Here is a 129,781-nt window from a genome sequence, read left to right as displayed (position 1 = left end):
AATGGGAGGATCCCACAACATGAAGAACTGTATTAAAGGGTCGCAGCATTAGGAAGGTTGAGAACCACTGGTCTCAGCACTTAGAAGGAGATGGAAGTGGGAGGCCATCCTTGGTTAACCAGTAAGTTTAAGGCCATCCTGGTCTACATGAAACTGAAAAAAAAAAAAAAAGAAAAAGAAAAAGAAAAAGAAAAAGTCGGGAAGGATAAAAAATAACAAAGAACTAATGCATAAACACTAAACAAATAGCAATTATTTTATCCTAATAATTGACAGTCTCATTAAATGTAATCTTCTAAACACCCTTGACAAGACAGACACTACACAAACAGTAAAACAAGTCACAGCTCTGAGCTATTAAATTTATTTTAAATTAAATAAGGACCCATGTAAACCCACAGCCAACATATTGAAAAAGATATACCATGCTAATCTAATTTCAAAAATCACCTGGGATGGATATATTAATATTAAACCAGGTAGACTTCAGAGTGATGAGTAATATCTGGCACAAAGAGGATCATATCATAAAGGTACATAACAAACCGGAAGTGTAAGCGCCAAAGAGTAAACTCAGGACCATTCTGGTCATACAAAGATTTTCTCTGAGGACGACAGAGTAAGTTGGAAAAGATGCTGCAGGCCAGGCGGTGGTGGCACACGCCTTTCATCCCAGCACTCGGGAGGCAGAGCCAGGCAAATCTCTGTGAGTTCAAGGCCAGCCTGAGCTACAGAGTGAGATCCAGGACAGGCACCAAAGCTACACAGAGAAACCCTGTCTCGAAAAAAAAAAAAAAAAAAAAGAAAGAAAGAAAGGAAGGAAGGAAGGAAGGAAGGAAGGAAGGAAGGAAGGAAGGAAGGAAGGAAGAAAAGGTGCTGCTCTCTGGGAACTCTACGAATGTTTTAAAATAAAACAACACAACTCTAAGCAACTGGGAGCCAGAGAATACATTTTAAAAAAAATAGAATATTTTCAATGTAAAGAAAACGAAAACAGCAAAAAATTTTTGGGATGCAGCTAACATCACACTTAGAAGGAACATCACACTTAGAAGGAAATTTGTTTAACTAAGTGCCTGTATTAGACAGGAAAAATAGTCTCAAATCAGTGATCTCTGCTTCAAAGTTAATGGAATAGAAACAAGGAAAACAGAAAACACATTATAGCAAAAACTGATTCTTTGAAAAGGTCGATAAAACCGATGAGCTTTTAATGAGACTGGAGAGGAGGAGGGTTGGGGAGGACGAGGAGGAGGAGGAGGAGGAGGAGGCCAAATTACCAAAGTCAGGAATGAGAGAAGTGGCATGACTGCCGATTCTGCGTGTATTTAAAAGATAATAAGGAAATCATGAGCCTGCCTTGATGTTAATGTTCTTTATAATGACATGAAATGGAGCGATTTCTTGGAAAATATAAATTACCACAGTTTGCCCCCTAACAAATGGATAACCAGAATAGCTATAATCTATCTTTTAAAACTAATTCCCTTCTATTTTAAAAGGAAGAAGACCCATAAAGAAGACCCCAAGGTCAAATTATTTCACTAGTAAATTCTATGGACTTTTTTCTTTTTTGGACAAGGTCTCACTACGTAGCCATGATGGCCTAGAACCAGATATAGAGACCAGGCTGGCCTTCTGTGGGCCTCTGCCTCCTGTGTGCTAGAGTTAAAGGTATGGGCCACTACGTCCAGACTATGAAACATTTAAGGAGCAAGTACCATCAACTCTACACAAACTTTTCCAGAAAACAGAAGAAAAAAGGAATATTCATTCTTTAATGACAGACTGGGTTGGTGCTGTCCCTGGACAAGATGTTACCAGAAAAGCAGAGCTAAAAACCAACTCATAAAACCTCATGAGCAGGCAAATGGAGTTCAACAATGCAGTAAAGGACCTCCTAAGTTGTATGTATATACACACACATGGAACAGTAATAATACAGAAGGAGGGGTCATGAATTTGAGAGGGAGGTGGGGGCAGAAGAGATATTGAAGAGGGGTTGAGAAGGAAGGATGGAAATGATGCAAATATTCCTATATGAAAATTCTCAATTTTTTTTTCAAGTTTAAGAAAAAAAAAAAAGGATGAATGTGTCATGACTAAGTGGGATTTACAGCAGAAACCGAAAACGACTTCCACATTCAAAACTCAATCAGTGCGATTCACTCTGTGAGCAGACTCAGAAAGAAAGGAAATTGAGGAAATCATGGACCATTTGAGAAGGTTGGAGGAATAGATGGGGGAGGGGGAGACAGGAACAGCAGTTCAGAGCACAGAACTACAGCTACCATCGTACCTCAAGACCAACCTGTTGTGTTGAGGGCAGGACTGCCATTGCCAACCCTGGTCTCTGGTCACTGGAGACAGATGTCACTGCTAATGAGAGGGGACATTGCCAGCCCTGTCTCCATCAGAATGGATTCATCCATATCCTGGGTTTGTAGACAGCTGGTTCCAGCTTCAGAGACCCAAGAGGGAAGTTCCAGCTGGCCAAACTGCCAGAAAGACTGAACAGTGTGGTAGCAGCAGGAATCCTGTAAGTCTAGGAGCCTAGTTCAGCTGCCCTATGCCCAAAAGTGACAAATGTCACGGAGAGGGGACACCTGTGAGTTCCATTCTATGGGCTGCAATTTGAGCTTCCTGGACATTTGATAACATGCAAGATCACTGCTTGAAGAAGTAACACCAGGCAAGTCATTAGACACATCACCTTTAATGCTCTCAACTCCGTGTCGTGGGTATCATCACCTCCATTTTATGTAAGAGAAAAATGAAAGTGCTAGAAAATCAAAGCTGAATATCCTGTGCCACCCTCTCTGGTCAGACCACACTCTGACACCACATCCCAGTGTCTCCAGGCCTCTATGTGTGTGAGTGCTCTAGTCCATGTGTAGATCTGGGCATACCACCCGCATCAAGTTCACTGCTCACTGATCAGTGGGTGCCTCTGTCACTGAACCTCGCTGGTCTTTCTTGCAGGAGACCTGCTCAGGTGTTCCCAAAGTCCTTCTTAGATGCTGAGACCTCTGGACCTCACAAACTCTCTTTGGAGACTCAAGGCAATCTCTTAACTGTGAGATTTTGTAATGCGATGGACCAGAATCAGCATTCCCATGGAGAAATGGGGGCACAGCAAGGGAAGGTCCAACAAAAGGATTGAAAGCAAGCAGGGAAAACTCCAACTCTCTTAGCTCTATGTCCAGTATCGAGCGCTCCTGGAGCAACCATATGGGCTCAGATAGGCTTGGCTGTCTCCACCCCCCAGCTCGGGCCACCTGCAGTACACATAGCCTCTCTCTCGGGTGAGTTCCTCGGGCATGATCTTGGCATCATCTTAGGGTGTCTACTGTGATTTAGATTTTACCTTCCCAGGTTCACACTTAGCTCCTTAGGGCCTCATCACAAGGTCTCCAACCCTGCCACACATTGCCTGGCCTGACCAGCTTCTGGGCACTTAGATGCAAGCCTCCATGACCCACTCACTCTTACATCTTTTATTCCTGTAAAGCCAATACTGCCAAGTGCTTCAGGTAGCTTGAGACGTGGACCACAGGTGTGGCAGCCTGTGTGCTAAACCTGGAGTGCTGGAGGTGGGGGTGGGGCACGGGGAGGGAGACACACTTCCCCAGGGGATTCCTTTCTAGGCATGAATTCTCAGTTTCCGCTTTCTCTTCTCAAATAACTGCATTTTCACAAGTCTGAGCCTTTGGTGGGTGGGGTCTTACCCTCAGCGCACCTTTCTTGCTGTTCCTAAAACAGGAATTCACAGTTTTCAACTTTCTGCTCTTTCTCACTACGAACCTAAATAATAGCACTGAGCCCTGCCAGTCTGACAGACAGCCTGCCAGTCAGCCTGGCAATTTCCTCTGCCAAACACAGCACTCCTTCTTTTTCAGACCCACTCTCAGTCACATCTCAGGACAGTGGCAGGAATGAAACCAGAGTCCTTCAGGAAAATAACTTAAATGGCTTCTCTACCAGTTCCTGGTGGAGACCTTGCTCCCCTCAGGAATCTCACCAGCTGGACCTTCACTCTTCAAGTTTTTGTCATTATTCTGGTCTTCCAGACTCCCACAGGAATGACTGGAAAAGCTTTGTTTACAGCATTGTTGTGAAACATTCCATCCTGCAGGAAGCTCCTTAAACCAAAAGGTAGACAACTTAAAATAGCTTCAGGAAGTCCCTGAAACTCAACAGATTCACTAAGCCCCTCCCTGCCGGAGTAAGCAATAAAATCTGAGCGTCCCCCTCAGATGATTGAAACCAAGCTGCAAGGAAGAATCTCAGAAGAGCAAAAGAGACAAAGGAGACTCTGAGACCAGACTAGTTGCCTGGAGCAGCAGAAACCAGCCAAGCTGGCTGAAGAGGTTAGACCTTATTCAATTATCACGATGCAGGCCATACATATTTACAAATATTGTTTCAGCTAATCTGGTTTTTGTTTATTATTTCATTTTTTTAAAGAAAAGAGTCACTGCCAAGCGCCAGAATATGATCTGACAAATCCCAGAAGATGTCAGAACCAAGTGCTGTGGAATTTTCAAAGAAGAGGCCCCTCAACCAGCCAGAGCTACTGAGGAAAAATATAGAGCATTGTACCTTGAGAAATTAACAAGAAAAAAAATGTAGGCTTGTTATGAAAGGTATAAGGATGAAAAAGACATCTTGAAGGGCTCCTATCTTAGAGTGAGGACAAGAAGAGAGGCAAGAGCAGCTGTGAGGGCGGGAAAGGCAGAAGACACACACTGGAGGACATCTGTCACCTGAGGCACAGAAAGCTTCCTGGAGGGGATGCGGGCATGCAGGCCAGAAGGCAAGTTAGAGCGACCTGGGCTAAGTCCGCAGAAGGCGAAAGGGTCAGCATGTGCCAAGGCTGGTGTCGGGGAGAAGGAGCCGGATACACTTCAGGAGTTCCGTGGTTCGTTATGCTCTGTCCAGCGCCAGACGGAAAGAGGTAAAACTAGATGGCTGGGCCGACGTAGACCCCACTAAGAAGTATAAAGACCATCCAGTGGGTCATGCCAGTGGCCTTGAAGGGTGTGTCAGAATATTTCTTTTATGAAGACTGCCCAGGCATCTACTAGAGATAATGGCACCAGAGCTGAAGAGAACAGGATCTAAATGTTGAACACCCCCCTCCCCCGCAAATCGGGGTCATACTATGCTGTAGAACAAGTTGAGCAGTCTACTCCTGATGAAGACAGGCAGACTCACACTCCTTTTCTCCTGCCCTGCCCACAAACATCATTCCAGCAAGCTCTGCACTCAAAATGTCACAGAATTCACAACTTTTCCCCAGCTGCTGTGAAACCATAGTGAGGGCTTCTGCAAGACCAAGAGTCTCGGGTTTGATAGCTGGGGAGCAGATAACAAACCATACCTGGAGAAGAAGCCAAGGCGAGAGAAGGCCAGTTCATGGTTTTCATGTGTCCACTTACGACATTGTCCTGCATAAATCTGTACGGCTGAAAAGCTAAAAAGAATGTTTTGGACATCATCTCATGGACCTTCTGCCCCACGCATGACTCTTCCTCATTCAAAAATTCTAAGAATGTTGTAGATTTTGGTCCCCTAATAGGAAGCATAGGAAAAATGTACTGGACACCTACTTTGTAATGTGCTACAATATAAAACCACACGGAGAGGAAATTCTTCTGTCCCTGTTATTCAAATGAGAAGGCTAAAAGCAAACATTTCTAGACTGAGATTTAAGCCTATGGCTGCTTGGCTGTATGGTGATATTTTATTTGTACTGAAATGTGATTTTATTTGTATGTTAATAAATAAAGTTGCCTGGGGGTCAGAGCTAATAGCAAGCCATAGCAGAAGCCGGGTGGTGGTGGTGCACACCTTTAATCCAGATCACATGACAGACAGATCTCTGTGTGTTCAAGGATACAGCCATCATGGAGACACACGCCTTTAATCTCAATACTAACCATAGAAGACCTGGAGGTCTGTATAGACAAGCAGTGACGAGGAGGTCATGTGGCTGGGTTTACAACCAATGAGAAGGCAGAACAGAAAGTCAATAAAAAGACAGATACACAGGAAGTAGCTCTCTTTGCTGAGGGGAAGGACAGCAGCTACAGTGAAGGGTAAGAAAGGGTTTTTAGCTCTTAGCTATTGCTCTGACCTCTTGGGCTTTTAACTCTGCAATTGGCTCTGTGTTTCTTATTTAATAAGACTGTTCATCGGGGCTGGAGAGATGGCTCAGAGGTTAAGAGCACCGACTGCTCTTCCAGAGGTCCTGAGTTCAATTCCCAGCACCCACATGATGGCTCACAACCATTTGTAATGAGATCTGGCACCCTCTTCTGTGTACATAATAAATAAATAAATCTTAAAAAAAAAAAAAAGAAAGAAAGATCTGAGATCAAGCAAACAAATTAAAAAAAAAAAAAGACTGTTCATCTACATGGCTGTATGTCCATATTGTGTATTCCTTGGAACGAGACTATGCCAAGTTCATCAAGGGTTTATTTTAGATCCACTCCCTGGCAATTGGGGATATCTTTTATTAGTTATACTATGCTGATTAACAAACAATCCCAAAATTCAGAAGCTTAAAACCACCAACATTTTCTTAGTGTTTCCACCCATCAAGAATCAGTGCAGCCTCATTTGTACCTCAGGTTTGGGTATCTTTGAGTTGTAGTCAAGACATCAAAAAGCCTGATGGGAAGGCTCCCATGGTGGTAGGTTGAGCTCAGTCCCTCACCAGGTTTCCTCACAGCACAACACCTGGCTTCCTCCAGGGCAATGCCAAAAGAGCAAGAGAGACAATGAGTGTCTGGCACAGATGGTCTTTTTATTACCCAATCGGGGAGGGGACATCCTGTCTGCCCTACTGCGTTCTATTTGTGAAAAGCAAGACAGCAAGTCCAGCTTACGCTTCGGAGGAAAAGGGGCAGGATGAGGCTATCCAAAGTCAGGGATCGCCAGAGGGCAGTTTATAGGCTGCAGACTTTCAGTTTAAAGAACATTGATCAGGTTATCCAAGCTAATTTCCCCAAATGGCGAACTGTTTCCTCTTCCTGTGTGGCTGTTTCCTCTGAGTGGAAACATTATCTCCAGGAGGGAGGAGAGAGGTGCAATAAGACTCCAGAAGCTAATAAAACTTAGAAGGCTCAGAAAGCTCATGAAAGTTACAAGATTCACAAGGCCCCTTCTCAAGCTTGTAAAAGCTGGGGCATAGGAACTCTTCCGCCTGCCAGCTGTGCAGGGACCCCCGCGACACAGCTTTCCTGAGCTGTCATCCATATGGGAGTGGGTTCTTGAGTGGCAGCTTTGTGGCTCCCATGCTCCTATTAGTAACTTCAACCGTTTTACTGGTCCCCCAGACTAGGCAGGGGGGTGGAATCATTTCTCTGGTCTGTCATGGATACCCTATCTGGAACGAACAGACATTTGTTCCCATTTCAAACCTGGGGACAAACCATGTCCATGCTCTTCAGGGGTTGGAGGATTTGGGGAACTTCAGTGACCCCTGGGGGTGCTGCTGTACCCGTTTCTTGACTCCTGAGGCACAGTCACATTTGTAAAGGCTTCTGTAGTGAACCTATCTGGCACACAAGTGTGTGTTTGCGAAGGGGGAGTAGTTTTTCAGTTTGTAGCTACTGACTCCTCCCTCCCCATCTTGCTCTTAAGCATTGTGAAGTCCTCCAGCAAGGAGGATTAGAAACGAGTGCTGGCCATGTCTAGATAGAGGAACCATCAGCTGGGAAGTCTTGGGTATTTTGTTGTTGTTTTCAGGTTTATTTTATTTTAAGTGCATGAGTGTTTTGCCTGCATGAATGTATGTGTACCATGTGCGTGCCTGGAGCTCACAGAAGTCATAAGAAGGCACCTGATCCCCTGGAACTGGAGTTCTGAATGAGTGTGAACCACCACGTGGGCGCTAGGAACTGAACCCTGGTCCTCTTCAAGAGCAACAAGTACTCTTGACCATCTGAGTCATCTCTCCGGTTCCTGGAAAGACCTGCTAAAGTTCCCTTTGCTTCTGAGTTTTCCTATTTTCATCTCATGCTATCCAGTTCTGTCAGTTCCACAGCAGCTGGCAGAGCAGATGCTCCAGAAACATCCTGAAGAGGGAGGGGATAACAAGCAAGTGTGTCCATGGGTCACATTCCTTCAGCCGCTCTTCTGTGCTGTCACGAGGGCATCCAGAGACATACAGGTACAGACAGACAGACCTGCAAACACAGATGAAGCAGCGTAAGCAAAATCATAACCACCATAAATACTTGCTCAGTATACCTTTGCCTCACCACTGAGCTGTCCTGATTGGTAAAGCATCTTTCATTGCTCAGACCTGAAGTGGTATTGTGTTCCCCAAAATATTGTGTACCCTAATAAACTTATCTGGGGTCAGAGACAGAACAGCCACAATATTAAACATAGAAGTTAGGCAGTGGTAGCGTTAATCCTAGCATTCCAGAGGCAGAAATCCATGTGTTCAAGGATACAGCCAAGCATGGTGACTCACGCCTTTAATCCCAGGGAGTGATGGTAGAAAGCAGAAAGGTATATATATAAAGCATGAGGACCAGAAACTAGAAGCATTCGGCTGATTAGCATTCAGGCTTTTGAGCAGCACAGTTCAGCTGAGAGCCATTCGGATATGAGGACTCAGAGGCCTCCAGTCTGAGGAAACGAGACCAGCTGAGGATCTGGCAAGGTGAGGTAGCTGTGGCTTGTTCTGGTTCTCTGATCTTCCAATTCACCCCAATACCTGGCTCAGGTTTGATTTTATTAATAACAACTTTTAAGATTCCTGCTACACAGTATACCTTTGCCTCACCACTGAGCTGTCCTGATTGGTAAAGCATCTTCCGGTGTTCATACCTTCCAATCTGGCCTGTGCTATTCATTCATCTATTCACTCTGCCACTGGACTATCTTTCTGGACAGCAAATCTGTCAAGGTCAAAAGGCTTGCCTAACTGATCTTGGCGAAAAGCCAAGCCTTTTGGATGGTCTCCAAGACCCTAAGTACCCTCCCGTTTCGTCTTACCTCCTGTTTGGGCTCCAGTCACACCACCCAGGCTGTTACAGGTACCTACGTGAGACTATGATGCCTTCTGCGTCCAGCAGCCAGCTAATTCATGCAGCCACTTCCACAAGGAAGCATTCTCAAATTGCCCTCTCCAGTCTGGGAAAGGAACTCTGGAGTCCGGGTCAACACATTCCTCTCACAGGATTGGATTGCAGGTGCTTGTCTTCGGTGCCTAAAAAAAAATGGACACTTTCTGATCTAGAATCTTTGCTCGAAGCCCATCAGAGAGAAGTGAGGTCAGCTAGGACTGCGGAATGGACCTGATGTCAACTCTGGGATTGCAAGCAGGTTGCCCTGGCCAGGAACCTTCGCTTTCCTCAAAGAAACGAATGCGAGAAGTACCGAGTCCCTCGCTTTGGCCACGCCCTCTTCCTTATCTCTGAGCTCAAGCTAGTTGGGGAGCAGCCCACCATCAGCGCCTGGAGCCCTGGGAGCAATGATCCTTCCCTCTGGCTTCAGGTGGGCGGGGAAAGGCACCGTGGAGCAGGTGCGGCTTGAAATTGGCTTTGAAAGACGAGTTGGAGTCTGGCTTCAAAAATAAAGTGTGGACATGTATGTGCCTAAGGCAAGGGGTTATATTAAAGCATTCTCTTTCCCCGTTGCTGTTTCCCACACGCCTTGAGTACAGACACTAAAGCTATCTGGTGACGGTGGTGTCTCCTCTCTTCATCCCCCGCCCCCAGAGGCACCCACCCTGGCTCTCCAGGCACGCTTGAATGAATGGGGGAGGACCCATGCGCATGAATGAGCGAGTGTGTGAGCGAGTGTCCAGGCCCGCCAGCCGGCAGATGAGTGAATGGCGTCCGCGCCACTTCGGCCCAAGGGCGCGGGCGCGGGTTCCACTTCCCACTCCCGCCAGCTGGTGGCCTCCAGAAGGTGGCAGAGCCGGCAGCGGCCCGAGCTGGGACGGCCCGGGCGCGGGATGGTGGGGGAAGGGGCGTTCCCGGCGGCCGCGCCTTCCGCGGCTATTGGATTAGTGGCCTTCAGGGATGAGCTCAGCCGGATCGGCTTTCAGCTGCAGCCTCCGGGCCGGCCGGGAAGGCGGGGAGCGGGCGGCCGTGGAGGAGGAGGGGGAGGCAGCGGCTGCAGCATCCAGAGCTGGCCCTGGCAGTCGGCGCGCCCCGCGCACAAAGGCGCCCAGTCCCTGGGGAAGGCGATGAGCGCACCGCAGCCCGGGCCCCGGCCACCGCTGCAGCCATCGCGGCGTGCGTCCGGGGCGCTGGGGAAGAAACCTGGTGCTCCGGGGACCGGCGGCCGAGGTGCGGCCCGTGCGCCCTAAGCGCGGGACTCGCCGCCCTCCAGGTCAGGCGCCAAGCTCCGGGGCGGCCAGGGCGCGTGCTTCCGCGCCCCCCCTGAGATCGGCGCAGTCGGGCGCTTCACCACTTCCGAGCCCTCTTGCCGCGCCTGAGCGCCAACTTCGCCAAGAACGTCCGTAACTCCAGGGCACCCTGCGGGGAGAGAGGGCGCTGCTGCCGGGCACAAGCCGAGAGGACGCGCCGCTGGCCGAGAAGCCAGCATCCGCGGGGTCGCTCGGGCGCCCCTGAGTGGGCAGCAGCGGCAGCAGACCTCTCTCCCGGGAGTTCTGGACCTGCCAGCGCTGGGGATTCCTCCCGGGCAGGCGCTTGCCTTCTCGTTTATGGTAAGTGTTCTCCAGCTCCTACTAAAGGGTGATCACCGGCCGGCACCGGTCACACCCGGTGCTCTTGGGGTCCCTCTGGTCGCGGTCCGGGGGAAATGTCTCTGCGAATTGTGGCAATCCAAGCTGGTTGGTTTGCGCCGGGGCATTGAGGCCAGCCTCTGATACTGTAGGTTTGAAACCCGCTGCTTCTCCGTGTAGTGGAGACAACACAAAAAATTACTCCCAGAGTCACCCGGCTACGTTTCAGTCCTACATCCGTCACTCTCTGGGGTGACCTTGGGCCAAGCACCATAACCTCGCTCTCCTCATCCGGAAGATGGGGGTGATAATTGTGCCCCTTTTACTAGTGTGTTGGGAGGAACTGCAGGGCGGTGCGGAGACCTGCGCCTGGCACTCAGGAAGCACACTCAGTCAGGCATTAGCTAGCGTTAATATTAGCCTTGTGAGCGCCAGCACATCATCCAACTTCCCAGAGCTGCAGCAGCTGTCTCATCTGTGTGACGAGGACAGTAATTTCTGGGGGTCTGCTTGTCACTGCGGAAGCAAAGCGCCTCGCACTCACTAGGCGCTGGTGGTGATGAGTATGGTTTATCTCCGACTCTGGGGCAGCGAAGGCTGACTGCTCCGCCAGACCAGAGCCGGCTCGCGGCCGGTCCCCAGCCTGACTGGGAGACAAACTTGGAGAGAATAGGGGGCTCAGAGGGCCCTGGGCGAGGGGGGCCCTGGGCGAGGGGCTGTGGGAAGAAGGGAGGAAGCCAAAGTCCCGAGTAGGCAAATATGCCCATCCTGGTTGAACCAGGAAAAACAAGGGACCCCAAACCTCTGGTTGGTGAGGCCCAGGAAGTGTGGCTCCCACCGCCCGGTTGGCCAAGCACGGGGCTGCTGAGCCAAGAAGAGAGAAGAGGGCACGTGTGTAGGGCTGGGTGCTGCAGTTCCGGGCTTGGATTCGAATTCTGCTTCCAGCCCCAGCCCGCGGGTGTGACCTTGAGCGGGTTCTCTAAGATCCGCAGCTCTTCTCTGTGCCTTCTCTCCCTACTCTCGTCTCCCCCCTCCTTGCCCCCCTCCAGGATTTGGGTGTGAACTCCTGCTCTTGTCTGCCCACTCATCTGCCCCCAGCAGTTGCTGAGCCTATGTAGATCTGGAAGAGACGAAGTGGGTAAGGGAGAAGTTCACTCTTCCCACCTGCCCTGTGGGAAGCGATCGTGCCCTCACCTCCGAGGCTTCTGGTCTGTTTCCTCGCTTTGGCACTTCTGTCTTTCAACTAAGGCCTGCAGTTTCTGTTCCCCGGGCTGATGGAGGATCCTTCAAACTCTTCCCTCCAGCCCCTTTCCCAAACCATTCAATATTGGTTTAGGGCTGCAAATAAACCCACTTTGTAGAGGAAAATAAAAAATCAAAAGTATAATATAAGTATACTTTACAGGAGGCCACAGTTTGTTATTGTATTTTTTTTTTGTTTGTTTGTTTGGTTTTTCGAGACAGGGTTTCTCTGTGTAGCTTTGCACCTTTCCTGGAACTCACTCTGTAGCCCAGGCTGGCCTCGAACTCACAGAGAACCGCCTGTCTCTTCCTCCCTCGTGCTGGGATGAAAGGTGTGAGCCACCACCGCCCAACTGAGGCCACAAGTTCTTGAGACACACACCCCAATTCTGTGTCTAAACTTCCGTAGCAAGGGCAGTTAAAAAAAAAAAAAAAGTAAGCCTTTGCAACCTGTAAACAAAATTAGCATCACCAGTCACGCCACTCAGATGTCTCTTCAGTTTGCATTTCTCTTTGATTTTAAAGACTGATGCATCCAGTGATGTAGAAATAAAATCTGCAAGGAACAGCGCTTGCCAGAAGCAGTCCAAAGACGTGACAGACTGGGGAAAGAGTCGTTGCTTATTGAAGTGGCTTCATATCTTCCAATTTGGAACAGATTTGGGGTGTGTGCTGGGAATGCAACCCAGGGCTTTGTGTATGCGAAACAAGTGCTCCACCCCTGAGCTACAGCCTCGGCCCCAAATGTGTAAAGAATCTTCAAGACAAGGAAGCGTCCCAAGGACAAAGACTACAGACAATTCACACACTGAGAGTGAAAACCTATATGCCTTACCTCACTCAATAAGAAAAATGTGTGTGAAAGCCATACCATTCAATTGTTCAGACATCAGATCAGCAGATAGTAATAACCATTCCCCAGGAAGAAGCTTTTATCCTTAAAAATGTAAACAGACCAAATTCCTCCCTAGTTAGAACTTCCTCAAGGCTGCCAGGAGTGAAGGCTGAGAATGCCCTCCAGGCCTGGCTACCACCGACCCCACCTTCTCTTTCATCATTTGTCTTCCCCACCCCGAGACCCTGGCCTAGGATCTTGGTTTTGCTCCAACACTCCCGGGTCTTATTCCTTTCCTGACTCCCATTCCACCCCACCCCACCCCAGTTGGTCACAGGACCGGAACCTTGCCATCCTTCATGGAAGCCTGTCCTGGAGACTTCATTCATGTCCCAGGATGTGGCTATGGCTCAGGCCCGAGGTCTTGGCCCCTGGAGGAGAAGGCTCAGTGCAACTCACCATGCTCGTTTGTTAATTTCTTTCTAAGCTGTCTGGCTCATTGCCACACATCGGTGCTCCTGAAAGAGCCCTCTTCTGTTGGCACGGTAACAAAAGATCTCCAGGAGCTCCCTAGATAGAACAAGAAACTGGACGTGGAAAATCAGGAGGGTAGAAGGACCTAGGTCTAAGCACCAGAAGTCTTTCCTGGTAATCATTTAAAAAAAAAAAAAAAGATACTTAATGTATGCACTTAACTTGTGTGAGCATGATCATTCATACTTGGCAAAAAGATCAATAATAAAAAATTAAAAATCTAGCAGCACATTTAAATAAAACATGGTCCTTACATGAGCTGACTGGCTTTCCTGCTGCTGCTCAGTTACAGGCGTCTGTTCGGAGGCTGCAGGAAGCAGCTGTCTGGCCCATCCTTTGGGAAAGACCCCAAATGAGCTGTTGTAAACTTTGTGGAGCGTTGATCGCACGAGATTCTTGTTTTACAGGTTGAATGTGGAACTTCATCCACATTATAAATGTATATATCAGCGGTGGGAAAAAAATTCTTGTTGGTAAAAACACAAATTCTTCAGTCCAACAAGCATTTCTTCTAATTTTTTTTCTCTCTCTCGCCTTACAGCCCATACTGGACTAGAACTCATAGCATCTGTAGCCTAGCCTGGCCCCAAACTCTCAATCTTCCAGACCCCTCCAGGTGTGTGCCATCACACCTGGCTCTGACAGGCACTTCTTAATGCAGACAGGTAGTGTGCACAGGACTGGTCTAGAAGACAGGGGGTGGGGAGTGGGGAGCAATGAGCTGGGCACTGGTTAGCCTTCTAGAAAGTAGCATATGATGCAGGAGACATCCGTGGGACTAGATTGTTAGGATGACATCGTGGGACAGAGAGATGGAAGGAGGGTGCCATGGTGGGTGCACAGAGGTGTGAGAGAATGTCAGTAGGCAGTGTCGGTGAGCAGGTCCCGGAAGCTTGGGGTAAGAAGGGGTAAACTGACTTAAGAACTGGTGTCACTGTCTGGAGAAAGACTGTCAGGAGGGGCTGGCTGACTGTGAAGCCCTTGGCTGTCAGCTCAAGGGGTGCATGTTTGAATGAGCAAGTGATGGGCCGCTTGATTGGATTTAGCCTCTTGGCAGCAAGGTGGGTGGGTTAGAGTTCCAAGATGAGGATCACAGGCCCTCCCTTGGAGACTGCTCCAGGAATCCCACTAAGGTGGAAACCAAGGGGAAGTAGAAGACATTGAGTGGGAGTGACAGACAGAGAGGAACCTGGGTTACGGAGATGGAAGAGGCTGAGCTCAGCCCAGGACATGTGATTCGCAGATGTGCCACAGTGTTGGGAAGGTGGACATGTGCTCATTGGAAAGCTTAGAATGGAAAGAAGCACTACGGAGTCACCCAAAGGAGCATCTAGAATGACCAGAGGCTAGGTGAGGGAGGGCGGCAGGGCTAGAGACATCTGCAGAGGGATGGAAGGACAGATTTTAAGAAAGGATGCACAGGGAGGAGGGGAAAGAGTCTAAGATGCTGCCTTGAGGTGTTGCACGGATCAGGCAGGCAGGACAGTTGGTGTGGACACTCTGCTTCTCTGCGTGCCATGCATTACATGCAGGAGTAGCGCAGAGCAGTGCCAGCATCGTCTTCATGGGTTATGACCCTGTGAATTGTGTTTATGATGGACCGCACCTCTGCCTTTTCCAGAAATGCGTGAGCGCGGCCCGGTTAGCTGGCCCATAAAGACGTCCCACCTGCTAGCCACGGTCTGTGCACTCCGTGAGGGAATGATAAGAGCCCTAGGGATGGAGCGCTTCTCACAGGCAGGGCCCTCCTGTCTGCCTTCTCCTGAGACCCTTCTTTCCAAGCCTGGTGTGTGCAGCACACCCAAAAAGCCCAGGCTTACCAGAGGACTTCCCAAGTCCCCACTGCCATCCTCTAGATTAACCCTGATGCTTGAATGGTCCTGCTTTTCTTTCAGGAAACCTGTTTTCAGACAAGCGCTTATGCCCAGTGAGTTATGCTCATCTTAGGGGATAAATGAGAGGTTAGACATGCAGACTACTGCATTCTTTTAATAGATGTTTTCCTAGAGGGCCCCCCTGGCACCCCCTCCTCAGCCGCTTTTGTCATGCTCTGCCCCAGCTTGAACCAATGCTGGGCCTCACAGAGGACAGCTGTATTACAAAACCAAACCGCAGGTACCCAGGGCAGCTACACCACTAACCAGGACTGCACATGGTCCCACTGGATCTGACCTATGTCTCTTTCAAATGACCTTGGAGAGCATGCTGGCCTGGTCACCACCACCCAGCAAGCCTCCTGCCTCCCAGCGCCTGCTCTTCTTGCTGGCTGACAGCGGAGCTTTTACCCCAGGAGCCTCGGACTGTGTGGGAGGAGGATTCCCATGGAAACCCCAGGAGGAGGGGAGGCTGGGGAAGCCTCATTGATTGAGCTCTAGGAAGATGGGAGCGGCGGCAGCGGGAGTCAGGAGTCACCTGGACTGGACAGATGGCTGCTTTTGTGAGTGCTGGGGGAGAGAGGCTGGCCTAGCCCGTTGTAGAGTGAGCTCCCTGTGTGCATTATGGGAAAATCTAATGGACATCTGTGATTAAAGCCCTGGGGGTTCCATAGTTCATTCGCTGCTGGTAGGGTTCATCCTGAGTGATCATCTTTTAATAAAATACCTATCCAATTTAGTGTCTGTAGCAAGCGAAGCTTACAAGTAGTCCATAGGCTCCTGGACCAGGCAGGTCTCATTAACCCTGAGGTAGCCAGCCGTCTGGATGAGTCTGAGGTGGCATGATGCCTTACTCATTTATTTACACTGCAATTGCCAAGTCATTCACCCACCATTTCCTCTGTACCAGACCCTTGAAGTCCTGGGGACTCAACCTGGGCACCTCAGCTCCTGTTCCGGCGGTGCCCCAGTCCGGCTCCTCACGTTAGGTGCTGTGGTGGGGACACGCACAGGGCCTCTGAGAGCCTGGAGCCAGTCGGGGGAGGTGTTTGTCCGAGAGTTGTGGATAGCCAAGCCGAATGGAATTTCTCAGATAGCACATGGGGGAGGGGTGCCGAGACAGGGAGGGACCATGGCACCCAGGCAGGGAGATGGAGAAAGGGGTTCAGCGAAGGCTGTGGGCTGGGAAGTTACTCTTGAACATCCTAGGAGGGTGCAAGTTTGAACCGTCTCGTAGAATCCTCAGGAGGGTGTAAGCAGAAAGCGTGGTCCAGTCCTGTTATTATAAATGAAACTAACCATCTACTAAAGGAAGTTTAGTCATGTCAAACGGCCTCGCTCTTCCAGTCCCTGTCATTATTCACAGCTGTCACTGGTTCTGACCCCTCTGGGGTGCATTTCCCTGGAGGGGAGTAATTGGATTGCATACGTTCCCCCAGCTGTGGATCCCTAGGGGGACATCATTACCGCCAGTTAAAGGAAGGTATGAAACTTGCCCTGGTCCCTGACCTCAGCAAAGCTAAACCCCAAGGCCACACTGAAGGGAGGGCATGTCACTGAGCCTGTCACCGAATGCCTCCGGTCATCAGGGTCCTTGTAGACAGACCTCTCCCCTCTTAAGCCCAGCCAGCCAGACCTTTTGAGACCGACTTGACTGTGGAAAGTGTGATATAACTTGCAAAGCACTGAGGCTTGTGGAGCAGTGTGGGAAGGCTGCTTCCCGGTGCCTCATTGCCCTGCTGAGTAGTAACACCCACCAGGGTCCCGGGAAGAAGGGCCATCGGCCATCTGAGTTTTTGTTTTCCTGCTCGGTCATGATTGAAGCCTCCGAATGAAGCAGGCGGATGCTCTAGATAATGTCTTTAGGCATCGCCGTCGGAGCATGGCATGAACATTCAGTTTGGTTTGGTAAGTGGATTCGGTTCAGTCCGGTGTGCTTCAGTGTGCCTGCTGCTTATTGGGCTTATTCCCACCAGGAAGTTAGGTTCTATTGTTACGTCCTGTGTGCCTGGCCATGGGCCACACGCTGCAATAGGAAAGAGAGAACAAATGTGGTTGGCTAGAGGGAGGGGGGAGGGACTAAGCATGGCCGAGTCATTGATGTGTCCCCAGCTCTCCGCTACAGAGTGCCTGGCACACACCGGGCATTTCCCAAGTGTTTGTTGAATGAATAAATGAAGCAGAGGAGGTGTAGAGCGGTATCTGTGGAGGAGACCAGCAGATTATAGTCAAGAACCAGCTCTTCGGAGGAGATGGCATGTTCTGTGCTCTGTGTCCTCGCTGGTGCCCTCCCTGGCTCTTTCCTTGCTCCTTTCTCCGAGAGAGCCTCTCTGAGCTGGGTGCCTCCTCACAACAGCCGACCTGTGTTCCTGCCCTGTGTGTGGTCCCTGCGTTTCTCAAGACAGGAGGGGCTTCTCAGAGGACACAGAAGTGTAGAGCTAGCTTTTGTTTCTGGGTTGGTGGCCTTAGCAAAAAGCAGATGACCAGGTCCCTCCGGACTAGTCTGGAGTGTACAGAACCTGGAGCAGGCCTCTTGAGACTCGGAGGACCAGGGCAGGTTTCCCGAAAGAGATGGAAGAAGTCACCATGCTGGGACCCCACCTCCAAACACCTCCACACTGCGAATTCTGGGCATTCAGAACAGACATGCACTCCATAGCAGAATGCTACAGCAATGGCGGGGGCACAGACAACTTCGGGACCCTTGTCCTTCCCAGGCTTCCTGATGAGGAGGCTACTGATAACAGTGGAAGCAGGAAAGGCAAAGAGGGAGTCAGCAGCGCTTTAGTGATGAGTCTCAGAAGTTAAGTCCTTGCCCAGGGCCCAGCAGATAGGCAGAATCCAACCAACCTAGATCCCCTGGCTTGCGTTACGTCGTACTGCTGCTGGTTTTCTTTAGTGCCTTGACATTAATGCACATGAAGACCCTGCACCGGGGAGCAGCGAAGGGACAGTCTGTTTACATGCCCACCTTGTTATGCCCCGAATGTCAGGAGCCCTGTCTGCCACTCATAGGGATAAGAGCTTGGAGAGGGGAGACTGCCAGAGTGACCCAGCATGGAACAGTCCAGAGCTGGTAAGGAGCTGTCCCAGGGAATACTCTGGGACATCTGCAAAGTTGTCATGCTGTGTAAATGGATATAAAGGGGGGAGGGCAGTGTCAGTCATGCAGAATGGTGACAATGACCTGAAGGGAACTGTTCTAGACAGTATGGAGGACGATGTGATAGCCCAGGCTTGCCCATCCAGCTACCCTAGGCTTGCTGTTCAACTAGTTATGTGACCTTGGTTCACATTATGCCATGTCTCTGAAGCTGGGTCCTCCTTTGAATGAAGGAGCATGCTGTCTGCCTCAAAGTGCCTGTGGGAAAGCTGGCAGACTGACTGGCATCTGTAACATCCTGGGTTTTCCACTGCATCCACAGGCTTTATCTTCATACTTCATTCAGTGTGGCCTCTCAGGGCCTCTTTGTGGGAACTCTGATCCTGCTACACATTGCCTGGTTTCAGTGGCTCTCTGGAGTATGGAGCAAATGTATATGACCCACTTAATCTTGTATCTTTCATGCCTGCAAATCTAGTACCTAATAGGTGGTGCTGACAGCTGGTGGTCTTGGCCACAGCTGTGGTGGCCTCTGTATGCCATGGTGGCTGGATTGAGAATCACTTTCCTAGTGCTGATATTTGAGGGTAGTGATGGAGAAGCAAGAGAGATGGGAAGCCGATGAGGCTCGGATGGGACCAGCTCTGCCATCTTTTAGCTGTGTCTTTTTGACTGGGCAGCATCCCTCACCACTTCAGTTTCCTAGACTACTATTATAGGAACATAAGGTGTCTTCTAATGAACGGTAAAAGTGCCAGGTTGCAGCTCTCTTGCCTCCCAGCTTCCACCCTTGGGCAGTCTGTATAGACTCACAGGTGTGTCCTTGGACCATGTTGGGTCCAGCATCCCCCTATTCAGGCCCCACGCTTCCCACACAAAAATCTGGGTTACCTTTTACAGTGTGGTTGGGGCTCAAGGGCTGGGTAAAATCAGTCGGAAGAGTGAGAGGACAAAAGCAAGCTGTCTTCTAAAATTGCCCTGGGATATCCACTTTGCTGCATTCGGACCCATCTCTAATCCCATTCTCCCTCCTCGAACTCTTCCCTCCACAATAATATTCCTTGTCTGTTAGATTCCGTCTGTCTCTCGAATCTTCCATTCCAGTGCATTCTTTTCCTCATGGTGTTCTGTAAGATGTGTACAGTTTTTTTTTTCCCTCAGTGCTGTGACAGAATACTTGACAAGGAACTTGAGGGGGAGTTTATTTGAGGTTCTAGTTCAAGGGGCCACAGTGCAGCATGGTGGCAAAGAGTAGGCTGCAGGGGTGGAGAGGGGCTGGTGACTTTGCATCAGCTGCCAGGAAGTAGAGACATGGAGAGAAATGGGAAACTATCAAGGAAAGAGCGGGAAGATGCCAAATCCTATAGCTCCAGGCCCAGCCCCTGGAACTCATGATGAAATCATCTGGGCTCCAAAGAGCTTAGGTAGCCCAGCCCTCCAGGTCTGCCACCTTCAACACACACAGCCTCTCTAGACCAGATCTACTCTATACCTGCAGCTTTCCTCAGCAGATGTCCCATAATTTTGACATCTCTAACATCCTGGGTTCTCCAGGGCAGCATAGATTTTTTACCTTCGAAGCTTCCTAGTAGTGGACTCCCGGGGCCTCCTTTCGGAACTCTGACCCTCCCATGTGTTGCCTGGTTTCAGTGGCTCTCTGGAACCATAGAGCAAGCCTCTATGATCTTCAATGCCTGGTTCAGTACCTCGTGAATCAAATAATACTGCCAACTTGAGATGTAGCCTGGTCACCTTGGTCACAGCTGAAGCCGCCTCTGTAATGCCTTGTGAGATCTGGAACTGCTTTCCTAGGAAGTTGTTTTGATCAGGGAACCCCTTCAGATGCCTTCTTGGTTCAGGTTCTCTCTTTTCAATTCAAGTTGGGGTGTATGATGGGGGGGTGGGTCTTGTCTGCATAGCTCCTATTGTCCTAATATAGAGCAGGGGATTTCTCTCTAATGGGGTGAACCTCATTCATGATGACAGTCTCTCCTTCTGCATCTGCCTGGTAAGCAACTTCCAACCTCCTCATTGTCTTAGTTCCTTCTCCATTGCAGTGACCAAACACCGTGACTAAAGGGAAGCATTTAGCTGGTGGTGGTAGCGCACGCCTTAATCTCAGCACTTGGGAGGCAGAGGCAGGTGGATCTCAGTGAATTTGAGGCCAGCCTAGTCTACAAAGCAAGTTCCAGGACAGCCAGGACAGAGAAACCCTGTCTCAAAAAAACGAAGAAGAAGAAGAAGAAGAGGAGGAGGAGGAGGAGGAGGAGGAGGAGGAGAAAGAAAAAGAAAGAAAGAAAGAAAGAAAGAAAGAAAGAAAGAAAGAAAGAAAGAAAGAAAGAAAGAAAGAAAGAAAGAAAGAGAGAAAGCATTTAATTTGGGCGTTCATGGTTCCTGAAAGTTAGAGTTTATGTTCATTATGGCAGGAAGCATGGCAACAGGCAGGCAGGCATGGCAATGGAGCAGACCTCTGATCTATAAGCAGCAGGCCCAAAGAGGGAGAGGAAGAGACTGGGAATGACATGGGTTTTTGAAACCTCAAAGCCAGCCCCCAGTGACATACTTCCTCCAACAAGGCCACACCTCTAATCCTTCCCAAACAGTTCCAACAATTGGGGGTTGGCGGGGTGGACAAAGCATTCCAATATATGGGCCTATGGGAGCTGTTCTCATTCAAACTACCATACTCACTCATTTACAAGCCAGATGGCACATTTGAAAACTACTCTGCTTCACAGATGCTAACTTTCACTGCAGACCTGGATAAGACTGGTTAGTTAGTAGTGATGGTTCCACAGCCTGAGTGTTACCTGCCCTCAGAGTTTCCTCTGCCCAAGGCATTAGTTTGTTACTTTAAAATCAGCCTCGCTCAAGTTCTCCGGACAGGGGCAGGGCGAAGCCATGTTCTTTGCTACAATAGAGCACATGTAGCTTCTAGCCCAGATCCCACTAGGGTCCTTGTTCTGTCCTGACACCTTAGGAGCTGAGCCTCCACGGCCCACATTTCTCTCAGGATTCTGGCCTTTCAAACTCCCACCAGAATACTTTGCTAAGTTCTGCTTACAGTTGTTCTGAAGTGGTTTTTTTTTTTTTTTTTTTTTTAACCCAGTGTTCCAAACTTTTCTGTTTTTCTCCTTCAGTCAAATCCCCAAATTTGTCTGATTTATCACATGGCCAGATTTGTCACGGCAGTGGCCTCACTTCTCACTGCCAATGTCCTGGATTAGTTCTGCTTTGTCGTTGTGTGGCAAAAACACTTAACAAGAATCGACTTAAGGGAGGAAAAGTTCAATTTGGCTTACAGTTCACGAGGATACAGTCTGTCACACAGGAGAAGGCAGGAACAGGAAGCCAGTGGGTCACATGGCATCTGTAGTCGGGAAGCAGAGTGGATAGGAAGCAGAATTGGGCTGTAAAACCTCAAAACTCACCTCCCGAGACTCATTTTCTCCAAAGGGTTCTGTCTCTTAAAGATTCCACGGACTTCCCAAATAGGGGTGCCTGGGACTCAAGTGTTCATGCACACACACAGGAATGTCCCCCTGTGGGGGGCATTTCACACTTAAGCCACAGCAGCAGGTAGGTTGATCATTAGTTTAATCTGTCTTCTATTTGCTTTTCCTCAATATTTTACTATTGAAACAAATGCGTAAAATGTTGCGCACAATTGAGCTAAATAAAAGGGGAAAGTGAAATTGCTAGATTGGGTACATTTGCCGTTTTTGAAAGATGGAGTTAATTTACCATGCTGAGTTGACCACAATACATTCAGTTCCGTGATGTACAGGCTGTCAGCTTTTCCACACCTCCTGCAAGGAGCCATTCATCTTCTGGATCTTAATAATCTGATACATAAAAGAAATGGCTTTCCACTGCAGTTAAAAGTTGTTTCTTGCCGGGCGGTGGTGGTACAGGCCTTTAATCCCAGTACTTGGGAGGCAGAGGCAGGCGGGTCTCAGTGAGTTTGGGGCCAGGACTGTCACACAGAGAAATCCTGTCTAAACAACAACAACAGTGAAATGTGTCCAAATGTGTTAGGTTAGGTGTTTGTAAGGTAAGTGGTGAGGTTTGGTTAGTGTAAAGTGTTGGTATTCCTCAAATTGAAAGACCGATTTAAGATTTAATTACAAGTTTTACTTTCTGAATAATTTTAGACTCATAGAAAAACTAAACCAACACTTACCTAGCTGCATGAGGCCCTGGTTCAGTCTTCAATGTGGGAGGAAAGGAGAGAGAAAGCAGTGTGGGGGAGGGGAGGTTTAAACCAACAAGCAGAGAGGTTTCATTCACCAACCCCCCCATACATAGTCCTTCTTTGCAGTTAGCTCTTACACTGGTATTACAGATTCGTCCCAACCAGCGAACCGATATTGCTACATTATTGTTACCCAAATGATTTTTGGTTTTTGCCTACAGTCCTTTTTTTTGGTTCCAGTATCCCACCAGGGAACCCATCCTATGTTTGGTCCTTATGTCCCCTTGGGCTCCTCTTTGCTTGTCACCGACTCTTGACCTTTTCTTGTCTTCAGTGACCTTGACAGTTTGGAGGCGTGCTGGCTGGTTGGGCATCCTGGGTCCCCTGGCCCACCAGCTGGAATTTGTTCTGTTATCTTTACGATGAGAACGTGCTTCCGTGCTGGGGGAGAAGGAACCACAGAGAAAGTGCCGCTTCATTATGCACGTGGAGGGCAGTGGGACAGGCTTGGGTAAGAGGTAATAATTGCTACTAGATATCACAGTGTGGTTAAACTGGATTAGTTACTGGTTTACCTTTAGTTTGTGGATAGAGTGATATCTATCCCTCTCTCCACAAAAAAAGAACTAGCTCTTGGATTTTCTCTTAATCCTGTTATATTTTTCTACCTAATTCTGGTGTGGGGTCCGGTGAGATGACTCACCCAGAAGGTGGAGGTCCATGCCACCAAACCTGATGACTTGAGTTCAATCCCAGGACCTATGTCGTGGAAGGAGAGAACTGATTCCCTTAAGTTGTCCTCTGATCCCCACATTCTCACCTTGCGAGCATGCCCCTCACCCCAAAATAAATGGAAAACTGTAAAAAAAAATTTGTTACTGTAAACACATTATCTATGGCTTCTTCTTCCTTGTGTCAGGGACATCCCACAGATTTAATAGATGGCTTTTTTGTTACTTCCTAGATACCATGCATTTGTATGTGAAATGTTAAAGTCGGAATTGTTTAAAGAAAATCTACAAAATGCTCAGTGATCGGATTTTGTGATATCTCCCACCCCACTTTCTGAAGCTTTGTTTGTGGTCTAATATGCAGGAAAAGGGTTTTTTTTAAAAAATAATTTATTTATTTCATGTGCATTCATGTTTTGCCTGTATGTATGTCTTTGTGAAAGTGTCAGACCCCTGAAACTGGAATTATAGGCAGTTATGAGCTGCCAATCAGGAAAAGTTTTTAGTGGTTCCCTGAACACCTGAAAGAACGCGCACTCTTTGCTTTTGAGACACAGAACACAAATCCACACATCAACTAGATCTGGCGTATGACTCTTTGCCTTTTCGTTGTCTATATTACATTTGGTCAACTGACCGCTCGTGAGCTGGAAGATGGGAATTAAAATCACCTGCCCCGGAGTCCCTCTAGCTTTGCTCTGAATTGTGGGCTCCATCTGACATGTTTGATTTTTAGCTGTGGATCATATTCCTTTATTACTGCAAGACATTCTCCTTGGCTTCATTTAAAACTTCTGCTTTGAAATCCACTTTACTTGCCTGGTGCTGAGGCTGTTCTAGGTACGGACTTCCCCATAGCTGGCTGTGTGTCTGTCCTTCCGCTGTTTCTGGCTCTGACTCACTTTGTTTGGAGATGGCTCTCCTGTGTTGTCTGTGGCAGGGGATTTTTGTCTGGTTCCTAGTTTTCGTCTTTGCCTTTGAGTAGATTGTTATGGCTGTTCTTTGACATGGCTACTACTTTGGTCTTAGTTTTACTATCACATCTTATATCTTTATGTCTTCTTGCTTCAATAGCTTTTTAAAACAAAGCCCTCCAGGGTACGGTCTGTTTTACTTTGTGCCGCCTCCCTTCTGACAGTTTAGAAGGTTTGTGCTTTATTGTTGGTTGGGGAAGTTATCTTTAGAATAACTATGTAGAATGAATTTAATCTTTTGTTTAGACTGCCTGCCTTCTAAAATGAGTAACTGCAAAGATTGTTTACCGATTCGATCACAGTTTCTAGCTGCTTTACGGCAGCTGCTTTAGATGACGGCTTCTCTTGAGTTGCCTTTTTTTCCTTTTTTTCCTTCTTTGTTTCTCTGATAGGATCTAAGCATTTTTAAATGACATGGCTTTTCTTGAGTTGCCTTTTTTCCCTTTCTCCTTTGTTTCTCTGATAGGATCTTAACATTTTTAAATGACATTTACTCATTTTGTGTTTGTGGGGTGAGGGGAGGGTGAGCGCGGGGTTGGGGGAAGGGTGTGAGTGCCACACCGTTCACGCAGAGGGCAGAGAACAACTTGGGAATTGGTTCTCTTCCATCTACCATGGGTCTTGGGATCAAACTCAGGTCTTCACACTTGGCGACAAGCACCCTACTGGCTGAGCCGCCCTCCGATAGGATAGTTTCCTTCACTACATCCAGATATGGTTCTCGCTGATGGAGGCGCACTGTCCTGGATTAGGATTTTGCAGACGGCGTGCGCAGAAGAAGTTCTGGAAATTACAATAAGGGCGCAGGATTGCTCGTTCACGGGGTGATGATTTCTTTTGGAAGTTGCTTCTTTTCAGTCAGCAGAGAGCTGTAGCTATGAGCTTCTCTCCTCCCTGCCCTGCCTCCCCTCTGCTGCCGGTGAAGGAGGCAGGTTGTGGTTTCCTCTGTTACCCTGCCTTCTCATTCCCTGAGAGGCCAAAGGCAGCTCCTGACACCAGACTGCACATCCTGTGCCCGACGCTCTTGATTTAGACCAATGGATTCTTCCTTCAGGAATCCCAGCTGCTGGTCTGCTCTGCAGGCCTTCCCACAGCCCTGACCCGCAAGGTGCCTTCTCGAGGTGCTTTGGACCAGCTTTGATCTTGGCTGCTCCGGGCCGCCTCTGACTGTGTTTGGCAGCCTTTCCCTCCTAAGCTAGGGTTTGGGTTACAAATGTGTCCAGCTTTGCTGAAGAGGACCTTTGCATTTTCTAGTTCTCTTTCTCCTTGATTTTGGGGGATTTCAGATAAGAACATGAGTAGTTTTATTCTGCCGCCTTTAAACTAGGAAGTGTTGGGAATTTTTGTGATCGAGTATTCTCTCAGCTCAAACATTACCCAGAACTTTTCCAAATAGAGTTGATACCAGTTGCAGCGGAGGCCTGACAACAGAAAGAGAGGAACGTGGGGGCCGAGACTAAAACCAGAGGGTTAAAAAAGAAATCCAAAACATGTGTGTCTATGCTGAGTGGCAGCAGGGGTCCTTCCTTCCCTTCTGCCCTTTCGTTGGGGTGTGCTTCTGTCCGGGTGGGGTATTAGACTTTCCTGTCTGTGTCAAAACACCTGAGAAAACAGCCTAAAGGGAGAAGGATTTGTTTTGGCTCACAGTGCCAGAGTTCCAGTTCCTTGTGGCAGGTCTGATGGCCGAGGCCAGGAGCACACAGGGAATGCCTGTAGCAGTACTGGAGGTGCACCTGTCGACCCTCCCAGGCCCTTTTCAGTCCAGTCAAGTTGACACTCAAGATTATCGTGGGTGGAGATGGCTCAGGTTTAGGTAAAGTGTCCGCCGTACAAACACAAGGACCCGAGCGTGATCCCCAGAAGCTCTATGTACAAACGCCAGGCGTGGTGGTTTGTACATGTAATTCCAGCCCTGGGGGAGTGGAAAAGGTGATGGATCCCTGGGATTTGTTGGTCAGCCAGCTTAGCCTATTCGGTGAGTTCCAGGCCAACGAGAGACCCTTATTTAAAAAATAAGGCAGATGGCACCTGAAGAATACATTCAGGGTTGACTTTTGGGTTACTTACACACATATGTGCATATGCACCCACATACACACATGCACCTGTACCTACAAACACACACACACACACACACACACACACACACACACACACACAGTTGTGTGCACATACACTCAAGAAAAAGAATTAACTATCACAAGTTCACCTCTTATCAATTAACATGCAAGCTACAACATTTCACCTCTGGCTCTCAAAAGGCCCAATTCTGTCTCATAATGTCCTAAAGTGCATTTAGTCGCTCTTGTGTATCCCCAAAGTCTCAACAGTTGCAAGTCCAGATTATCCTCTGAACCTCCATGCACACATTCAGCGGTGGGCCCCTGCAAAGTCAAAAACAAGTCACGTGCTTCCAAGACACAATAACACAGACTAAACATCCCCATTTCAATAGGCAGCGCTGGGGAATGGGAAGGACAGAACCGAAACAAGACTGAAACCTCTTAGGGAAAACGTGGGGCACGGGGCGTCATGATGTCAGCTCTGGAAGGCCCCAGCACCCTTGGTCCTATGACCAGGTCATTTGTAGATCACCTGGCCTCTCCGTTGGCTGTCTCTGCTCAGTGCCCTCTGCCTTCTTCAGCAGACATCCCACCTTCCTGCCATCTCTGGCTTCTTCACCTTCACAGTTTCATGCATCCCCCTCTTGGAAGAGTCACTTGACTTTTCCTGGGACTCCCTTGCCTGCAGGGATTCCACAACTGTCACAGGCTGTCTAGACACCTAGGCTTCCTTTGTAATTTAGGTTTAAGCCTCCATGATCCAATAGTTCTTGCATTCTGCATGCTTGCAAAACCAGCATGGCGGATAATGCTAGATTTACCACCTCCTCAAGCAATAGCCAGAGCATCTTGGGTCATGACTGAAGTGGCCTGAGTGCCTTAATGATTGAAAACAGAGACTATTTCCTAGGTGCCTGGTACAGGTATCCTGGAGTTCTCTTCTTGGGGCAGAGTCTTTCAAATAAGTGAAAACCTTCACACTCTTGAGCCAATTCCGCAGATGCTCTCAAGGCATCTTTCTAGTTGTCCTGATGCCCTTCTATAAATGGCACTAACCCAGTGTTTCTCAATCTGTGGTTTGCGATGCCTTTCCTACAGGGGTCGTATATCAGATATCCTGCATATCAGCTATTTACTTTTGTTGCTACTTTGTAACAGTAGCAAGATTACAGTTATGAAGTAGCAATGGAAATAGTTTTCTGTTGGGGGGGGGAGGTCACCACAACATGACAAACTGTTTTAAAGGGTTGCAGCATTAGGAAGGTTGAGAACTGCTCCTCTGATCTCTTTAGAGGCCACACTGCTGTGGCTTCTGTATTTGTTACTTTTCTCGTTGCTATGAAAACCCTGACGGAAGCACCTTAAGGGAAGGGTTTGTTACAGCTTGATACAGTTGGTCATGGCGGAGAAAGCTGGACGGCAGGACTGTGGGGCAGATCACACCCATGCTGAGAGATGAACGAGAGAAGAATGCTGACTCAGCTCACCTTTTTATTCAGGCCAGGGCCCCAGCTTATGGGATGGTGCTGCCCACATTGGAGAGTGAGTCTTCCTACTCCAAGCCAGCCCAGAAACTCCCCCACAGCACAAGCAGAGGTTGGTCTCTTAGGTGACCCTGGGTCTCGCCAAGTTGACAGTCAGTGGTACCCATCCCAGTATCTTTTTAAGGGTTAGGATCTTCTCGCTGTGTATTTTGCTCCCAGACCTCACTGTGAATCTGGCCGAAGAGCCAAACTTAGTCATAGCCTGAACACAGGGCTGCTCTGAGACTCCCTCCCCCAAATTCATTCATTCTTCACCTTTAAATTCAGCCTCTGTGAAGTCTCAGGACATGGGCAAAATATGCACAGCTTCTCTGCCAGAGAGTAACACATGGTCTTGGTTCAGTTCCCACGAGACATTGTTTCTGCCTGGAACTGGATGAGATGCCTTTACTGTTCATTGGCATTCCTCTCAGCACCCTGGTGTCCTAAGGTCTCAGAATCACCCATTAGGCTGTGCTTATAGCATTCTAGGATATCTCTGGCTGGCTTCTGCAAACTTTCCTGAATTCTCCCACTAGTTCCACGCGTTTCTGTACCATGGTCAGGTACAGTCGCAGCACCAGCTGCATCTGAGCATCAGTTTTCTGCATTTGTCATCCTTCATGCTCTGACAAAAGACCCGAGGGAATGACTTAAAGGATTTTAGGGGCTGGAGAGGTGGCTCAGTGGTTAAGAGTACTGACTGCTCTTTCGGAGGATCTGGGTTCAATTCCCAGCACCCACGTGGCAACTCACAAGTATGTGTAACTCCAGTTCTAGGGGACCTGAGACCCTCACGCAGATATACAAGCAGGCAAAATACCAATGCAGATAAAATAAAAATGGAAAAAAAAAAAAGAGGAAAGGATGTATTTTCCTTGCAATTGCAGAGGTTTCTGATTAACATGGAGAAAAGGGTGTGGCCCAGCACAGCAGCTCACTTCGTGGTGATGGTGGCCAGGCAGGTTGAGAGAATATGCCTACAGTAGGCAGCTTTCTCTTTTCCCCCTTTTATTCCATCTGAATCGCCAGCCTATGGAATGGTGCTGCCCACATTTAGGGTGGGCATTCCACCCTCAGTTAACTCTTTCTGGAAATGTCCTGGTTCAGATATACCCAGAGGTGAGCTTTACTAATCTCATAGGTGCTTCTTGAGTTGACAGTGAAGACTGGCCATTAGGAAGTCATAGATAGGCAGGACAGAGCATGGCAGCATCCTATCTTCTTGTTTGTCTTGGGGAAGTCGCCCTGAGCCAAGCTGCTCTCAGGCTAGGGAAGAAGAAGGCACACTGTCCTCTGCCAGCTGTGGGAGTCTGGTGGGGTAAAACTCAACCTTCCTCTTCTCATATTTAGGGCCATCTAAGCACCCCAAGATCCCAGGAGCCTGAGTGACCTAACTGTGGCCAGTTCCTCCTCCTCCTCCTCCTGGAAAATCACCGTCTTGCATTAAGGGATACTGATTGGGATTAATGTTTCAATGATGTTTCTATACCCAGGGAAAACACTGGTGTGTATCCAAGAGAAATAATTCCCTGTGGGATGCCTGGAGGCAAGAGGACACCTGCCTCCAGAGTCCCCAGATCTGAGCTTTTAATGTATCATCTTTCAGATTCTCATACCACCTGGAGGGAGGTGTTTCATCCCATCTTACAGAGGAGGAAAGTGGAGTCCAGGAGAGGCTTCAGATAGAGAGGGATTTGTATCAGTGTTGTCCGGCTCCACAGTTTGGACGGACGAGCTCTCTTTTCCTCTCTCTGCCATTTCTTTTCCCGTGGTGACAACACACCATCCTCAAATAGTTGCTGGAATCCTTGCCCCTGGGTGACCCTGCTGGACACTTGCTCTATGTCTTGCTTCCCAAACCTGGTTACATTTTAAGATGTTTTTTTAAAGCTCCAGACAACTGGAGCTCCAAACCCATGAGCCACATGCTAAGTGTGTATGGCCCCATGTCTCAGCACTCCAATGTCTTGGGGTTCAGTTCTTATAGGGACAGTGATTTCCAGCGGTTGCTCTGGTGCCCAGAACAGACTCTGAGAGCAAAGGACCTTGGTTTGACGGTTGGCTCAGTCACTTATTACCTGTGAGACTGGCTAATCACTGACCTCTTTAAGATTTAGATGACCGGAGAAACCTTAATCATTGAGGGCAGTGTCTGCCATATCTCATATACTTGGAAAGTACTAGATATGAAGCATCATTAATTATTATGCACATTAATTATGCGGTAGGACCTTGCAAAGGGCCCTACCAAGGCCTGGATATAAATGAAGGGATGAGTAGTTGAGTGTTGATGCTTCTGTCTTAACCTGTGCCCTTTGCTTCCTTCCAGGAGCTTGGGCCCCTGCCACAGCCCAGCAGAGGCTGTGGAGATCAACCATCAGGAAGCCTGGTTCTCAGCCTCGGGGTCCATCCCTGGCTGCGGGGAGTGGAGGCTCCGGCGAGGTAGCAGTGGCCCGCAGCGGTCCCCTCCCCATAGTGAGCCATGGGTCAGAAGCTCTCTGGGAGCCTCAAGTCCGTGGAGGTGCGAGAACCAACGCTTCGGCCAGCCAAGCGGGAGCTTCGAGGCTCAGAGCCCGGGCGGCCAGGGCGGCTAGACCAGCTGCTGGACATGCCTGCGGCAGGCCTGGCTGTGCAGCTGAGACACGCGTGGAACCCCGAGGACCGCTCACTCAACGTCTTCGTCAAGGACGACGACCGCCTCACCTTCCACCGCCACCCGGTGGCCCAGAGCACGGATGGCATCCGTGGCAAGGTGGGCCATGCCCGGGGCCTGCATGCATGGCAGATCCACTGGCCGGCTAGGCAGCGGGGCACCCATGCTGTGGTGGGCGTGGCCACAGCCCGTGCCCCTTTGCACTCAGTGGGTTACACCGCACTGGTGGGCAGCGACTCCGAGTCGTGGGGCTGGGACTTGGGCCGCAGCCGCCTCTACCACGACGGCAAGAACCGGCCGGGGGTGGCATACCCTGCTTTCCTGGGGCCGGATGAGGCCTTCGCTCTGCCAGATTCCTTATTGGTCGTGCTGGACATGGACGAGGGCACACTTAGCTTCATCGTGGATGGCCAGTACCTGGGGGTGGCCTTCCGTGGCCTCAAGGGCAAGAAACTGTACCCGGTGGTGAGTGCCGTGTGGGGCCACTGCGAAGTCACCATGCGCTACATCAATGGCCTTGACCGTAAGTGTGCTGGCCCAGGTGGCAAGGGGTGTAGAGGCTTCCTGCCCCAGGACAGTTGGGGAGAGGGGAAGCAGAGCGGGAAGAGCAGCAGTTGGGGAATCCTGCAGTTTTCAGCAGTGGTCAGGGCGTGGTTTTGAATTCCGCCTTCGCTGAAGGCTTGGCAGCTTAGAGGCTGTGCCTCAATTTTCCCATCTGCAAAGGGGGCACGATGGACATCATCTAACTCAGGGCACCTCGGAGGGCCCTGTAGGATCGATCGTGTGTGTGCTCAGAACAGTCAATGCATTTGATAGAGCCTGTGAGTGCTGAAGAGATTTATGAAATAACCCAACCTGGTCACAGCTGGAGAGCATCTCACCACAGCCCAGTCCCTGGGTGGGAATCCAGCTATTAAACAAGAGGTAGTGTTAGCCACTGTCATTTATTGACGCCTACTGTATGCAGGTCTGAACACCCAAATCCCAGCTCCTTCTGGCAGCTGCCAACGGAGGTAAACTCCTCTCACCTCCAGCTGGCTATAGCCATGTGGAAGGAAACGCAGCCCTGGACTAGGGAATTTTGCCATTTTTTCCAGACAGCCGGAAATCTAGATACTGTGAACTGTCCCAGCAACTGCTAAAGACTGTGTGGTTGAAGTGAGACTCCTCTGTGGGCTGCTGGGTTTTACCCCAGCAACATGAAGTCCTCCTTTATTCAAAACGCATAACCCATGAGGTGGCTTAAAAGCCACAGTAATGCCGGGTGGCGGCGGCGGCGGCAGCAGCAGACGCCTTTAATCCCAGTACTCGGGAGGCAGAGGCAGGGGAGGAAGGGCAGCCTCCAGGAAGGGCACACATGGCTACATGCCACATCTTGAATCCCAGCACTTGGTTGGGCTTGCTCACACATACCAGCTATTGTGATTTAAACATGAAATGTCCCCCGTAGGCTCAGGTTTGAATTCTCACCCCCCTTCAGGAATTGGAGCCTTGGGGGAGGAAGTTGATCATGGTGGGGGGAGGAGGATGGATCTTGAGTTTTTAGAGCCTGGCTCCACTTTATGTCAGCTTCTCTGCTTCCTGACTGCAGATGTCCCGTGACCAGCTGCCTCCTACTCCGGCTGTGTGTTATACTTTCCTTGTCATGGGGACCTTATACCTTCTTAAGCCTAAGCCAGGACGAGCTCACCCTTAAGTCCCTCCTCGTCAGGTGTTAGGTCACAGCAGTGAGAAAAGTGTCTTACGGACCAGTCCACCAGCACCCATCTGTAGACTTCCTCCCACACCCCTACCAAAACTTACAGAAGTGAGTGCTTGCAGCCCCAATTCCAGGGTTCATTTTAAATGAGAGATATAACTGTCAGCCAGTGTGGCTGATTCCAGACCCCGTTTTCCTTTCTGAAAGACAGAGAAAACGAAAACAAACAAACAAAAACCTTGAAGCACAGAACTCCAGAACCATAAACAGCGCCGCCCCGCCTCCCCCCCCCCCCCCGCCCCGCGCATGCGTGTCCCCGCCCACCCAGGTATGTTGGCCTCTGAGACCAATGATTTTCCCACGTTCACCCTCTTCAGTTGAGAGCCCAAGAGTAACACCCCAGAAGAGGAAGCACAGGCCAGGCTTGAGCGGTGTGTCTGCTTGAGCGGACCGAGAGCTGACAGACAGACAGACAGTTCAAGGGTGGCCGGCCAGCGCAAGGGTGGCCGGGCCTCCCAGCTCTGGGGTAACTGGTATTTGTTTCTGTGCTTGTTGGACGAAGATTAATGGTGGAATGAAGCTCTAGTTTTTTTTGTTTAACTGTAAAACCCTGGAGCCGATGAGTCAGTCTGCTCTGAGCAGGGTGACCGTCATGGTGCCTTGTAGAAAATGTCTGGAATCCTCTTAGATAGACATGGTGAGGCAAACCCAAGGCACGGAGAAATAATGGCATTGGTGAGCACTCTGGTCCAATGGGACGTTTGCTGCTGGAATTAATTTGGGCTTGCACCAAAGCTCTGGAGGGTGTGTCCTGTACCTCTGTACATCCCCAGTTCAGTGGTTCTGTCTCTAGTGAGTTACTCTCATCCCCTAGGATCCACTTTACTCATCTGTAAAATGGGGCATGGGATCCCTTTCTTAGTCTGGGTGTTGACATCAGTGGTAGCCAGGATCAAATGTCTAAAATCGACAGCAGGGGGAGCTGTGAAAGCCTGAAAGAGAATATTTCCTTTTGGTTATTGACCACTCCGGTCTATCTATTGCTTGGTCTTCAACAGCAAAACGAAGGCACTGACATGTTGTCCCTGCAGCTCTCTTGTGGCTGTTAGATCAGGGATCTCCTGCACTGCTGAAGGAGGCCAGGTGGGAAAGGCAGTTGTGCTTGATGCATTTTGACCTCATGGGTCCTTTGGATGGTGTCATTGTCCTCTCCAGTGGCTGGGGTTCTTCCGCTTGGCAGAATCCGGAACAGGATTCAGGAGGTGGAGGAGACTATGGAGTGGGGGTGTGACGGTGGAGTAGGGTGTCATGATGTAAGCCTGTAGCATCTCCTGTTTGATGACCAGGTTAAGTTTGCCTGGCATTGTGCTAGCCTGTTCTCCAGACAAGAGTAGCCTCCTCTACCTTGGGTAGAGGTATGATGGCAGAGAGGGATGCTCCAGCCCTGACTATGTGGTAGCCCGGGCTACCGTGGAGTCCCAGAGCTGTGATTGGGAAAGAGCTATGTTGTGTATGTGGAGGGTGACCTGGGCTGAATTCCACCACGAATTCCCAGGGAGGGAAATAGTTTGGCCCCAGAGTCCCTGGGTTGGGTAGGTGCCCCGACATGAAGATCTGTGGGTTGAATTCTGAGGCTTTCTTGATTGTAGACATGGTAACCTGTCTGGGGTTGAGGGATTGGAATGAAAGTATAGTTAGGAATAAAAGGGCTGTCCCTTGGGGTTACTTCCCTGAAAGACCTCCCTCTTCAAAGCCTCAGCGTCCCCTCTTCAGCTTGGGGCGATCAGACACACCAGCACCGAGCGGACACCTAGTAGTTGGAGCCTGTTGCTGCAATTAGCAGCCGAGCTGAAAGAGGTTCCGGGGGTCATGAATGGAATGCAAAGAATGGCCTTTGTAAAGCATTTTCCGCTAATGCAATGGAAGTTGTTAATGGATAACTCTTTTTCGATTTATGATTTTTATGACTGTGAAAGCAAGCCCTAAAAGGTCTTACCACACTGAACTCTGAAGCACGTGTTTGACGGGACGAGAGCGCCTGGCAACGCAATTTCCTCTTGCAAATGCACGATGCCCTGGAACCTCTCGTGGATAGAATTGTTCTTTTGCTACGCCGTGGAATGATACGGTTTAGCATCTGGGAGTTTACTGCAAAGACCTGAAGGATGCTCAAAGCTCTGCAACTGAGAGAGCTGAGAAGTGTGTAGCTGAGATGTGTGCAGACCAAGCCAGGCACGTGACTAGGCTGTCTCAGTTGTTTAGAGCCAACCTAGTCAGAGCAATAGTAACACTAGCTAGAAGTATCTCATCCTGCTGGGCTCTTTTCTAAGCCCTTTATAAAACTGATCATTGAAATGCTCTGTAAGCTAATCTATGGATGGTCATCTTTCATTCACCCTGAAGGAACTGATGCGCAGTGAGCTTGAGCGAGTTGCTCAAAATCACACAACTCATAGCTGAGGAAGCTGGATTCAGGCTGAGGCAAATGGTGTGAGATGCTCGTGGGGGCCCTAGCAGGGAAGGCAGGGGAAACCACTCAGGAGAGTCTGCTCCACCTGACTGTGGCCCTTTGTGGAGAACTCAGCTGAGACCCTGCCATCCTGTCTCTTGCTTTTTCTCCCTCCACTGCTTCCTCCCCTGCCCTCAAAGAGCTCTGCAGAGTGCCCCGCAAAGCTAGGCTGGATGCAGAGGATGGCCCTGCTGCTGCCCGGAATCAGGTGTGCATCGTCACCAAGCAGATGGTGTCTCAGAAGACGCCCCATCTGCTCTGACGCTCACCTCTGGGGTGGCCTGGCCTTGTCTGGAATTGCTCCCTGGCCTGAAGGCTCCTCTTTCCACATGCTGGTGGCTGAGTGCTAACAACAGAAGGGCATTGTCTTGGAGTTCCCGAATGGTGAAGGGGGTGTGAGTGATGCAGGTGGGGAAAAAGGAGCCCCAGATGGAGGCCAACAGCCTCGGGGCTTCAACAGCTTTGATACAGGGGCACTGGTGCTTCTGTTTGTCAGAGGGACCCATGGGCTGTACCCTAGGCTAAACATTTTACTGGGGTGTTTGGTTTGTACTGTTTTGGGGGTGTTCTGCGCAGAGGGCCCCTTGGCGCTTAGGACTGACTTTCGGATGGAGAGTGGAAGCCCAGGTATGGTATCCTGAGACTAGCTGGCTGTGAAGGCCCGTCCACTTGAGCCAAGCCAAAGAAGCTATATTTCCAGATGTCATTCCTAGATGGTTTAATCGATCTGCCAACAAGTATTTATTGGTGCAACCGTGCAGCCGAGGAGGCTGGCAGCCAGCCAAAGCTTCGGCTATTGATGGGGCCCAGAGAGGGTTTCCACAGGATGGCTGCAAGGACAGCCTCCCCTTGTCCGACTGCATCCGTGCTCTGTGCCGAGCTCGACGCTCATGAGCCTGGCGTGGGTAGCGAGGTCCTCCCAGCTTCCCTGATGATGGATGGGGTGTGGCTCCTCCACCAAGGTCCACGTCTGACCTCCCCATCTCCTCTCAGTTGTCATCCCAGCTCACTGCCAACCAGAGAGACCCTGTCTGTCTCTGCACCGTCAGTGAGTGTCCCCGGACCCCACTCAGAGGGTTTGCCCTCTGTGCTCAAGTAACGGAGTTCTCAGGCAGGCATGATGGGTGGCCGGGGAGACGTTCGTGGGAAGAGTCCAGACTCAATGCATTTGTGTTTCCTTTGACTAGGTGAGGGTGTAGGGTGGGGAACAGCCGTCAACAGCACACACAGATGTGCACTGAAGCAGCATCCCCACCACGTTCTCTAGTCCCAGCCCCCTCTCATCCTTACCGCCAGCCACCACCAGCAGTCTCTTGGGTAGCCTTCCAGAAATATTTACGGCAGGGAATTTTTGGATCACACTGTAAGCAGAGCTCTGCATCACGGTGCCCTCCCCCATCTTAATGGATCTTGGCAATTATTTAAGTATCAGTTATGGTAGAATGGCCTCATTTCTTATTAACAGTTGCATGTATTTTCATAGTATGGTTGTCTCACGATTTAATTATTCAGATCCCTATTTTTTGTACGACCAGGCAATTTCCTGTAAGAATAAACTTTTAATCTTAATTTGAATTCCACGTATTCCCCCTTCCCGCTACTTAACATTCTCAAGGCTCAGTTTATCCATCTGTGCAGTGGGATGGATACGTGGAAGATTATGCCACGTGCTGTGGAAGTGATATAAAAGTGAAGTCTGGCCCAGCACTTAGGTGGCCCGCTGCAGGTGTACCCATGGAAACTGTCATCACACGTTTGCATTTCCCATCATTCCGCGGAGCTCACCTCAGGCAGCCAGTGAGCACTGTGGATGATTTGGTTTCTAGTTGTCAGTACAGTAGAGTTACATGGCTTTAGTGCCAAGAAGGCCATAGACACCTTATTGCGCTGAGATTTTTTTTTCAGCTGTCCAATCCAGCCAATCCGAATGTAGGGTGTACACCAGCACCATACAAACCTGGCGTCCTTGCCTGCACGGAGCAGACCATGGTATGTATGTTTGGTGCTGCTGCTGCTGAAGGGAGATGCCTCTGAAATCTGCTGCATCTACTTAAGTGTCCGTCCACCCCTCCACATAGCACCCATGGACAAGTGCACAGGGTGCTGCATCTCAGTCTTCACAGCTACCCCTTGTGTAGCACCCATGCCCAGATGGCATAGTAGGTGTGCTGTGTATACACGCGAATGTATTGGCCTCTCACTACCTGAATAGCCTTTCTTTTTTCCTCCACAGCAGGGACTGAGTCACAATTGGCCTGCGATCACTGCCCGCCCTCTTGCAATCTGACCCCTGTGACCTATCCCCACTCTTCATTGTGTGCTTTTCGGGGCACATCTGTCTCCACAAACAGACCAGCTGGAGCTTGTGTGATAGGCCAGGCAGTTCCATTCAGGACCTTGGCATTCAGGAGCCGGCCCCCTACCTTTTATTCGCCACAAAAGGAACAGATTTTTCAGCTGAGAAAGAGCCTTGCTCAGCTGCCACAGCCCCTGCTTTGAAGGAATTTCCACATTTAATAGTCATGAACAGTCGCACACAGCCCTGCCTTCACCAAGGGCTTGCACATGTAGATGCCAGTCTCTGGAATTGGGAGTGGGCACGACTGGCGTCACACTAAGTGTCACTCTGGGCCAGTGTGGTCTGGAGGTAGCTCTGGCCTCAGGATCTCCTGGCACCCTGGGGTCTGAGTTGCTCCACCTAGCTGGCACCTGAGTAAGTCATTTTTAACTCTTAAACTCAGTTTGTTCATCTGAAAAAGAGAAATATTTATTCTGCCGTGAAGTGTTAGAATCACGGATGATGTGTTTCTGGCACACGGTAGGCTCTCACAGAGTAGTAGACACAAAAGTGCTAATTTTGTCCTGTGGGTTGGAAAACCACTGTGGACAGCGGCTGTTAGTAAACTTTGGTCCACACTGAAATCAGAGGGATTCACACCAGGGAAGCCTTCTCCATGAGCCGTTTCAAAGGTTTCCCTCTGAGCGTCTTGTTCAAGTGTATCTCCGACAGACTCTATCTCCTAGTGATAACCTCCCTGGTGAACACATACTCAGCAGGGCCATGTGAACACGTGGTACCACTCCTGCCGTGACCATGTGTGTACCAGTCAGGAGGAGATGCTAGGTGGAGGGCCAAGCTGGGGCTGGTGGACATTTGTGAGGGAAAGGGGAGGGAGACAGAGTGTCTCCAAGTATTAGGGTGAGAAAACCTGGGGTACTGCAGCCAAGTGGTAGCCACATTGTATAGGCGGATGTGGAATGGTCCAGAGAACTGGGAGGACTTGCCAAGGTCATCTACCAATTAGCAGCAGAACCAGAGTCAAAAGCCAGGTTCCAAAGCCTTTGAAGATGTTCCTGGCAAGAAATGAGAGAGTGAATCACCAGTGTGGTTCATGGCTCTGGACTGGAAAGCTGGTATATGATGCAGGATAGGGGAGGTTGGGATGCCAAGGTCAGTGAGGACTACAAGGACCAGGAAGGCTTTTGTGCAGAGGCCTTTGGCTCAGAGCAAGGGATTAGGCCTGCATCGCTCCCTTCCTGCTCTTCTTAATACACACACACACACACACACACACACACACACACACACACACACACACAAAGATCCTGCCCAGAGCCTCTACAGACACTGGAACCAGATACTTGGGGAAAGAACCCTACTTTTTACTATGTGGGCAGCATAGGTACAACTTTCTGACCACTGTGTTTCTCAGAGCCCTCATCTGGGGTGGGACTGTAGTGATGACATTTGTCCCGGGGATCTTTGGACAGTACAGATTATGTGTGACCCACTAGGTCTGTGGAGGTCCAAGATTCTGCATTTCTAACAAAGTCTGGGCTGATGCCAGTGGTACCACGTGCTGCAGGTGTGGAACAGAGCAGGAGTCCCCACCACATTGTCCCCGGACACCCCCACCTCCTATCCTCCTCTTCCTTGCCAGGTGACCCTGCAGCCAGGCTCGTCTACAATTCCTCCGTAGTTTGGCCTGTTGGAAATGGCTTGTTTGCCCATGAAAGCAAAGCCTGGTGCTGCTCAGGTCTGCCTGTACCCATTGTCTCTCCTGCTAGCTGATGCCAGGGCAGGTCCTGGGCTTTGCACCTTGTCCCTTTAGGGCCTCGGTATCTTATCCTCTCCTCTCCTGCTCCCTCCCATCTTGTGCCCCCTCCCCCATCTGCCACATGATAACGGCAGAGCTTTGCCGTGAGGTGACTGGGAAAGCATCACAGATCAAACTGCTTAGCTCCCCAACACATCCGGGCCAGCTCAGGGCCCTCTGCTTGGTGGCTCACTGAACCGCTTTGAATGCTCCCCTCCCACCCACAAGCCCATTTTGCACACGGGATGTTGGAGGCTCAGGACGATGAAAAGCCAGCTCATGGAGCTGTCTAGTACTTACCTGTAAGCCACAAACTAGAACACTGAGGGTCATGCCCAGTTTTTGCTGGCGACAGCTAGGCCTTGGCTACAGTGTGCTTCCCGAAGATGCTGATGTTGGTGCTGGTCACCTGCACTGCTGTGTGCTCTTAAAGCCAGGGCAGTCCACTGCACTAATTCCCGGCTCATCCATGGCACTGGGGACCATTCTGAGTAGGAGGGGCTAGGAAAGCAGTGAATGAGCAAGCATGTTTTCAGGGGCTGTTTCAGTTAAGTGGGGAGAGCGGCAGGCTGCAAGGCTGGCGGCAGCATTTTTTTTTTTCTTTTGCCTGCCATCAGGGAGCCAGCTGATTCGCCCTGTCTCGTCCTTTGGTTACAGCAAGGGGGTGGTTAGCATGAGTTACAGTCTGGCCCAGACACTAATAAGGCTGCTGTCGGAGGCCTTCCATAATTCAAGGGAAGGCTGTGCTGTGTAATGGCCTTCTTCGTCAGATCTTCCAGGGCTTAGGGCCTCCTTAATGATTTATTTGCCTAGGATGAAATTAAGCCAAGACAGTGTGAGCTTGGAAAATACTGCCTCGCTGGCTTTCCCGGTTCATCCTGTGCAGAGGCCACCTTCTATAAATAGAGCTGTGAGAACCCTGCTTCGTGACCTGCCTGCTGGGAGCCCTGACAGGCAAGGGCTGCCCCACCACAGGCCCTTGAGACCGCACCTGGCCAGCACGTGGTCCCCGTCTCCTACTCACCAAGCTTGGAACCCCACTGTGGAACAGTAGAGGACAGATATACTAAGACTTAACCTTTCCTAGCTTTAGCATCCTTTCAGGACATGCTTTTTTTAAAAGATTATTTGATGTTCATGTGTGTGTGTGTTGCCCGCATGCATGTATGCATATGCGTTACCTTCATGTCTAGTGTCTGCAGAGTTCAGAAGAGGGCATGTGATCCCCTGGAACTGGAGTTACAGATGGTCGGTCATGAGCTGCCATGTGTGTGCTGGGAACCTAGGTCCTCTGCAACAGCAATAAACGCTCCTAACCACTGAGCTGTCTCTCCAGGACCCAGTGCATGCTTTCAAGGAGCTCCATTTGGACCCAGACTGAGTTCCAGAACTTGCCCTTCAAAAATCATTTGGCAGGGGTGCCCCAGGGCAGATGCAGATTTGTTTCTGGTGTTTAGTGAGGTAGAGGACAGTCCTCTGCCTGAGGCTTGGGCCTTGCTAGCAGTGAAGGGCTAGAGTCGTGAACTTAGGCCATGTGCTAAGAGTCAGATGGGATGTTTATGTCAAGACTTCTTTGGAAATCTAGAACCCAGAAGAGTTGGTCACCTTAGGGACATGAGCATAAAATCACATTAGAATTGCATGGTGGTGGTACTGGGCACATTGGAAGGGCTCTGCCATCCTATTAGAGTCTTAGCTACACATTGGCTCTAGACTATACCCCATACCCATTGGCAAGCTTGCCAGTGACTTTTCTGTGTTTCCTCATAATTTGGGGTGTCACTTGGCTGTCTGTCATCCTGACCCTTCCTTTGGATCCTGAGAACTTTAATGAGTGCTAGGTGACTTGTGATTTCTCGGGTCTTGATCTAAAGTTCTCAGTCCTGGCTCTGCAGTCCTCTGACTGGCTTCCTCTGGGAGGGTCTCTCAGCTGGTCTGTCACCTGCGGGAGTATTGTGGGCACCCTCCAGTTAGTCACTTGGCACCTCTCTTGGAGAAGTTGAAATACTGTACTAGATATCACCTTCCTGATCAGGAATCCTGCAGTGGCCCTGGAACATGTCAGTCTGTTTGTGCCAAAAGTCCAGCACTGGCTAGAAGCTAGCCATCTGGGATGCCCTGCTGAGATAAGGGACAGATGGGGAGTGTGTGGGCAGAGCAGAGTGAGGAATGGTATCCTGAGTTTCTAGAAGCAGGTTGGAGAATGTTGTACAAGGCAGAAGTGAAGGTCCAGCTTCCAAAGCTCTGAGACCAAAGACATGCTTAGCAGATGGCTTCGCGTTTCTATTGCTGTGAAGAGACACCATGACCATGGCAACTCTTACAAAGGAAAAACATTTAATTGAAATGACGGCCTACAGTTTCAGAGGTTCAGTCCATTATCATTCATGGCAGGGAGCATGGCAGCTTGACAGCGTGCAGGCAGACATGGTGCTGGAGAATTCTACATCTTGATCCAAGGCAACAGGAAGTGAACACTGGGTGAGCACATATGAGATCTCAAAGCCCACCTCCACAGTGACACACTTCCTCCAATATCGAGGACTATGGGGGTCCAGCCCCTCGATAGTCCCCTCCCAGGGTCCGGGAAGAAACTACAACCAGCTGATAATTAATCTTTAATGAGAAGAAATGAATCTATGTACATGAAACTCCTTAGTTCATACACTTTATTATTCTGTGATAGTTCTCTCTCTACACAGCTTCTATTCTGCTCTCATGTTTAGCTCCTTTCTTGCCTGATTTCTCTATATTTATCTACTGTCCCTAGGTTCTATCTTAATTCCTTCATCTAGTTCTGTCCCTTCTAGGTTCTCATCTATCTAGTTCTTCCCCCTATCAGCTCTTTTCCCGTCTCCTTCTCTCTCATCTGGCTCTTCCTCGTCTTTCATCTCGTTCCTCTAGTCCTCTCTTTTAGCCCTTCAATCTAGTTCTTCCCCATCTCGGTTCGTTCCTCTCAAATTCTTACCCATCTAGTTCTTCCATTCTCTTTTTTTTTCTCTGTCCTCTGCTTTACAGTTATATATCTCCCCAAAATCACAATCCTCCCCTCCACCCAGGACACACAGCCTGAACTTCCTCAGGCAGTGATTGTCCGCTATCAGGATCAAATGGAGGGTTGATAAGAATTACAAAGAGGGACACTAGTTGTTAATTGCCATTTGTGACCCAAAGGGGAAGTGACTAATGAATTAACTAAAGGCTAAATACGGGTAATATCTAAGAAGAGGGATCTTATGTGCACAACTATAATCTTAAATGTGTTTGGTAAAAGACATTAAAAATCTCTAAGTTGCTAGGCCAATGGGAGAAAATAAAACTGTCTTCTTTTTTTCCTGTGGCTCCTATCTGTCCAAGCTGTCTGCCGTTTTTCTGCAGGATGGGGGAAAGTGTGCTCAGTCTCTAGGCAACCTGTGCACAGCTAGATGCCTCTGGTGATAGTTAAAGGGAGATCTGGAACTGGAGGTAAGATTTGGGAAAGGAGGAAGTTAAGCTTAATTAGCACATCCACCAGGCCTTCTCAAACAGGTAGGCTGGATGCTTAAGTCTGTTCTTAGAGAGTACAGAGGTATCTCTGATAAGGTACTTCCTCCGTCTGGGGATGCACCTGGCCGGATGCTACCAATAGTGATAATTACAGGGAGGATTGAGCTGGGAGTTCTGGCTGAGCATAGCTGTTAGCGCAGAAAGTTATCTAAATATTCCTAGAAGTGGTTAGGTAAGTAGTTAGAGTTCTATAAAGTTAGTAAAGCTATAAGAAAGGAGGGTCCGAGCTAAATTGTGTAAAGCTATTACTTAATATCTAGCTGACCTAGGCGGTGTCCCCTTGTGGAATTTACCTTAAGTCAGGAGACTCGCCTGTGGGTTGTTATCACTGTTAATCCTCGGAAATTGGGTGACCACCTGGGTGATGTCTCCTTTAGTCCTTGAAAGTGGCTAGGGGAGATATCTGATTCCAGAGAAAGCCTTTCCTGAGGCTGTTCTCCAAATGCCTGGAATGTGTATGTCTAGAGAGTGATCAGTCCACATTGTTAGCCCTTCTTAGGGAAAAATCAATTGGGAAAACTATGAAGGCACACATGATTTTCATAACAGAAGACAGCTGATATATAACAAGCCAAGTAACACCAAAAACTCCTTGGGATTTGGCTTCCTCTGGAGGAGTTCCCTGATTCCTCCGGGTAGTGACTTTGCCAAAACCAGCTGAGTTCTTATGATATATTCCTGCGGCCCGCAGCATTCCAACAAGGCCACATCTCCTAATAGTGCCACTCCCTTTGGGGGCCATTTTCTTTCAAACCACAGCACAGGTCAGCTGCTTTCCTTCCCAAAGGGAGAAGGTGTGCCGCCTAAGTGAAGTGTAAGGTACCATTGTTGGGAAAGATGTCCATACTCCACCCATATCTCCTCAGGACATACTTAAGGCCTCTAGGTTGATAGGCAATGTGCCCAAAGCCAGGTTCCCAGAAACAATCCCATTCTCACATGTGTCCTTCTGTCCCCCCAAGGTCATATAGGTACATTCTTAGTCCCTCAGGTCTCTGTATCTCCTTGCCATCCTGTTGCCCTGTGACCCAGTTTCTGACACTTGGTGGCTTCTCAGTAAGTGCTAGTTGCATGAATGGATACCTAGTTGAGAACTAGGACAGTGGTAAGAAAAGCACCCCTGACCAGTCGGGGCCGGGGGGATGTTCCCTTCCACAGCACTTGCAGGAAGCAGGAGTGCACACACACTCGTCACCGATGCTTCTGGGAAGGAAGCTGGAGAGCTTGCCAGTTAGTGAAGAATTCTAAGTTTACGTTAGTTGTGCCTCACACGTGGCTGCTAACTTGATATGGGTGCAAAGACATGATCCGGGCAGTCGTTGCTGCCCAGTGGCTTGGCACCCGATCATCTGTCTGTCCTGGTGTTTATACTGACACCAGCCAGATCCAGGCTGTGCACTGAGCTGTGTAGACCCGGTTTCCACCATTGTCCAGGCTGGACTCAAGATGAAAACAGGTTTTGTTCTTGTTGTTTCCTTGAGCGACTCCATGACTCTTTTCCCCGTTGTCTGATATGTGTCCAGCGATGGGAACATCGTGATGCCAGTCTGAGGAAGAAGCTGACTGAACGGCGCCTACATAAATAAATGCATGTTCATGATCCATCTGGATATTGAGAAATGTGATCATGAGAACAGAGTGAGAAGGGACAACTGACAACCGTGACCTGGGAACTCCTTGGGGAGAAGGACTGAGAGGAACCCGGACGGTGAGGTGGGGCTTGCCAGTGAAGGTTGTATGGAGAGTAGTTCAGTGAGGATGAATGAGCCTGTTGCCAACAGCACTGGACACACTGGGCACCATGAGGCTCAGGAGTCAACACTGCCTTTCGGACTTGTTTTAGTCCACTGTTTGATTGAAAGGTGTTTTATTATCTCATTTGAGAGCAGTGTCTCCCCTCTCCCTTCCACCCGCACTTGCCTCCTGAGTCTACAGAACAGCCTGTGGTAAGGCTGCTGAGGAGGTGCCTTGGTCAAAGTGCATCTGATTCTCTGTTTTACCCACCAATTGGTTGAGGAATCAGTGGCTAAGAGCCTTGTCGGGGTCATAGCGAGCCACAGAGCAGATCTGAAACCCCGATCATTGTTCTCACTTTGTACTGCTCCCAGCAAAAGTCAGGCTTTGTCTTGTTCTGTTTTTAATGAAGGTCATTAGTTTTGCTCACAGCCGTCTGGGAGTCCGGCCCACAGAAGCCCCTGCGGAGTGAGTGAGGGTCCCCGAGGGTGAGCCTCGGCCAGCACTGCTCTCTGGTCAGGGGCTTGCATTTGAGTTTCTCCCATCTGGAACTGTGGGCAGGTGATGCAGGGCATGGAGCCCACCCCATTGCCTAGGCATAAGCCAACCCTGTCTACTACACTCCTCTAACCCTTTACATTCTTAGAGAGACCCTGGAAAGGCGGTGCCAATGCAAGGTTCTGCTGAGGGACCCTCCACCTGTACTTCGTGTCTCCCAAGATGAGACGCCCGAGGACAGGCTGGGAGTCTTTCACCTCCAGCTACCCAGGGTGGAATTAGTGGATTGAGGGCTTCTACCTCCTCTTTGGACGACACAGGCGACCTTCCTTGACTGGTAAAGATAAATGGATTGATTGTACAGATGTATGAAAATTGAAATGTGCTCTTGAGTTGAACTAACGTGACTTCCCCAGAGTCTGGGCTGGATATGGAAGGAGAAGTGGAGTAGGTCCTGGAAAGCATACTGGGTTGGGAACCGGGGAGACTGGTCAGCTGGTTCCAGCTAGGAGAAATCGTCTCTGTTGGTGCCTCAGTTTTCCCATGACAGGAAAGAAGTTTGGACAAGATGGCCTCACGGGTCTCTGCCGTACCGTCATCCCTGATGTTGGTTGTCTGCGCTATCTGACTTGTTTGATAAACACTTTTCAGGCCCATGCCATCTGATGAGGTAGCTACTGACCAAAAGTGGCTCCTACAATTAAATCAAGCAGGTCTCTAGTTCCTTGACTGTCCTGCTCACATTCAGATGGCCTCCCACATGCATAGAAGGTAGCCACCATATTAGACCGTGGAGATATGGGTCGTCCCCACCACCCAGGAGTTCAAGATTCTGGGGAGGGTTGGAGGCTCGTGGACAGAGCAAGGGGTACAGTTTTCCTAGGGTCTACTAGGCACAGTGTGGGCATTAGGTACGCCACACTCACATGGGTTCTTTCAGGGCTCACGAGCCGGTCAAGGAGGGCCAGAGTTAGAGGATTCTGGAGTCCGGACAGGACACCTTAGAGAATATACTAGGTGGGGAGGAGGGTGACAGGAGGAATGCCAGGAATTCCAGGGCAGCCTGGGGGCAGTGAGCCACTCCCCACCCCCTACCCTCACACACACACACACACACACACACACCCCGAGCCCCCACCCCCCTCTGTAATATAGCTTGAACTGCCCAGGACCCAGGTTGACTCTACCACTAGCCCACCCGGCTCTGTAATTTCCCGAAGTCCATAAGCCCACTGAGCCTCTTGTCCTGAGGAAGCAGGATGGCTTCTGGGGTGGCGGGGGGGGGGGGGGGGGGGTGGCGGGGGGGGAGTGAGAGGAGGCCCCAGGCAGCAGTCCTGTGTGCACGGTTAGGCCACCACAAAGCGCCATACTTCCTTCTAGGGTCACACACACTCCCATTTTAGGGTTCTGTGATATCTGTCTTGACTTCTCAGTAGGGCTGAAGACCGTTTGGAGAAGGGGACAAGTACATTCCTTTGTCCCCACAACTCTGAACACCCAGCAGCCTCCCACAGCCCATGCTGTCCCACCATAACAGAGGGCACTGCCGGCCGGCCGCTGCCCAGAGAGGCATGTCGCCTTTCTTCTTCCCCTTTGACCCTGTGACCTTCCAGCCTCGATTCAGGCTTGAGAGAGTTGCTGAACACTTTCCTTGTCTGTGACACATTTGAGCATCTGGCTGGGTCTGCTTGTCATTTTCTAAGCCCATGGTTCATCTCGGCTCTGATCTCCCACCCTGCCTTGTATAAACAAATCCGGGCCAGAGGTCAGAGGCCAGAGCTGGGCCTTGCCAGCAGTTCCCCTGGGATGTCTTGGTGGGAAGCGCCTGGAATCGGGTTTCATTGTTGCCCTCCCCACGCTGAGATAGGCCTTGCATCTGTGGTCCTAGTTGGGAGGTGACGTGTTTTCCTGATTTATTGAAGTGCTGGATATACGACAACCCCCTGCTGAGTTTATTGCTCAGGTCTAGAGCTGGTTTTCCTGAAGTCCTTACCACAGACAGGTAGAACAGAGGGAGTTTAACTCTTGCCTGGGAAACCGGTGGTATGGGTAAGTCAGCGACACCAGTCAGTGATCACCAATGTGCTTATAACTCCAGGTTCGGTGTGTTAACATGCCGTCTCACGGACAAAAACACAGGCCATGAGACGCTAGCTCGTCTCTGATCAGAACTGATGTTTGGATTCTGGTCTGTCTGATCCTCTGCTTTGGGCCATGAGTCTTCCTCACCCAGTGTCTTCCACAGCCTCCTTCCCTGCTTTGGCCTTTGAATGCTAATCAGGGCTTCTCTGGACTTAGCTTTAAGGCTGGATTTAGCTGACCTGTGTGACCAGATCTAGGTCTGGAACCCTGGGCCTCTCTGGACAATGGATTGCCTGGCTTATTTTGCATATCCAGGGAGTTTAAGAGGTACATGGCCTCCCAAGGCTGGCTTAGATGTCCATGAGGATCTCTGTTGTCTCCGTACTTCCTACTCTCACATCCCAGATGACCCTGGGGGTCGTTCTCATGGTTCCTGGACATGTCCAGCAGGGTACACACTAAAGACTACAGCCCTTAGCTCCTCCTGTCCCTAGAAGCCTGTGGCTAGGGGCTTAGGCCATTGCCTAAGCTCTGCCTCTTCCTCTGAGAAGACCCAGGGAGATGGATGCTGTGAGTGGTCTCCCTCAGCAGGGCCCATGTCCCTGGCTCCTTAATAACAGGAGCATGGCCTCCCAGACCTCCTCCTCCAACCTGGCCTCCACTCCCTGCCTGGATGTCACCCCATCCCCCCATCTGTTCAAAAACCATCCTCCCTCGAGGCTCTGGGATGACAGCATAATGTTTATGAAGCTCTCTCCCGTGACCCAGCCCTTACCGCCTAGCTGCCGGAACACATTTGCAGTTGCCACAGGGGGTCTGACGCCCTCTTGGTGGGACTAAGCCATCACTCATATCCCTCTCCGATGAGTGCCAGCTCTCTCGAGGCCCTTCGGGGCATAGGAAAGTTCTGCAGCTGGGCAGGAAGCCTGGGCCAGACATTCAGCTCTGCCAGTGCGAGCTGTAGAACTCAGCCCTCGGGTATCGCCTGTCCCATATGGCAGTCATGGCTGAGAGGCTGAGCCGTGGGGAGGCAAGACCGAGCGTTACCACCTAGAACCCATGTGGCTCGCTTCTTCTCCCCAGTGCCAGCGCCAGTACCGACCCAGGTAGACAGTAGGCGCACAAGAAATGCCTCTTGGTTTTTTTCAACCCCGTACTTTCTTTTGCCATGTTCTGTATTGAAAACAGCTAGAAGCTGGACTCAGAAGCAGGTGGTTGCTCAGAACTTAGTCTCCCCTCTACCCCCTCTACCCCCTCACAGTCCTTTCTTTCTCCTCCCCCCTCCCCTTTACAGGCTCTCTCCACACGCCCCTCATGCCGCCTCGGTGGCTGCCCCAGCTTATAAATCAAAACGGTCCCTGGAGACCTTTGACCTAAACCAGATGGCAATCCTTTAAGCTGAGTTCAGCAGCCCACGGTGCTTGTCACCCCCCTCCCTGCCCTGGGTTTGGGGTTCCTGTAAGCAGCTGCCCTGTCAATCAACAGCGGCTGAGGGCCGTGACCACTCTTAGATTCTCCGGGGCATTGTGGATGTGCTCCATTAAGTCACGCCAACATCTCCTGAGGGTCTGCAATGTGTGCTTTCGTAGTCAGTGGCCGGGCTCATTGCCCAAACTGGCATGGCCCGTGTTCAGCCCGCTCTCCTCCTTCTGGACGCCCTCCTGGGCCTTGCACCCTCCCTGGTCCCTCTGGGTGTGTCTTCATCAATGCTTCATTCTTTCTATAAACATTGACTTTCTACTTTCTGCCAGGGCCCCGGAGAGGGCCGGGCAGTGTCCTTGTTACTAGGACTCTCACAGAAAGCTGCCCATTGGATGAGTGTAGGAACAGTGTTGGGGCTGGGGGCACCTGGAGACCCAAAGCGCGGGGGGAGCTCTGAAGATGTCCCACCGCCTTGGAATCCAGGGCAGCTCGCCTGAGGTTCACTGGCTCTCTTTGTTGTTGTTGTTTTGTTGTTGTTGTTGTTGTTGTTGTTGTTGTTGTTGTTGTTGTTTTTGAGTCAGGCTCTAAACCTATATCCCAGGCTGTCCAGGCTACCCTAGAACTCACAGTAGTCCTCCTGCCTCATTCTCCCTAGTGCGGGGATAATGGGTGGCCATTGTGTCAGGCTGGGGCTGGTCTGGGTGCACACGCTGGTATTTGCCAAGGAGATGTAGGATTCTGACAGTAGACACAGCATGTGGAGGGCCCAGGCCCAGGCGAGGCAGCTTGGTGGAGTTCAAGATCAGTTCGCCAGGAAGCTGCTGGGAGTTTTGAAGGGTGTCAGTGGATATTGAGTCTGGTTGCTTATGACCCAAACCACTAATATGTAGGTTTAAACGAAACTAGATGTTTGTTTTTCTTTCATGTAAGAGAAGTCTGGAGGCAGGCAGTCTCCAGCCACCTGCTTAGACGCACTGAACGATGGTTCTGGCCATGTCTGTGGCAGGGGTGGGCCGTTCACTTTTGTACTTACAACTCTAAATGATAGGCTTTTCTTTAGAAGCAAAAGTTTGGTTCTGCTCAGTGAGCAGGAAAATGGGAGTGACCCGGAGCTGAGATTCAAAGCTCTTCTATCCACTGAGGAAGAGCCAGGGCCGCAGCAATGTCAGGGGGGCTGAACCTGCTTTCTGCTGTGGGGCAGGAGTGGCCCATTGGTGTCCCAGCTTGCAGGCCCTCAGGGTCCAAACCCCTCCCCAAGGCCTGTCTTGGAAGTTGGGGCGGGGGCGGGGACTCTCACACTCACACTGCCTGCTGTTAGCGCTGACTTTCAAAGAAATTGCTATCAGGCCACTGGGGGACACAAATGCACACAGAGTGACGGGTACCACAAAAGCCTGCATCAGGGAAAATCCTGCCACTAGGCCATCTAGGGACCTCCTTACCTACGGGGGTGGGGGGTGCACCCCAAGATTCCGGAGCATGCCGACATGCAAAGTCCACACCAGGCCCTGTGTGTCCTGTGTTCTTTCCCAGGCAGACAAGCTTATGACAGAATTTAATTTATAAAATAGTTGCCATGAGAATTCACAACACCACTGGGCCAGGTGTCATGGTATCCACCTGCAGTTCCAACACTCCGGAGACTGAGACAGTAGGATTCCCACAAGTTCCAGGCAAGCTTGGGTTACAGTTACAGTCTAACGATGACAAGAACAAAAGGTAGACAACATAAAATAAGGGACAATATAGAAAGACACTATAGTAAGTGTTACTGAAAATGGATGAATGGTTCCCTTCTGGAGTTTTCCATTCAACATTTTTGGACAAAGAGGACATAACCCTGAAGAAAATGAAACAGTGAGTAAGGGGGTCGACGCGACTTCAGACAGGTTAGCCACGGTTGTCTCCGGCATCAGGAGGAAAGTAGTCTTTTCTACTTTTTTGCACGTGTGCAGGCACATGTGAGTGAGTGTGTGAGTGTGTGTGTGTGTGTGTGTGTGTGTGTGTGTGTATTTATATGCACATGGGAGCTTAACAGCTGAACCATTTCCCCAGGTCCTCTAAATGCTCTTAATACTTTCCAACCCATGTGTACAAAGTAATACAAAGGCAAGACACCTAATGTCCCGAACATACTCTTTATGGCCACACCACAGCCCTCACCCCTGGGGCTACAGCCCCTCTGTGGCCTGCATCTTCTACAGCCAGTGCCTCACCAGCAAGGTGAAGCCTGGACTTAACAGAAGCTAACACTCCATAGTCCCCCAACCCGGGACACAGGGGGCGCTTGTACAGCAGCTCTGAGCGGCCTTCTGCATCAGGGCTCGAAGGGACCATAAGGGAGGGCCAGCTGCCCACTGTGGGCAGCTCATTCACTTCCCCTTGCCTGCCTCCCTTTCTTGTCTCTCCAACTCAGTTTTATCTCCTAAGGTCCTTTCCCCAAACTACGTTTCCCCAGCTCTTTGTGGAGGTAATCCAAGCTAAGATCGGCCCTCGTGAAACCATCTCCCACGGAGCTGCACAGAGCCAGTCTCCATACCCATGCTTGGTATTCAGGGCACACATAGGCTGGACTCACCCATCAGCAGCTTGCTCCCCGGGTAGCTGAATGAGACTCTGTAGGAGCTTGGGAAGCCGGTGCTCAGGCCTTTCTGACATCCTCGGCCTCGCATGCTGTGGCTGAGACCAGCCCAGCTAGAAGATGGCTGTCGAGAGAGGGGCAGTATGAGGAATCCTTGTCCCTTCTGGGAGGTCAGCCCAGCCTTGATCAAGTATCCCCCCACTTTTACGAAGGCTGAACAGAGTGCCCAGATCCACAGCCCTCGTCCAACACACATGTCCAGCGGAACAGTCTAGAGGGTTACCAGATGCTTCAGACCTCAGAAAGGGGACACCCAAAGGAGAGAAGGCAGAGGTGGTGGTGATGTCCATCCTGCTGGGGGGAGGGGTGCTGTGTTGGGAAGAGCCTGGGATGGCAGGACGGTGAGGTAGCTGCAGAAAGCACAGTCTCGGGTGGGATCTGAGTGAGTCTGAGCAGGTCTGGATACTCCTTTGCCTGTCGTTTCCTGGACCACAGTGAAATCGCCTCCCCTTTCCCAATGCTGGCGATAGAGAGATGGAACTCACATGCTAGGCCGGCGATCTGCCACTCAGCCAGGCTGTCACCCCAACCTCCCCAACACCCCCAGCCCTGGCTGCTAGCAGCCTCAGGGTCAGGAGCCAGATGAGGGATGGATGCGTTTGGACCAAGCTTCACCTTATTTTCTGGGGAATTTGTCAAAAGCTTGTTATCTTTGAAAAACCAATTTTCAGGGATTTCACAGGCATCAGTCCAGAATCTGTGGGTGTTGACAGCTTGGCTGTTAATCAGCACTGTGACCTTGGGAGAGTCCCTTAGGCCCTGCTGTGGGATCACTCTTCTTGCTGCTTGTAAAGTGACAGGCTGGCCAAGCATGCGCCCTGCAGAGGTGAGCAGGACTGGCCACTACACCTGCCCCCTGCCCTGACTCCCACATGGGGGGGGGGTTGCCCAGAATTAAACCCCCAACCCTACTCCCACCAGCCGGTTCCATTGTGTGGTTGGGTCTTAACCATTTGTTCTTTTCTTTTAAAAAAAAAATAAATAAACTTTTTTTATTTTTTAAGACAGGGTTTCTCTGTGTAGCCCTGGCTGTCCTGGAACTCACTTTGTAGACTTGGCTGGCCTTGAGCTCATAGAGATCTGCCTTCCTGTAACTCTCAAGTGCTAGGATTAAAGGTGTATACCACCACTGTCTGACTGAACTTTCTTGTGTATTAAAAAGAAAAAAAAAGAATTGCAAATAAAATAAATACCACACACCAAAATGAACCAGATCCCAATGTCTTTCCATCTCAGTGAACTTCTATACAGTTAGAATAGGAATTCTTAAGCCATGGAGCTTCACACTGGGTTTTACAATTTCACTGTCAAATATAGTCTTACATACTTAATTCATCACCCAAACCAAAAATCTATGACAGAATCAGAACTAGACAAACAATTCACTTTTTATCCTTTTTTTACACCCTCCTTCAAACTGGTGTCCAATGACCTACCCTCATCTCACCTCATCCCTTTCTTTTTAGTTTCTTGTTCTCCTTTATACATGTTATACTGTACACATACACACACACACACACATACACACACACACACGCATGTGTGTGTGTGTATGTATGTTTACATCCGTACATGTGGTATTGGCTAGAGTCTACATGAGGGAAAGCATGATAATTTTTTCTTTCAGACTTAATATTATACATTATACATTATAAATCCATCTATTTGGGGGGCAAATTTTGTAATTTTGTTTTTCCTTAGCACTGACTAGTATTCCATATATATACACATACACACACTAAATTTTCATTGTCTGTCCATCCTTCGGTGGGGCACTAAGTTGATCTCCGTTCCTTGCTTTAGTGAAGAAAGCAGCAGTAACCCCACGAGAGTGCAAATGCCTCTGGTAGGACAGAGTGTTCGGGGTATACGCCCAGGAGCGAAGTGGCTGGGACATACAATAGTTCCGTTTTTAATTTTTGGAAAAATCTCCAAACTGATCTTCACAACGGCGTATTCATTTTTACACCCTCACCATAACAACGGGCCCCTTTCTCTCCACATCCTCTCCAACTTTTTGTGTCAGATTTATTGATGACAGCCATCATTGGGGTATCTCAAAGTACTTTTAATTTGTGTGTCCTTGATGGCTAGGGATATTGAGCTCTTGTAAAAACAGTTATTGGCCATTTGTGTTTCTTTGTGTTTGAAAACTGTCTGTTCAGTTCGTTTGCCCATTTGTTGATTGGCAGTTTTATTTCCTTGATGTTTAATGTCTGCAATTCTTTGTAAATTCTGGACATTAACCCCTTGTCTGACATGCAGCTGGTAGGGATTTTCTCCCATCCCGTGGGCTGTCTGTGTGTTAGGTTGTTTCCTTTGCTGTGCAGAAACTTGTTATTTTCATCTAGCCCATCTGTTGATTGCTTGGGCTAGTTCCTGTGCTGTTGGCGTTCTTTTCAACGGTTCTGGCCTACCCCGATATCTTGAAGGGTATCCCCTATGTTTTCTAAGTTTCGGTGTTTCCAGTTTCAACTGAAGGTCTTTTCCATTTTGAATTGACTTTTGCACAAGGTGAAAGAGGTGTGTCTGATTTCTTTCCTCTACAGGCAGAAATCCAGGTTTGCCAGCACCATTGTTGAATGCGCTCTCTTTTCTCCGGTGTCTGTTTTGGCCTCCTTTGTCAAAAGTTACGCGGGCACAGCTTTGCTCGCTAATTTATTTTTGGGTCCTCTATTCTATTCCATTAGTCTACTTTGATGCCAGTACCAGGCTGTCTTTGTCACTGTAGCTCTAGAGTATAATTTGATGTTGGGCATTGTAATACCTCCAGCAGCGTTCTTACTCCTTTGGCTATTTCTGGTCTTTTGTGGCTCAGTATGAATTCTTGCATTGTTTTGTCTAACTCAGTAAAATATGACATTGCAATTTTGAGAGGTATTGCATTAATTCTGTAAATTAAGACAGAACTAATGCCTGATTGTCTGCAGATATTAGGTGAGCACTTTCTATGTGCCAAGGACTAGGACAAGCACTGAGGATACAGACCAGCAGGGGACCAGTCAGCCACAACTGCCTGTCCTCAGGAAGCTTCCCTGTTACTGGTAGAGATAGGCAGTCAGCGCAAAGACACACCAAAACTTTAGCTAACGATAACAAAAGGTAGGGAGAGGAATAGAGCTGAGGGCTGTTGGAACTGGCAATTTTAAGTAAGTAGTTAAGGAAGGAAGGCCCCACTGAGAAAGTAACATTTGAGCAAAGAACCCAAACTGAAGAGGGGAAATGAGCCATATGGTTGTCTCTGGAAAAGGCTATTACGTCAGAAGATGCTGCAAGTGCAAAGGATCTGAGGCACATGTGCTAGGTGGGGATGGGATGAGGGGAGGGGCCAGAGAGGGGCTGGGCACAGAGACCGGCAGATCAGGTGTGGTGTCTCTGAGTGGGATGTGTCACCACAGACTTTTGGCATGAGAAGTGACAATATGCATTCAGGGTTTTTTTTTTGGGGGGGGGGTCACTTTGTATTATAAATATATGGTATAGGATCAGTGGAGACGCAGGGAGGTCAGCTCAGAGGCTGCTCCCATACAGTAAGAATCATGGTGGCTGGTCAAGAGACTGAGCTAATGACTGGATGCTGGATTTGATGGGAAAGTAGGGCTGCAGGATTGGCTGTGGTGAGAGAAGAATCGAGGCTGAACAAGACTTTGGGTCCAAGCAACCCACAGGATGGAGTTGCCTTGGAGAACTGCAAGCTGGGGTGGGTGTTGGAGCTGGGCAGGCACACATGAGGGTCAAGAGGCAACCAGGCATCGCAAAGGGAGCTGGGTATGTACAGGGTCAGTGTAAGAGGCTTCATAGCTCGACTGAAGTTCCCAGGTAGGAATGAAACTGCTGAAGACATAAGGCCACAGGACTGAGTCCTGGGGCACAGTTATGCTTAACTCAAGTCTCAATTACTCCTGCAAAACAAGGACGGGCCCTATCAACACCTCCTCAGTGTCACTGTGACTCTATATACGTGAGTGTTACAGTAAGTGCTCAGAGCTGAGTTCTCCAAGCGAAGTTTACTGTGTACGAGAGGAATTACCATCTCAAAAGCATGCTGCCTCCTAGTCCAGCTTCCTGGCGTTGAAACCCACTGACCACACTGTTGATCATGGAACCTGCAACAATACATAACAGTCTCCCTCGTCCAGTCAGCGAGACGCTTTGGTTCAGAGAGACAGAGGTACTGGTTCTCCACTCCTGCCCCTCGGTCCCTGCACTACCTGTTAACATTGACCTATGGCTTCATTGAAGGGTAACAGGTGCCATTTACCAGCAAAGGGGTGGACTGAGCTTTTGCTTACAATTATGCCCAGTGGCCATACCTACCTACCATAGGTGGCACAAGAGCCAGGGTCATTCTCCGTGGCTGAGGGACACAGTTTGAGACTCAGGGAGAAGGGGACAGGGCAGAGTGACTTCTGCATCACTTTCCTCTTCCAAAGCAGACCTGCAGACCCCTCCACCCCACACTTCCGCCCTTCGCAGTCCATACTATGGAGCATCAAGCATTAAGAACCATGAACTTAGCCGGGCGGTGGTGGTGCACGCCTTTAACCCCAGCACTCGGGAGGCAGAGGCAGGCGGATCTCTGTGAGTTCGAGGCCAGCCTGGGCTACCAAGTGAGTTCCAGGAAAAGGCGCAAAGCTACACAGAGAAACCCTGTCTCCAAAAACCAAAAAAAAAAAAAAAAAAAAAAAAAAAGAACCATGAACTCGGGAATTCTTGAGGGAGCCGGAGCTAGCAGCATGGGGTTGGGTTAAGCCTGTGATTGCAGGAAGCTAGATATTAGTTTTGAAATAGATGGAACTGTGTTCAGACCTCAGTGTCCCTTCTCTCCGGGTCAGGGGCCCAGGACAAGTTAGCATTTCTGTAGCATTTCTGTACACTTCGCCATCCTCTTATGCCAGAGCGTTCCAGGGTAACACTGGGTTCTTTTGTGTGGCTTGAGAGCTGGAAGTGACACATGGAAAGTGAGCGACGGGGCCTGATAAATAGTGGAGAGCATCAGTGCCACCAGTGTTAGCATGATTAGCAAGGGACAGAGGTAATCGGTCTGAGCTCGCCATAGCCTTTTCCCTTCACTCACCCTGTGTGTTTTTCTCTACCAGTGACAGATGACCAGTCGAGGAGGCCTGGTCAGAACTTGCTACATGGAGTCCTTCATTAGGGGTAGGACTGGTCCAAATGCCCCTGTGCACCAGCCTAAACTTGGCTGGGATCAGCCAGATACTGGAGGGTGATTCTGAGCAATCAGGCCCCTCTCCAGGCTCTGCTGTACCATCTGGCCCTCCACAGGAATGCCCAGCACAGTATAGGGCTCCGACTCCTGCCGTGGGGTGTGAAGCATTTCCTGTGGCCTCCTAGAATTGGTGACTGCATCTCGGGCACCTGAGAGTAGAGAGAGAAACTGAGGCAGAATGAATGGCCTAGGCATTGTCCCAAGGTAAGGAGAGGGAAGGGAGCCCAGGAGGGCCAGCACAGCACACCCTCTGTATTTTAATCTCCTCTTTGTCCTGACCACAGCACAGGGGGGGCTATTCTCCCCGTTTTATGAGGCTCAGAGAGACATCCAAGGTCACACACGCTCTTCCCAAGCCAGTCTGATGCTCCAGCTCTGCTCTGTCCATCCACCCCCACAAGGTTCTGCTCACCACCTGTAGCGCGAATTGTTAGTCTTATTAATAAAAACAAACCCGAAGCCAGGTATTGGGGTGAATTCTGAAAGATCAGAACAAGCCACAGCCACCTCTCCTTGCCAATTCCTCAGCTGATCCTGTTTCTTCAGATTGGAAGCCTCTGAGTCCTCATCCAAATGGATCTCAGCTGAACTGCTGCTCAAAAGCCTAAAAGCTTAACCAGCCAAAAGCTTCTAGTTCCTGGTCCTCATGTCTTATATACCTTTCTGTTTCCTGCCATCACTTCCTGGGATTAAAGGCGTGAGTCACCATGCTTGGCTGTTTCCAGTGTTGACTTTGAACTCACAGAGATCCAGGAGGATCTCTGCCTTTGGAATGCTAGGATTAAAGGCGTGTGTGCCACCATTTTCTGGCCTCTATATCTAGTGGCTGTGCTGTTCTCTGACCCCCCCAGATAAGTTTATTAGGGTGCACAATATTTTGGGGAACACAATATCACCACAACCACCTGCAGCACAGACCCCAGGGATGGGCTGGGGGTGGCAGTAGAGCCAAGCTTAGACTGCCTAAAGCGAAAAGGAAACAAGAGTCCCACCCAAGGAGGGATGTAGAGGCTGTGAGCATTCAAACCAGCCCCTGGCCCGCCCGGCGTCCTAACAACGTCATCCTATGTAAAGTCCCCTTTAAAAGAAAACTCCCTTCCCCCATTAATACTAAAACTTTTCATGTGAATGCCTGCATGACATGTCTTTCCCGAGGCTCCCACCTGCCATGTCTCTGTGGCAGGTCTCTTTCTCACCCGCTGGGGAGCTCCTGGCTCCACCCCACCAAGGTCTCTGTCCCGCTGTTTTTTACAACAGAGGTTGAAGGCAGGGTGTAGCCAAGGTGAAATGGGAACACTTACACAGATCATACAGGGAGATGAACAATTAATTACCTTTCATGGAGTCTATAGGGATCAGGACTTTCCAGGACCAAGCCCAGAAATGCCAGCTAGGGTGGGATGACCATGATGATGTCTCTAGTGACGCTGGGGGTTGTAGGGAGCATTTGCTTGCTGTCAGTCTCCTAGCAAAGTTTCAGGGTAAGGGTAGGTATTCCTTTCTTTTATTCTTTGCAGATAAGGTCACCTGGGCTGGGGAAGGACACCCTGCTAGCCCAAAGTCACCCAGTGAATAAGTAACAGAGTCAGGATCCAAACCCAGGGCAGCCATATTCCAAACTCCAGCTCGCCCGAGGGATAATTTGATTCTTCAGAACAATCCATCTTTGGTGACCACGAGGCTCAAGAGGTATGGCTGGGCTCAAGAACCGTAGTAGATTAGTCACCATCCTCTTGCTGGAGGATGCCATGTGCCTGCCACCAGGCTGGCTGTGCTGCCCTCCCCATGTGTACTCAGCAGGTCTGAACATAGCTTTATGAGCAGAGGCACAGACCAGAAGTCAGGATGTCCTTGTTGATTGACGCGAAGAGTCTATGCCCACTTCCCCTGCCATCCAGAGCCCAAGCCAGGCCTTGCTGAACCTGGACCAGATGATTATCTCCTCTGACAGCTCCTCTTCTGGTCACAGCCCTGTCCTGTACCTCAGTTTCCTCTCTTGGCAGTAGAGGTGAGCAGGACCACTATCTTGTGTTTGTAAAAGATACAGGCAGAACGCAATAGGCAATTGGCAAGTGACCCATGCCATCCTGGCCTGCCCAGCTCTTGGTTGGAAGCTGGGTATGTTCTCTGTACTTCCAGAGCAGCGTCTTCCTCAGCCTCACCACCTGGGCACAGTCCCTTTGGTCATCCTTGCAGGCTGGCACTGCCCCTGTCCTTTTCCTCCTCCTCCTCCTCCTCCACTGCCCTGTTCTGTTCCTACCCTGCCTTGACTGTGAGCCTCATTGAGCTGCCCCTGTGATCTCCAGCACTGGGTAAGCAGAGCAAGCATGTGGGGAACTGGGGCTGAATGCATCGGTGAACATGAACTTGGCTGTGTCCCTCTCTGTGCTGGCTCCCGCGATCTCCCAGGAAGAGCCGTCCCTGTCCGGAGGATGGCTGGTGAGCAGGAGGCTGCTGGTTGAGAGGGCCCTAATGAGGACAGGTTTTAGCTTGTGTTTGCTACAAGGCCTTTTTGATTTTTAATTACCTTCAAAGCCTTGTAAAGAGAACATTTGATGGTACTCCAGGAGGAAGCTAGTTACCTGCCAGGCTGGGACACTGGCTAGTTGAGGCTCTTTCATCCCTGGGCCCCTGATGCCACCTCACATTCTCCTCCTCACCCAGTGGCCAGGCTCCAGCGCATACTTCTCAGCCTAAGGTTTCTGAGTTTTCCCTCATCACTGATTGTCCCTGAGGGCTTGATTGTCCCTTGGTCACTGTGGGGTTGACCATACCCCAGCTCCTACCCCTCAGGGCATCATCTGAAGTGGCCCAGGCCTTAAATTCATTGCATGAGCTAGCCTGAGAGCTGTCTGGTCCCCTGCCTGTGTTTGTCCGTCTTTCCGCCTTCTTACGAGGGGATGTTCTTCAGAAAATTTGGGGCCTTTGAAGGGTTGGCCCCGTCCTGGAAAGAAGGGAATGTATTTAATCACAGGGGAGGGGTGATATGGAGCTGAGGTCTAGCCAGCTAGCATGAGAGGCTGAACTACATGGCTCCTATTTGATTTTGAAGCTGGGGAAAAGGCTAAGGCAGGTGGGGGACAGGGTGAGGAACTGGGCAGGCTGGACCAGGGCCAGGACTGAGGTATGAGAGGGACAGGATGAGGAACAAGGCCTGTTGAAGGAGAGAGCAGTGACCCTCTCTGGACTACTGCAGGGCACATGTCTGATGTTAGTCACGAGGATGCCACCAGACCTGCGCTGCACCCTGGGAGGGAGTCTCACACTGGCATGTTCAGGAAGGGATTTCCGGGCTGCTCTGAGGGGGAAAATGTGAGACCATAAGCTCCTCAACAGCTGTGTCTTCTGTATTGTTTGGGCCACTGCCTGGAATGCCATGGCTACAGTGAATACAGATGCATAATGTATGAGGCCAGCCAGGGGCTCCAGTGAACTCACCCAGGCCGGCCTGCCCACCTGCTCCCTGCCCCCAGCTCTACCAGACTGCAGACTATCCAACAACCCTCTGCTGCTCCCGAGGCTGCTGGTTCCGTTGCCAGGAGGAACAGCCCCGGGCGGGCGGGCGGGAGGGAGGCTGCTTGTCTCTGCATGTGGTGGTGGATGAACAGGGCTGGGGCCTCCCCAGTTTCCTGAGAGGAGCTAGGACCTGCAATGCAAGGCAGAGAGTCCCTTCAGGAGATCCACAGAGCAGGGAGGCCGGGCCGGCAGGAGGTCCAGTGGAGCCACTCTTCCGAGGGAGGGATAGGGTGTGTCATGTGACCCTAGTGTTAATCTGGGGTCCACTGGGTTGACAGCCAGGGGACTGCTGCAAGCCAGTCTGGCCTCCTGTCTGTCATCAAGTCCTGGGAATCCCTAATGGATTTTATCTAGGCCCAGGGTCAGACTTCCTAGAGGTTGGAGACCGCTGGGTTCCTGATTCTATATGTGCCTTGCGTTCTCTGTCTATTCTAGTCTGTGCTGAATTCGTATGTTGAAGCCCTAATATCTGGGATCTCAAAAAGTGACCTTATTTAAAAATGAAGTCATTGTAGTTGTGTGGTGAGTTAAGATGAAGTCACTTGGGTGGGCCTTAATCTCTGTGACTGATGTCATTAGGAGATGGGAAACTTGGACAAACATGTAGACGACACGTGAACATGAAGGCAGAGGCCAGACCGAGACCGACGCTCTGTCACACCTCACACATTTGGTGACAGCATAAGAACTGTGTTAGAATGTGTCAGACTGATCAGAGTGGGCGTGAACTCAGTGGATCTGGTCATGTGGACTTGTGCTGAACTGCCCGGCCTAAGCTCTTTGGAGGCAGGTAATTATATTAAATAGATATTCATTTTAACTTTGCAACTTCCTCTCTGTAGCTTTGAACCCATCAATTCTCCCCAGGTCTCAAAGTCCTGGCAAAGTGTGTCACGTGGGGCCTGTGTGTGCACGGGGTGGTTTGTAGTTGAGGTGACTGCAGCACTTGCCCCTGACTCCTGGCCAGCTGAATGCACACCCCACTGATCTTTCCATGTCTGCTTCTCCCATGCTTGCTTAGTCCTTTGTCTTCTGTGAATGGCCTCCTTCAGGATTCATCACCCTGAAACTTCTCTTGGAGCCAGGCTACCTGCGGGGGGGTGGGGTGGGGGGTGTCTTTCCATCCCAGATCTCAGCTCCTGTGTGAGAAAAACAGGGTCTTTCTGCCCTCACAGAGACCATCGCTTCCGTCAGCCTTGGCCTCTGTTGATTCTGGGACCCACCATTCAGGGGTCTCCATTTTCACTGTTGTTCACTCTTAACCAGCCTGGGACTAGAAGGGGCTGAACTGTACCACCCTAGACCCGAGGTGATAGCCTCCAAACCACAGGAATGATGCTCCTGCTGCTGACCTGTTTCTCACCCCAGGCTCAGGCTTCCAGGGCTCTTGTCCATTCTCTCCTCTGACTTTGAGCTGCTTGTCCACAGGACACTGATTGACGTCCCTGTTACGTGAGGGATGGTGGGTTCTGCTGCTTGTCCACAAGAGACAAATTGACTTCCCCCTGTCACATGACGGATGGTAGGTTCTGGGATCTGCAGGTGCCTGCACGTGAGAGGAAGGATCAGATAAGGATGCCTCGTACCACAGAGCAGGCCAGTAAGCCTCCAATCAAGCGGCAAATTGAAGAGATTCGAAAATTAAAATAACTTTTTGGAAAAAAAAAAGTAACCAAGCCATGGTACATAAATGTCAAATGCAAAATTCAGGAAATAAATTCTAAGTCCTAAATTGCGTGCCACTCTGAGTAGTGTGATGAGATCTGTCACTGTGTGCTCTAGCTCTCCCAGGACCCCGAGTTACCCTTTGTCTGGTGTCTCCATGCTCTATGCCGCCCCCCACCCCCCCACCCCCACCCCCAGTATCCCCGAAGCTGTCAGATCATCAGAGCAGCTCTTACAGTACCTGTGTTCAAGGAATGCTTACTTCACTGAACAGCGGCTCCAAAGTGTCAGAAGAATGATGCTAGCTATTTGGATTTGCTGAAGAGAATGTGTTGAGTACTTGATTTGAGCGACCGTGCTCAAGTGAATGAGGAAAAACACAAACGCTGCACTGAGGTTGCTAAGATGTGTGGATGAACCTGTAGAACTGTGAAAGAGAAGGAAGCAGTTCCCACTATGGTTTGCTTTGCCTCAGACTACCAAAGTTGGAACCACAGTGCAGTGGACAGTTGAGATGGGAAAGATATTAAATTATTGGGTTCTGTGATGGCTGATCTTAACTGCCAACCCAACAGGACTCAGAACAAAACTTCGTCTTGGTCTGTGAGAATGTGCTCAGAGAGGTGTAACTGAGGAAGAGTTGTGGGTGACACCATCCCATGGGCTGGGGGCCTGTACCGAAAGAAAAGGAAACTGAGGAAATGTGACCAACTGCCTCCCATTCCTTCCAGCCCAGCTAGCGTCCCCATGCCTTCCCGCTGGGGTGGACTGTCCCCTCAGACTGCAAGACAGAAACAAGCCTTCCTTCCTAAGGTTGTTTTGGCCAGGGCTTTGGTCACAGCAACAAGAAAAGTGGCAAATACAGGTTGCATTCTGTTCAGGGCTTCAGGCACCCACTGGGCTCTTAATGAACACGCTGATGAGAACAGTGCCTGTCAGTGAATGCCCGCTCCCGAGCCTCTTCTGAGCGCTTCACATACATGACCCTTATGCAGTCCTCATAATACATAAGACAAAAGCGGACCCATGGCCGATAGCAGAGATGCCCCAGGTCATTGAGCTGGGTCTCAAATCCACCATGCCCTCTCTTCCTCATTAGGCTATTCTCTTGCCAGCTGTCTTAGTTACTATCGCTGTGAAGAGACGCCATGGCCAAGGCAACCTATGGAAAGAAGCATTTAATTGGGGACTTGTGTATAGTTTCAGAGTGTGAGTGCGTGATCCTCATGGTGGAGGGTATGAGATCGAGCAGGCAGACATGGCACTGGAGCAGTGGCTGACAGCTTACATCTGATCCCCAAGCAATAGGCAGAGAGAAAGACTGGATCTCAATTGGGCTTTTGAAACCTCAAAGACCACCCCCAGTGACACACCTCCTCCAACAAGGAGGTGTTGTCCAGCATCCTAACCCTTCCTGAACAGTCAACCAAATGGGAACCAAACATTCAAATACATGTTCCTATGGGGGCTATTGTCATTCAAACCCCGACAGCAGCCAAGAGGTATTTACCAATTCCTGTAGCAAGGCTGAGTTCCATTGGTGAGTCTGTCCAGTCCTGTCCAGTGCTCAGTAGCAAATGGCTTTAATTACTGTCACGCCATGATTATGTGTTTCAATAGCTGGTAGATCCCCTCCTGCCTCCTTCCTCAGAGCATTCTTCTGTTTCTTCTTTTGTGTTTACTTTTCCAGATAAACTTTAATCAGTTATGGTTAAGGTCTCCAAAGTCCTGTTGGTATTTTGAGATTATACTGTGTTTATATGTTATTCTGGGGGCGGGTAGGTGATGTATCCAGTCATTGGGCATGCCCATCCAAGCATAAAATATACCATCCTCTTTCAAGCTGTCTGTTACGGCCTTGAGTGTGTTTACATTTTTCCTCTCATGAGTCTTAGGCAATTCTTGTCATGTTTACCCCTAGGTAGTTCATCTTTGTGTTTTTATTATGAAAGGAATCCTATCTTCCATTATATTTCCTAACATGTTGTTTATCTTAGAGGGAAGCAGATCTTACCAGGCTGTAATGAATGGCCTCACTGGATCCTTATTTCCTTGGTAAAACTCTCTTAGGGGTCTCTAGGGTGGTCCAGGCATACTGTCACATTGTCTATAGCTAATGACAAATTCGTCTCTTCTTCTTCTTACCTAATTGTTTGGACACTCTACAACAATGAGATCAGTAATAGTGCTGTTTATGGAATCATGTTGGTTTTGGTGACTAAATACTAGGTCACTCTTTGGTTGTACTACAACTTAACTGTTCTATACTTTGTACACTGGGGTTGTTCCTAACTTTTCGGTTTATAAATAACATTACACGGAATGCTTTTCTTGCTCCGGTTCATTCTGTTGACTTTGTCTCAGCATGGTAAAGTTGTTAGAAGTAAAAATAACCAGCCAAAGCCCATGAGCTGTTTTAAGATTGTCAATACTGAATGCAGCCTGATTTTCCAGAAAAGATTTTTCTGTAATATAATTTAAAGTGAACACTTCAGAGCTTCAGATGGTACTTAGTCGCCTACAGAATCTCCGGACTGGGAAACATCTCCTTCCAGGAGAATTTAAACCTTGTGAGGTTTACTTGGTTTGAACGGGGTTTTATGGTGAACTTAGACTTAGTTAAGAACAAGGCATGGCATCAGAACTGGCTGATGCTAAGGTCAAGTCTGACTCCCTGGTTTTGCTTGAGCTGAGGTCTAAAACACATAGCCCTGGTCAACCTCCTTCCAAGAGTCCCCTTCTGTCAGGGACAGGTGTGAACTACACAGCAGTCAGACATGTGCCCAGCAATGTCTTCCATAGTCCAGGCTCAAGAAGCCACCATCCGTGGTGGCTGTGCTGACCACGTGCAGTGGGTGGCTTCTGCGGCCACCTCCGAGCGGCAGACCTATCTCCTCCTTCTCTTCGTGATTTGTCAGAGATATCTTATCAATCTAACCACACACTTCCATGACCACATCTGCTCTTGCTTCACCTAGACAGAGGTGCTATGAGTCTAACTGAAGTCCTTCCTGACTTCACATGTTGAAACCCTAACAACCAGTATCGCAAAAAAATGGCCTTCCTTAGAAATGGAGTCATTGTAGTTGTAGTGGGTTAAGATGAGGTCACTTGGGAGGGCTTTAATTTCTGTGACCGGTGTCCTTAGGAGACAGGGAAACTTGGGCACACGTGGGTAATGCATGTGAACTTGAAGGCAGGGGCCAGGGACCAGCAGCAGTTTGCATACACCAGCCAAGCTATACTAAACATGGTTGGTAAGGCACTGGAAGCTAGGGACCAGGCACTGTAGAGTCTCCCTCACAGCCCTCAGAAGATGCCACCCCTGGCCATGCCTTCACCTTAGGCTTTGGGCCTCCAAAGCTGGAACAGAACAAACTTCTGTTGTTTCATGTTCATGTGCACCAGCCCGTGACGCTATTTTGACCCAATAGGAAGCCCCTGTGAAGTGGTCTGGGCCCTCTTTCCACTGAGCTGAGGAGATCCTGCATAGCCAAGCAGGGAGTGAAGGGTATCTTCCTCCAAAGCCTTTAACTATAACAGCTTCCTATAGGTCAAGGGCACCGACCCAGAGAAATCTTACCCAGAAGAGCTCCTTTGTAAATGGGAAGGCGAACCTGAGAGCACAGTCCTTGTCCCTTGGGATGGCCACATCCCCTCCTGGCTGCCCCTGCTGTTCTGGAATACCCAGGGCCAAGTAGCCCAAGGGACCTCCCTTCCTTGTCTCCCCTCAGCACTCTAGACCCCTGGTCAGGGACATTGGGGAAGATTTGACCCAGGACTCTGAGGAATGCACTTGGCAGGACCAGAGACTGGCCTCCTGGTTTCTATGGCAGCACGTGCACCTTCAGACTTGAGGCTAGCTGCCCGACATCTCATTTAGCAACCGTGACAGAGGCTTTAGAGTCCAACTGCCTAGTTGAGCCATACTAGTTCTGGGACCCTAGACTAGTTCTCAGCCATCCCAGGCCCCTGTCTCACTTTTAAAGTAGCAACAACAACCTGCCCAAGTTCTCCTGAGGCACAAATAATGTAACAGGTATAAACGGCCAGCCCAGGGCCACCAAACACATGGAGGAGATCTCTGCTAAGGGCTGTTGTTGTAACTTGCCTGCTATTTCCCCAAATGATGGGCACCTAGGTTCTTTGCACTATATGAATGTTCTTTACTTTTCTAGAAAAGCTAAACATGGAATATGTCAATAGTGCGTTGTGTGTCTTAAGTCAGCCCTGACGACTTCATTTCACTCATTGGCCCTGGGAGACACTTCAGGATCTCCCCCAGTGCTTAGGAGGATGCTTGTCAACTCGCCGTACTGTGGCGGGCAACCTGCCTACCCCTGAGCCTTGGGGTCCATGGATACTCCTCTAGGCGTGTCTTGGGGGTCTTGCCAGCTGGGCAGCAGGGCGCCTGTGGCTTTCACACGGACTACCTGGCCTTCTAACTCTTCTGTGCTTTCATGTGACTTACTCATTCCTTCCTCAAAGGGCAAGAGTTGGGCAGGGAATGTGTAGTGGTTTGAATGAGGTGTCCCGCCCCCCCATAGTCTCCAGTTAGTGGCTCTGTTTGGGGGGCTTAGGAAGTGTGGCCTGGGTGGAGGAATTCTGTTACTAGCGGCAGGCTTTGTTCGGGTGTCTGCCTCCTGCTGGCAGGTTTAAGATGTGAGCTCTCAGCTTTCTGTTCCCGATTCTATGCCTGCCTGCGGCCCCACGGTGACCGTGATGGCCTCTTATCCCTCTCGGACTGTAGACCCCAAACAACCCTCTCTCTCAGTCCCCTTGGTCATGGTGTTTTGCCGCAGTAATAGGAAAGTAACTAATACAAAAGGCATGTCTAGGTAGAAAGACCACGGGATCAGAGTTAGGAGAGGGCTTACGCACAGCTAACAGTGGCCCAGACAAGTGAGAAGTACAGTCATTGGCTGGCAGAGGACATGTCACTGAGTGCATGCATGGTGACAGGCCCTGCTGTCGCTGATGAAGATGCAGGGAACAGAGAGAGGGATGCTAGCCCCAGGAGGAAACTCGGCAGAGGACCGAAATCCCTTAACTAATTGCAGAAATTATCGTGTAGTTACTTCTATGGTGGGTAGCATGTGGGAGAAATAGAGGCCTGGGAGGGGAGTGTGACAGAAGCGGATCTATCCTGAGGGTCATAGAAGGCTAGCGGAGGGACCCCGGGAGACACAGTGGAGGATTTAACTAGTAAGAGTCTGGGGGATGGGGGGAAGAGACAAGGTATTCACAGTAGAAAGATGAGCATGGGCAAAGGCCCTGGAGTGAGAAGGAGCCCATACAGTGGAAGAGCCGAAGTGACGGCGGTGGGCGGCATGCAGTGGACATGACAGGACTCGAGGCCGAGGAGGCAGTCATTGCTTCCCAGATGTCAAAGCAAGCATGCAGGCAATAAAGCCTTCAGCTTGGAAGAGTTCTCAGGCTTTGGGGGAGGAATGGGATTGTAGTCATTATTGCTGCTTAGAACCGGGCACCTCTGAGTGTCTTGTAGTCAGAGTGGCCGCCCAAGGAGAGCATCACCAGGGAGCGCTCCAATCAGCACAGCTCATCTATCTCCTGCCACAGGACTCTCAACTGAGCTTCGGGGTTCCCCAAAGCCCCTGCACCCTGTCTGCCTGGTGCTCATTGTCCCCGGCCCCATTCTGGGCCTAGCCCCTCAACTGGGACATGGAAGGAGGACTCCATCTCAACCTGTATCAGATGTGGTCACACACAAAAACCAGAAATGGCCCCAAGTGTCCATGCCTGTCCTACGTGTTACCTGAGTCTCCTTGACATCTCTGTCTTTCCGTGATCAGGGATTACAACACTCTGCTACAAGCTTTAGGGTCCCCGCAGGTGTCAAAGGGCATCCTCCGAAGACAGCAGCTGGCAGATGGAGCCAGGGCGTGCATGCTTTGATCCCATCCAGTCTCGGTCCAGCGTGCCCTTCCAAAATGCAATTAATCCTAAGCAGGATGCCACAGCGGAGGGCTCCATGGAAGCCACACCCCCTGAAGCAAGTCACTCAGGACAGATTCCTGAGCTATTCAGATCAGACATGAGTGGTCACAGCGGGACCCTAACTAAGGAAGTGTGGACACGGGACCAGATTTATTTACTGGTGCCTACTAGAGCGACTGGGAGAGTTCCTCCGGGCCTTGAAAGGAGCATGCTTCCTTCCACTCTGCAGTCTATGAAAGGTCCTCCCAGAGGCAGGCTGAAGTTCACAGACAAGCTGCCTCCCTCTCCTCCTCAGAGTAGAAGCAGCAGGTAAGAACGCGAGAGGGGAAGCCAGAGGCGGCCCGGCCACTGCTGCTGCCCCACAGTCTGACTACCTGCCTCCAGGAAGGGCAGTGACAGACAGCAAGGACCCTCTGAGAATCATCATGGAAGGCCCTTCTGCAGAAGCAGCACACTGCCCCAACCTCAGAAGCCACACAGAGCAAGACACGGTACCAAAAGTGACCCTTCCTCTTTTCCAGTTCTGAGCCATCCCAAAATGGATTCCGTTATTTGGGGTGATCGGTCTAAGAAAATTCCCACCCAGAGAGATCAAACTAAAAATACACTGTTCACTTAAAATGAGAGCTGGTCAGGAAAATTCACCCATGTTGAAAGGGCTCTTTCTCCAGCAGTTTTAAGAAAGCGAGGTGTCAATGAAATAAATAATCCTGGCATTAAATAATAAGCCTCACCCAGAAGGGGATGAATAGCTGCTGAATGAGGGGTACAGGCAGTGAGGGCCGTCAGCTTGTGGGTGAGATCAGTCCCTGTGGGTGCAGAGTTACAGGGGTGGGCCTTGTACGGAGCTGGTACGTACAGGCAAGAATGGTCCAGAGGCAAGATGTTCTAGGCATGCCAGGCGGGAGCAATGGCTGTGAGGCCAGACAGCCTTCACTTCTTGGGGGAGAGGAAGGAATATAGGAGTCTGGCAGGAGGGAAGTTGTGGGTGGATTCTTTGAGGGGAGCCTGCTCGAGCTGGCTCGAGTGACCCGGACACTGCCACTCTGTGGACAGCTCCCGGGTGGCTCCCTCTGACCAGCCACCGAAGCTCCTTTGAGGCCTCCCAAGCACAGCCCAAGGATCCCTCTGCCCGGCCCTGGTGGCTGTTGCTTTTGGCAGCTGAGGTTCCGCAGGTCCCTTAGAGGAGATGGCGTGGCAGGCTTGAGGGCTGCCAGGTCCCGTGGCCTGCATACAGGTGGCCGGTGTCGGGCGGGCCATGCTGTCTGTGGACCTCACTGCCCAGACCTGGGCAGGCCTGGGAAGCATCTTTGGAGCCAGCACAGGCTGCGTGGCTGGCCCAGCACAAGTGAGCCTTTGTAGCCCTGGTTTACGAAACCAGCCACATATTTCCGTGTCACTTTATGAGGTGCTAGCTCTACCCCTGCAAGCTGGGGAAAATAAAGCGTCACATAATTTGTACTGCTACAGTTGAGGAGGTCTGAAGTGAACCAACGCTCCCTTGCAGAGAATTCTGCGCCCCTTGACCAGGCCTTGTGGCTCTAGGGGGAAGGGCAGACTCATGATTCTACCCCTGGAGGGACACTGCGGTCCAAGCTGGCTGGTGGAGCACAGAGAATGAGGCCACGAGGCTGGAGGCGACATCCAGTGCGGAACTGCAGACTTTAGCGTCATATTGTCAAGGCCTGCTTTCCCATGGATGAGGTCCCTTAACGAGGTCCACAGAGGGCTGAGTGGGAATGCTCCTGCAAATTTTGCCACAAGGTAGAGAGCCTTCTAGAAGGGCTTTGACACAAAAAAATACCCAGCAGGGAGGGCGTGTTTTAACCTGAAATTGAAAAGGATTAGTCCCCTGCAGTGAGTCTGTGGCCAGCCACCCATGCACTGTGATTTCTGGCCTCCCAGGGAGTCCCATCATCTCCTGTAAAGTCCTCTTTCTTACTGCCTGTGGCCTATCATTCTCTTGGTAAGGTCTGTTCCCTTTTTACCTTTACCTGTCATCTGTTGGCTGCTTCCAATATCGTGCCGAGTAGTTCACTAGGCACGTCGTTGCATGAATTCTTCTGAGGTTTACTGGACACCTCCTGATGCTTCCTGAGAACCCTGTGCGGAGTGTGTGGCGTCTGTGGTGACAGATGTGTACTTTGAGCTCAGAGATAACTGACTTGCCAAGGACACATGTAGCGGTAACGCCCGCATTACCGATACCCGTTCACCATGTCCAAGCGAAGGGCTGCGGATTAAAAATAGAGACAAGAGACAGCGAGTCATTCGCCATGACTGAATGTTGAATGCCATTTATTGAAAGAGGGAAGAAACCTTAAATACAGGCTTACAACACAAATGGAGGATCCCCTGAGGGCAGAAGTTCGCTACCAATGGTCTACATTCTAGACCCAATGTTCTACATTCTTACATCTAAGTTGTTTACACCACAAGCAGGATGTAGGAACAAAGAACCTCCGGTAAGCTCTCCGGTGATCCTAAGGTGAGAAGGACACCGGCAGGGAATCTGAATAGGGAGGACAACTGGTAAAGGTCAGCAAGCAAGGCTGCAGCCACTCACAGTCGGGGGCCAGGGCCCATGGCGCCCACAGACACACAGCTAGTATCTGGCAGAGTCTGGTCACTCATTGGCAGGGTCAGAAAGAGGGACACCAGGCAGGGACTGGGAATGCAGCTTGGTGCCTAGCATGTGCAGTTGCCTAGGTTTGGTCCCCAGCACCAAAGCAGGAGAGGAGGATTAGTGATGAAGAGACCATGTTCGTAGTCCCAATTATAATTCAGTGGTTTGCTACTGAAGTGATAATCAAATTGATCGTAGCTATAAATTCTAATTACCTTTTGAGCTAATGCATTTGCATGAAAGCAAATCCACGATGTCCACTCAGAATTCCCCACTCCACAAGGTAACTCCTCATTGCCCCCTGGTGTCTCTACTTTTGCTCAACAGGGAATGAAAATAAGACCAAAGACAGCTAGACATCAGCCTTGGGCCACTGAGAGAGACCCCACGTTGAAAGTGGGAGCCCAGCGTTCCAGCCAGTGTTGTGCCCCCAGGCACGGTAGCAGAGAGGGCCTACCCTACCCCATCAGCTTCCCGGGTGGCAGATCCTTAGTTCTACAGCTCTTTGAAGACTGATCTTTCTGGAGTCTTCCTTTAAACATGTTGCAGTGAACCTAGAGAAGAATGCTCAGATGGGTTTTGAGGCACCAGGGATGAAGGCAGTGGAGGGTTTTCATGGGTCCCCAAGCCCTTCCTAAAAGTCACACTTCCTCCTCTTACAGTGCACTTGGGCTGGTCCTCTGCTGTCCTCTGACCCTAGGCCCCTCAGATCACTTCGCGTCCTGTGATCGGGATGGTCAACCTGACTAGATGGAGAGATACCTAGAATTCACAAAGCGAACCCACCACCTTTCCATGGGCAGTCTACAGAGGGAGCTAGCCCCCCGCTGGCAGAGCAGTGAGAAGCCCACACATGCATCCACTGGGTTGATTTCCTGCTGAGGGGGTATCCCTTCTTCCCTGCGCTTTGCTCCAGATGTTAATAATCAACTAGCCTGGCGTGCCAATGAGGCCAGAGGTCAGATGAGTGCAGGAACCCCGGGGTTTGGGTGGACAGTTGACAAGAAAACCAACTGAACAATGGCCTGTCTGTGCAGAGGATGGTAGAGAGCAGCTTTCTGTCCAGAGGCCACTAATACTCACACCGACGACCGCCTCAAAGTGTCTCCAGATCACTGGGGCAGCCACCAAATTAGGACTGGTCAGCTGAGCATTAATAAGGGGTAGGAAGTACAGTGGGGAGAGAATGGCCGTTTGGGCCCAGGAGGGAGAGGGGATTGTGGAGGGGCACACAGCAGGAGTATCGGAGTGAGCATTAGCGAGATTGCTAGGTGGGGAAAGCCGTGAAAGGCATCTCAGAGGAGGGGTCAGAGTGTGCAGAGGCTCAGAGGCCTACAAAGGCGTAGAGGCTTTAAAGAGACACTGCAGAGTGCAAGAGATCTGAGCAAGGGCGCCTAGTGGGAGGGAGAGCCCAGCAAGACCTCTCCGGAGTTCAGAGAAGCCAAGCTTGCTAATGTAACCGACTCTACTCACCGAAACCTGGGAATCTGGAATCGGCTGGGGTTTTGATTTTGTTTGGCTTTTTTTAATTTTTAAAATTTTCCTTATTTAAGGCCAGGCAGTGGTAGCACACACCTTTTAATCCCAGTACTCGGGAGGCACAGCCAGGCTGATCTCTGTGAGTTCGAGGCCAGCCTGGGCTACAGAGCGAGATCCAGGACAGGCACCAAAACTACACAGGGAAACCCTGTCTCGAAAAACAAAAACAAACAAACAAAAAATTCCTTATTTAACTGCACCCATAAGGTTTAATTAAAACACGACTGTGGTAAGTCTGCCCACGTCTGTGTCCAGCCACCCTCCCCAGAGACCACTGAGGCAGCTGGAGTCTTGAAAATTCCTCTCAGGTATTTCTGAAAGACACAGGCAGCGGGGTCCACAGCACACCCCGATGTGCACCTTGGAAGTGACTCAGCACCCGGAGACTGCCTGCTGTCTTTTGCCCGCAGCGGTTCCTTCCGTTTAGGAGCCTGAACTGTGCCTCAGGAACTCGCAGACCTCACTCGGCCTCTCCTTTGTACCGGAAGGTCACTCTTGTACAGCAGGAGGTGTGGAGCTGGTGGGACAGGCACCCAAGGTCACCTGGCAATTCAAGGACTTAGCCAGAACTCAAACTCCCCTCAAAGGCCTGGCAGGTCCATGTCCGGCCTCCTTGAGCACAGTGTGTCAAGCCATGAATTGGCAAAGGTGAGGCTGCTGGGTTTTGTAAGCATTACAGGCAGTAGTCTGATGTCTCAACAGTTTCCATCGTAGAGTTGTTATTTCAGGCTTCCTTGGTGATTTTTTTTTTAAAAAAAACCCTTTCCTCCCCCTCTTCTGCCGCCCCACCCCCAAGCCCCAGCAGCCCTTCATCGAGCCTGAGCTCATCTTGGTCCCGATGACTGGTCACTATGACAACAAGGGCGCCCTGTCAGAAAGTGGCCTTCCAGGTATTTTATTTTGAGCCTCAATTAAGCAGAGCAGGCTGAAGGCTGGGAGCAATGCAAGGAAGTGGGTTTTATGGCCTCCGAGACAAGCCGGGTGCTATTTATAGCTCCTTAATCGGTGTTGCTAAATGGGGTCTTAATGCAAGCTCCCGTGGCATCGAACATTTGCATCACAGAGGCTCCTCCCCCAACCTCACTCCCTCATCTCCCCGCTTGAGGGGAAGCACCTCCTTTTTGGCTACCGGCTGTCAGTAAACTCCCCAACCTTCCTGGCCCTCTGCAGTGCAGCCTTTGGGGAATATTTGTTCTGCCCTGTCACAGGTCTATCGGGAATCAGTTCTCAGGAGGCTGTCCCTCTTAGGGCCAGAATTCTATTTCCGGTCTCCACCACCTCTCCTCAGATTACCCCATCAAAGCCAGGGTGGAATGAGAGACGTATATGCTTGAATATGTTAAAGAAACATCAGCATCTTTGTGATTATTTCAAGTCCTTTCCATTAGCACTTGATGGGTTAACGCGGTCTACCCATTAAAACAAAGCAAGTTAAATAGTTTCCTATGACTGGAGGAACTGAGTCTGGGACCAGGAAAGTCAGCAGACATCTATTACCTGTGCTATTTTGGAGGTTTGTATGTGGTATTCACTTCGGTCTTGACACAACTTCTCTGTAACAAGAAGATTAAGGAAAATGCTGTGTCAGAGTTTCTGAACATAGTGTCCCTTGCACGGTGAATGCTCAAAACGTGGTTCTCCTTGACTCCCCGGCTGAGCCGATGAGCCTGGAAGGAGCAGCGGCTGTAGGAGATTGCTGTGGGAACTGCACCAAAGCAGAGGCCTGTGGATGCCTGCAAACTCGAGTCAGCAGCTCTCCCGGTTTCCTGAGTGTCCCTTCCTCGGGTAGAGAGGTTCTTTGGGGCCTCATTATTCCTTGAGTGAGTTTTTGGAATGATTCACTCCCGCAGTAAACGGAGTGTTTATAAAGGACCTTGGAAAAAGACAGTGCTTTGTAAGGATAAGTACTGCGGTGTTCTCACACTGATTAAACCTAAACCGCGAGTGTGGTCTTCCCATCGGCAAGTCTTCAGCTCTGCCTCCATTCACTTCTCACATCGTGGAGCTGGCAAGGCAGAGCCAACGTCTTGTTCCTTGGAAGACCTTGGGGTCCTTCCTTAGGGTGGGAACTTAGGACTCTACCGTCCAAAGCCACTTCCTCCTTAGTGCTTAGTCCACTGTGCTTAGTGCTTAGTGCTTAGTCCACTGCTCTGGACTCTTAAAATTGTCAAGAAGGCTTTCTTTTTCTCCCTTGGAAGAAGAGACTCACCAGGCTTTCCACTGGTGGAGAATCATAGTCCAGAACTTCCACAGGGTGTGGCCACCAGGACCTGGGCTAAGACTTCCTCCTGGATGGCTATCCCCAGGGACTCCTCTGCAGCCCAGAGGTTCCTTGGGTGTGGAGGCAAGACAGGACCTTCCCTACCTGAACTGAAGATGCTAAGGTGTGTGAGGAGTAGAAAAGTTCATTTCTAGAGGGTTAAAGTGGTCCCTGCTGCGGCAGATGTGCTGGAGGAGCTGACTCCTGCCGTATTCCTCTCTGAGTTTCTGGTACAGCCGGTATCCCTGTCTCTCACCACTGAACTGTGCGACTCAATTCCCAGATGTGTCCTCCGCCCACGCACCTGAGCATCCTGGCAGTGACCCTGCATGGGTTTAGGAGGTGCCAGGTTCTGTTCCCCTCAGTCCTCTGAGTGGTCAGGCAGGACTGTGGTACTGGGTCAGGGACAGCTGTGGGACCCAGGAAGAGGCAGAATATAAGGCAAGGCAGGCCAGGTGGTATGCTGGCGGGGTTCAAGGGCAGCTGCTGCAGGCCCTGGGCAACGATTAACCAATGTTCAATGGGATTCTGTGTAACTTTGGGAAACTGGTTTTGCCACTACCTAATTAGTACATTTTTTTAAAAAAAGTTGATTTTCTCTGTCAATTTTTTTTTCCTGCCAATACATTTTGGCTCATAAACCCTTAATGTCTGCCATACCTAGTCTGTAGTAAAATAAGAAATAAGATGTTTGGGACTATGGGAAAACAGATGTTGCAGGCATTTTACATCAAATATATCATCTTTCTCGGCATTGAGTGGTGTCTTGTAGAGTTCAGGTCCCAGAGCCTGAAAGCTCTCTGTCTGCCCCCTCTAAGACTGGGTAAGCCTGGAAATCACATGACCCCTCTCTTTGAAAGTCCTTACCTCCATGTGGAAGGAACCTGGTGGTAACAGGGGACCCACGGTCCTGCTTGGAGCCCAGCGCTGGTCCCCTGGTGTCTGCTCCTGGTCTGCTGGGCCGGCTGCTGCTCTCCACACCTGCTCTTCGGGGTGCACTTAGAGGATCCCGGGCCCCAGAGGGTGGAAGCTTTGCAGCTCCAGTCTACAGTGTTTGTGCCACTGGGGTTTGTTCCCGTCCATGCACTGGGCATTAACATTTTTAAAATTAGTAACACAGGACATCACTTGCCTTGAAGCCAGAAAAGGGAAACAGAGTCAGCGCTTCCAAATTTGGTGATTCCTGTTCCGCATCATGGTGCTTGTGAGACGCATACACTTACGCACAGACTTCACCGCTTCTGAGCAGACCCTGCTTTCTCCTCTGGAGCTATCTATCCCATAAATACCGGCTCCTCCTGAGCCTAATTGAATCCTTTGGCTGGGGAGGGAAGGAGGGTGAGAGAATGAGGCGGCCTGTATCCAGGAATTCAATTTACTCATCACTTCTGCAGAACGTAAGGGAAACAAACCTCTCCGTCTCCTCTGGGCCCGTTTCTGAGTTCACACTTGGAAAGGTCAAATAAACACAGCGAATCCATTAGGAGGCCTTCGTATTAAGCCCCCGGGGCTTAGGCTGATTAGTAAGAGGCTAACATGGCAACGTTTCCCGAGTGGAAGGAAGTTTGTCTGACCTTGGCTATTTGAAAACAGAGGGCGGCAGGGCCAGCTAGCCTAGTGGCTGGGAGCAGCAGCACCCAGGCTGCTTCCAGGAGGAAGACTAAAGGTGGCGCTTGTGGTCGCTGGGTCTCCAGGCGGAAACAGTGCCACAGATGGCGTCCAAATCCCATGTGGCAAACTGGACCCATTGGACTGTCTAACACTGGGCAAAATCCTTTACTGGGGCCCAAACTCCCAGCTGCCCTGCCAGCCTGTGGCTGGGCTTGCCTGGGTCGGGGTCCACAACACACCAGATGATGTCACCGCATGAAGCGGTGTTGAAGAGGCAAGACAGAGGAGTCTCTTGACCAGTTAGCAGACTCCTCAGAGCTGGTAGGCAGGCTGTACTTACACACAACACTACAACACTACACACACACACACACACACACACACACACACACACGCACACGCACACACACACACACACACACATCCCAGATCAGGCCCTGAGTGCCAATCCCACTGTCATCCCTCAGCTGCGGCCTTGAGCTAGTTACACGGCCCCTCTCTGCCTCAGTCTCCTCACACCTGTAGATGGGCATGCGTAAACAACTGCCTCATTGGGTTGTGAGAGTGCAAAAACATCGAGGAACAGAAAACACTAGAATGTTCCGTAACATGGGAAGTGCTGGGTGAGTCCTAGCACAGCTCTTTCCATTGTAACTGTGGCCAGAAACTGAGTTCGAGAATCCACCCAATGGCCCTGAAGATGCCAACAGTCAGGGCTTCTCCGTGCTTCTGTATCGGATGGAAAAACTGGAAGGTGGATCCTAAACCCCCACAGGCTGGTGGATAGGGCAGGAGTCTCCCGTCTCAGGGCTGCTGAGTCCTGGGTCTCCCGCACATTAGCTGCCCTGGCCCTGCTCAGACGTGTTTAGAGTCGTCTCTGGTTCTCAACACAGGCATAGCCTACCTTCTACATCAGTTGCCTCATTTTCTCTTTGTTCCCAAGGACACCGGCTGCTCTGGAATATTAATAGTAGCTGTCACTGGTTGAGTGCCACCAAGGCCAGGACCTTCCCTAAGAACTCTGTCCCATACCTAATCCTCCCACTCGTTCTCCTAAAGCAGGGAATCTCCCTGATTTACCAAACAAAAGCAGCCGGTTTTATCAAGGCAGACCTGAACTTAGGTCTTGGACTCCAGGTCAGGGCTGTCTCTCCATTGTAGTAACGCCTCTCTGAGGCAGCGCTGAGTTCTGGGCAGTGACTTCATTATTACTCATTAGCTAGAATTAGCTGTCATTCATCTCCTGGCCAAGCTCTTGTTTGAGTTAGACTGGGACTCCAATTCTCTTCGGTGATTTTGCTCTTGTCTCATCTCTATTTTTAACAACTTCTGATAGCGGTAGGGCCGTGTCCACCACTTAGCTGTGACCTTACTAACGACACAGTCATCACCAGTCCCCTGCCCAGCTCTCTTTTGTTCTAACTTGCTTATTTATTTGTTTCTTAACTTGTTTGAGATTTAATGCACACGGCCTGAATCCACCACCCATCCGGAAGACCAGAACATTGACAACCAAGTGCCTCTGTACCTATTCCTGTCTCTTTTTCCCTTACTGATTTTCAGCATTCATGTACACACCTACAAGATAGTTGGCCTATTTGTCTCTTCCCGAACCAGGACCACCCTGGATTCATTGACTAACCTGCCATTTAGTGGAAAGTCTGGCCGCTCCCTGAGGCAGGACCCACGTTTAACTGTTTCATCTGAGTCAGGATCATCCCTGTATTGGTTTGTAGAACTGGCCTAACACAGTACAGTACCATTCTGCTTGTCAGGGAAGGAAGGGCTCTCTGCCAGAGGCTCCTCAGCCAGCTTAAGGCTGGATGAAAGGGGCTACACTCTATCTATCTATCTATCTATCTATCTATCTATCTATCTATCTATCTATCTATCTATCTTGTCTCTATCTCTATCTCTCTTTGTGTGTCTCTCTTTCTGTCTCTATCTCCTTCACACCTGCCCTCTTCTCCCCCCACCTCTGTATGTGTATATGTTCCATCTTGTTTGAGACAGGATCTCTAACGAGCCTGTGAGCTTCTGGCCATCTTTCTGTGTCCACTTCCCAGTAGGAGTGCTGGGATGGCAGATGCAGCCTCCCACATCCAGCTTTACATGGGTTCTGCACATCTGGACCCAGGTCCTACCTCTTGTGTGTCACGTGCTTTCCCCACTGAGCATCTCCCAGGAAAGGACTCCCTTCTATTATTAGTACTCATTCCCTGCCTCGAAGGGATTCAGTGCCTTTTGTAGAGAGGAGGGCTCACTTCAGCTGCTTCTGTCTCCCAGAACCTGGGCCTCTCCATCCCATTGACCTTGTCATTTCCAGGAAGGACTGAGCAGCAGGGATGACACCCATTCCTTTGGGAGCCACAGTCCCCAGGGGAGGAGATTTGATAGCGACTCAAGAGCTCAGGACTTGCTGGGAGCCTGGGACAGGGACCACGGATTCCCCTTCCCTCAACCTCCTACTTAGGACAAGGTCTGAGGGTAGGGCAAAGTTCTTCAAATGAGTTTTGTCTCTGAATTCTTGGGTCACCATAATGACCCTGGCCTTGCTGAGGACTGACTTGAGGAGGTCAGTCAGGGAGGAGGTTGGAGCTGTTTGAGAGAGTAGAAGGACACCTGAGCCTGCTTCATGGTGGAGTCAGGAAGAGACGGAAGGGCTCAGAGTGAACACAGAGGCTAACAGAGAACCCAGGTGCTTAGAGAGTGGGTGGGAAGGGGCATAGGAGTGGGCGCCATTCAAAGACAAGAACATGGAGAGCATGTCTGAAGGTGTGGGTCAGGGATCCACTTGGCAAAGGTGACTTCCCTTAGATTCTGATAGCGTCCACAGACATGTGACATCATTCCTCTCAAGACAGAAACATCTCAAGCATCAGAAATGCCAGCATTGATCATTATGATCAGAATTTAGAAATAGAAAGGTAGAAGGGAAAATATGTGTGTTTAGAATTTTTCTTCATTTCAAGAACTGCTTTTTCTGTCTCTTCACGGGTTATATATGGCACTTTTTGTTATTGGAGACATTTCAAGTTGGCTGTAGAAAGAGTCTGTCTTTGTCTGTGAGCCAAGGTCAGGCTAAACTGGGGTTTGCCTCTAGTATCGGCCTCTATACCCAGCCCAGCTCCCTGAGGCTAGACAAGCAATGAGGCGTTCCTCCCTATCTCTCCCCGCCCCAACCCAAACACACAGGTCTGCTTATTGCAAAGGCCCATCAGAGAGAGCTAAGCTCACAGCCAGCAGCAGGGTATGGCTGCAGTCCCCAGAGCCCCCAGAGCGGTTCATTCTTCCTTCGAGCTGGCAAAGGCTCAGTAGCTAGCCGGCATCTGACTCCACCAGGGCTGGGTATGCGGCAAAGCCAGCATGGACAAACACCCAAGAGCCTGGCCAGGAGGCAGAGAAGGCCTGTGGACAAAGGCCTGGGGTACAGGGTCGGGTCTGCAGATGGGAGCCTGGGGTACAGGGTCAGGTCTGCTGATGGGAGGCCTGGGGTACAGGGTTGGGTCTGCTGATGGGAGCCTGGGGTACAGGGTTGGGTCTGCTGATGGGAGGCCTGGGGTACAGGGTTCAGTGTGCAGATAGGAGCTGGGGTGCACGGTCAGGTCTGCAGACAGATCCCTGCTCCTCTGTGGATGCTACTGTAGACCAGTGGCTAACATTTTCCTTGGGTGGAAAGCTGAGTGTGTCCTCTGAGCAGCCTCACCTTTGATGAATGCCGCCTCAAGCCAGCTTGTCCCTGGGGCCTGCTTCGGATATCTGCCTCTTCTCTGTTAGAGGCTTGGTGACCACAACCCTGGTCTCCAAGGCCCACCCCACATTTCTCTCCCAGGTATTCCCCGCCTTACTCCGTCCTGTGCATTTGTTCCCCTGAAACCTAAGCTGATGTGGTACTGTCAAGCCTCCCACCTCCAGGAATCAAGTGTGGGTTCCATCCTGCCAAACGGAACCCATGTCAAGGCACCTAGGCTGTCATACCAGGCCACCTGCTGCTCTGACAGTGACACCAGAGCTGGGGGGAGAAAACCGAGGCTGCTCTGCCACTCTGGGGGCGGAGCCCAGGCCCTTGGGTTCTTCCCTGCATAGAAATGGCCTTCCTTTCCTCCATCCACCGTGAAGGGTCTGCTCATGCTCCTCCATTCAGCTGACCCTGCACACTGAGCAGCGCTGTCTTCCCTTGAGACAGACAGCAGGCTCAGGCTTCTGCTGGGGCAGGGTTGGGAGCACCATTGCCCCAAGTGCTGGGCTACAGCTCCCCGTGGATTCTCAAGATGTGTGGTCTGCGGAGCTTGTGGCTTCTCTGAACCTCCCTCCACCCTTAGTGGACAGTGCCATCGGGTTTTCTTCTTGTCCTCTCCACCCTGTCACATTCTCTACTGTCTTCCTAGAGTCGGCCCAGCTGACGAGCCGGCCACTGCCTCTCTCTTAGTTTCCAGCTCTGATGTGGTGTCCTTCAGACACACACAGGGAACATGTGCGCATCTTTTCTGCCATTTCAGCTGGGAAGGGCACCAACATGGAGCCCAGGCTGCCCTCTAGAGCTTACTCTTGTCCCCCAGCATCCTCACATTTGAATAATACTAGCGGATGGGGATGGAGAGATGGCTCAGCAATTAAGAGCACGGACTGCTCTTCCAGAGGACCTGGGTTCAAATCCCAGCACCCACATGGTGGCTCACAGTTGTCTGTAACTCCAGTTCCAGGGTACCCAGTGCCTTCTGGCCTCCACGGGCACCAGTAGTACAAGTGGTACACAAGCCCACACGCAGGCATGACACCTGTGTATCTCCTCATTTCCGTTATGAAAAAATAAATAGCACCCAGGTCTTCTTACGTTCAGCTTTCAAGGATGCTGTGCAAGCAACCATGTGACTGTTTCCAAAGCTACCTCTTGAGCTGATGGCTTGAAGGTGTGTTTCAGCAAGGACCGTGCTAAGGCAAAGGGTAGGCTATGGCATGGATCATCACCATATAGTCCATGATGTGATGTGATCATCCTGTCCCGTTTTACTGATGAGAAATGTGGGGCTGGGAGAAGAGGAGCCAGCTGCCTCTGGCTGGCAGGGCTGAGTGTGAGCTGGGCTTCCAAGCTCACCCCTTTTATCTTTTCCAGCTTGGCATATGTGTAGCTGGAAGTTTTTCTTTGTCCTGCCTGGTCCCACAGCCGTTCAGACCCAAATAAACACACAGAGGCTTATGTTATTTCAAACTATGGCCATGGCAGGCTTTTGGTAGCTAGCTCTTATATCTTAAGTTAACCCATTTCTATAAATCTATACCTTGCCACATGACTTGTGACTTACCGGCACTTTTACATCTTGCTTCTCCTGGGGGTGGCTAGCAGCATCTGCCTCACTCTCCGTTCTTCTCTCACTGTCTCTCTTGGATTTTCCTGCCTGGTTCCATCCTGCCCTGCCATAGGCCAATGCAGCTTCATTTATCAACCAACCAGAGCAACACATATTCATAGCATACAGAAACACATCCCACAACACGTGTGTTTACGCTGCCTGCTACCCCAGGGGACTAAGGCCTGACTCAGTGAGTAGCTCCTTTATTTCAGATCTAACTTCTTTTTGAAGAGTCATAGGTGGAGAAAGTGTCCAGATCTCAAGCTGCTGCCTGCTGGCATCAAGGCAAGCTGGCTAGGAGAGCCGAACACAAACCTGAAAGTAACCCTCCACCGTCACCACCACCCCGGTCACTACACCCTGGACATCATCAGCTACTTTTAGACTTACAGGGTTTTCAGGAGTCACACACAACACACTTTTCTTTCACTTAAAACTCTGCTTGAGAGGCTCATCCCTGCAGTCACGTGTACTTGGGACCCCTCCGTCACAAGAGCTGATTTGTTTTCTATTCTGTGAACAGGTGAGGTTGATTTTGGCAACTGACTGGTGAGCGGCAGTAACATGGCTGCTTCCAAGTGGCACTGTTACAGTAATGTGGGAGAGGTGGGCAGCAGTAACCTGGAAAGTGGCCATGGGGGGGGCACAGTAAGAGCCTGAGACTATGGCACCGTCTGCCAGGAGTCTAGAAGACAGGTGATGTCACCTTCACTGTCCCCTTGAGTCCACCTCTTTTAGTATTGTTTGGGGAGGGCCAGTATGACACTCACGTGCAAGATTTGCCATTCTAGTTAAGTCTCTCCTCTCCCAGCCTCAGTTTCCTCTTCTCTCAGACAGGAATGAGTAGCCGCATTGACTTCAGAAGGCTGCTTTAGGACCTCAGTGAGATACACTCAGCCTAGCAATAGGTCAAGCAGATGTGTGGTAAATGTGGGTAAGATAGAAGGCAAGTTCCCACTTCTGGTTCCGTGAGTTTGATTCCTGATTTTGGCACTTACCAGCTGAGCATCTTTAGGTAGAGGGCTTGTGCACTCTGTTTCAGCTTTTGCCTCCTTAAAATAGAGATGATAATAATAATATTTATTGCCCCCCAGGGGTTCACGTGAATTGAAACACACACACACACACACACACACACACACACACACACACACACACACACACACACAAGAGCTTAGTATGTGTATGGCCACATACTAATCCTTCAGGAGAAAGCAGCTACATGCATATCTTATACCTCACAATCCCTGCTAAGCGACCAGCCAGGGTTGAAAGGTCAAGGGATTAGAGCGGGGACTTGATTGACAGGGCAGGGCACCGTGTAGACTGGTGCTGTGAAGGACAAGGGGCAGGGAGGGTTGGAGGCGGGAACCCTGTGAGGGACAGGTCAGGTCAGGATGCATGGCCAGAGTCCCCTGACTAGCCTCGTTTTGTATGAGGATCAAGAGATAAGGAGGAAGTAAAGCTACTAGTGCCCGAGTCTGGCCTCACCGAAGGGTAGCAAGAGGTGTCCTTGGACGTAGCCTCTGACGCTCATGCGAGTCCCACTGGGTTCTGATGGCGGCCCATTAGAACTGCATCTCTAGCAGAAATTCCCTGGAAACGCCAGCTGCTATTGTCCCCATCCCTCCTGATACCATTCCCATACAGCTGACATATTTGTGTTTGTTACTTAGGATTTAACCATGCCTTAGAATGCCTTCAAAAATCCTACCTGCTCCGTTACCAAAAGAACACTCATTTGCAATGAGAGCATCTCGGCCCCATGTCAGCCCCATGAGGTGACCTGGAACCACTGTCCTCCTCATTCTCCGCTGGCCTGTGTGAGCTGCCAGCCCTATTCTGCTCAGCTTCCCCATCTTCCTGGTCCTTGTTTGTTGTCCCTGCTTACTATACTGCCCAGCCTCGTGTGCCTAGAGCACTCCTGCTTACCCTTGGAATTCCATTCAGAGGTCTGTCCTCAGAGCTTTCCAGCAGCTGCCGGTCCTGTCCCTGTGCACTCAGGAGCTCTCTCATGTATAACAACACTTTCAGAATAATTCACTTACTGCGGCTGGAGAGATGGCTCAGAGGTTGAGAGCACTGGCTGCTCTTCCAGAGGTCCTGGGTTCAATTCCCAGCACCAAACATAGTAGCTCACAACCATCTGTAACTCCAGTTCCAATGTACCCAGCCCCCTCTTCTGGCCTCTGTGGGCACAAGGCTTACACGTGCTACACAGATATATATGCAGGTAAAACCGCCATGTATTCAAAATTAGAAACAACAACAACAAAAATCCCAACAACTTAAAAATCCCAGACTACAGGCTCACCCCAGGGCTGGCTCTGCCCCGGCTTGGTTGTCTCTGTACCCCGACAGTTACCCACAGAACCTGGGAGAGATAAATGTTAGTATGAGTACCCCCAGTGAGTCTGTCACTCAGTAAACTATCCTGTATCCCGAGGTGCTGTGGCTGAGGTCTGGATTTTACTCTTCGGGGTCAGGTTAAGTGCACCACGGTGTGCGTGTGAAGGTCAGAGGGCGACTTTGGAGAGTGGGTTCCCTCCCCCCACCATGTTGAGTTGGGGTCTCTCGTCTGTTTTCCATCTCGATGTGGGAGTCCTGGTCTTACAGATGACTGCCGCTGCATCCGGCTTTTTAAGTCGCTCCCGAGGATCAATATCACGTCATCAGGCATGTGTGGCAAGCACTTTTACCCCCTGAGCCGCCTTCCAGGCCCCTGGAGGATTTTAACTCATGGATTTTTCTAGAACCCGAGTGCTGTGAGAAAATGTGTCCTTCCGCTGCCCATCATAGACAATGCAGGGAAAGTGTGAGGGTTTGAAAGAACTGTAAAAGCCGGTGGAATCTAACCTGTTGGCTTGTTTGTTTTGAGATAGGGTCTGGCTGTGTTGCCCAGGCTGGCCTTGAACTTCTGGTCTCAAATGATCCTCCTGCCTCAGCCTCCTGAGTAGCTGGGACAAATTATTCTGTTTCTAAAAGGACACCCCTATCAAACACTTTCGAGTCACACACTCAACATCAGGACTTATCCTTGCTATAGATAAGTTGAATGCCACTATTAACCCTTTAATGCCCCTGTTTGCCATTGGTTATTCCAAATCTTCTATTCTGACCAGCTATCATCCTCCTTTCATAAACATTGCTGAGGACTTCTTACTGCAAGCAGGGTTGGCTCTTTAGGAACAGGGGGCCCTGAGCTAGGTCAGGGCCAAGGGTAGGGGTGGGGGGGCAACCTGGGCGGAGTAAGGAGGTGTGGGCACTCACACTTTGCTATCTTTGCAGCTGAACCCCTGCCGCTGATGGACCTGTGCCGGAGATCCATCCGCTCAGCCTTGGGCAGACAGCGCCTGCGAGACATCGGCTCTCTGCCCCTGCCTCAGTCTCTCAAAAACTATCTGCAGTACCAGTGAGCGGTGCTGAAGGCCTGCTGGCATCTGGTCACACGGCACTCAGCTCCAGAGCATCGGGATGTGTCACTGACTTGGAAAAGGAATACCTGTTGCCACTGCGGCTGCCAGGGCCAAATTGCCGCCCTCAACCGGGACCAGGAGGCCACCTAGTCAACCAGAGTGTAGAGACCATGTCTTCCTCAAGAGAATGAATAAAACATTTGACAGGAGACGGCGTCCTGTTCCCCACTGCAGACAGGCCCAGGAAAATTGGCCAGTGGAGAGAAAATAGCTTCTGAATAATGAATGACGGAGGGAGGGAGGCAAGTCCTTGATGGTCCCCTCTCTGCCGGCCCCTGGCCAGGGCAGGGAGATTATCCTTCCATTTTAAGACTTAGTACCACTTTGAGGGACAAGTCACCAGGGACCACGGCAGTGCAAAGAACCTGGGCTTGCCTCCCTGAGCCGGCTTCCTCACCCCTTCCTGCCCTCTTCCACCGTGGATCGAGTCCTTTGGCTGTCCCCACCCCTCTCTTCAGGGACATTAGTCTGATGACTTGCCCCGGGGACAGAGCTCATTCTTGGTATGATCGCTTTTTAGGTAGCGTTTGCATTTTGAAAGAGGAGTGTGGTGAAGATGGCTTTCCCCCAAAGGTGCTAAGGAGGATGGGGGCCTCGGGACACCAAGTCCGAGACACCATGAGTGTCCAGGGCTCTGGCCGCCATCATTCAGGGTGAAGCCTGGCTGTCACAGAGCTTTCTTTGAGCAAATTATTTTTTCACTTTAGGAGACTTCCACAGTTCGTTTCTCGTTTCCAATATGTGTGTGACATGCTGTTTATTTATCAGCTGGGGCCCCGCGGTGTGGCCTTGGGAAAGGAAGGGTGGGTGTGACACACAGTCTGAGGCCCGGAGACCCATCCTCCCACAGAATGTTGCCGCCACCGCCACCGCCAGCAGCACCCTTCAGCAACACCCTTTGGTGTGTTCCAGATACTCGCCACCCAGGCTCATTTTTTAACTGGAAATCGTCACAGCATGGGATACCAGAGCCAGACAGCGCGCAGCCTCCACTTTAATGTGAATGTGACCTACAAGCAAGGGACATTTCTAATAAAGTTTGTCATTCTGTCCTTGAGCTGTGTGTAAAGTGTTCTGTCAGGGGTGTGGAGACAGCACCGTCAACCTGGCCGGTCTGTCCTGAGATCCACAGTCATCACACCTGGGAGTGCCTGCCTCTCCATACACATTTTCCCTCAGCTGTCCACAGTCCCGCTTTGAGCCCCAACCCCCAGAGATGTTTCAGAGACCTGATCTGGAAGAAGACGCTCTGTCCCCAGGTTCTGGAAAGACGGCCATACCCCCTGAGGCTGGAGCTTAGATCGTCAAGGTGACCACGGCTGGCCAGGGCAAGCAGACCTGGAGCTGGGGCTGAATGCATGTGGCTACCAGGGAGCTGAATGCATGTGGCTACCAGGGAGCAGCGCAGACCGCCGCGGAGTGAGGGGCAGCTGGGCTGGGCTCCGCTGGGACTGGAAGCAGGTTAGCAGTTAGGAACAGGAAGGGGTCTGGGTCAGGACCAGTACAGGACTCATTCAGCAGCATTAGCCACCAATGTGCCACATCACACCAGACTCCAGGGCAGTGTCAGACTGGTGTCTCTGTCCCCAGTGGAGACATTGACTATAAGACCTTAGAAGCTCAGCAGGGAGTGGGGGAGGGGAAGTGAAAGAACAGGTTCTTGTGGCTGGCAGAGCAGATGTGAAACATACCGTGTCTGCCCACCTCAAGACTGGAGGTGGGGGAGGAAAAGGCATCCCCAGACTGCAGGCCCTAGGAACCTGCCTAATGGCTGGCAGTCTCAGCCTCCAAAGCTTTCAATCATTGTGGTTGCTAAAGGCAGCTAGCTTCCTGCCGAAGCACAACCTCGGCATTGGGTGAAGAAGCCCAGGCTTCCTCATTTGTAACAGTGACCTTGGGTAAGTCACTTTCTCCTCTTGGCACAGGAGCTAGACCAGGTAGCCAGTAACTGCCTAAGACCTCCCTCTCCCAGCTCCTAGGGTCTAAGTCTCTGTCCCATCCTCCAGTTTGGGTACAGCTGTCTTGTTTCAGTTCCTAAGCCTCATTGGTGTGGCTTCTCTTATTCCACCAATACCTTGCCCACCCTTACCTCACCCTCTCATGATCTAATGAGAGCAGCATTTCTCCAGACACCCTATAACTGTTCACCAGTGTCTCCTGCCCTGAGCTATTATGTCCTCAATTCCTTCCAGAGTATGTATCTCCTGGTACCAAGGACCCTATCCTGAGCACCTGGAATGGGTCCTCATGTACCCAACAGGCTGTGGGTCTCTGGAGGGCAGAGCCTGTGCCTGTATGTACCACATCATCGTAGATCAGACACAGCTTTGCAAAAGCCTGCAGAGGGACAGGGAGGGCAAGATGCCCTGTGCAAACTGGGACACCCATAGGAGCGCAAGGGAAGTGTTGAAACGGGGAAGAGATCCTCCCCAGGATGAAAACATGTGCCTAGGGACTCCTGGACCCCCTACCTTCTCATACCCATGCCTACAGCACTGTCCTGAAGTGAGATCTGGCCCAGCCCTGCCAGACCTCACAGTCTAAAGTGGAGGGGTGGGGGATAATACGGATGACCTCCAAGCAAAGAAGCACTATGGTGTTTGAAGCAGGAGATGAGGTGAGGTGGGGGCTAGGAGCTAGACCACAGAAAGCCACTGGGGAGACACTGAGCCCTGACCAGGAGGTGGATGTAAGAGGAGACAGAACATTCATTTTTTTAAAACCCTTTATAAAATGTTAGATCCAGCAGCAATGAAGACACAACCACATGCAGGTATCTTTCCATAATTCACCATCATTGCCTGTGAACTACCTGCCTCTGGATCCTGGGGTTCTGCTTCTGGGGTTCTGCTTCCACCGAGGGGCTCCCGCACATCTCCCCACCCATGATGGACTGAATGGGGGAGGCTTGTGTTACTCCACTCAACTCGGGCCCAAAGGAGAGGGTGCTGTGCTCCAGCTTCCTGTGCTGTGACTGGAGGCAGTTCCCTGGCTCTGACAAGCTCCAGGCTGGCCCTGTGGCTCTTGCCTTTCCATCATGGCGGTAAACAGACCCCAGGCTAGATCAACAATCCCACCTGTCCGTGCATTTTCTTTCAGGAAAGAAGGGTACACCACATACCCTGAGGGGACAACTCTCCACCCTAAGGCAGTCATAACCTTTTTCAGCTGCACAGTTTCATCCTTCCTGTCTTCTCTCAACTGTTGCTCAGGCTCTTATAAGAAATATCCTAAACGTAATCATCTACAAAATGCATGCTCCAGAATCACACAATTGGTTTTTTTTTATTGAAAAAATATAATGTTTAAGTAAGTTTACACTTTTGTGTTGGGCCATATCATTGCTGTCCTTTGCTTCATGCAGCTGACAGTCTGCAGGTTGGACATGCTGGGGAGTCTACAGCTTCATCAGCATAGCATTTGGCTTTCTGTTAACTTTTGCCCTAAAGACTCTGTTTCCATGAGAATCTTGCCCCATTCACCTTCAAGTGAGAGACCCTGGACAGACCCCCTTTCCACTTTGCTCTGTTCTCTGTAGTACTTCACAAGCACAATCCATATGCCTGTCTAAAATACTCAGATCTGTCATATCCTCTCCTACCTTGTAAAAATTATGCCCAATCATAGAGCTCAACAAAGTCACTAAAATGCTGTGGTGGTCTGAATGGGAATGGCCCCCATAGGCTCATATATTTGAATACTTAGTTCCCAGTTGGTGGAACTGTTTGAGAAGGATTAGGAGGTGTGGCCTTATTAGAGGAGATATGTCAGTGGGGGTGGACTTTGAGGTTTCAAAAGCCCGTGCCATTCCCAGTTACTTCTCTCTGCCTAGTGTGTGTGGATCTGATGTGAGCTCTCAACTTCTGTTCAGCACCATGCCTGCCTGCCTGCTGCCATGCTCCCCATCATGATGGTAATGGCTTCACCCTCTGAAAATGTAAGCCCCCATTAAATGTTCCCTTCTATAAGTTGTCTTCATCACAATGTTTTGCCATGGCAATAGAAAAGTGACTAAGACAAACCCCATGCTGGTCCTGAGGGCCCTGCTAAATCAGCTCGTCTCTAACTCTCTTGTGGACACACACCTATCTGGCCTCATGAACTGGACATCAAATATATTATCTTTCATGCTCAGTCACTTGACGTATGCCTGTCATTCCTCTGTTCTCCTCCAGTCCATGATATGCACAGTGACTGGCAATAACCGCGTGTTCTTAATGGCTTCTATGAGCCTGGGCATCAGGGACTGATTTCCCCATATTGCTGCAGATTCTGCTTGCGGGGAGTAGTTTTATTGGTTTCTCTGCTTCCAAAGCACTCAGACTGATATCATCTGCCCTCCCATCCCACAGCTGCACAAGGCAGGCTGTGGGAAGCATTTTTATTCCTTGTTTCAAAGCTTTCCCCATTCAAGTAATTCAGATGTGGGATATTCCTCGATTATCCCAGTTTCCGGTGCTTGGCCATTATTAGGGCCTGCTCTGCATGCTGATCTAGGTTTTCTCTTCCTCTGTACTAAAGGTTGGACCTGAGGGTTATTTTCTATCACATCTACCTTGTTCTCTCTCTCAACACTGAATCCTCTCACTGGTTCCAAAATCCCAGGAAGCTCTCTTTAACACATAGCTAGCTTGTTCTCTCTCTCTCTCTCTCTCTCTCTCTCTCTCTCTCTCTCTCTCTCTCTCTCTCTCTCTCTCTCTCTCTCTCCACTGTCCGAATCCTCTCACTGGTTCTGAAATCCCAGGAAACACTCTAGCACACAGCTAGCTTGTTCTCACTACTTTGCAGCCTGCCAACTGTATAAAATGACAAACTGAAACCTCCTTCTCATCCTCCCAGGTCCCACTTTTCTTGACCAATCAGAGGCCACGGCAGAGGACAGCATCTGCAGATCGTTTGCCCTGTGGTATAGGCAAGCTCTTGATGGGCAGACGGCTGAGCCTCCGCAGCATCTCTTTTTGCACATAGCAAAAGCCACTAGGAGTTGCCAAAGCCTGCTAATGAACCTGTCCCGTGTGTACTTTTTAAAAAAGTAGATTTTTAAAAAGAGATTGCAAAGTATTATCTAGACCATCAATCTTTTATTGTTGTTGTTTTGTTTGTTTTATGAGACAGATTTTCTCTGTGTAATATAATAGTCCTGGCTGTCCTGGAATTCGCTTTGTCGACCAGGCTGGCCTGGAACTCACTGAGATTTGTCTGCCTCTGCCTCCCAGGTGCTGGGATTAAAGGCGTGTGCCACCACCGTCCAGTTTAGACCATCGAACTTTGAGAGTGTCTCCTTATTCATGAGGTGGACCTTATAATTTCACCAATAGATTAGTGAGGCATGCTCCCCATTCCACACATAGGAAAGTGCTCAGTCCCGAACTCATGCCCAGGATACTCGGCTCTCAGATGACTTAGCCTTTGTAACAGGCTTTATCATCTACTGCAGGGATGTGACCACCATAACAGCAAGAAGCTCAGCATCCCATGACACACAGGGATGCCCGGTTCCAGTTTGCTTCACTGTTGCTCTGATGAAACTGCTCAGGCCAAACCAACTTGGGAGAGAAAAGGGCTTATGGGTCTTAATGGTCACAGTCCATTACTGTGGGGAGTCAAGGCAGGAACCGAAGCAGAGACCAAGGTGGTGTGATGTTCACTGGCTCGCTCACTAGCATCTGCTCTGCTAATTTTCTTAGGCCATCCAGGCCCACCTCCTTGGAAATGGTACTGCCCAGAGTGGGCTACCCCTCCTACATCAATTAGCAATCCAGACAATGCCCCAGACACATAACCACAGACCAATCTGATGAAGGCAGTTCTTCAGCTGGGGTTCCCTCTTCCACGTGACTTTAGGTTGTATCAAGTTGAGACAAAAGTTAAGATAGCCCCACAGATGCTCCGTTCAAACAAATCGACCTTGGTTGCCCATCTCGGGCAACATTGCAGAGTCATAGAGCTACTCATCCTCACCTCATCTTTGGTTCTGTTGCTCTCTGTTCAGGCACCAGTTGGTGTTGTGTTACTTTTCCTGGGGAGACAAGAACAAATATCTACTCATCCTACAGGGGTACTGATGATAGACCAAAGAAATGATTCTACCCCAGTCCATCTTAGTGAACCAGTGAGATTATTGGAATCATTTAAAAGGTTCTAGGCGAGTGGTTACTTACAAGAGCATGGGGGAACTTTAAAGGTAATTGCATCATTGAAAATCCCTCCTAGTGTGGTCAACAACTCACTAGAGCTGCATCCTCAGAACTCCTGGAAAACCCTGTGGTTAGCTTCACCTATTGGAGAGTTCCCCTGACCCCAGCAGCTGTTCACTGCTTTTCGACCTTGCACAGGGGCCTTGGAATTCTTGGGGCTTTCTCTGTAAACTCCATTAGTTTCTTGAGGCTTGTAAGTTTTATTAACTTCCTGAGTCTTACCAAGTCTCCCTCCTCTCTCCAGGAGGACATATTTCAATTAAGAGAAAATCAATATTTGAGAAGCCCATGTGAAATATTAGTGAATGACTTTGTGCTGGTTAGTTTTTGTCAGTTTGATACAAATTAGAGTCATTTGGGAAGAAGAAATCTTAATTAAGAAGGTGTGTCCATCAGACTGACTTCTAGGCAAGTCTTTGGGGGGCACTTTCTTAATTAACGACAGCTTTCTGTGGGCAGTCTCACTCCAGGGCGGGCGATCCTGGGTTGTGTAAAAAACAGACTGTGCAAGCCATGGAAAACAAGTCAGTAAGCATCATTCCCCCAAGTCTTCTGTTTCACTCTCTGCCTCCAGGTTCCCGCCTTTCGTTCCTGCCCTGACTTCCCTCAGGGATGGGCTGTTACCTGGAGGTGTAAGATGAAATAAACCCAAGTTGCTTTTGGTCATAGTGTTTATCATAACAATGGAGATCAAAGTAGGACAGACTTCAATATCCCAACACCATCCAAGCAAAATACCAATAAACAAACATCAGACTTCAATATCCCAACACCATCCAAGCAAAATACCAATAAACAAACATCGGACTTCAATATCCCAACACCATCCAAGCAAAATACCAATAAACAAACATCAGACTTCAATATCCCAACACCATCCAAGCAAAATACCAATAAATAAACATCAGACTTCAATATCCCAACACCATCCAAGCAAAATACTAATAAACAAACATCGGACTTCAATATCCCAACACCATCCAAGCAAAATACCAATAAATAAACATCAGACTTCAATATCCCAACACCATCCAATCAAAATATCAATTCACAAACATCAGACTTCAATATCCCAACACCATCCAAGCAAAATACCAATAAACAAACATCGGACTTCAATATCCCAACACCATCCAATCAAAATATCAATTCACAAACATCAGATTTCAATATCCCAACACCATCCAAGCAAAATACCAATAAACAAACATCGGTGTTGGACTAGAGAGATTATGGCTTGGCGGTGAAGAGCACTGGAGCCAGAATCATCAGGACTGGAGTTAATAAACCTAGTGCCTATGCAATAAGTGGAGTGTCCTCACAAATGCCTCCTACACTACCCCTGGGTAGTGGGTAGGAAGAAGCAAGAGGATCGCTGGGGCTTGCCAAGAAAACATGAGCCCAAGGTTTAGAGAGAGAGCCGGCCTCAAGGGAAAGAGGTAGAGTATGATAGAGGAGGAACTGATGTTCTCTTGTGGCCTCCATATGTGTGCATGTGCACACACACACACACACACACACACACACACACACACACACTCCCCCCTCAACAGACAGAGAGACAAATCTTTTTTCAAAAAGAAACTACAGTGTTAAACTTCAATATATACCAAACAGAATGTAAACCATTGGAAAATCAAAAATAATTCAGTTAATCTCTAAAACATACAGCTTACCAAAGTTGAAGCAAGAGGATATGAACAACCTGAAGCAGTCAATAACTAATGATGAGATTGATGTGGTAATAAACCATCTCCCAGCAGAGAGGAGCCCAGGACTGGATCGATTCTCAGCTGAGTTTTGCCAGGTCTTTAAGGAAGAGTGAACACCAGTGCTTCTTAAACAATTCCTCAAAACAGGAAGGAATCCATTCCATGAAGTCATCACGGCCCTGTTACCAACACTCAGTAAGGAGTTGGGGAGATGACTTGGCAGTTAACAACAGCTCAGGCCACTCTTGGACAAGACCTGAGTTTAGTTCCCAGCATCCAGACAGGCAGCTTACAACTGCCTGTGACTCCAGCTCTGGAGGATCGGACAGCCTGTTCTAGTTGTTGCATTCACACACACACACACACACACACACAGAGAGAGAGAGAGAGAGAGAGAGAGAGAGAGAGAGAGAGAGAGAGAGAGAGAGAGACAGAGACACAGAGACAGAGACACAGAGATAAAGCAAAAACAGAAAAATTCACAAAAAATATCCCTCCTTGATAAACATAGAGGCGATGATTTTGAATGAACTACTTGTAAACTGAATCCAACAGCTCATTTACAAAGATCATACATCATGTGATCAACTTGATTTCATCCCAGAGATCCAAGGATGATCAATCCTCACAAATATATTAACCTAATGGGGCATTCAAATAGAATCAAAAACGAAGATCACATGAAACTATCTAGGCATAGAAGAATCATACTTCAACACAGGAGAGGCTGTGTGCAACAGACCCATAGCTAACATCAGACTAAATTGGGGAATAACAAATTATTTCTTAAAAAATCAGAAGTGGGACAAAGATGTCCACACTCATGATTATCATTCATAGTCCTTGACATTTGAATCAGAGCAGTAAAGCAAGAGAGATGAATGAAAAGGTTACAAAGATTGATGACTCTTTTAACCCAGAAAAAAACAACAATTAACTCCCAGAGGATCAAAGACTTCAATGAAAGATGTTAAGCTGAGCAGACAGGAAAACGTAGAGGAAATGCTTCAGGACACAGGCAGAAGCAATGACTTCCTGAATACAACCCCAACAGCTCACGAAACAATAGCAGGAGTTGGCAAATGGGATGTCATCAGCCACATCCTTGTTTATGGTAGCACCGTTCACAGTGGTCACCTAAAGAAATCAGCTGATATTCATCTGTGGGTGAGTGAGTATATGTGTGCGTTCATTTGCATGTGTATACATGCATGTGCATGCGTGTGTGTGTGTGTGTGTGTGTGTGTGTGTGTGTCTATGTGTGTGTCTATGTGTGTGTGTGAAGATGAAGATTATTCAGCCATAAAGATGGGAAAGTGATGCTGATGCAGGAAAATGTTTTACTGTGGGAATCGATTTTCAATTCTTCTGGAAATGCAAAAGAACTAAAATAGCTCTGGCCATGTTAGAAAATAAGAAGAAAATAAAGGCCCACATTCCCAGACACTAAACACTAATAGAGACATGATAATTGAGATACTTCAATATTGGCTTCCACAAAAATTAACAGTCCAGAGACTAGGACAGAGGCCGAACACATCCTGTGCTTGGATGCTCAGTTACCGGTACCACTGCAGTTCAGTGGGGAAAGATGTTCTTAGGAAACATTGCTGGGTTCACTGAATATCCACATGGGGGAAAAATAAGCCTTCACTCTTACATCACAGACAAAAATTAAATTGAAATTGTCCATAAACCTAAACACAATAGACAAGCAGAAAGAACAAAGGTCCCAGAATGTACAGGAAAAAAACAAAAAACCTTCAGTTCCTGTTTAAGACTTTCTTAAACAGAATGCAATGTGGTAGACCTCTCTCAGGTTCCTAGTCTCCCCTCCTCCTGTCTCCTTCCTCATTCCCATTCCCTTCCCCCACCTTCCCCCAACACACACACTTCAACTATGAGAGCCTCTCTGCTCTCTCTGGATGGACTGAAACCTCTGAAATCGTGAGCCGAAATAAGCCCTTCGGAATGATTAAGCTTTTCACTGTTTATTATTGTTGTGCATGGGGGTTTATTATTGTTGACATGGGGGTAAGCATGCTGTGGTGTATATGTAGAAGTCAGAGCACAATTTTGTGGAGTCAGTTCTTTACATCACAGGAAAACCCTGATCAACACACTGACAGGGACTTTAATTTTTAGTCCTTGGGGAATGTACATTAAAACCACAGTGTGGAAGGCTAAAATTTGAATGCTTACAAAAACCAGTTAGCATTGGGAAGACGGGGAACATTTGAAATTCTTAAGCTCTGCTGGTGAGGTGTAGAAGTATACAACCCAGTTATTCAACTCTGTAATTGTTACTCTTAATTGTCAGTGTGATTAAATATGGAGTTGGGAGTAAGAGACCAGTCTCCTAGCAGATGCTGCAGGGCCGTTTCCAGGAAGGATTAGATGAGAGAGAAGGCGCTCCCCCAGAATGGGTGCCGCTGTCCAGCTGTGGAGGAGATATAACGAGAGATGAGGAGAAACAGCGTTGCTTTTGCCGGCCTGCCTTCATTCCTTACTGGCATGTGCATCTGCGCTGTTGCTGCCTCTGCTGCTGCATTCCTCCACAGATATAAGAACCCATCTTCTTCAGCTTCCAACATGGACTGAAGACCACTGAAGTGCTCCAGGCCACCACTGACTGATTGCAACTGCTGAGGCATGCGACCTAACAAGTGAATCCTCAGCCTCTCTGGTGTACAGAGATCCATTGTGGGACTACTCAGCCCGACTGTGTAAGCCAGTCTAATAAATCCTCTTTTATATTACATATTCATTTGGTCAATTCTGTCCGGAGCGAATACTGACTAATACAAATTTCCAGGTATTTTCCCAAGAGAAATGAAAGATGTTACAAATATAAGCTTTAATTAAAACTTGTCTCAAATGGAAATAACCTAAATGCTAATCAATCAAGGAATACATAAACTATTTCCATAGAATGTATTTTTACTCAGCAATAAAAATGAATAAACCATTCATAACATATGACAACATTGATGAACCTCAAAATTATTATTCAGCTATAAAGATGGAAAAATAATGTTGATGCAAGAAAATGTGGAATGAAGAAAATTACACTTCAGGAAGTCATTCTGGAGATGGGAAGATGTCTCAGTGAGTAAAGCATTTGCTTGCTGCCCAAGTGTGAAGATCTGAGTATGAATCCCAGCATCCTCATAAAGCTGGGTGTGTATATGTTCCCAACACCATGTGATATACTGAACGTGTGTGTATGCTCCCAACACCATGCTTGAGATGGAATGTGAAGACAGGATCATTCTGGAAGCTTTCCAGCCAGTTAACCTGACACAGCTGTGAGTAACAAAGGGAACTTGTCTCAAGGCAGAAGCCAAGGACCAACACCCAAGACGTCCTCTAAACTCCACACATGGGTAACCACACTCACACATGAGTGCATGCATACACATGCCATACAAATACACAATACATACATGAATCATGCACATAAGCACACATAAAGGAAATCATTTTGTATTGTTCCAGCATCATGAGATTACTAGAAAATGTAAATGACAAAAAACAGTTGTAGCCATTGCCTGGGCCTGGTGGGCACATTGCCAGGAAGTGTGGAGTTGTGGGGCCGGGGGCATACATGCTCTGGGTCTTGATCAAGGTGCTGGCTTAATCTATGTGTGTGTGCTTCAAATGGACCCACCTGATCGTGTATCGACTCAAATAGAGCCAATTAAGAAAAATCTCTAACCTTCCTGGGATCTTCGTTTTCATCTGTGGTATAGGAAAGTACAAGAGCCAAATCCTCTAATTAAAAAGTAAGATCTAGGACTCTGGGAAAACCTGAAACCCACTCTCCAGAACAAATCAGATAAAGAACGGAACCAAAACAGTGTATAAAGTTTTATACATAAACGATAACATCTAGCCAAGATGAAAAGGGTCTGTCAGAAGGAAACACACGGGAACAAAGGGAGCAGCATAAAGTAAAGCAAATGGACTTTCAAAGTCAGAAGAAAAGAAAGGGACTTTACGGCAAATTTAATTATTTTCTAGAACCAAATCCACACTTTGAAGAAACAGATTGAAACTAAAAATAGAACACAGGCCACACATTTGTTAAGACAGCTCTGTGGGTAAAGGGACTTGCCATGAAGCCTGGTAACCAGAATTTGATCCCTGGAACCCACATGGTGGAGGCAGAGACCTGACGCCTGCAAGTCATCTTCTGACCCATACGTTTGTGTTGTGCATGCACACCCCTTCCGAAATAATTAATAAATATAAATTTTTGAAACAAAAAGGGAAACAAATACAGCAATATCATGCAAAATAAGTCTCTGACCAAAGTGTGTGACCAGAGATAAATATGAATATTTCCTAGAGGAAAATAAGCCATTTATTAGAAAGACGTGAATGTTGTGGAATATTCCTTTAGACTGTGATAAGATGTGTCTCTGTGCTTGGTTTAATAAAGGGCTGAATGGCCAATAGCTAGACAGGAAGAGGTTAAGTGGGACTTCTGGGGACAGAGAGACCTTGGGGAAGAAGAAAGGCAGAGTCACCAGCAAGACGCAGATGGAGCAAGACAGGCAGGAGGAGAGGTAAAAGCCACGAGTCACGTGGCAGCGTGGAGATGAATGGAAATGGTTAATTTAAGTTATAAGAGCTAATGGGACAAGACTACGCTATAGGCCATGTTTCATAATTAATAATAAGTCTCTGTGTCATTGTTTGTGAGCTGGCAGCCCAAAGAAAAATCCATCTGTACGTGGTATTCTCTAAATGTGTATATACCTGATGTCAGGCCTTTGAAAGACAGGAAGGCACACTGGAGATCTGGAAAGAGGAGCCAGCAAATCCATGGTCACTTGGAGAGATGTCAGCCATCTCCTTCTGAGGCGCAGGAAGACAAGCCAGTTGATAAGAATGTGGGACAGAGAACACCAAGAAAACAAGGCCTTCTAAAGATTGCAGGACCAATGCACATGTGAGCCCTCAGAGACTGGCAGCATGCACAGGACCTGCACAGTCTGGGCCTGATGTGGTCCCAGCGCTGAGAGTGGAAGTGGACAGAAATCCATATCCCTAACCCTGAAGCTATCTCCACTGCTCACAGATGAAAAACTAGTTTTCCCCAACGGAGTCTGACCAGGTATATAACCACTCTTAAGGGCATGCCCCATGCCCAGTAGTAGATGGCTAATACAAAATGAACTCAATTGTCATTTTTGGAGGTTTTTGTATTGTTTTGTTTCATTTCTTTTCCTACCCTACTTGGAAGAATTTGGGGGCTGGAGAAAAAACCCAGCAGGTAAGAGCTATTGCTGCTCTTGCCGAGGATCCCCGTTCCCAGCATTCACATTGGACCACTCACAACTGCCTGTAACTCTAGCTCCAGGAGGTCAGATGCCCTCTTCTGGTCTCTGCTGGCATCTGCACACACAGGCCCATGCATAGGAGCTGAGACTGAATACCAGCTTCACATCTGTTTCAAGTGTACAAAGAATATGAAAGTTGACTGCATGCCGAGCCACCAAATGGCTAGGATCTCAATATTTTATCAGTAAACTGGGGAGGGAGAAACAGGCCATTTCTTAGGCCTCCTTCAACACTTTGTAGCTCTCTGGTGTTCTGTAGCTCTCTGAATAAGAACTCCCCTTCCCTCAACAGGCTCCTTTCCCCAGGTTTATTTTATATAGATCTCCCTCTGGGAATTCCCATTACCTCATACCCCAGGACAAGCCAATAAGTGTGACTTCTGGATATGTAATCACATGTCTTGATTTGCCCTCACAGGGTGATTTGTCCCCATTTTTCCTATTTGTTCTCGGGGTGTCTTGATTGGCTCCAGTGGAAAGCAAACAGTCTTAATGATGAAGTGGAATCTGTAGATGGGACCATTGACAAAGTGCATTTCAGGGGAATTTAAAACTTTTACCCTATTAAAGACTCTGTTTCGAGGATCAAAGGAGACTCCAGAGTGAGAATATTCGAAGATTACACAGAGGATTCATGTTTGGAAATATATATAAAGCTCTAAAAATTCAATAGTAACAAAGATCAATCAAGAATTATACTTAAGGCCGGGCGGTGGTGGCGCACGCCTTTAATCCCAGCACTTGGGAGGCAGAGGCAGGCGGATCTCTGTGAGTTCGAGGCCAGCTTGGGCTACCAAGTGAGTTCCAGGAAAGGCGCAAAGCTACATAGAGAAACCCTGTCTCGAAAAACCAAAAAAAAAAAAAAAAAAAGAATTATACTTAAGTGAGTAAAATACACATGGTAAGATGTTCACATGTGAAGTAAAAACCACAGTGAGATGTCTCCACACAGCTGTCAAAATGGCTACAACTTAAAAAAATTCAAACAGTATCAAAAGCTGATAATAATTAAGAAAATTGAGGCTGGATGAATGCTCAGCAAAAGCATTGGCTGCTCTTGCAGAGGATCCAGTTCCAGTTCTCAGCACCCACATGGTGTCTCCCAACCATCCCTAAACTCACTTCCAGGGAACCTGACGCCCTCTTGTGGCTTCGGTGGTACCAAGCACACACATAATGCACATACATATGTGCAGACAAGAACTCACACAGAGAAAATAAAAATAAATCCTTTTTTTTTTTTAAAAAAAAAAAGAATGCAGAGGAACTTGAATATAAAATGAAAGTTCTTTGCAATTTATCAGTCTCTCAAAAGCCATGTCTAAAGCTTCCATAATGCATTGCAACTGCACTATTAACTCCATAGAAATAAAGATGAGCACTGACAAAAACACAAACAAAACAAACAAGCAAACAGAAAACCCTGCATATGAAATTAGACCAGCTTTAGTTGGGAAAGTAAGCCGGGGTCCTATGGTGCTGAATGGTTTAACAAACTGTGGCGCATCAGTAGAATACTACCTAGCAATGAAACCAGGAATGAACACCACCACTTTCAGCAACCTGAACGACTCGCCAGAGAATTCTCTCTGTGGGAGCAGCAATCCTAAATGCCCTGTAACACACAGTTCATTTATATAACATTGTTAAATGACAAGATCATACAAATAGAAAAGGGCTTGACATGATGGTGCACGTCTGGGACCCCAGCAGGAAGGAGGCAGGAGCTGGAGGCCCGTAAGTTCTAGACCTGCCTGAGCCACATAGCAAAGCCTGGTCTCAAACAAAACAAACAAAAGCAAGAGCATGGAGGCATCTCGGCCCCTTCTTAGGGTGCTGGAGACCCTGAGTCAATCTTCAGCATCACAAGTAAGAAATAAAAGAAACAGGAGAGAGGTAAGGTGAAGCTAGGTAGTGTGTGTGTGTGTGTGTGTCTGTGTGTGTGTGTGTGTGTGTGTGTGTGTGTGTGTCTGTGTGTCTGTGTGTCTGTGTGTGTGTGTGTGTGGCTGCAGAAGGTGCCATCCAGCATCTTGTGTGATGGGATGCTCCATCTCTTGAGTGTATTGTGTCAGGTTGATGGTGACAGAAGACTTCAGCTTCCCAAGTGGTTCCAGGAAGCACAGGCCTTCTCCATTATTTCTTACAACTGCTCACGAATCTGCAGTTATGTCACAATGAACAGTTTAACCGAAACCGTGTGAGTGATACATTATGAGTCAACCTGCTTATAAGGCCCACTGTGATTTGACCTTGTTTGTGTGCCAATGCTCCTGAATCTTGGAACTGAAGCTTCTAGGTGCCCAGAAGTGCTTGTGCCCTTACTTCCTGCCCAGTCCTGGAGCACTTCTCTGCCCTCTACATATGGGCTTCTCTGACATCATTTGTACAGCTCTGTCCACATTGAACACAATGTTGAAACTGATGCACCCTGTCTGCCCAGCTCTCTCCTTAGCACTAAGCACTCCATCCCCTACTGACTCCCCGGTTGCTACAGGGAAGACATAGATTGAGGCTGAGCTCAGCTAACATTAAACACAGTCAATACTAATATCAATGCCACCAGCTCCTGGATGCCAAGCTCATCCCTGTATCTTGTCCTTATTTCCTAATGATTCAAAATTCTTTGTAGGAATATCCAAGTAATTGAGCTTTGTTCAGGGTTCTTGCCCCAGAATGCAGTGGGCAGACAAGAGTATCCAATGCTTGCAGATTTTGAGGCTGAAGGAAACTCTTCCTACCAAGTATCGCTGGTAGAGGATTCTCTATAGACAGGGAGAGGATTCTGCTGATGGGCAGCCAAAACTACAAATGTCTAACCAATGCCTCAACTAATTGCAAGATAAAAATGTAGAAGGTTCTAAGCCATCTCTCCCTAAACGTTTCATTTCTTTCTCTTCCATTAGGAACTTCTTGGAATACATCATCTCAGACAGAACCAGTAGACAGGAGGCCCATATCTACAAAGATGCTGAAGAACAAATGGATGAGTGATAGAAATGCCTTAGCCCTGTCATTCAGGGCCAGCAGGCATTGGTGGTGTAGTCATATTCCATGGCATCAGGGGAAGATGATGATGATGGTGGGGCTGATTGTGATGGCAGTGGTGGCAATGGTGATGGTGGTGGTGGCAGAAGCAGCCTAGATGATGGTAGTGGTGGTGGTGGCAGGGATGGTTGATATCTGATGAGGACTTGCTATACTCCAAGTGCAATGTCTAAATGTCTCTCATTTCTATTTGACCCCCACAATAACCCCATGAAACAGATGCCACGTCCATTCTCATTTTGAAGATGAGGAAGTAGAAACCTTGGGAGACTAGAGAGCTTGCCCAAGGTCATGTGCAGTGAGTGAGTGGGAGTGGAGATTGGTTCTTAACCACCAGACTACTTTGCCCTTTGAGTGTAGCTGCAAGGGATGCAGCACACAGGTCCTGGGCCAGAGCCAAGGTTTCTGAGGATATCCAAGTGTTTCTCAAGCTTGTGTTTTAGGGATTCTCTGCTCTCACAAAGACAGGCCCAGCCTCCTGATCATGGAAAGAGGCGAATTCTCACCATTTGTGTAGACAGGTGCCCCAGCTGTTTCTTGATCTTATGCTCTCAGGTTTCTTGAACCTTCTTCTTTTACCATAGGTTAGAAGCCTGTTTCTTTGAATACAAGTGGACAGATGACAGCAAAAACAATAGTAGCTCTCCTTAAAACTTAGCAATTGGGGTCGTTTTTTAATAATTCCTGTTCATTTAGAGCCCTGTGGATTGTTGTAACCTTTGAGGAAACGCTAGGAGCCAGCCAACACTTCATGATTTAATAATGAACCAGGATCCACTGCAACCCGAGATTCTGAAATAACCTCACCGCTTGTAGGCACCTGGATCAAGGTGTCCACAGATTCTCCTCAGCTGTGGAAACCAAGAAGAAATGGGCAGGAGGGAACTTCTATGTCCAGATGGTGTGCCCAACTGACACCAAGGAAGACCCTCAGGAAGGAGTGCTCAGGCCTATAGCCCCCTCGCACCGGTATTGCCCTCCCCCACCCTACAAACCTAATGTTCCCCCACTGTTCCAGTGAGAGCTGCTTCTGTGTGCTGGGTGCCCATCAGGAGCCGGGCACTAAGTACACAGTCACCTTCTTTATCCTTCACAATCTCTACAGATAGATGCCTGGAGTCTTGTCACACAGTGAAACAGATTTAGAAGTTTGGCAAGGCTCAAAGTCACTGAGAAATGGAGCTGAGCACCCAGGGCTAAGACTGTGCTGAGTGCTTGCCCTTCATTGTTTCCTCTGGAAGAAATGAACTGCCCAATCTTAGTTCCTTTCCTCACACTGTGACAAAAGACCTGGCAGAAGCCATTTAGGAGAGGGTCACAGTCCATTAGGGCAGGGAAAGCAAAGTGAAGGGGCTCCACCCATGGTGGTGGGAGCAGGAGGCGTCTGTTCTTACATCATGGCTGACGCGGGTGGAGTACTAACCAAAGTATGACCTTCCAGGTCCTCCCCTAGTCAGCCCACTTCCTCTAGTTAGGCCCTGCGTCCTCAAAGTCCCATCCATAACCACCAGCTGGGACCAAGTGTTCAAGTCCAGCAGTTTGTGGGGGCCTCTCCATATCCAGACCGTGATGTATGGGTGGAACAAAGAGAGCCCTCTACCAGACAGGCAGGCAGTGTGCCCCGGCAAGTGCGTGGTCCTTCACCTCGCCTCTGTCTCTGGGGAAGGATTCCACCCCCTGTCCTCTCTATTCTCACCAAGAATCTGCTTCCGTAAAGATGCATCAGACCACCTCTGCCACGCAAGAGTTAACGTGTTAGCTCAGGGCTAGCTGAGACACAGACTTGTGTCTCACAAGCTAATAAATCAGAGTCCCTGACAGACCGACAAATTTATTCTCACACACCAGGTGGACATTCTCCGGGAGTACCTTCATTGACCCCAGTGGACCGTGTATTTGAGGAAAAGAGAGCTTCAGGGATGCCACTCATGCGAGGCCCAGTGCAGACATCCGAGTTACCCGGCAGTGTGTTTCCCATATCTCCTTCTGCACACTCGGCGGTACTTAGCTCTGGACACCCAGGATGCAGTGATCTCCCTTTCATAGACCCCCCCACTGACTGTGGTGCTTCTGTAAGGCTAGGGCCTTCCTCAAAGATGGACTCCTCAAACCTGCTCCTCCCGAATCAACACGCTGCCTTTGCTGACCTGAAGGCCTCCCAGGCTGTCTTACACTTGTCTCCATCTCCAGCCTTGCGCTCTAAGTGACAAGGGCCCTGGAGGAACGGAGATTTCCGGCTCTGTGTCTGAAAGCTGCTGTCCGTGTCTTGAACCTGTCGCCAGATCCCAGTCCGACTTTCCACCTTCCTATGATTTCACACGCTCCCTGTCTTTGAGGGTAGAAGAAAAAATATTTTGTTTTCTTTCTGTTATTGTGACTTTAAAAACCGCCCTCTGACTGGATAGCAGTGATGGTGCATACTTTTAATCCCAGCACTCGAGAAGCAGAGAGGCAGGCAGATCTCTGAGTTCAAGGCCAGCCTTGTCTACAAAGCACGTTCCAGAACAGCCAGGGCTACACAGAGAAAGCCTGTCTCAAACAGCAACGACAACAAAAATACCCTTTGGTGTACCCGTACCCTCACCCTCTCCCCTGCTCCTTTCTCCCCTTGCTGCAGAGATGATTCCTGTTTTTTCAATGCCCGGACTGGCCCCTCAGGACTTCCAGAGGGCAGCTCACTTCCAGGGTTGTACCCACACTTCAGGGTCCCTTTGTGTATACTAAGAACTGTCCTGTGATCTCCACCTACAGAACTGGGTTACTATTTGCTCCACAACGGAACCTCAAGAAGCTCGCATTGCTTCCTCCCCGAGTCAGATTCAGTCTGATGTACCAAGGCAGTGCCCAGTTTAACTCGTGGTTAAAGATGCGCTTGTATTCCAGGCAGCCAGGGAGACCTGCAGCGTTGAACCTTGGGAGAGCATCGCTGGTCTTCATCACTGAGACTTTCATTGCCCATGTTATCCACCTGAAATTCCTCCCTCCCGATCTCACTTCTCCCCTGCCTGAGCCTTCAGGGTGACATCTCAGAGGACCCAAATGCTCAGCCTAGAGCCTGCTCTGAGGACCGTGACACAGAAGGATTCCTAAAGGCATCCATTCCTGGGTGCTGAGACTCCCAAACTATTATTATCTCCAGAGGCCAAGGAATCCAGACCCAGAAAAAAAAAATGACCTTTTCCTCCTTCCCAGAGTCTCCTCACAAGAAGAGAAAGGAGCGGCATGAGACATCCCTCCATCTGTTCTTCCTAGAGTCCAGCCTGATCCTAACCTTTGAGGGGATGAAGCAGGGGGTGGGGGTAGGGAGCTGATGCTGATCTTGGTCCCAGGAGGTGAAGCCAGCATCCAGGGTGTGGGAATGAGCCCTTGGGGAACCTAGTTGGGTCCACACATCTCATTCATAAGCCTCAGGTACTTGGTGGGGGTTGGGGAATAGGAATGTAGTAACTTGTTCCAGATTAAGGTCATAGTGCAACTTTTGTGTGACCGATCACCAGCCAGCAAGGTCACCCTTCTGTGGGAGCTCTAGGTATCCGGGAGGTGACTTGGCTAGAGCTCACATCTGGGAGGGACTGAAGCAAGGTGTCCGTAACTCAGCTAGGATGTTTAAATCCATGTACTGCGGCTCCACCCAGCCCCTCCAGGGCAAGTATAGTCTGGAGAAGAAAGATGGACACTCAAGAAATGGATTGAGGGGCTGGGGAGATGGCTCAGCAGTTAAGAGCACTGGCTGCTCTTTCAGAGGACCAGGGTTCAAGTCCCAGCACCCACATGGCAGCTCACAACCATCTGTAATTGCAATTCCAGGAGATCCAATGCCCCTTTCTGGCCTACACAGGCACTGCCCACATACGGTGCCACCGACAGACATGCAGACAAAAACTCTTAGACATAAAAAATAAACATTTTTTTAAAAACAGAAATGGGTTGATAACAGTGTGAGACACTTCAGATGAACTGCTTTCCTGAGTCGGATCTGAACACCCCACTCCACCAAGGTCGTGTTTGCATTTTCGCCCAAGCTGTCGGTGCCCGGGAGGCTGTGCAGCTCTTGGGAGGTGGGGCCTGGCTTGTGGAAGTAGGTCATTAGGGTCAGGGTTTGCTTCTAGCTGGAGCTCTCTGAGGCCTGGCCCCCCATGATGGGGGAGCCTCTCAGCAAGTTCTTGCTGTCTTCTGACTCACCATCTGCCACGTGGCCTCTCACACGCGCTTCGTCTCCCATGGTGGAAGAGTTCCCCTCCAGGAAGGACTTTAGTCCCTGAGATCCTAAGCCAAAATAAGCCTTTTCTCCCCTGTGTTGTTCCCCGTGGTATTTCTGTCACCGTGATGAGAACAGTAACTGATAGAGTAATCCACACGGGGGCCTAGAGAGCAAAGGCCATTGTCCCACACCATCCCTGTGCTCAGGAGTCCAATTACTGACTGGGCTGAAGGGCCCTCGAGTCTCCTTATTCTGTAACAAACGGAATGAGAGAAGCGACTGCTGAGGCCCAGGGCAGGGGCGTGTGGTGTCTTCCCCCACACACTTGCCTTTCCCAAGACATGGTCTGTTTGCAGCTACGCTGCCCTGCCTTTCCCTTCCAAAGGCCAAGAGCTTGCAAACACTGCAATGTGAACTCTGTATTAAACTTTTATATCCTAATATATATTTTACTGAACTTTTTAATAAGCCTGGGAGAGATGGCTTAAATAATTCAATATGGTGTTGGCCCCAAGCTGAACTATGCTACAAGCAGGCATGTAGAAAATATGACACTAATATCACATATCTTAATATCATAAATGTTTATCTTGATAATAAGCCATTTGAATTCTAGCAATGTGTGAGTTACGGTTACCATGGCACGGCCTTGTTAAGGCTCTAAATGAGACATCAACGGTTACCGCCACATAAAGGCTGGCGTTCATCTACGCTCTGTTTATAAGGGAACCGACTGGATGCTGAATAGCTTATTCATCAATAAAAGTTTGAAACACCGCTTATGGGGCCATCGAATGGTGAGAGGAAGTTGCAGGAATGTGTGTTTTTCCTCAGAGCTGGCAGTTGGGACTTGACAGGAAGTCTGGCATGGGCTGGAGGTCACTCTCCCTACCCTACAAGGAGGTTTTTGTGAGAAGGTAGGTGTCACTGACTCATAGTAGGTGATCAGTAAATTCCTGTCGTGACTTCTTGAGTGGCTGACATTGGAAGGCGAGCTGGAGAATATACATACCCACACCTGGCTGTGTATCAAAGTCACCATCATGCTGCTGTGTTCAAACTACAGATCCCCACATCTGCCCTATGGGGACCCTTCGGAGGGGCAGCTTGGAATCCCTCTCCACACCAACAGGAAACTTAACCCTCCTTACGTCTCTATAAAATTTATAGGCGGGGAGTCTTAAAGCCGAAAGAGACCCTGAAGATCACCTAATGCAACCCCTAAAACCACACAGGGAGATGTGGAGCATCTAGTGAAGCAACATCCCCATCCCGCTGGCCAATTCCCAGGGCAAAACCCAAACCCCTTCAGTCCGTGCTCCAAGCTGGGGCCCGCGTCCACTAGTGAATTGTCAGCGTGCTGTCCGTCCCCAGAAGAGTAAGGCACATCCAGTCCAGTGTCTGGTTCTGTCTCCGGTGCTACAGCCCTAGGGGTCGTGAAATCCAGGGAAAGCCAATGCCATGCCGTTTTGCCTCTTTCCCTCTTCCAGCTCGGTTTCCTCTGGGTCAGTTTGTTGTCAAGCAGCCTTTCTCTCCCAGAAGGCCTTGGAGTTCCCAGCATCTCCGCTGAGTAGGTCTTCTCTGCTCCAGGAGCAAGAAAAGTCCCAGCTGATGTTCAGTCTCTACCTGGACCATGTGCCCATTCCTCAATGTGCTCAGACGAAAGGAACCTACATTATGACCGTCAGTGGATACAGAGCGGGAAAAGCCGCTTCCCCCAAAGGGAAACTGAGGCCAGCAACGAGAAAGGCAATGGAGGTGGGGCAGGGGAAAACAAGAGAGCAGCGTTCTCCTCCCTCGGCCCTGGCAGCAGGAGGCAGAAGCCAGGCAAACCCAGGCGTCTCTGCAGAAAGTAATTTAACACATCAATGTTACATTGAAATGAGTCCAGAAGTACAGTGCAGAGTTCTCATGAATTTTTAAGTTGAAGCAGGTAATTTCAAAGAGTCCTCAAGCTTGGAGCAGGCATCTGGGGCTCCCTGAGACTCCCAGGGGCCTCCGTAGAAGCTTGGTGGGCGCGTTCATGGTGGATTTGGGAAGCTCGATTGTGCGGTCTGGCCCTGAAGTGATCTACATGTTTGCATTATTCATTATTTGTTCCCTTGGTAAGCCTAATCCTGATTGAGACCCCTCCCACACCCCCACACATAACTTGATCTTCCTTTGCCTAGAAGGAACTGACGGGCCTACTCCCTCTCTACCCTCAGAGACTTGACCGCGCCGGGTCTCACCTGAGGGCAGAGATGGGGTGCTGGGGAGTACCCAGATCTGAAACAGCCTGAGTCCCTGGTGCTGTGGAGCAAGCCAAGTTTACAGCTCCTGGGTCCTTTTCTCTTTGTCAGTTGGAGTGGACGTAGGAGTGTGAGGGATCCATCCACCCCACTGAGTGACCTAAACTGTTATGGATGAGTACGGTGCCCTCCCTGCTCTTAAGGACCCTCTGAGCATATCACCAGGGTCACCCTGAGTGGCTGTGGAGGTTGAGCGCCGCACCAAGGCCACCACTGAGGCCAGTCAGCACGTATTTATGTGAATTCCAGCAGACGCTGTCTGCTTGCAGAGAGACACAAAGCTATTTCACGGGCTCAGGGTCGTCCCTGTTCCCAAGCTCAGAGTCAGATATAAGAAGGAAGCTAGCAAGTAGAACCATCAGCATCCAAACTGGGTCCCTGACCCCAGCGGTGGGGAGGGATGAGTCATCTAAGACAGAAGTCAGAATGCCTGAAAGCCACAAGAGATGAGATTTGAGGAATCAGCCACGAGGAGGCTGCCCAGTGGGAACAGGAAAACCGCCCATTTGGCCTTCAGTCAACGCTCTGGCCACCTTTGGGTGGCAGAAACCAGCCTCTCCACTGGCTCCTGCAGCCTCTGGTTTCACGATAGCGTGGTGTGCCAATTCTTCCTTCAGTGTTCGCCTGTGACGTGCCGTTAGCGTCATCTAGAGCAGCCTCTCCACCCACCTGACCTCCTCAGAACTCCGGCGAGGCAGCCCCTTCTCTGGAGAAGCTTTTCTCTCCCACGGACTGAACCATCCCCCTCTCCGCTGGTCCTCTGGCCTGTGCAACCCTGCCCTACAGGAGCATTCTGTGCGGCTCGTCCCCCTGTGTACCTGTCTCTGTCCTTCCTGCCCCTTGGGTTCTGAGTTTCCAGAAGATCCCAGGAGCAGCCAGCAGGCGGAGTGCTGTCAAACAGTCTCCGCCTCGTTCACTTGAATCCAGTAAACCATTCTTGGTTTCGGGGTTTAAGCACATGCCCAAAGCTAACTAGAAAGCCTGGGCAAAGGACAGATAATGGGACAAGACAAGGCTTCCCTGTAGCTGAATATATTCACAGCACACAGAAAGACAGTCCCTCTGAGATACCACCTTACACCTGTCAGAATGGCTACGATCAAAAACACCAATAACAGTCAATGTTGGAGAGGATGTGGAGCAAAGGGAACACTCCTCCACTGTTGGTGGGAATGTAAACTTGTACAACCACTGTGTAAATCAGTATGGTGGTTTCTCAGAAAATTAGGAATCCAACTACCTCAAGACCCAGCCATCCCACTCTTGGGCATATACCCAAGGAATGCTGATTCATACCATAAAGATACATGCTCAGCTATGTTCATAACAGCACTATTTGTAATAGCCAGAACCTGGAAACAACCTAGATGCCCATCAACGGAAGAATGGATGGAAAAAATGTGGTACATATACACAATGGAGTACTACTCAGCAGAGAAAAACAATGAAAGCATGAAATTTGCAGGCAAATGGATGGAACTAGAAAAAATCATCCTGAGTGAGGTAACCCAAACCCAGAAAGACAGTTATGGTATGTACTCACTCATAAGTGGATTCTAGATATAAAATAAAGAACAATCAGACCACAGCCCATAGAACCATAGAGGCTATATATATAGCATGGAGGTCCCTAGGACGACTGTGGCTTATAATAAATTTCAGTTCTACTCAATTATTGAAAAAAAAATAGCCAAATGAATGGAAACACATGAACTATGAAACAAAGGCTGAGGGGCCCCCAGCTGGATCAGGCCCTCTGAATAGGTGAGACAGCTGATTGGCTTGATCAGTTTGGGAGGCAACTTAGGCAGTGGGACCAAGTCCTGTGCTCATTGCATGAGTTGGTTGTTTGAAACCTAGAGCTTATGCAGGGACACTTGGCTCAGTCTGGGAGGAAGGGACTGGACCTGCCTGGACTGACTGAGTCTACCAGGTTGATCGCAGTCCTGGGGGGGAGGATTTGCCCTGGAGGAGGTGGGAATGGGGGGTCGGCTGGGGGTAAGGGGAGGATGTGAGAGGGGGGAGAATAGGGGAACCCGTGGCTGATATGTAGAACTGAATGGTATTGTAAAATAAAACAAAATAAAATTTTAAAAAAAGAAAGAAAGACAGTCCCATCATTCCCCTTGCCCACAGAGCCAGCAGGGCCACTCTGGATCAATGTCCTCTGTTCCTCTGGTCATTGCTCCAAACAACAGGAGTTTAACACGTCCTAGACTGGATGATTTTCATCGGTTAGTTTCCTGCTTAGTCTGAATCCAGATAATCACGCACATTATTAAAATGTATCTTCAGAAATGTAAATGTGAGCTTTGCACGTCTACTCCCGGGCCTACCATCCTCTCACGGGGCTCTTGACTCCCTTAGTCAAAACAACAGATTATTTCTCTCCCTTCTTCCAACTGCTCGCTAGCTTTACTTTACGTTTTGGAAACCACGAGTGGACCACGGCGGCATCAGTTTCTGCTTTTTGTCTGTAGGCTGGGTATAACAGCTGAGGGTCAAGAAGCAGTGTGCCAGCCAGCATGAGGCAGAGCGCGAGGAATCCTGCAAGATGTGGGGAAGGAGGATTGTAGGAGCCAGAGGGGTCAAGGATACCACAAGAACGTGGCCCGCAGAATCAGCTAAGCAGGGCTCCAAGGGGTTCACAGAGACTGAAGCGGCGACCAGACCCTGTTACGTCAGAGTAGGTCCTTTGCATGCGCCTTATGGTTGTGTAGCTTGTGGGACTCCTAACAGTGGGAGCAGGGGTGTCTCGGACTCTTTTGTCTGTGCTTGGGACTCTTTCCCTCCTACTGGATTGTCTCATCCAGCCTTGATATAAGAGTTTGGGTCTAGTCTTATTGTAACTTGTTATGCCATATTCAGTGGATTTCCCTGGGAGACTTGATCTTTTTGAAAGGAAGAGGAGGAGGAGGAGGAGAAGGAGAGAGGAGGAAGAGGAGGAGGAGGAGAGGTGGGGAAAAGACTGAGAGGAGAGGATGGAGGGGAAACTTCCATCAGGATATGATATATGAGAGAGGAATAACTAAAAAGACGAAAAATAGTGTGTAGTGGCTCTGACTGGTATTCATGGCCGCTCAGCCAGCTGCTGTAATGTGCTGTGGGCATACGCCTCTCTTGCAAGCTTTTCATTTCTTCTGAAGTTTCCATTTGCCTTCCCTTTTGTCCTATTTACTTACATCGTGTCATCCTTTTGTGTTCTAGCTCTTCATAACACCAGTCGAACAAAACAGGTACTGCTTGCTTTTCCTGCAGAGATGTGACCGGATACCTGTCCTTTCACACCAGACAGGGAACTGGTGACAGCCGACCAAAATAGTTAAACTAGACTCCAAGTCTAGTTCATTGGGGTTACTCACAGGAGTGTGAGTGACTTAGGCAACATTAGCCAAAAACCTACCTTAGCTGGGCAGTGGTGGTGCATGTCTTCAATCCCAGCACTTGGAAGGCAGATGCAGGAGGATCTCTGTGAGTTCGAGGCCAGCCTAGTCTATTAAGAGAGTTCTAGAAGAGCCAAGGTTGTTACACAGAGAAACCTTGTCTCCAAAGAACAAAACAAAACAAGAAAGGCTCCTTTAGTGTGGGTGGCCATTCACGAAAGTCACAGGACGGGAGTTGTCTGAGTACCTTGCAGGCAACTCCACTGAAGATTCCTCCAACAGTTGGTTACTGCTCATCTAACCTCAGGGAGGGGCTCGTAAGTCTTGCAAATTTGGTGAGCTTCTTGAGTTTTGTGAGCATCTCATCTCTCTCCAGGAAGAAATGTCTCAATTTGGAAGAAATAGCTACACAAGACTAAAAACATTCACCGGCCAATCCAACTTGAGTCAGTGCATGAGGCTGATACATAGTAGCTTACAGTCAGCTTCAGCACTGCCGTGCTCCAAGGCCCCTATTGAACCAACCGTCGACTTGTCAAAATGTGGATCAAAGCAAGGTCCAAGAGCAGTGCAGTTCATGTTCACTGCTATCTAACAACTGTCTCAATTAACTTTTCTATTGCTGTGCCCAGAACACCGTGATCAAGGCAACTTACAGGAGAAAGAGCTGCTGGGAGCTTACTGTTTCAGAAGGCGAGTCTACGCTATCACGGCAAGGAGCATGACAGCCCGCAGGAAGGATGGTGCTGGAGCCGTAGCTGAGAGCTTACATCCGCATCCAGAAGTGGGAGGCAGTGAAAGAGATCTAACTGGGAATGGCTGGGGTGGGCTTTTGGAACCTCAAAGCCTTCCCCCAGTGACACACCTCCTCCAACAAGGCCACACCTCCTCATCCTTCCCAAACAGTTCCATCAAGTCCCGGGGATCAAGTATTCAAACCTGAGCCTTTGAATCCATTCACATTCAAATCACCATGCCAACCAATTCTGACATGCTTTAACTGATGTGTTCTGACTAGTCAGGCCGGCTAACAAGTCAACCTCTGCCCTCCCTCCATCAGCCCATCTGAACTAGCTGCCTCTGGGGTTGATGCCCAGCAGCCTCCTGGCCTGCAGGATGGCCAGGTACCCAATATCTGAAGTGCCTTGCCTTCCTCTGTGCTTTGCCCCTCTTGTTTGGCTAAATAGAACACTCAGTCTTGTCATTTCAGAGGATGATATTAAATGTACGTCACTACCAATTAAGTAACAACTTTTATCACTGGGTATCTGCTAACAAAGTTACACAAAGATTCTGATGTTTGAAAATCTGATTTTTGTAAAATTGACATCAGTGACATTCTGCAGTTGCTGATGGAAGTCAGCAGACAAGAATGGGGGCCAAGATGGTCCCTCCACAGCCTAGAGCTCCACCCTTTCCTCAAGAGCCGTTGGGAGCCAGGCCAATGCAGGATTTACAACATGCTCTGCCATTATCATTCTGAATATTAAATAGCAGAAGAGGATAATTATGTGCTTGTTATATAATTAAAAATTAAGTACAAGAAAAGCTCTTAAAAGCATCCCCCAGCATCCCGGTGACTTGTTTTACAGAATACTGAGGCACACAGCACCCACTTGGGGCTCTGCTGCTTCATCAACAAGTCTTTACTAAGTGCGTCCCAGGCACTGGTCTCCTCACAGGGAGCTGTTGTGGAACAGTTTCCTCAGAGATGGAAACATTCCATGCTTCAGGGAAGCTCCTTAAGCAGGAAGGTAAACAACTCAAAATAGCTTCAGGAAGTCCCTGAAACTGACCAGATTCACTAGGCCCCTCCCGGACAGAATAAGGAGTAAAAGCTGCGAGTTCCCCTCTGACTGGGGAAGAGGAGCTGCAAAGACTCTGAGAACAGACCAGCTACCTTGAAGAAGCAAAAACTTACAGAGCTGCCTGAAAGAGAGTTGTCACTTGGGGGGGTCCATCTCCAACCTGCCGAGCTGGCTGCAGGCTGTGCAGTGAGCTCCAGGATCCCAGCTTTCGTCAGCTGTCACCCATGCTGGGGTGGGCTTTGGTGGTACAGCCCTCTTTGAGTCATTTCTGCTCCTGTGAGTGACCCCTCACTCACACTCCTGTAAGTAACCCCAGTAAAACGCACTGATTCACCAAGTGGGACTTGAGTGGTATCTGTGTTTTGTCTGTCATGGTTCCCTATGTGGGGTGAGGAGGCGTGTGTGTTGTGTCTCCCCAAGAAAGGCTTTGTCACATGACGGGATCTCTTTGTGAGATGGAGATACAGAAAAGAGGGCTGAGCATGATGACCAGCGGGATCAGCAGTGGGATCTGGGGAAGTGCAAATGACAACAAAGCCCTAAGAAAGGACCTCCCGGCAGGAAGGAGGAGGGGGCCCCACAGGAAGGAAGGCCTCCCTACAGGATGGAGGGCCCCCTGCAGGATGGAGGCCCTCCCTATAGGAAGGAAGGAGGGGGTCCTACAGGAAGGAAGGAGGAGGGCCCCCTACAGGAAGGAAGGCCTCCCTACAGGATGGAGGGCCTCCCTACAGGAAGGAAGGAGGAGGGCCCCCTACAGGAAGGATAAATTATAGGTGGGAAGGTGAATGGATGGATATGTGAACTGATAGGTGGGTGGATAGATGGGCGTATGACGGACAGATGGATTCGTGGGTGAGTTCGTGAGTCCGTGGATGGCACTGGTAAGTGAGGGCACTGTCCTTTCCCTAACTGGCAAGCACCTAAAGGCAATGACAATACTCGAGTCACCCGTGTTACGGTCCCTAGCACAGGCCTGATCCGTGACCACAGGCAGCAAATGGATTTGTTTAGTTCATGAATTCGGGAGTTTAGAGAGCTCAACCCAATCCTTTCCCCCTTTATGGACCTCAGTGTTTCCCTGTGGAAAACAGACATGAAAACACATGCCACCGGGACTGAAAATGCTGTGGGTGCTGGAGAAGGGACAGTGCTAGGGGACCTGCATGGCACTTCCCTGTAACAGACCTCAGGGAGCTAGCATGCCGTCCTCCTCCAGGAGCGCGCCACTCTCCAAGCTTGTACCAGGTCAGCCCTGGGACAGGCTAGCTTGACGAAGCCCCTTTGACAGCAGAGGCTGTTGAAGGGCAGGTTGGACAGACTTCCTAGCTCCCTTTGCAAATGTGAGTGAGTGACTTCACGGTCTGAATCTCTTCAGACCCGAAGGGTGAAATGACGATGCACGCGGAGCACCTGTCCAGCCGGAAGTAATGGAGTGTTCTTTGTTGCCCAAGCCAGAAACTGAATTCTGTGTTTTCTATCAATCATGCTGAGATTCTTTATTAAGTTGAAGGAAAGATCCAAAGTTGAGGTTCCGTGGTTTAGTACATGTGAAGAAGAGGTCAGTGACCGTGTCTGGAATCTGTAGTGTTTAGAATCAGAGGGTGGTCGCAGTCTTCTTCAGCCGCCAGGTGAAAGAGGCTCCTTTCTGGTCTTGAATGGCACCGAGCCATTTATTTCCCTCTCCTGCCCCCTGGTGGTGAATATGGGGATTGTAGACTCAGCGTTCCACGAGCATCCCAGCAAGGAAGCCAGGCTAGCGGTTACTTCACAATGCCATCTAGTGACTTCTGCTAGCATTTTGCAGACCAGAAAAGGAGTATGTGCTTAGGAAATGGCTTAAACTGCCATGGCTGGACCTCACTCCCCAGACCAGCATTCACTAGCTTAACGTCCTCAAATGCTAGTTTTCTCATGGGTAAATGGGCATATATTCATTTCGAAGTTTTACTATGAATGAGATAACAGATCTAAAGCACCTCTAACAGAGTAGACGTTCTCCTCTCTCACAAGATAAAAATTACACTGAACATGGTTAAATTATCACAAACTGAATTACTAAGTTTCGGAAAAAATAAAAAGTCTGATGGATTAGGGCACAGGGCGTGGGGAATGGTCAAAGGGATTGTTAAGCTATTCCCAGTGCAGGGAAGACAATGTTCCAGAGCTGAACTTGACTTTCAGGAGTGACCTCTGCTCCTGTGGTTAAGACACAGCAGACTAGAGATGGATATGCAAATAAATGGGTGAGTACAGGGATGGGTGGATGGGTGGGTGAGTGTTTGAATGAGCAGGAGAGTGGGTGGGTGGATGGTTGAATGAACAGGTGGGTAGATGGATGGATGGGTGGGTGAGTTATGAATGAGCAGGAGAGTGGGTGGGTGGATGGTTGAATGAACTGGTGGGTGAATGGTTGGGTAGATGGATGGGTGAGTGGGTGGATGAATGAACAGGTAAGTGGGTGGTTGGTTGAATACATGAGCAGATGGGTGGGTAGCTGGATAGCAGCAAATGTTATAGCAGTACTGGAAAGAACTATGGGTTGGATGGTCTAATCAGAACTCTGTGGAAGGAGGAATGACTAACGTGGGCTGGGATCCAAAGAATGAAGGACTTTGTTGGAGACCAGCTAGAACAGGTCGTCAACCTTCCTAATGCTGTCACACTTTAATACAGTTCCTCATGTTGTGGTGACCCCCCCAACCATAAAATTATTTTCGTTGCTACCTCATAATAGTAATTTTGCTGTTATGAATCATAATGTAAATATCTGATATGCAACCCCTGTGAAAGGGTCATTTGACCCTTGTAGGGGTCATGACCCATGGGTTGAGAACCACTTTGCCAAAGCAAAGGTGGCGTCAGGGTCTCCGCCTAAAGGGAAGGAGCCCATGGACACATTTGAGCAGGGACTGCTCTGGAGCAGATCCTGTGTCAGCAGCTAATATGGCTTATCTGGATGGTTGGATGGGCCAGAAACCAAGTCAGTTTGGTCAGATGCACCAAGGATTTCAGGCCGTGGACTGGGAAATGAGTCCTGAGCAGGAACAGCAAAGGACACAGAATCTTCTGGCATCCATACTTCTCAGCAGGCTCCGCTGGGCTTCCCCTGGGCTCTTTCATATTCAGCCCATCTGTGTAAGGCTGTATGAAAAATTAAACACACTTGATCCTGGATTAGAGCTGTTTCCTGGTCAGGGTTAAATGCATTTTAAACTCTTTCCTATTTTAATTCCTTTTTTAATGCTGAAAAAAGTGTAACTTGCAGTAAACTGCAAAAAAAAATAAATAAATAAAAGTACATGAATATTAAATGTGACCCTTTGGACTGAGGATCCAGCTCACGGATAGACACTTCCCACCATGTACCAGGTTTTGGATTCCATCCCCAGCACTGGATAAACAAGCTGCCAATCATGTGACCATCTTTAAGTGGTTGCTGTCCGGATCATGGTACAGGCTGTCCCCAGCCTCAGCATGTGTCTCGAATGTCCCTTCCCAGTCCACATTCACTGTCAAGTCACTTGTACTCTGACCTTTGACCCTGTTATTGGAGCCTGTTCTTCCTGTGGGTGGGATGATTGTATATTGTTTATATGTAGCTGTTTGGGTCCGACTTCTTTCACTGATCATAAATCTGTAAGATTGGTCCATGCTGCTGCATATCTTACTACTTCATCTCTCCTTTCAGAAATCTGTTCTCTACTGATGGACATTGGGTTGCTGTCAGTTTGGGGATATAGTGGAAAAAGTTTTGATGAAATTATAAACCAGTCTCTATGTGTATCTACTTGCTTCTCATGATTATATACCTAGAAATTGAATTTTTGATCACACAGTTTGACTTCCATAAATACTGAGTTTTCAAAAATTATTCCACTTTTACTTAATTTGTAAATAATGGTAAATGACATGGGAGCCTTACCTATGGTAGTGACATCTCCCACAAGAAGGGAACTTTCCTTTATTATTGACTGGGTGAAGGAAAGGCCAATCTCTCACACCCGCAGATTGCAGAGAGAAGGGGATCTGGCCAACCCAGCGTGAATATGGATCGAGTAGGTGTCATCCAGGCCACCTCAAATGGACAGTACCCAGGGGCTCAAGAGACGACTCAGAGGTAAAGAGCACCTGCTGCTCTTGCAGAGGACCTGAGTTCAGTTCCCAGCACTGCTGTGGGGGATCTTACAACAGCTGCAACTCTAGCTCCGGGGGACCCAACCCCCTCTCTGTGCCTCGTGAGAACTCCACTCGTGTGGTACACACTCACACAGACACATAAATAGAAGTAAAAATAAACATTTTTTAAAAAAGGAAATGGACAGTGCCTTTCAGAGTCACCAGTGCCTGACCAGGGGCAGGGGGCTCAGCTCCCTCAGAATGATGCATTTTGGTGGTTGGCTCATTCTACACACAGCCATTTCAGCAGGGGGGAGGACGGGGGGGGGGGCTGACTCACAGCCAGAGAGTCTTTTTGTCCTTCTCAAATAGCCCCTTCCCTAGGGACAATACAATATGGGAGGAAGGTGAAGCCTTGCTCATTCAGCCGCTTTGGAAGCCTAGCCTAGAACCAGATAGTCCTAAGATGACTTCCCACCCATGGTAGAAATGCCTCTGTAGTGGCAAGACCTCAGACCAGGGCTGTTCTTCCTCAAGCTATAGCATCTCTCTGAAGTCCAAGTGTTCTTCACGGCCCACTTTTCTTCTTCTGGGTTCGTGTCCCTGAACCAGCTACGGTCTCTGCATAGCTCCAGCCACACCAGGAGTCTCGTCCACTGGAGCATAGAGTTCTGGGGACCTCGCCCAAACCTAAGAGTTTGACTTCGGATAAACTGAGTTTCTTTACATGATCTTAGTCCCTGAGCTGCTGTGACACATTACTGTATACTGTCTGGCTTATAAATGACAAGGACTAAGTCAGTTCCTCACAGTTCTAGAACAGGGACATCCAGAATCAGGCTTCAGCAGCTTGGCTGCCTGTGTCCTGGTCATACATCTTTCTCTTGTGTCCTCACTAGATCTCTTTAGTTCCAGTCAGGGCTCTAATCCGTTCATGTGGGCCTCGTTGGCTGATCAGTTCCCAAGGGCGGGTTTCTACATATGTATTTGGAGAGGCTACAAATGTTCAGTCCTCAGCATCCCCCTTTGGGACACTGGAATCCAGCAGGAAATCAAAAGCAAAGGTGGAGCTCTGAGGAGATCAGGTTGGACCAGGATTCCAGTGTGGTAGCCGAATAGATGCACTCACTGGCGATATAGAGTCATCCTTGGGCAACATCACAATTTGGGGCAGAAGTGGAGGAACAAAATCTAGAGAGGACCGTGTGTGTGTGTGTGTGTGTGTGTGTGTGTGTGTGTGTGTGTGTGTTTGTCTGTGTGTTTGTCTGTGTGTTTGTCTGTGTGTCTGTGTGTCGCACACGCGCACGTGTGCATGTGCATGTTCATGAGCATGCAGGTGCATGTATGTGCATGTTCATGTAGAGGCCAGCAGACAACCTTGGGTGTTGGTCCTCAGATGCTATCCACAATTTTTCCTTTTCTTTTTAAATTTTGGACCATGATCTCTCACTGGCCTGCAGCTCACCAAGTATGGTAAACTAGCTGGCCAATGAGTCCGGGAGATTTGCATGCCTCTGCTTCTCCAGTGCTCAGATTTTAAGCACATGTCATCATATTCACCTTTTTCACCTTTTTTTTTTTTCCAGGCTTTTCGAGACTCTGTAAACCAGGCTGGCCTCAAACTCACTCTGTAGACCTGGCTGGTCTTGAACTTACAGAGATCCACCTGCCTCTGCCTCCAGAGTGCTGGGATTAAAGGTATGTGCCACCACTGCTCTGCTTGGTACCCACTTTTTGCATGGGTCCTAGGAATCAAACATGGCTCCCCGTGTTCAGCATTTTACCACCTGAAGCCCCTCCCCATACCCAACCACATAGTTCTGGAAACAGCATATTAATGAATCCTTCTAACGTGTAGTCACTGTTCAGCACGTTTGAAGTTTGCTCCAGAAGCCTTTGGCTATGAGCATGTGTGCCTCAGAGAGTTCCCTGTGAAATATATGGTGGAAAGACTTTGGCTCAGCTGTGGGAGACTTTAGATCAGACATAGAGATTTGGGCTTATCAGCTGCAATGCTATCCATCTCAGAGATGCGAAGGGGGCCCTGTAAAAGGGGCATGCTTTAAGGAGTCTGGGATTCTGCTCCAGAATGAAGAGCAAGCTCTCTACCTGGACAGCCTGCCTCCGTGTGCGGCTGCCTTAACCAGGTTCATGAGAAGTGAAAGGGACCATGACGGCTATTCTTAGTTGTCAGCTTGACTACATCTAGAATTAATCAAAACCCAAGCAGCTGGGTATAGCTGTGAGGGATTTTTTTTTTCTTAATTCAATCACTTAAAGTAGGACAACCCAGTTTTAATCTGGACCTTCTGAGGTGGGAAGGATCCACCTTTAATCTGGGCCACACCTTCGGTTGGAAGCCTATATAAAGGACATAGAAGAAGGAAGCTTGCTGTTCTCTTTGCCTGCTTGCTTCATTCTCACTGGCAAGTCCATTCCTTCACTGGCATGAGAGCCTACTTCTTCGGGATTCCATGTGTACTCAAGACCAGCTGAGACATCAGCCTTGTGGACTGAACAACTACTAGATTCTTGGACTTGCCATTGCTCCAAGACAGCCATTGTTGGATTAGCTGGACCATAGCCATTCTAATAACAACTTTATATATGTGTACGCACACACACACACACACAAACACAAACACACTCACATTCTATAAGTTCTGTACCTCTAGCAAACCATGACTAATACAGGAACCAAACTTTGTGTGCAGAACCAAGGTTAGACTCTATAAGGACAGACACTACATCTGAATTGTCTACGGTTTTCTACTACAGAATCTGATCATGTTCAATGCCATGGATTGTTTGATGAATGGACAAATGAATAAATAGATGAATGAATAGAAGAGGAGATGAGTGGAGAGCAGGGTGAGTTTTCTTTTTTGTGATTTTTTTGTTGCTTGTTGATAATTTTGTACAATTATAATAAATTTTTATTATCTTCACATCAAATCTCATCACCCTCCCCTTCCTCCCAACACTCTTCTCGCACTTTCTCACCTCTCTGTGTGTGTGATGCATTGAGTTTAGTGAGGCCTGTTTGCATGATCCTGGTGGGACATTATTTCCTGGAGAATAGGTAACTTATCAGTGGTTACACTACCAAAGAAAATTAGAATCCTTCCCCCAATCAACCATTGGCTGTTGATAGTCCCTCTGTAACTGGGCCCCAGACCTTAGTAGGCCCCCAGACCTTAGCACAACTGACTCCATGATGGAAGTACCATATGGGCTGTAAAACCTAGCTTGTAGACAACATCACTTACCAAAACCAAAACAAAGATTTAACCCATCGAAGTCCATATAGTTCTGGGAAAGTCTCAAAACATAGTAATGTTGCTTTTCGGCTTCTGTAGTTCTGTTCTGCTTCTGACTAACTGTTCTTGTTAGCTGAAGTATGTCGATCCAGAACATGACTTTTGTGCTTAAAAGCTCATCCTGAGAAAGGCTTGGGGCTACACTGGCATCCCAAACACACAGTGTAGTGGCCGGCTGGCTAATAAAGATTTTCTATTGGCTTACACCCATGTCTGAGCAGTCTTCCTGGTGAATATACCACACCACCTCAGAGAGAGGTGAGGTCTCTTTGAAACTTCAAAAGACGTTTGTAAAGGGGGAGGGGGAGACTCATGCACATCTGCTTTCCTTGGCCTCTCTTTACGCAGCAGGACTGCTGAGTTAGTGACCGCCATGTATCTTTACTATCCCGCACTGGAAGCGGTGTTCTTACTGGATGGCCACTTTGCATTTATGAGGTCTTATTGCTAGCCAAGTTAATAATGCATCTAAAGAAAAAAAGAGGCACTGTGCATTTGGGTAGAGCTTATTAATATGATTCAATTTTTAAAAGGGCTATTACTTCAGAGTCCTGATGTCTGGGATGCTTTTAAAGAACAATCATTTTCCCCCCTAAGAGTCACCATGACAACAGAGAGGTACCCCATGCCCCGAATCAATCACAGATTTGTGTACATAGGGGTTCAAATGCATCCAGCTTATTGGGAATTCTTCTTTGCCTTCCTTGGCAGAAGTCCTGGCTTCATGTCCAGACTGAGCTGGAGTCTCAATCCATCAATATTCATGATGGCGCTGTCGCCATTCATTAACAGAAACTCGATTCGAAGACACGCACTGATCCTCAGCATGTACAAGGCACTCTGAGCGCTTGGGCACCACTGTCTGGGAAGCTGACAAGCCCATTACCATGACAACTCATAGCCACTCTGAGCAGCAAGAGTCGCTTAGAGTCAGCCTGCCCAGGGGACCTGAGACCTGCACAAAGGTCCCTGGTGAAGAATCATGACACATAGTGCGTAGGTTTCATGATTCTGATTTCTAATGGCTGTACCGGCAATCCGTCCCAGACAGGACCAGGAAACTATAATTGGTCTCAATTTTACATAAATTCAATCAACAAATTGCTGGGTCATCTTAGGCACCTCATCTTGCTGCCTCACCCCTGCCTTGCTGGACCCTTCCTCTTCCCAGATAGTCAGTCCCCTTTCTACGTTCATGTTTTGTTTTGTTTTCTAAATCCAGACTCTGCATGTGAGAGAACACACATATTTGTCTTTCTGAGTCTGGGTTATTTCATTTGATCTCATGGTCTCCAGTTCTGTTCATTTTCCCAGAAATGACATATTTCATTCTTATTTATTTCTAGGTAAAACTCTGGATGTATCCATCACATTTCCTTTGTCCTTTATCTCTTGATGGACATGTGGTCCAATTCCATAACTCAGCTATTGTGAATATGACCTGTGCTGGTTAGTTTTGTTTTGTTTTTGTGGGTTTGTTTATTTTTGACAATTTGACACAAGCTAGAGTCATCTAGGAAGAGGGAACCTCAGTGGAGAAAGTGCCTCCATCAGATTGGCCTGTGGGCATAAGCAATTTCTTTGTTTTTCTTTTTTGGCTTTTTAGAGACAGGGTTTCTCTGTGTAGAAACCTTTCCTGGAACTCGCTCTGTAGACCAGGCTGGCCTCGAACTCACATAGATCCGCCTGCCTCTGCCTACCAAGTGCTGGGATTAAAGGCATGCACCACCACCGCCTGGCTCATAAGCAATTTCTTGATTGATGATTGATATGGGAAGGTTCACCTCACTGTGGACAATGACACTCACTCATGATCGAGTAGTTCCCAGTTGTATAAAAAAGCAGCTGAGCAAACCATGGAGATCGAGCCAGTAAGTCATTTTCTTCCATGGTTTCTGCCTCTGTTCCTGCCTTGAATGTCTGCCCTGACTTCCCTTCATGATGGACTGTAACTGAAATAAACCTTTTCCTGCTCAAATTGTTTTTAGTCATGATTTTTTTTAAAAAAAATCAGAAACAGAAACACACTGGGACATTGCCATAATAAATGCATTATGTAAGCGCCTCTGTGATATGGTGGTTTCGTTGGGAATATACAGTATAGCTGGATCATATGGTAGTTCTGTTTTTAGAGTTTTGGGAAACCTCCATATGGGTTGCCGTAGTGACTGGACTGATTTGCATTCATTCCCACAGTTTGTAAGGGTTCTCTCATCTTCCGGTCCTGGCTATCATCTGTTGTTTGTTTTCTTGACAACATTCTGCAGTAGTTTGAATGTAACTGTAAATGGCTCCCATAATCTCATAGGGAGTGTCACTAATAGGAGGTGTGGCTTTGTTGGAATGGGTTTGGCCTTGTTGGAGGAAGTGAGTCACTGTGGGGGCGGGCTTTGTTTCCTATGCTTAGGATACTGTCTAGTGTCTCAGTTGACTTTCTGTAGCCTGCAAGGTGTAGGACTCCCAGCTACTTCTCCACCACCATGTCCGCCTGCACACTGCTGTGTTCCCTGTCATGATGATAATGGACTGAAACTCTGAAATGATAAGCAAGCCACCCCAATTAAATGTTTGTAAGGGTTGCCCTGGTTATGGTGTCTCTTCACAGCAGTAGATGCCCTAATTAGTACACATGCCAGGGTGGGTAAGATCAGGACTCTCTTTGTTTGTTTTTATAATTTCTTTATTCTTTGAAAAATTCATACATGTATACAATGTATCTTGATTATACCCACTACTCAGCACATCTGTGTCCCAACTTCATATCCTCCTTTTATAATTTTATATATTTATGTGAACTCACTGAGTCCAATTAATGATGCCCTGTCTCAAAAAACCAATAAATAAATGAATAATCATGTCCTTTTGGTATTGGTCACAGTGATAAAAAGGCTAGCACAGGAACAAAGTAAGTTAAATGTTTCTAGCCTGAAGACTGCCCATCCCCCAAAGAGACAGGGCCTACCAAGAATAGCTATGTGTGTACGTGTGTGTCTACCATAAACTCTGTCTCCTTGTTTATCGGTATGTCATAGCCCAGCTCCTTGCTCGGCTGTATGTGATAACCCAACCTCTCTGTTCAGTTTAGCCCATATGATAAACACACTGAACTTCCAGAGTGCTGTTCTTTTCTCCATCCAAGAACCCAGACCACTGATCCCAGTACTTCAGTGTGTGTGTGTGTGTGTGTGTGTGTGTGTTTTCATTCCCTCGATGCCCCAATCGGGTCCATTCCTAGAGCAGTGAAAGTACATGATAAAGCATATATGTTGAAGACTGGTCCCTAGTTGGTGACATTGTTGACATCTCCTAGGCGATTTGAGATTGAGTCAAGTTGACAATACAGACTAACAATCACCATAGGCATATGTTTATCTTTCTAAGAAACCCGACTCTTTTCCTGGCTGCTTATCCTATTTTATGATGCCATTATCAATGGGGGGAATTCCCTTTCCTTATATCCTCCCTGGCACTGGATTGAATGGCATTTTTAATTTTAGTCGTTCTGGTAGGTAGAGAGCAATATCTCATTATTGTTCTGGTTTGCATTTCATCAATGCTTAATGAGGGGAGTGTCTTCTCATGTGCTTCTCTGCCATCTGTTTATCCTCCTTGATGAAGTGTCTGCTCAACTCTGCTTTCTGTTGGCTTATTTACTATGCTAATGAGTTCTGAGTAGTCTTGTATGGTCTCCATCATACATGTCTGTCAGATATAAATATATTCTTCAAGCCTGAGGCTTCCATTTCAACTCTATGCTAATGTGTTCTAAAGAAAAAAAATACATTTCGTTGATTTTTTTTGATATGTTGAATTTCCATTTTCCTTTTAATCTAGGAATTTTAAAAATCCTCATTGATTTCTTCAATAATCCATTGAATATTTAAAACAATATTGAGCCTCTAAATAGCTCAGTGGGTAAGATGCTTGCTGAGTAATCCTAATGACCCAAGTTCAAATCCTTTGAACCCACAAAAAGGTGGAAAGAAAGAACTGACTCCACAAAGTTGTCCTCTGACCTATACACACACACACAAATAATAATAATAATAATAATAATAATAATAATAATAATAATAATGTGATTTTTAAAGTGCACTGCTCTATTGTAGAATATTTTTTTTTTTAACTGGGCAAAAATGTGTTACATTTGTTTATGCTGAGAAATAGCTGTTTAGACAATACTTCATATGGATTTAAGCCTAATGTTTAAGAAAACACACTCAACATTTTAGCCATTGGTTATATTTTCCTGCTGAATGTTTAGGACTATAATGGCCAGGTGGCCAAAATTAATCACTTTCTTTTTACTGTTAAGGCCAAGATGTGGTCCTTAGGACTCACTTGGGCTTCAGAAGAACCTCGGGCTTCCCCAGCCTGCCTTTAACCAGTTTTTCCATCTACATGAGGATGAGTCCATGGCCTTGCATGACCTTGGATAGACCTGGGATCTTCATGAACTTCTTGAACACTTGCAGGACATTTTATAGATGTCCCACAGTCCCCTGGAACATAGTTGTCTTTGGAGAACGAGGGGAAAATATTCTCCCCTTTTAATCTCTCCAACCAATCAGTATAGGCCTCCAAATATGGCTACTGAACACCCAGAAGGTCAACTACACCAGCCTGGTACTTTTAACTACTGTGACACACTTAGATAAAGTTGGGGCGAAATCCAACACTTTAAAATAAACATTGATTAGACATACATCTAAGCAGAGTTTCGCCAGCAACCTTGGATGTTTTACTATTGTACATAAAGTCTCATCTTTCATATACCTTCATGTCCCTTGCCCAGACCTTCGTAGCTTGCATCAAACTTTTCAGTTTTTTTTTTTTTCCATTCTGGGAAAAAAAACATTTCAGACACCATAATCTTAATAATCAACAAGGTCAGCTGTGACAATGGTCTATAAGCAGGCACAGCCGGTGTTGTGAGCTGGTGATTGGTTGGATTTGCAGTGGTTCTCAACCTGTGTGTCACAACCCTCCATCTCCAAAAACATTTACGTGACAATGTGTAGCAGTAGCAAAATTACGGTTATGAAGTAACAACGAAAATAACTTTATGCTTGGGGTCACCACCACATGAGGAACTGTCACTAAAGGGTCACAGCATTAGGAAGGTTGAGAACCACTGGCTTAGAGGCTTAAAGGGTGCAATACCACCTTAAAACAGAACAGTCGAAAGTCTCGGTTGCCTTGCACAGTCCAGAGAATGGTGCGCTTTTGGTTTTGAATGAATGCAAGTAGCAGACAGAGAGAAGGCAGAAATGCACAGTAAACCGTCATCCAGGTGATGTCGGCAACCTCCAGCAGAGCTCAGCTAACGAGGCCCCATCTTGGAAAGGGATGGTGTCAACCTTTCTTCCTTAGCCCGTCCATGCCATTGTAAGTGGGAAGGCAAAACAAAAGCAAGGTGCCCAGTGCCTGGTGTGGAGAAACAGAAGCAGACAGCAAACGTGGAGCAAAGGAGTCTCTGGGAAGAAGAATATCTACTCTCAGTCAGGAAAGTAGGCTTGGGGCTGCCAGGCAGGAAGAGCAGGCATCGGTACCCACCACCATCCATCTGCATCTCCAGCCTCCCGCCCAACAGGCTGGATTCTCTGCGCCTCCACCTGTGGGAGCTGCCCGCTGGCAGCGGCTTGTCCAGCACCTGGCAATCTACCCTTTGGGTGCCAGTTGGGATCTGTGCTTTTCCGTGCTCTTCCTGGGCTGATGCAAATTCACAGGAGCTTTCCAAGTCCAGCCATTTCAGGGTCAGCTGCCTTTGGTAGCTGGCTAGCGTTAGAGGCACATAGCAGGGGAAAGTCTTACGTCTCCTCCCAAAACCAGTAAATGTGTCCATGCAAAATAATGTGTCAAAATCAGACCAAATCCAAACACCCCACTCTGGAGGTCTAATATCACCTCCCTAGTCTGACTTAAAAATGCATTGACCTTGCCACTGGCAAGAGAGTCCCAGCTAGTGTCACCTCTGTGTCTCCCGTTTCCTTGATTGTCAGGCATCCAGGAAGGTGGCGGGGGAGGAGAAGAGGACTGGGACATGGCACAGGAAATTCTAGGGCTGGAGGTGACTGCCTGAGGGCTCAGTAGTAGTGGGAAGCGGTTTTAAGTGTGCTGAAATCATTTGGTCATCTGCGTTTTGATGATGCTGCTATCAAGATGGGGGCAACTGATATTTTTATTGCCATCTTGATGGCATCACTCACCAAGATGGCAGCCAAACCACAGGGCTGTCTCCACCTTGATGAGGCCACATGGTTACTTTTTGATGGTGATAAACTCAGATCCATGAGAAAAGGGCCCACCCACCCCCATCAGGAAACAAGTCCCTATGGGATCCGCTTGTCTCACAGATTATGGACATTTGTCCCCTTTTCTTTAAAACAAACACCTGTGTTAGGTTAGCGTGGATCTAGGAGGAGATAGTCCATGTGGCTTTGGTATTTTGGACTGAACAAGAGCAAAACAAACAGAGGAAGGAATTCCAGGGTTTCAACCTCCAAAAAGGGAGTCCATATGTCTTACCACAAATTGTAAATAGTGAATGCCAAGATCCGGTTTTGTTCTCTCCTCTCATAGATACAGGCAGTTGCTAGGAAAGGGAACCCAAGGGAAAAACGAAAGGAATGAAACCCATCATGTACCTGCTGCCCATAGGTGGCGCTGTTGCTCTGGGAACACATTAAGACAATGGGGACGTGACCTTGGTATCATTTTGTCCCACCCAAAGGTGGGATGGGCTGAGACGAGACAAATCTGTGGCCTTCTGTGTTGGCAGGATTTTTAGACCCTTATAAACCAACTTGTTAAAAGTAGTTAACCCTGATTTAAAACATTGGTAGCCTTGCGTGCTGCTTTTGTGTAACTAGAAAGGTAACTGCCACGGCACCATACGCTCTACCTACCGCAGTGTAAGTCCTAACCATACCAAGGGCGTGGTTGTTCTCTCTTCCTCTAAACTAGATTGAAAGTGTCCCAGGCTCTCTAAGGGAACAGTGTGGAGAGGGCAAGAAGAGAGAATCTGTGTCCCAAGAGTGGCATTGACATAGACAGGGTGTTGAGTTTGGGTTTCGGAGGTCTCTCCTGCATTGCTCAATCTCTCCTTAAAAGCAGGAGTGGTGTGTATAGTCATCAGGTTGGGGGAGCCCCTGGGCCAGCCAGAGGACTTGGTTCTGCACTATCCAAAGGAACCTGCTTCTCTTTTTCGCTAAATTGTTTCCCATCCTGGTTTCATGAGTGGTAACCAATCAGAGAATCTCAATCCCCATAATGAAGGGTTCCCTCACTCCGCCTTCCAATGCTTAGTCAATCTCTGATGGATTCCTTTGTGGGGTGGTGGCCTGTGTTAGGTACTTCTAAGAACGAGCTTATCAGAAGTCACCAAAGAAAGATACTGACCGAGCTACGGAACAGGATTCTACATTTGCTTTGTGAGTCATTCCCTTTTTTCTAGGGTGACTAGACACCAAGGGGGACTTCGCTGTTTTTGGCCTTGTCCACAAGACTTAGCCTGTCTCCTTGGTATTTTCTTGGGGCCCTTTTTTCTGTTGATGTAGAGAAATATTCAATTCTGGGATCATTACTGATCTAAAAGAGTGTAGTTCACCTGGGAGCCAGGACAACAAGGCCTGGGACACTAAGGGACGGGATCCAAACACTCTGTGCCAGAGGGATCTGAAATCCAGGATGAGCCCTCATATTGTTGGAAAAGAGTAATTTCTGTGTGGCACAAGGGAACACACAAAGTGAAAGTCCCTCCAGCAAAAAGAGTGTGTTAGAACACAAACTGAGCTAGCAAAGATGCTTGGCCAAGATGGCCTCTATCTTTTCATCCTGGCACAGGTGGCAACTGTTTCTCATCCCATCTGTGGGAGCTCAACTTCACCAGGCCATGTGATTGGCCAGTGGGACTCAGGAATGTCTAGGGGTTGGGCAGAGTCATGTCACAAATTGGAGAGGCTTAGGGAATATGGACCCTTGCTGGGTTAACCACTTTTGACAGTGGGGCGAGGGAGGCTTCTCACTTTTCTAATAACATTGATGCTACTAGAATTATCCATTAAGCTCCTTTTGTGTGGCTCTGTTCCTGGGGAGATGTAATTTAAAAAAAAAAAACTTAAGGGAAGAAATTTTAAAGAACTTAAGGGGAGAAATGCTCATGAGTTCCGAGGTTTGAGGTTTCAGCCCATGGCTGGCTGGTCATTGTTTCTGGGTCATGACCAGGAGTGAAGGTCAGGGCAGAAGGACACAGTAGAATCAAGTTGCCTGCCCCATGGTGGCCAGGAAGCAAAGAGAGCAAGAACAGTCGAAGGAAAAAATACATCTTTCGAAGTCACACCTCAGTGGCATATTTCATTCAACTAAGGCCCACCTCCTAATAGCCCATTCGATAATGGACTTATCAGTGGGTTAATCATTGATAACATTAGACCCCTATGATCTAATCACCCATCAATACCAACTGGGGACATGAGCGCATGAGCCTTTTGTGGCAATAGTTCATAATCCAACCATGACACACATGTTTCTAATACACAGACCAGGAAGGTGACAGGGATGCTATCCCATTGGACAGGGAACACCAGTGCAGCTCTGGACACGAGGGTCTGTGGTGCTTTACGAATCTAATGTAGTCACTGAATAAACAATCGCACATTCTGGTCCACTGCTCAGCAGAGAAGCCTGGGCTGGAGTCAAAGGATGTCAGAACACAACTCAGCCAGTGCTCACCCATAGAATGACCTGGACACACAGTGGCTTTGAATGCGGGTTGTAAAAAGCTTTGACTCAAATTTGCTTGGGTCCTCTGTGGAGCTGCTGCTGGGTTGCTTTTCTTTTCTCTCATTCTAGAAGCCCTGGTGGGCCCTGAAATGTCTAGAGGACCCGGATTCTAGCCCTCACTACCTTAGTATCTCACTTTGTGGGTGATGTGGGGGCAAGCCTCTGCTCTTCTTTGGCCACAGACTTCTGCATGAATTGGCAAAGACTTTCAGAATTTTAATTGTTTTAGCTTCCATCTTGCTGCTGTGGGCCCTAAGAGAAAGTCTATGGTCCTACCCAGGACCCTTTCTCACAGACCCTCAGCTCCAGTTGTTGGAGTTCACGTCACCATCAACTGCGGAAATCCCTGCTGGGTCCCTCATCTCCTTTCTGATTTGCTTCTTACTGTACAATAAGAAGGCTGGACTCTTGGTCCCTCTGTCCACTCACCCAGCATTTATAAAGTGCTGCTTACTCTATTCTAGGCACTGTTTTAGATCAAAGGCTTGCCCAGCCCTCGTCCTTTTATGATTTCTAAATGTGATTTGTATGCGTTCCTCTAATGCTTGTTTCTTTTGTCCTTAGAAACATCTTTCTGCTGGGCTGAGTTTAGAGGACAAAAATGAATATTTAGATCTGTGATTCATTGAATTACTCTAAATTTTTTGTGATTTTTTTTTCCTTTTGGCTCAAGGTCAGCTTCAGAGTCCTCTTTTTATTTTTATTTAATGTGGTTATTTTGTGTTCTGTTCTTCTAGATTTGACTTTATAATTAAATTTCACCCAGATAGATGGGAAAATGAGTTCGCCCTCCCTGGTTGCTCTCGGGAGTGGGAAGGGGCTTTTGTAATAAGCCTGTCGGGGTGGGGGAAGGGCTCACAGCCAGCAGTAGGGGAAAGAGTCATGCATGCATAAATGAGAACAGACCACCCTGGAGCTGGGAGCGGACTGCCTGTCTAAAACATGGGCTTGTGTTAGGACGGGCAGCTCTGCAGGCCCCTAAGACAGGGCCTTTTGCAAGATGTTTATCTCTCCCAGGTGCTGGAGTTGCAGATGTAGGGGAGAAAGGACAATTTCCGTTTTAATATAAATATGTCAGTCATTCTAATGCTCTCTGAATCGACAGCAATCTATCCTGAATAATTTCTAACTTAACCTTTATTTTTGAGCACTTAGTAGTTCTCCAAATTCCTGTAGTATGTGAACATCCTTGTTCTAACCAGAGAAACAAAACCCATGGTGAGGAGAATTTTGAAACAATATTGCTCATCTGAACATTTTGGTGGGCAGCACAGAAATATTTTGTGGGGGGAATAAATTTGGCTATAAGACAGAATTGTGGGCACTCCAGGCCTTTGCATTGTAGAAACTGGTTCAAATAAAGCAGCCTGTCTCTCTCCCTAGGAAGGACCCCCCCCCCCTGGCAAGGACATTTGTTAGCTCAGGCCCTGCCCTAGACTAGGCACCCCATGGCAGTTGGGGGTGGTGGTGGGCACACACAGAAAGCAGTCCTTATAAGTCCACAGACAAAGGAGACTGTGCAAATATTTGCAGGCTTTTCGCTCCAGAGTCGAGATGGACGTGAAGGAGATCATCTGCCGGTAGCTGCTTGAATTCAAGCAGGGGTGGTTAGGGCGAAGGAGATCTGCCTAGCAGAATATTCATGACTTGGAGGCATGACCCGCCATTG

At 48.9% G+C, this 129,781-nt stretch overlaps 1 protein-coding gene across 1 annotated transcript; it reads left to right on the top strand.

Annotated features, from left to right (window-relative positions):
• Nucleotides 1-10,095: 10,095 nt before the first annotated feature.
• Nucleotides 10,096-84,964, top strand: Spsb4 (splA/ryanodine receptor domain and SOCS box containing 4). The gene is made up of 3 exons (XM_006975159.4): nucleotides 10,096-10,699; nucleotides 30,124-30,970; nucleotides 83,720-84,964. The coding sequence occupies exons 2-3, from the start codon at nucleotides 30,277-30,279 to the stop codon at nucleotides 83,845-83,847; spliced, it is 822 nt and encodes a 273-aa protein (XP_006975221.1). The 5' UTR covers nucleotides 10,096-10,699; nucleotides 30,124-30,276; the 3' UTR covers nucleotides 83,848-84,964.
• The last annotated feature ends 44,817 nt before the right edge of the window (nucleotides 84,965-129,781 follow it).

The sequence above is a fragment of the Peromyscus maniculatus genome, chromosome 7 (genome assembly GCF_049852395.1).
Source record: "Peromyscus maniculatus bairdii isolate BWxNUB_F1_BW_parent chromosome 7, HU_Pman_BW_mat_3.1, whole genome shotgun sequence".
NCBI lineage: Eukaryota > Metazoa > Chordata > Mammalia > Rodentia > Cricetidae > Peromyscus > Peromyscus maniculatus.
Note: the sequence above shows the minus strand (reverse complement) of the source record. Positions and strands in the feature narration are given on the sequence as shown.

Coding starts and splice junctions, on each gene's coding strand:
- Spsb4 (XM_006975159.4), top strand. CDS start 30,277: ATGGGTCAGAAGCTCTCTGGGAGCCTCAAGTCCGTGGAGGTGCGAGAA. Junction 30,971..83,719: donor CTACATCAATGGCCTTGACC/GTAAGTGTGCTG, acceptor CTATCTTTGCAG/CTGAACCCCTGCCGCTGATG.